The 121,896-nt window shown below is 51.2% G+C and overlaps 3 protein-coding genes and 1 pseudogene across 6 annotated transcripts; 3 read left to right on the top strand and 1 right to left on the bottom strand.

Annotated features, from left to right (window-relative positions):
• Positions 1–293: 293 nt before the first annotated feature.
• Positions 294–7,158, top strand: LOC309654901 (large ribosomal subunit protein uL11 pseudogene; annotated as a pseudogene). The gene has a single exon. The product of its transcript is annotated as a large ribosomal subunit protein uL11 pseudogene (transcript).
• Positions 7,159–25,326: 18,168 nt separating this feature from the next.
• Positions 25,327–31,322, bottom strand: LOC309654902 (ubiquitin-like protein 7). Its single transcript, XM_082449488.1, has 5 exons — positions 31,242–31,322; positions 30,931–30,980; positions 30,517–30,684; positions 29,799–29,921; positions 25,327–26,456 (listed from the first exon to the last, which is right to left on the bottom strand). Exons 1-5 carry the CDS (start codon positions 31,270–31,272, stop codon positions 26,175–26,177), a joined length of 654 nt encoding a protein of 217 aa, XP_082305614.1. The 5' UTR covers positions 31,273–31,322; the 3' UTR covers positions 25,327–26,174.
• Positions 31,323–39,274: 7,952 nt separating this feature from the next.
• Positions 39,275–52,689, top strand: UBL7 (ubiquitin like 7). 3 transcript variants are annotated; one of them, XM_082449477.1, is made up of 11 exons: positions 39,275–39,373; positions 40,985–41,197; positions 42,638–42,757; positions 46,188–46,270; positions 47,036–47,120; positions 47,672–47,729; positions 48,460–48,593; positions 48,855–48,904; positions 49,151–49,318; positions 49,914–50,036; positions 52,440–52,689. In XM_082449477.1, the coding sequence occupies exons 2-11, from the start codon at positions 41,014–41,016 to the stop codon at positions 52,575–52,577; spliced, it is 1,143 nt and encodes a 380-aa protein (XP_082305603.1). In that variant the 5' UTR covers positions 39,275–39,373; positions 40,985–41,013; the 3' UTR covers positions 52,578–52,689. The 3 variants fall into 3 exon arrangements, with proteins under 3 accessions (XP_082305603.1, XP_082305605.1, XP_082305604.1); XM_082449478.1 differs by lacking the exon at positions 39,275–39,373 and adding an exon at positions 39,380–39,463; XM_082449479.1 differs by lacking the exon at positions 40,985–41,197 and having other exon boundaries at positions 39,308–39,373.
• Positions 52,690–54,779: 2,090 nt separating this feature from the next.
• SEMA7A (semaphorin 7A (JohnMiltonHagen blood group)) lies at positions 54,780–87,632 on the top strand. The gene is made up of 15 exons (XM_082449473.1): positions 54,780–54,795; positions 63,268–63,473; positions 77,621–77,772; positions 78,290–78,331; positions 78,676–78,768; positions 78,983–79,067; positions 79,218–79,328; positions 79,975–80,114; positions 80,746–80,930; positions 81,843–81,951; positions 82,036–82,234; positions 84,860–84,987; positions 85,191–85,345; positions 85,545–85,606; positions 85,929–87,632. The coding sequence occupies exons 2-15, from the start codon at positions 63,305–63,307 to the stop codon at positions 86,288–86,290; spliced, it is 1,992 nt and encodes a 663-aa protein (XP_082305599.1). The 5' UTR covers positions 54,780–54,795; positions 63,268–63,304; the 3' UTR covers positions 86,291–87,632.
• Positions 87,633–121,896: the final 34,264 nt, after the last annotated feature.

Below are 121,896 nucleotides of genomic sequence, written 5' to 3'. Positions count from 1 at the left end.
AATAGACATTTCTCCAAAGAAGACATACAGATGGCTAAAAAGCACAAGAAAAGATGCTCAGCATCACTAATTACTAGAGAAATGCAAATCAAAACTGCAATGAGGGGCTTCCCTGGTGGCGCAGTGGTTAAGAATCCACCTGCCAATGCAGGGGACACGGGTTCAAGCCCTGGTGCGGGAAGATCCCACATGCTGCGGAGCAAATAAGCCCACGTGCCACAACTACTGAAGCCCATGTGCCTAGAGCCTGTGCTCCGCAACTAGAGAAGCCACCGCAATGAGAAGCCCGCACATCACAACAAAGAGCAGTCCCTGCGAACCGCAACTAGAGAAAGCCCGCGCACAGCAAGAAAGACCCAACGCAGCCAAAAATAAAATAAATAAAATAAATAAATTTATTTAAAAAAACAACTGCAATGAGGTATCACCTCACACTGGTCAGAATGGCCATCATCAGTCTACAAACAATAAATGCTGGAGTGGGTGTGGAGAATAGGGAACCCTCCTACACTTGATGGGAATGTAAATTGGTACAGCACTGTGGAGAACAGTATGGAGGTTCCTTAAAAAGCTAAAAATAGAGCTACCATATGATCCAGCAATCCCACTTCTGGGCATATAACCGGACAAAACCATAATTCAAAAAGATACATGCACCCCAATGTTCAATGCAGCACTATTTACAATAGCGAGGACATGGAAGCAACCTAAATGTCCATCAACAGAGGAATGGATAAAGAAGATGTGGTACATCTATACAATGGAATATTACTCAGCCATAAAAAAAGAACGAAATAATGCCATTTGCAGCAACATGGGTAGACCTAGAGATTGTCACACTGAGTGAAGTAAGTCAGACAGAGAAAGACAGATATCATATGATATCACTTATATGTAGAATCTAAAAAAAGGGTACAAATGAACTTACCTACAAAACAGAAATAGAGTTACATATGTCGAAAAGAAACTTATGGTTACCCAGGGTAAGGGTGGGGGGAGAGATAAATTGGGAGATTGGGATTGACATATACACACTGCTATATATAAAATAGATAACTAACAAGGACCTACTATATAGCACAAGGGAACCCTACTCAATACTCTGTAATGGCCTATATGGGAAAAGAATCTAAAAAAGAGTGGATACATGTATATGTATAACTGAATCACTTTGCTGTACACCTGAAACTAACACAACATTGTAAATCAACTATACTCCAAGAAAAATTAAAAAAAAAAAGACTTCCAGCTTTTGGCTCAGAGGAGGCCAAGGTGCAACTTTCTTCAGTCGTCCTGAATCCGGGTTCATCCGACACCAGCCGCCTCCACCATGTTGCCTAAGTTCGACCCCAACAAGATCAAAGTCGTGTACCTGAGGTGCACCAGTGGGGAAGTTGGTGCCACGTCTGCCCTGGCCCTCAAGATTGGCCCCCTGGGTCTGTCTCCAAAAAAGGTTGGTGATGACATCGCCAAGGCAACTGGTGATTGGAAGGGTCTGAGGATTACTGTGAAACTGACCATTCAGAACAGACAAGCCCAGGTTGAGGACTGATCATCAAGGCCCCAAGGAACCGCCAAGAGACAGAAGGAAGCAGAAAAACATTAAGCACAGTGGAAACATCACTTTTGATGAGATTGTCAACATTGCCTGACAGATGCAGAATCGATCTTTAGCTAGAGAACTCTCTGGAACCATTAAAGAGATCCTGGGGGCCACCCAGTCTGTGGGCTGCAATGTTGATGGCCGCCACCCTCACGACATCATAGATGACATCAACAGTGGTGCAGTGGAATGCCCAACTAGTTAAGAACTGCAAAGAAAAATAAAGGGTTATTTGACAACCAAAAAAAAGAAAATTCTACTCTTGCCTGAAGAACCTTACTCATGTCCTCAGGTATTTAAACGGGAAAAGGAAAGACCAGTCAATATCAGTCTTGAGCGGAATCACCCACAGACAACCAAACCCTGCTACAATAGGTCTGCTCTTGAAATCAACCTAATCAACGACTAACCCCACTTCATTTTGAGCCAGTCATAGCCAATCATTTACATTTAACCTAAACCCCACATTTCCCCCAAGCCCTATATAAACCCTATCTTTTACTTTGTTCACAGAGATTATCTGTCACCTTGCAGTTCTCCCTTCCCTGGAAATAAATAATTTCTTAAATAAATAATTTTGTGTGTTTGTTTTTCTTTCTAGATTTGAAAGAATTGTGATTCCTTTAATACAAGCAAACCTAAAATGCAATGAATTAACAAAATAGAAGTTTAGATTCTGCTCACCTAGCAGTCTTGAACAGGCGTTCAGCTTGGTGGGGCAGCTCTCATCCTCCCTGTCATTCATAGACCAAGATTCCTTCTATCTGTCATCTTTCATGGCTCTGTCACCACTTGCATCCAGCTGGGAGGAGAGGAAAGAAAGAGTTTCATTGTGTGTGGGTATGGGGGGAGGTGTTTACTAGGCCAGTCCTGGAAGTGGCACCCATCGATTACCCCTTAATCCATCTTACATCCCATTAGAGAGAATTTAGTCTAGAGGTTATATCAAATTGTAAAGGACAGAATGTATATAAGTAGGGAGCTAGAGGTCTCCATTACAGGGTGTAAATCAGAAAACATCTTAATTTTCGTCTTCCACTGGCCCTTTAGTTTATTCTCTATGGCTGGTTTTCCCTTGCCCCTTTCACCTTGGTCAAATCCATCAACTTTGCTAATTACTCTTATGTATTAAAAGTCCTCCTGAAATGCTAGTCTCCCAAACAACATCAGTTAAGTAACAGAAATGCCCAGCCCCATCTAATAGTCATCACTCTAAAATTGATTTAAGATTGAGGCTTCTTCCTCTCTTCCAGCGTGGGCCTCTAGGATGTGAGTCACCTCCTATGGAAAAGGAGTGTGTGATCAGTTTCATTCTTTCTTCATTCAGTGCTTCCACTTTCCTCATCTTGTTGCTACTGTCTCTAATCCTTCCAAGCTGGGTGGCTGCTAGTTCGTCTGGTGTCTTTGGATAGATTAGAAAAAGGTTCCCCCTTCTGGGTGAATGCAACCCCATGGTGAGAGAACTGCACCTCTGTGTGAAGTAGAAAAGGCAACTCTTGCTCCAAGTAGACACAACCCCGTGCCAGGGCATATGGTTTGGAGAGTGGAAAGCAGGCTGGATTTCAGCCCCCATTAGCACCTACAGTCAGGTGCCATTTTCGGCAAATAACTTACACAACCATGAAGCCTGTTAAGGTTGGAACATATGGAGGAAGTCACAAGGGAGACTGTAATGTTTGTACTTGACTAGTACTGTCATGAGTGGCATCTGCATTCTCTGGGGTTTGCAGAGGTTTAAGGCTTACTCTTTTTTTTGCAGGTTGTATCTCTGAGTTCTTTAAAGCTCCATCATTCCATCTTTGGGGATCTCATCTCTGTACTTTCTTTTGCATAGATGAGTACATTGCTTTTGTGGTTGTTTGTTTACAATTCTTTCTTGAGTCTCCAGGCATCTGGTGATACGCCTCCACCTTCCTTCTGCTGAAGTCCACTCACTTCTTTTGGCAGCTTTCTTGAACAGGATCCAAGACAATGCTTCTCCAGAGCTCTTGCATGTATATACCACATTTGGACTAGAGAAAACATGCTCATTTGACCTATTGTTGGGAGTTCTGTTATATTCCAAACCACAGCCTCATCTCTACCCCACAGGATGCCTGAGCCAGTCCTTTACCTTTTATATATCCCAGATGTAACTCAGACATCAGCCACCGTGTCTCTCAGATTGGAAGCAATATTACATATTGCTGCGTGTTCCCAGCAAAATTCCTTACATCAGTGTGAGGCAAAGGGCATACACACCTCAGGATGAGGTTGAGGATGGTGGCAATGACTCAGTACAAAGTACAACAGCTTCGTCTAAAAACCTGGACTCGTCTATCTTTTTTTGAATCTCTCCAATGCCTTTTGTAAGCTGGAGGTAGGTGGTGAACTAAGAGTAAAAAACTGATTTTCTACACTCTCCCTCTGCAAATCCTGTGTTGGTGAATTTGCATCTAACTTTGAATATGACCTTATTGTTTTGGGGTCTCAGCCAAATCTGAGACTAAGTGAGGTTCATTTAAACATCTTATCTATACATATCTCTGGAAGTATACAGATGGAACAGAATATATTGGTTACCTTTGGAGGGAAATTTGTTGGCACCGGGAAGCTGTGGGAAGGAGAATTTTTCACATATACTCTTTTGAACTGTTTTAATTTTAAACTATATATATACGTAGTACCTATTTAAGAAATTAATCTTCTAAATGTATATTGAAGTACATTCCTACAATAGAGCACTTTCCAACTCTTAAGAAGAATGAGCTAAAAATTCTGACGCAGAAATATCTCAAAGATGTTGTTAAGGAAGATACAGAACATTTCATAATGTACCTATTTACATACAATAAAATTACACATAATTACATGTTTTTTAATACATGAGGAACATTTCCAGAGCAATTTTATTGGGATAGACTAAATTACGTTGTAGCAACATATTAAACTTGAAATCTCAGTTGTTTACCACAGAAAAGGCTTATATTTCTGGTGCATACACATGTCCATTGAGAGACAGGCAACTCTTTTAGGGCAGCTGTTCTCCATGTGGTAACTCAGGGATCCAGGCTGTTTCCATCTTGTGGCTCCCTCACCTAAAGGCATGGCCTCCACAATTGCTGTAGCATGGGGAGAGAGAGCTAGAGAGTCACACGCTGGCACTAAATGCTTTGGCTCAGGAGGGCACATATCACTTCTGTTTATAGTTCTTGAAGTAGAACTAGTCTCATGAGCCCTGCCTCACTACAAGGCAGGGTAGGAAATATTGTCATTCTTCATGCCCAGGAAGAAGAAAACAAAATGGGTTTCAGTATCATGTTGACATTATCTCTGCCACAGGACACATACACAAAATGGTAACAGGAGGAGGGAATCTGGATCTGAAATCAAAAGACTTACTTTTCACAGTACTATTTACTATATTCACTGTATATTAAGTATGTATGTTATTTGGATTTTTTTTAACCATTGGGTCATGTATACTTTTTCAATGAAAGGAATTATTAACTTTAGCATCAAGGGATACTAAAACTAGTTTTATGAGGAATAAAGTATAGTATAAAAATATCTCCCCACATGATACTTATTAATTACAAATGGACAAAGAATAACTTTACAATGGAAAACTTGACAGACACCACCTTAACTTAGGGATCAAAGTTAAATAACATCACCAGTAATGGGACAAATAGACATCTTGTGCCTCCTGATTTAATGAACTGAGAAAAACACAGCATCATTTTTATGATATTCCTGCCAAAAATGCATAACCTGAACTTAATCATGAGGAAAAAACAGATAAAACCTAAATTGAAGGACTTTATACAAAATATCTTGCCTGTATTCGTCAAGTGACAAGGTAATGAAAGGCAAAGAAAGACTGAGGAATTAATCTAGACTGAAGGAACTAAAGAGACTAGTCAACTAAATGCAATATGTAATCCTGGATTGGATTCTGAACCAGAAAAATACTATTTCCCTCATTGCTACAAAGGACATTATTGAGACAATTAATGAAATCTGAATAAAGTCTGTAGGTTAGATGGTATTATTGTAACAATGATATTTTTCTGATTTTATAATTGTGCTATTGTTATATAAGAGAATGTCCTTGTTTTAGGAAACATACACTCAAGTGTTTAGGGGTGAAAGGGCATCACATCTGCAATTTACTCTCAAATGGTCAAATGGTTCAGGAAGTAGTTATATATCATAATATATATATATATATATATATATATACATACACACACACACATATAAACATACATACCTATATATGTGTGAGAGAGAGAGAAAGAAAGAACAATAAAGCAAATGTGGTAAAATGTTAACATTTTGAGAATCTGAATAAAAGGTATATGGGGGGTCTTTGTAATTTTCATGCATCCATTCTGTAAGTCTGAAATTCTTTAAAAATAAAAAGTTTGTAAAAGTGACCAGTAACTAACTACACTTATTAAGTTTGTGACTTCTAAATATAATGCTGATCATCAAATTTTATTTGTAATAGAATAAAGGTACAGAGTAATTATTTCAAAATTATATCTCACAGACTTATGGTGAGGATCAAATGTTGTAATATGTATAAATACAGTCTGTTGTCATTATTTCATTGTTTATGTGTGAATACATTGTTTTCATTATTATTATTATTTTCATTTTGGCTGAAGTGGGTGATTCCTACCGGAGAGTAATAGAGGTTGAGGTTGAAAGAGTGACACGAGAAAAAGACAAAATCTTTTGATTTTGAAAAAGATACCGATGAGTCTTCCCTGGCGGTCCAGTGATTAGGACTCCGAGCTTCCACTGCAGGGGACCTGGGTTCGATCCCTGGTCGGGGAACTAGGATCCCACAAGCCACATGGCACAGCCAAAAAAAAAAATACAAATAAATAAATAAAACAATACGTAAAACTAAATTTTAAAAAAAGAAAAAGATACGGAATGCCAGGCAAGGGGGCTTGGATTTTGCCTTGTAAAAGTCACTTTTGGGATACTGAAAAGTCGTTGCTTACCAAAATGGGATGGGGGAAGCTGAATTCTTAGCAGTGCTGGTAGTCTCCTTAGGGATCAGCTGATGAATGGTCCAACCTCCTCATTTTAGTTAAGCTGGTGGGTTATGCAGATGAGGCATCCAGACTAGAGTCTTGTAGATGAAGCTGTGAAGGTTCAAAGATTGAGAGGGCAAATAAAGAAAAACAAAGATGGGGGCTTCCCTGGTGGCGCAGTGGTTGAGAATCCGCCTGCCAATGCAGGGGACACGGGTTCGAGCCCTGGTCTGGGAGGATCCCACATGCCGCGGAGCAACTAGACCCTTGAGCCACAACTGAGCCTGCACGACTGGAGCCTGTGCTCCGCAACAAGAGAGGCCGCGATAGTGAGAGGCCCGCGCACCGCGATGAAGAATGGCCCCCGCTTGCCGCAACTGGAGAGAGCCCTCACGCGGAGACGAAGACCCAACACAGCCATAAATAAATAAATTAAATAAATAAATAAAAATTAAAAAAAAAAAAGGTACTGCTTCATCAGGCACATTTAAAAAAAAACAAAAGAAAAAAAAGAAAAACAAAGAGATGAGAAATGTCACATTACCAGGACCAGCTACATAATTTGGGGGGCCCATTGTGAAAAGAAAACTCAGGGCCCCTTGTTCATAAGTTATTGAGAATTTCAAAACAGTAACAGCAGAACATTAAACCAAGCAGGGGATCCTACTGAGCATGGGGCTTCATGTGACAGCACAAGCCACTAACCCATGAAGCTGGCCCTGCACACACAATACAGCAAGGATGTCCACATTCTGTCATTCACCCAAGGTCGCTAGGTACTTTCAGTTGAAAGGGACTGGAACCCTGATTCAAAATGGCTTCAGTCATGAGGAAATGTAGATGGCAGAAGGTTGTTCTTCAGGCATAGTATGAGCAATGGCACTTGAAGTCATCAAAGGCCCAGGTTCTTTGAGGCAAATCTCTATGCTCAGTGTATGGGATTTGCCCTCAGGCTCCATAACATCCAAGGTATGAAATGGGCCAACTTCTCCTGTTCTCTCTGAAGGGAGCAAAAATTACTTTCCCAGGAGCCTCTCACATTTCCTTAGCCAGAATTGGGTCCCATGTCCATGGCAGAAGGTATGCGGAGCCATGATTTGATTAAGCAGTCATGATGCCCCTCCTGGATCTTGGAGTGGGGCCATCTTCCCTTGAAGCACAGGGCTACATGGAGGGAGGCGGCACCTGGACAAAATCAGGGCTCTGGTGGGAAAGAGGAGAAGGAGTTTTTGCATTGGTCCCTGACACACTGCTGATTCCAGAACTGCTGATACAAAGGCAGCGTGGTGGGTTAGCAACATCATGCTGTGTGAGAGGGAATGATGTTATACGATTTAACCTTAGGTGGGTCACAAAAGTATATTTTTATTTCAATAAAGACATGTTTATTCTTATGTATTTATTTAAAAAATAAATTGTAAGAGGAACACAAAGAGCATAAGGAAAAAATTGATAATTCAAACTTATTAAAATGAAGAATTATTGTTCATCAAAGACTCCATTAAGTGAGAGAAAAGGCAAGCCATATATTGCATATATGTATATGCAATACATATATCTGACAACAGACACCAAGAGCACGTGCATACACACACACACACACACACACACACACACACACACACACATATCAATACCTATACATGCATGGGGTGGGGGTGGGGGGAAGATGGGAGAAGATGCTGTAATTGTGTAATTTGTGGCAAGCCAAGAAGGGTCCTTGGGGTTCTGGAGCAAACCCATGCCATCTGCAGTGGAGAATTAAACACCCTTTGAAAAATATACACACATGCTACAATACAAAAAATCAATAAGAAAAAAACTAGACAACTCGATTAAGAAAAGGGCAAAGTACATGAATACTTCACAAATGAGGATATGCAATTGACTGACAAACATGAAAAGTTTCTAGCCTCATTAGTCATCAGGGAAATACAAATTAAAACCACAATGAGATACCACTTTATGCCAATGAGAATGGCTAAAATTAAAATGACTGATGATATCAAGTGCTGCTGAGGATGTGAAACAAGTGGAACACTCATTCAGTGCTTCTAAAAGGGTAAACTGGTACAGCCAGTTGGAAAATTATTTGGCAGTACCTAGTAAAACTAAATATGTCTATGACTCGGCAATTTAACTCTTAGGTATGTGTCCTCAGACAGGCATACATGTGTACAGTAGAAGACATGAATAAGAACATGACTAGCAGTGCTTTTCATAATAGCTAAGACCTGGAAACAACCTAAGTGTCCATCAATGGTAGAATGGATAAGAAAATTGAGTTGTGATCACACAACAAAATACTATATATCAATGAGAGAGAAGAAATTATTACTATACACAACAAAATAGATGAACTTCACAAACATAATGTCAAGAGAAAGAAACCAACCACAAAGAATACACATGTTGTAACTCATTCCATTTACATAAGGCTCAAACACAGGTAAACGAGTACACTCATACTCATAGCAGTGTTATTCACAATAGCCAAAAGGTGGAAGCAACCCAAGTGTCTAGCGACAGATGAATGGATAAACAAAATGTGGTGTACACATACAATGAAATCACTCAGGCTTAAAAAGGAAGGAAATTCTGACACATGCTACAACATGGATGAACTTTGAGGATACTATGCTAAGTGAAAAAAGCCAATCACAAAAAGACAAATACTATATGATTCCACTTACATGAGGTCTAAAGTAGTTAAACTCATTGAAGCAGTAAGTAGAATGGTGGTTGCCAGGGGCTGGGGCGGGGGAGGAATGGGGAGTTGTTTAATGGGTTATTTTAGTTTGGGAAGATGAAGAGTTCTGGAGATTGGTTGCACAAGAGTGTGAATGTACTGAACCCTACTGAACTATACACTTAAAAATGGTTAAGATGGTAAATTTTACGTTACGTGTATTTGACCACAGTTAAAAAAAAAAAGGCAGATAAATGAGTCTATGGTGATAGAAGGATAGTGGCTACCTTGGGGGAGAGACATTGACTGAAAGGAGGGATGAATGAGGCTTCTGTGGTGCTGGTAATTTCTGTTTCTTGAGCTGGGTGATGGTCACCTGGGTGAGTTCACTTGGGATTTATGCACTTTTATGTATGTATATTCTTGTGGCATGCATGGTGATATGTTGTCCAGATCGCCCTGCAAGGAAGGACCTGCTGCTCAGCTGCAGCGAGAGTGGTCAGCAGACAGTCTCCAGCTGTTAATTCTCTCAGAGCCTACAGAGGGCCGCCTTGCCTGAGGTCACCCCCTTCCTGGGCAGCCGGAATCTGGTGACTGAGCAAAGTAGGGGTATAAAGGTCCAACCATTTAGACTTGATGCTAGACAAATCTGATGGGATTTCTCACTCCAGAGTGAGCTGCTGATTGGCTGAGACTCTGCTGAGTCTGCAGCACAGGTTGACTTTCCCTCTGCCAATCCTGCTCTCGTTCCCTTCCTTTCACGGGTGCAGATCTCTAATAAGCATTTTACACCCCAAACTCTATCTCAGCATCTCCTTCTTGGGAACCTGACCTTTGACAGTTGGTACCAGAAGTGGATGAGAAAGCTGATGATAAGATGGGGTTTTGGAAACAGATGACCACCCATCTGACAAGGAGGACCCCATTACTGGAGGTAGGTGGAGCACAACCAGGGGTGAGTTGGGAGGGTGAAACGATAGAATGGAATGCTCTATCCAGTGGACTAGAGGGCACAATGTACCAGATGCTTGAGATGTGTGGAGGGAATAGTGCTACATGGATGATGGATTGGATGGCTATTGCTAATCCAACTGGATGTGCACATCTCATGCTAAAGTCAGGGTCCTGGTTGGAAAAACCTGAAATTCTGACACATGGCATGGAGATATCAAGGTGGATGTCCCTAAAGATTTTAAGTCCACGAATTCCTTTGAATCTTCTGAGCCTGCAGAAGTGACCCACTTCTCCCTAGTAAGAGCCAACATTCCCTTTCTGCTGGGAGACAGTGCAGATGCCCCTCCTTCACAAAGCAACAAGTACCCCTGTCATGATCTGCCCCTACTCCCTTCTTAGCCACTTGGCCTATACTAGGTTAGCTGCAGCATAACCGAGCTATGGAAGTGCTGAGCCTGATAAGGGAAGAAAGGAATTGTGACCCATAGGAGCAGCAAGGTCTAGCCAGCATGTACCCAGGAGCCAGAGAGGATAGATATGGAACTGGATTCTGAGGGTACTTGATGAAGGGGGAAGAAACATAAAATTGGAAATGGAAGAGTTTATTGACTTGGGATCCCTCTCTTGAGTTACAAGATTCAATGTCTTGGCAAAGACCAGGAGATGGTGCAAACTCACCACTAGGATGGATCCTAGAAGCATGGAAAAAGCAATGACCCATGCTAAAGGAAGCTTAAAGTTAGGAGTGCTGTGGATGTTGATGGAGGTGGGATTAAAAGGCTCAGATAAGTGAGAATGCTGAATAGACTATGGATAACTAGACCTGCCAGATAATTATGCTCTATGAAAAGGACCCGAAGACACACTATTTACCAAGGCCATAAAAAATTTGCTGGTGAGAGGCTACCAGAATCTCTTAAAAAGTTAAGTGGTAGCTCTCCTCTGTATACCAGGGCTGATGAAAGAAGAAATTGTTTTGGTTTGTTTTTTAATTAATTTATTTTTGGCTGCACTGGGTCTTCATTGCTGTGCGCGGGCTTTCTCTAGTTGCCACGAGCGGGGGCTACTCTTCGTTGCGGTGCGTGGGCTTCTCATTGCGGTGGCTTCTCTTGTTGTGGAGCATGGGCTCTAGGCGCACAGGCTCAGTAGTTGTGGCGCACGGACTTAGTTGCTCTGCAGCATATGGGATCTTCCCAGACCAGGGCTCGAACCTGTGTCCCCTGCAATGGCAGGCAGATTCTTAACCACTGCGCCACCAGGGAAGTCCCGAAGGTATTGTTACAGAACTTGGTTCACCGATAGCAATGGGGATCATTGGACCCTGAAACAATAAAGGCCAAGCAGCAGTGCTTAACTTCCAGAAACTAGGGGATAGCAATTATCATAATGACTGGTAAGAATAGAGTGGCAGTCAGGAGAACCTGGCCCAGAGAGTTATGGAGATGGTTAATAGAGCAAAGCATCCCTAGAGGCAGAATAGATGGGCAATTGTCAAGGGTATTACCAGCTGCACCAGCTAATACCAGCTGAAGAAATTAAGGAGAGATGACTGGAAGACTGAAGGCAATAGCCACAAGAAAAAGTCGCAATCCCTTGCCCTGTGTCCAGACCTGAGCCAATTTTCAGACCATGACTGAAGAGGTAGCGAGTCCCTAGGAGGAAGGACCCTCAACACTATAGCAAGAATACATGATTCCACCAGTCTTTTCCCAAAGAGACCTATGGCCATTTACTTGTGTAACTGCACTGGGAAAGGGGGAATACAGCATATCAAGGTCTGTTGGACACAGGGTCTGTGTTCACATTGATAATGGAGAACTCAAGTATTATCTTCCCCCTCCCCATTAGGGTTGGGGAGGCACATAGAGGCCAGGTAATAAGTGACATCCTGTCTTAGGTTTGACTTACAGTGGGTCTACTGGGTTCTTGGACCCACTCAAGGGTCATTTCCCTGTGTGTATAATTGAGACTGGCGTTCTCCTGAGGGTCAACACAGAAAAGTGATGAGAGTGGGGATTAGTTCCATTCTTAAGCATACAAAGGATGCAGGGATGCTGGTTTTCCATCATATCTGTTTAATTCACCATTCTTACTCCTGCAGAGCCTAGATGAATCCTAGAGGGTGACTATAGACTACCATGAACTCAACCAGGTACTACAGCCCTGATTGCAGCTGCTGTACCAGAGGTGGTAAATTTACTAGAGCATAGTACATTGGCCTCAGGTGTGTGCTATGCAACCGTTGATTTGGCCAATCAGAAAAAAAAAAAAAAAGACAAAACAATTGCATTTACATGGAATGGACAAGTATATACACTTAGAGTTTTCCCCCAGGGTTATGTCTCTTACCCTATGTTATAATATAGCCTGAAGAGATTCGAATATCAGGAGATACTGCAGAGCATCACACAGATGCATCACATTATGGCGTTATGATAGGCCAGATGAACAAGCGTGGATAGTACCCTGGAGGCCTTGGAAAGACACATGCACTCCAGAGGGAGCTGTGAAGATTCACGGTCTTCTACGTGTATAAAATTTTTAGGGCATGATCAAGGGCATGATGACTCTCCTCCAAAATAAAAGACAAATTACTGCCATCTTACATGTACCACAGAAGGAAGCACAACGCCTGGTGGGCCTCTTCAGGTTTTAGTGTCAGCACATTATACACCTAGGGATACAGCTCCGGTCTATGGTAGAAAAAAGGCAGACAGCTTTGAGTGAGGCGTAAAGCAGGCCCAGAGCACATTGCATCCCTTCCATCCCAGAAGGGCCAGTGGCTCATTCTCACAGGAACAGACATGTATTCCAGGTATGGGTTTGCCTTTACTTCCCACAGGGTCTCAGCCAGCACCACTAACCAGGGCTTATTGAGGATTTGATCCACTGTCCTAGGATCCCACATAACTGGATCAGATCAGGGCCCACTTGACAGCAAAGGAGTTGTGAGGGTTGGCCCATGACCATGGTATTAATGGTCATATCCTACGCTGTGCCTGATGCAAGAAGATGCTTGGGGCAGTCTGCTGAAGGCACAGCTGAAGCAGAGGCAATACTCTGCAAAGATGGGGTGCTGTTCTCCAGGATGCAGAACATGCATTGGGTCAATATAACAGTGGTGTGCCACATATGTTTGGGATTATGCTAGAATGGATAATCTAGATTACTGGTATCGGTGATCACAGATTGACTCTCCATGCCCAACACTCCTTTCTTTCTAGAAATACATCAAATCATTCTTTCTAAGTTTACAATTATTTTGTATTGAAGTATGTATACAGGTACACAAAAATGTAAATTCAAATTGTACCTTGGGGACTTCTCTGGTGGCGCAGTGGTTAGGACCCTGTGCTCCCAAGGCAGGGGGCCCAGGTTCGATCCCTCGTCAGGGAACTAGATCCCACATGCATGTTGCAACTGAGAGTTTGCATGTCACAACTAAGGAGCCCGCCTGCCGCAACCAAGACCGGGTGCAACCAAATAAATAAATAATAAATATTAAAAAAAAATTGTACCTGTGCAGATTTGTTTTACGTTTCTTTTTACCCCTCATTGGATCAGGGGTTAAAACAAGATATTTTTCCTTTCTTTTAATTTTGAACTAATTTTAAACTTACAGAAAAATTACAGGACTAGGACACAGAACTTTTTTTGTCCTGAGCTATTTAAGAGTATGTTGCCAGCAATATGCCCTGTCACCTATACAAATACTTTATGGTGTGTATTTCCTACAAACCACAATATTCTCTTGCAAGAAGTACAACACAACCATCAGAACCGGGACATTGACAATGATACTTCACTACAATCTAACCTACAGAGCCCATTCAAGTTTTGACAATTGTCCCAGCAATGTCCTTGCAAAAGAATCCAACCCAGGATCATACCTTGCTTTTGATTTTTCATCCCTCTTTAGTTACCTTTAGTCTGGAACATTTCCTCAGTCTTTCCTTGATCTTCACGACCACTTTTGATGGTAACAGGTCAGTTATTTTGTAGAATGTCCCTTGATCGGGGTTTGTCTGATGTCTAGATTCAAGTGATGCATTTTGGCAAGAATATCACACAAGTGATGCTGTGTTCTTCCTACTGCATCCTATCTGGGGGTGCACAATTTCAATTTGTTGCATTCCTTGTGATGTTGACTTTGTTTACTTGATTCATTTTATGGTGATGGTCTCTGCCAGACTTCTTAGCACTCAGAATCGAAGATCTGGTTGCTAAGTGGGCTCCTTGCTTTGGGATGCTGCTGCCCCCAGTCCCTCTCAGTGGATAAACCTAGGGAAAATGTTTTATATACACATACATACACATACACATACATTGTTACCTATTTATATGAAATGAAAACCATTCCAATTCCAATCCAACACCACAGGGTTTTTCTAGTTTCTCCATTAAAATATTTGTCCTTTCATTAAAAAAAATTTTATTGAAGTATATTTGATTTACAATGTTGTGTTAATTTCTGCTGTACAGCAAAGTGACTCAGTTATACATATATACATTCTTTTTCATATTCTTCTCTATTATGGTTTATCACAGGATATTGAATATAGTTCCCTGTGCTCTACAGTAGGACTATATTGTTTGTCCTTTCATTTTTGATAGTGGCTCCCATTATCCTAAAGACATTTACTTATTTGATCAATCCCTTTGTATCTTCTGTGTCACCACCGTCCAGCCCCTTCATGAACTCTCTCCTCACCTGGCTTGGACTCTGACATTCCCAGCTGGGCTGCTGCCACATGCCCATTGCCCTGTAGAAACCTTCCTCACGCTTGGACTGTAGTACCTCACTCTTGACTACCTCTGATCTTCCTCTCCCCACCATGGACTCTCCCCTCACTCTGCTTGAGCTCTGACACTCTACTTGACACTTATTTTTGTAAATGGTATAAAATGGGGGTCTAGATTTTTTTGCTGGTAAATAACATCAGCACTGTTTATTATTTAGTCATCCTTTTGTCACTGAATTAAAAATTCATCTTTCATATGTTATATTCTTATAATCAGATATCTATTCCTGGATTTTCTAGTCTGTTACACTGGTTCATTTGTCTATCCCTATCATACGGATTTTTTTATGGTAACTTTATAGTGTCCTCTGATATCTGGTGAGCCAAGTGCACCTTTAGTGTACTTCTTCCTACATTTAATGGCTATTCACAGGTACTTTATTCTTTCCAAATGAATTTTAGGATAATTTAATCCAATTAAAAAGAAATATGTGGGGAGTATATAGGAATTTTATTAATTTTACATAAATTTGTAAAGTTGACCTTTCTGAGACATACCCAAGAATGAAACAATGAAGGCATTCAATGCCTGTTCATTGTTCAGATCTTGTTTCATTTATTTATCCAACATTTATTTTTGTTGACCACCTACCACATGCTAAGCACTGTTCTAGATGCTGGGGATACAATTGTGAACAAAACAGACAAGGTCCTTGCCTTTTGCAGTTTGCATTCTAGTAGGGGGAGACAGGTAACAAACAAATATATAATACATAACACAAGTAAATATGTAATATATCAGATGGTGTTAAATGCTATCGCCAAAAAAAAAAAAAAAAAAAAAAGAGTCCAGTTGAGAGGGATATAGAATGCTGGGAGGAGGGTTGTTTTTCTATTTAGAGTGATAAGGTGATGTGGTGACATTTGAGCATCGCTGTGAGGAGGGATCCATGCATTCCAGGCAGAGGAGATAGCAAACGTAAGGGCAGGAGCATGCTTGGTGTGTTATATGATCAGAGGAAGAGCAAGAAGCCCAGTGAGTGAGTAAGGGGTAGTTGTGTTGGGGCATAGTGAGGACTTTGGTTTTAACTGTGAGTGAGAAGAAAAGAGATTCCTGAGTTTTGAGCAAAGGAGTAACATGATCTAATGAAGGTAATAAAAGATCATTCTGGTGGACAGGAGTGGAAGGAAGGAGACCAATTAGGAATCTCTTAGGATAATTCTCACTCGAGATAATGGCGGCTTGGACGAGGGTGACAGAGGTGGCAAGAAATGGGGGATTCTGGGGAATTCCCTGACGGTCCAGTGGTTAAGACTCTGAGCTTTCAGTCCCGAAGGCGCAGGTTTGATCCCTGGTCGGGGAACGAAGAGCCCACAAGCTGCGTAGCACCAACCAAAAAAGAAAAAAAAAAAAGTGGGGGATTCTGACCCGCCTGACTCAAGTGCCGCCATAGTCCACCAGAGGGCACTACATACGTGTCCTGGTGAGGCGGAGCTGTGACAGCCGGTCCTTCCTTCACCCTCCCATAATGATAGGTTGTGGTATCTACCTACATAACAGCTACCCCTCCCCTTTTGATTTTATTCGAGACTGTGGAGTCTCCAGCCTCAAAGGATGAGTCATGATGGTATAAGCACCATTTCCATCTCCATGATGCTGTTATCTAATGTCATAACCTTCTTTTCTTTCCAAGACCCTCCACTCTATCAACCTCTCCTATACACGTACATGCATCAACTAGTTTATTAAGGCATCTGGGAGAACAGATTTACTGGTTGTGACTAGGAACTCCCTTCTTTGCCCTTATTTCTTTGGGGAACATTGCCTCTTTAAACCTATAGTGTTGAAAAGAAAACGAAATAATGTTTTTAAAAATTTAATTTATGTGCATGTAAAGAAAAATTGAGACAAAAGAGTTTACAGCAGCACCATCCAATAAAACTCTAATGGGCACCACATATGTAATTAAATTTTAACTTACACATGTAACCAAATTTTTAAAAGTAAAAAAATAGTTTGAAATTAAGTTTAATAATGTATTTTACTTAATCCAATATATCAAAAATATTATCATTTCAAAATGTAAACAATATAAAGTATACTTAATGAGATATTTTACATACCTTTTTTTCATACTAGGTCTTCAAAATCTAGTGGGTATTTTACATTTACAGCAGGTCTCAATTTGGACTGGCCACATTCCAAGTGCTCAATACCCACATGAGGCTAGTATCCACTGTATTGGATAGTGTAGGTTTTCAGTGTGTGGAAAGACATCTTATCATCCCCCCAGTACTCATTTTTCTCTTTCTTTCACTGTAAACCCTCCCCCTCCCTCCCCCTCAAGTTTAACAATGCACATGGCTGTCCTGCCAGAGACACCATTTCCCAGCCTTCTTGAGAGTTGTGTGTGTATTCATTTTCTATTGCAGTGTAACGAGCTACCACACACTTAGCAGCGTAAAACACCCACTCATTATCTCAGAGCTCTGTAGGTCAGAAGCCTGGGCTTGGCTGGGTTTTCTGCTCAGGGTTCCACAAGGCTGAAATTAAGGTATCCACTGGGCTGGGCTCTTACCTGGAGGCTCTTGGGAAGAACCTGCTTCTAAACTCATTCAGGTTGTTGGCATAATCCAGTTTCTTGTGGCTATGACTCCGAGGTCCTGTTTCCTGGCTGGCTGGGAGCTGGGAGCTGCTCTCTTCCTACAGGCTGCCTGGACTCCTTTTCGTGTGCCCCCAAACTCCTCACGCTTTGAATCTCTCTGACGCCCCCTTCAGCCCACCAGTTGGAAAAACCCGTGCCTTTAAAGGGCTTGTGATTAGAATAGGTCCACCTGGATAGTCTTCCTTTTGAACATAATCACAGGAGTGAGCTCATTCAAATGGGATTATACCAGGGCAAGGGGCGTTTGGGACGTTCTAAGAATTAGGCTTCCAGTTGCTCAGGCCAACATTTTGGGTGTCATCCTTGTTCTCTTGCTTTTCCTCAAACCTCACTGGTCAGTGATCAAATTCCGTCAGCTCAACTTCCAAAACACACTCAGAATTCAACCACTTCCCATCACCACCTCTGCCGTATCTTGGGCCGGCCATCGTCATCTCTCATGTGATTAGTGCCGTAACCTCCTACTGGCCTGCCTTCAGCAATCTGTTCTCAATACAGCAACCAGAGTGATCCTGGTACAACGTATGCCGGACCATGTCATTCCTCTGTCACCCCTTAATGGCTGCCCATCTTAGAATAAAAGCCGAAATCCTTAATATGTACTGTAGGCCCCATTGTAGTCCTTGTAAGGTTCTACTTTGGTTTCCTTATTAGCTCTGCATGTGACCTTCAAATCCTACCACTTGTCCCCTCTTTCACTTCACTGTAGCCTCACACTCCTTCTTGCTATTCCTTAAACATGTCACGAAGTCCTTTAGGGTTTTTGTACTTGCTATTCACTTTGCCTAGAATGTTCTTTCCCCAAGATATCTGCATGACTAGCTATACACACACACACACACACACGGGAGACTTCGTATTCCCCTACCTTGCTTTATTTTTTGCTTCTACTGTAGTACTTTTTGCTATACTACATACTATATTTTTAATTTGTATCTTGTTTGTCTCCCCGCTAAAATATAAACCCATTAGAAAAGGGACCCCTGTGCCCCGCACCTGCCAGACACATACCTTTTGTTCATTATTATATCAACCTGACACACGGTAGGAACTCAAAATTGTTTGGTGAATGAATAATAACATGAGAGGGCGCTGATAGGAGTTAAAGCATTCTAAGGTCCTTATATTGTTTGGAAGGAAGATACCAATATTGATTAATTTTAGACTTTGCTAAGCTAAATGTGCACGCTACATTTTTCAGGATTACCACTAAGAGAACAGAAATAGAACTGTGACTTCAATGTCAATGAGAAGGGAAGGGCAAAAGAGAAAATTTCAGCCAGTGGAAGGCAGGAATGAAGAGAAAGCAGCAGAGATATGATACAAAGAAATCACGGAGCTTCCTGATTCCTGTAGAATAATGGCAGATGCCTAAATCCCTTCACAATCTTCCAAAACCCACACAGATCAACAAGGAAAGCAAATTACACCACCCCAGCCCTCACCTACAGCATCCTAGGAGAGGGAGAGTACCTTGAGCCTCAATTTACATGTAAATGGAGAGATAAATATCTGAAACCAGCAGAGCCACAACATCAGCTAGAATTATCCCAGAGGGAGAGAATCCTATTGTGAGAGGGGAAACACTGAGGTCAGGTCTGAGACCTGGTGGATCAGAGCACTGGCTACTGGGTAATCGAAAGGAACATTCGTGAAAATTGATGATATATTAGGTTGCAAAAGAAAATCTCAGTAAATTTATTTATTTATTTATTTTTATTTATATTTTACTTTTGGCTGCATTGGGTCTTCGTTGCTGTGCGCCGGCTTTCTCTAGTTGCGGCGAGCAGGGGCTACTCTTTGCTGCAGTGCGCGGGCTTCTTACTGCAGTGGCTTCTCTTGTTGCGGAGCATGGGCTCTAGGCGCGTGGCTTTCCGTAGTTGCAGCACGCGGGCTCTGTAGTTGTGACTCGCAGGCTCATTAGCTGTGGCACAGGGGCTTAACTGCTCCTCGGCAAGTGGGATTTTCCCGGATCCAGGATAGAACTTGTGTCCCCTGCATTGGCAGATGGATTTTCAACCACTGCGCCACCAGGGAAGTCCTCAATAACTTCAAAAAGAGCAGTAATATAAACAGCATTCTCCAATCACAATGCAATAAAAGTATAAATTAATAACACAATTAAAAGCAAAAAGAAACTTTCACCTAGAAAATTTTAAAACTCTGTATTAAGCAACTCTTTGGTTAATAAGATAATACAAACCAAAATTGCAGAATTTTATAAAATAGCAATAATGGAAACACAGCTTATCTGAATCTATGTGATGCTGCAAAAATAGTTGTTAGAAGGGAATGTATTACACTAAATATCTAGGTAGAATTAAACATCAATTTAAAAGCTACAAAAATAAAAGCAAAGCAAACCAAAGAAAGCAGAATGAAGGAACTATTAAAGATATAAGCAGAAATTAATGAAAATAACAGAAATTAACAGAAAAATAAAATAAAAAGAATAAATAAATCCAAATGCTGGTTCTCAGAAAAAAAAGAAAAATCAGTCAAATGGACAAACTACTAGCTAACCTAATCAGGAAAAAAAGGGAAAGAGCATAAGTATGCAAGATAAGAAATGACAAGGAGGAAATAACCATTGAAAGAGAAGAAAAATTAGGGCTTTCCTGGTGGCTCAGTGGTTGGGAGTCCGCCTGCCAATGCAGGATACACGGGTTCGAGCCCTGGTCCGGGAGGATCCCACATGCCACGGAGTGGCTAAGCCTGTGTGCCTCAACTACTGAAGCCCGTGTGCCTGGAGCCTGTGCTCCGCAGCAGGAGAGGCCACCTCAGTGAGAAGCCCGTGCACCGCAACGATGACCCAACACAGCCAAAAATAAATAAATAAATAAAATTAAAAAAAAAAAAGAATTTAAAGAGAAGAAAAATTAAAAATCTTAAGATACTACTTTTCACGAGTCTAGACAAACACATCTGAAAATGTAGATTAAATAGATAACTTCCTAGGAAAATGTTATTTACCAAAATTGACCCTAATAAATATAAAAAATTTAAATAAATTAAATAATTATTCCTCAAAAATTCACAAGGCCCAGAAGAATTCATAGGAGAATCTACCAAACCTTCAAAGCTACTTAAAAAGTTCCAGAGCATAGAAAAAAGAAACTCCCACATTATTTTTAAATAACCACATGCAATTTAAAGAAATCAAGAGGAAAGAGTAGTCTTTGACGTTTATCCACATATTTACCATTTCCGATGCTCTTCATTCTTTCCTGAAGATTAAAGTTTCCATCTGGTTCCAGGAAAGAAAAGGAGAAATAAGAGAAAAGGAGAGAAGTAGTGATACTTATAACCAGAAAGCAAAGCTTTTCGAGATATCTTTGGCAGAGTTTTGCTTATGTCTCAATGGCCAGAAAACTTTGATGTGATTTTTAGATGGGCATGTTGCCTTCCTAAACAAATTCAGGGTTCTGATGTTAAAGAAGACATGGAGAATGCTTATTGGGTAGGAAGAAAGCAGTGACTGCCACAGTCTACCCTTTTGGGTATCCATCCTTCCATATATAGAATATGCTCCCTCCCTGATGGGGACAGTTCCAAAGTCTCATTCAGACACTGCATCCATATCAGAAGCCAGAGTCTCTATCCCATATGCAGTTTTCTCCACTTAGCCCTGATGTGAATCCTTATACAAAGTCCAGTAACCTACAAACTAAAAGCCAAGTTATTTTCCCCCAACATATCCCATATATAATATTGGAGAAGGAACAAAATTAAACTTCCACATGGGAAAGGGAAGAATGGGAAACACATCAAAGCTACTGCAAATATTAGAGCTATGGGCAAATATCAGATTCTGCTAGACAGGAGCAGCCAGGACTCCCTGCTGGATAGTAATTTCCTTACTCAGCCAACCTACTCTCTGGGAGAAACTTTTTTGACTGTGCTCTGTGGTCCAAGTTCCATCTGCTTTTGAGATGACTTCTTGTGCATTATCCTCTTTAACCATATCTGAAGTGTAACTTTGGGGTGGATGCCCTTTCTGCTGTGTGTGTTTGGGGGCCTGGGGTTGAAAAATGATAAGGTTTTGCTGGTCAGGTCCTTAAATTTTCATTTTTGGTGCTATGATTCCCTCAAAAATGTTGTAGGCTTCCAGTCTATTTGCCTCTTCTTCAATCCTATGTGTGAGTAACCACAGCTGAAGCTCCTATGTAGCCATAGTCTGTAAACCTGAAAACCCTCCTCTATTACGTGTTGGCCTCTGTGCTCTGCTTATCCTTCTAGCCTTCAACTTAATGCTCACTGACTTGAGACAACTGGAAACAAAAGGCTCTAGGAGGAGGAGAACACTTTGCAGACCCCACTTCCTCTGTGGAGTGGTGATTCTTAAAGGAAGGTGCTTAGGAAAGGCCCAGGACACCAGTCTCATCTTCTAAGCTATTGCTTGGTGGCCACCACTCCTATTTGGAGAACAGAAGCAATGATCTTTTTCAGCCCTGCAAGTCTCCAAATTATGAGATGTTCACTCAAAGGAAATTTGCAGGCCCTAGCCAGAGAGCCTTCCTTAGTGAAGCGGTACTTCCTTACCTTTTTTATTCAGCCTGTATAACTCTAGCTCATTGGTCTCTCTCAGGACTTTGTTGACAATAGAACGAAGTCACCAGCACATGCCAACATTCTGAATCATTCCAGCTATTTTCCCTAACAAAACAGACTTGATTGGCATGTTCTATGGTATCTCCCATAGAAGAACAAATTGACCAAATGTTCCACCACTGCCTAACAAGGTCATTGGCATTCCAGTTTGTAACACATGTACACTCAGAACCCAAAAGCCCATCTCTACCACTCAACAAATCCACATTTCAGATTATATTACTTGCAGCATCCCAGTTCAGTATACTGAATTCTCTAAGTGATAGAACTGCATTTGGCTGCATTTAACAGAAACCCAACAAAGTGGCTAAACCTATAAGGGGTTTACTATTCTCATGTTACAAGGAGTCTGGTATAGGCAGTCTGGGAACTGGTACAGCTGCTCAAGGAATCAGGCTCCTTCTATCTTCTTCTGCCATCCTTAGTGTGTGTCTTTCGGCTTCAAGATCATAATTTGGCTGTTACTCTTCCCGCTTTGAAGGCAGGAAAAAGGGGTTTGGGAAAGGCACAATGCATGTGCCAGTTGAATCTGCCCTCTTTCTTTTTTAATCAGGAAATAAATCACTTTTCCAGAAGTATTACCAGGGACTTTCAGTAGTATCTTCTTGGCCACATTGCCACCCTTATCTCCAGGGGAGTAGGGGAGACAAATATTTTTAAACTACGAATAAAAAGGGGGTTCTGTAAGTAAAGAAGAAGAGACTAGGGACTTCCCTGGTGGCGCAGTGGTTAAGAATCCGCCTGCCAATGCAGGGGACACAGGTTCGAGCCCTGGTCCGGGAAGATCCCACATGTCGCGGAGCAACTAAGCCCGTGCGCCACAACTAGTGAAGCCCACACGCCTAGAGCCTGTGCTCCGCAACAAGAGAAGCCACCGCAATGAGAACCCTGCACATCGCATGGAAGAGTAGCCCCTGCTCACCGCAACTAGAGAAAGCCCGCGTGCAGCAACAAAGACCCAACGCAGCCAAAAATAAATAAATAAATAAATAGATTTATTTAAAAAAAAAAAAGAGAGAGAGAGAGAGACTAGATATTGGATAATCAGTTAGTTCTGCCAGACCAATGCAAACTGTTTTACACAAGAAAAGGAATATCTCGGCTCAAGTAACTAAAAAGTCCGGAAGCTGTGCTTGCTTGATCCAATGGCTTAAGAAAATCACTAAGACTCCGGTTTCTCTTCATCTCTCCACTCTGCCTTCCTCCATGTCAGAATAAACTGAGGCTCATTCCCCCTGTGGTCCTCAGATGGCTCCCAAGGCCACAAGCTTTCTCATTCATGCCCAGTGGGAAATATAGAGTATCAGCATCCCAGCATCTGTAGCTGACATGCTCAGCCCATCATTGGGCTCAGAGGATGGAATGCACGGAGTGGCTTGGCCTAGATAGTGAGCTCCAAATCTACATCTAGGATGGAACCACTGCAGGAACTACAAGGATCGGATTCCCCAACGGAAAGTATGGTCTGTTGAAAAGGGGCCAGGGACCTCGGGGAAGGAGGTGGGGAAATGGATAATAAGAAGACAACCAACATATGTCCTTAGGGTAGCTAAAGAAGAAGGAGTCAGTCAGAAGGGGGATTAGTTAACAGTGGAAACACTGAAAAAAAGGAGGGTCTCTGAAGCGACATTGTCAGTGTTCATCTGAGCATTGGCTGGGGAGAGGGAGGTCTCATCCAAGGTCATATCCTGTCCAGTTCCAGTGGCAGATCCATTTTTACTGCGAGGGTCTTGGAAGCACACTCCTGCTATTCTCAGCCCCCCACTCCCATTCTGGTGCTCTGGTTCCAGCTCACCATGCAGCCTTCTGATTATATTTGACTTCCCAAGTTGTTTTCTTACAGGGAGTGAGTATCTTAATCAGAGACTGGAATGCTTGGCAATTCTGGTTCATGGTGTGAATTAATACATCAGCATTCTGATTTTTAAATTTGCTTTTTTTTTTTTTTTTGGCTGCACTGTGCGGCTTGTGGGATCTTAGTTCCCCAACCAGGGATTGAACCTGGGCCCTCGGCAGTGTAAGCATGGAGTCCTAACCACTGGACCGCCAGGGAATTGCTCAGCATTCTGATTTTTACATTAATTGCTGACTCACTGTGTCAGCAAAAGCTCTTTTCCGAGCCTGTGTGGCTGAGGACCAGACCCCGAAGTCCTGGTGTTTCCAGAACATCTGACAACTTGTGAGTCTATTAGCAACAAGCCAATGGGTTTTCCTTGAAGATCCCCACATTGCATGTGTCCAACCCATTGTCTATTTCTTGCGTACTGATTTGAGGTTTCCTAGAGTTCAGGGTCTTATGCTGGAATCCCACTGTATCATTTCTGTTGCTGGAATGATGCAAAGGCTGGGTTAGAGCTGATGCAAAGTTCTTTTTCATCTTCAGGATCTCTTGCTGTGAGCCTCATGACCTGCCTAGCTGCCCTTTTGATCCTACAGTAGAAGAGTCTATGCAGTACAAACTTGAATCTTACATGAACAGACACTTCACACAAGAGGATATTCAAATGTTTATATGAAAATATACTCATGCTCATTAGTCATAAGGGATATGTAAATTAAAATCAAAATGAGATATTACTACATACCCATCAGAATGGCTAAGATTAAAAAGACTTGGGAGGGGCTTCCCTGGTGGCGCAGTGGTTGAGAATCTGCCTGCCAATGCAGGGGACACGGGTTCGAGCCCTGGTCTGGGAAGATCCCACATGCCGCGGAGCAACTGGGCCCGTGAGCCACAACTACTGAGCTTGCGCGTCTGGAGCCTGTGCTCTGCAACAAGAGAGGCCGCGATAGTGAGAGGCCCGCGCACCGCGACGAAGAGTGGCCCCCACTTGCCACAACTAGAGAAAGCCCTCGCACAGAAACGAAGACCCAACACAGCCATAAATAAATAAAATAAAAAAAAAAAAAAAAGACTTGGGAATTCCCTGGCAGTCTCTGCACTCTCACTGCTGAGGGTCTGGGTTCAATCCCTGGTCGGGGAACTAAGATCCCACGAGCCACACGGTGTGGCCAAAAAAAAAAAAAAAATTTAAATTAAATTAAATTAATTATTTATTTATGCATTTATTTATTTTTGGCTGTGTTGGGTCTTTGTTGCTGCGCGTGGGCTTTCTCTAGTTGCAGCAAGCGGGGGCTACTATTCGTTGTGGTGCGTGGGCTTCTCATTGCAGTGTCTTCTCTTGTTGCAGAGCACAGGCTATAGGCATGCGGACTTCAGTAGTTGTGGTTCGTGGCCTCTAGAGCGCAGGCTCAGTAGTTGTGGCACAAGGGCTTAGTTGCTCCGTGGCATGTGGGATCTTCCCGGACCAGGGCTCGAACCTGTGTCCCCTGCATTGGCAGGTGGATTCTTAACCACTGCGCCACCAGGGAAGTCCCAAAAAATGTTTTTAAAGACTTGACAATACCCAGTGTTGGCAAGGATGTGGAGAAAGTGGGACTCAACATTTCTGCTGGGAGTGTAAAGTGGTACAGCTACCTGGGAAGTCTGTTTGGCAATATGTATTAAGCTGAACATACATTTATCCTATATCCTGGCAATTCTACTCTTAACTATGTATGGAACAGAAATGCATACATATGCTCACCAAAAGACATATGTAAGAATAGTCATTGCAGCATTATTCCTAATAGTTCTAACTGGAAAATAATCCAAAAGTACATCAACAGTAGAATTAATAAATACATTGTGTTATATCCAAACCATGTTATACTATAAAGCATTGAAAATGAAGGAACTACTACTGCTATTCACAGCAAACTGGAAGAATCTCATTAATATGATGTTAAATGGAAGAAGCCAGACACGAAAGACTATATATGGTATAATTCCATTTAATGTTTTTTTTGTTCGTTTGTTGTTTTTTTTTTAATTAATTACTTAATTAATTTAGTTTTGGCTGTGTTGGGTCTTCGTTTCCGTGTGAGGGCTTTCTCTAGTTGCGGCGAGTGGGGGTCACTCTTCATTGCAGTGCACGGGCCTTTCACTGTCGTGGCCTCTCTTGTTGCGGAGCACAGGCTCCAGACGCGCAGGTTCAGTAGTTGAGGCTCACGGGCCCAGTTGCTCCGTGGCATGTGGGATCTTCCCAGACCAGGGCTCGAACCCGTGTGCCCTGCATTGGCAGGCAGATTCTCAACCACTGCGCCACCAGGGAAGCCCTATGGTATAATTCCATTTAGAAGAAGTTCAAGAGCAGGCAAAAGCTAATCTATGGTTAGATGTCAAGGTAATGGTTACCTCTGGAGGAGGAGGTGGGTAATGACTGGGAAGGAGCCTGCGAGCTGCTTCTGAGTGCTGCTAAATTCTCATTTTTGTTTTGGGTAGTGACTATATAGATGTGTACACTCTGTAAAAAATTCATCTGGTTATACAAATGATAATTTGTACACTTTTCTCGGCTGGGCTGAGTGACATGTCTATAGGTCGTCTGATAGACAGCTCACCTAGGCTGGCCTCTTCTAGAGCAGTTTAGGAGACTCAGCTCTGCAGCATGTCCTCTAGCAGGCTAGCCCAGTCCTGTTCTCCTGGTGATGGCAGTGGTGCAAAAGGGCAGCTCCCAATGTTCAAGTCCATTTCAAGCCTCTGCTTTCATCATACCTGCTAACATTCCATTGGCCAAAGCAAGTCATGTGGTGAAAGCTAGAATCAAGGGGAAGGCAGGTTACTCCACTCACGGGCACTGCAAAGTTATGTGGTAAAGGGCATGGATCTAGGGAGGATGATGAATTGGGCCATCAACACAATCTACAACTTGTGGGAGAAAGAAAAATGAAGTTAATGACAATATAGTGAAACATATATGATAATTGAGAGAAGTACAGGGTGCTTTAAGGGCGCAGAAAAGGGCACATTTTATATGTTATCTGATATTAAAATTATTCACGGAAAAATTTACGCATGGACATTTCCCCTTCGAGACTATGAACTTCTCGTATATGCTTCATTTTCACATCTTCCACAGCTCCTGGCATAAAGTAGGCACTTGAACATTTGTGAAATAAATGTTCAGCCATAAAGGTAGTAATTTCTTCTTCACCCATTTTTATTTCAGGCTCTAGCAGAAGAAAGAGACCCACATATGCAGCAAGACATATTTTTATATTTTACAATCATTTTAGTGAACTCATAATCTCCATTACAGAATAGGCTCCAGTCAAGTGAAGGGTTGGAGGAGTTCCAACAGAGAGATGGGTGGAATCATGCAAATTTTGATGTGTTCCCTTTTTCTGGTGGTGGTTGGGTGTCTTCTATGTATTTTTTAATATTGCAGTTAAATATACATAACATGAAATTTATCATTTTAACCATTTAAGTGTACAGTTCAGTGGCATTAAGTACACTCACATTATTGTGCAACCATCACCGCCATCCATCTCAAGAACTTTTTTATCTTCCCAAACTGAAATTCTGTACCCATTAAACAACAACTCCCCATTCTCCCTGCTCCCCAGCCCCTGGCAACCACCATTTTACTTTCTGGCTCTATGAATTGGACTACTCTAGGTGCCTCATAGAAGTGGAATCATACAGTTTTTTTGTGACTGGCTAATTTCACTTAGCATAATGTCCTCAATGTTCATCCATGTTGTAGCATGTGGCAGAATTTCCTTCCTTTTAAGGTTGAATGATACTCCATTGTATGTATATACCACATTTTGTTTATCCATTCATCTATTGATGGACACTAGGGCTGCTTCTACCTTTTGGCTATTGTGAAGTAATGTGCAAAGCAAATTCCACCGAAGTATGGAATTCTGGGGTGGAAAGTGCCTCAACACTCAATTTGAAAGAGAGATGAGGGACTTCCCTGGTGGCGCAGTGGTTAAGAATCCTCCTGCCAATGCAGGGGACTCAGGTTCAATCCCTGGTCCAGGAAGATCCCACATGCTGCAGAGCAACTAAGCCCGTGTGCCACAACTACTGAGCCTGCGCTCTAGAGCCCGCAAGCCACAACTACTGAGCCCATGCACCGCAACTACTGAAGCCCTTGCGCCCTAGAGCCTGCGCTGCAACTACCGAGACCGAGAGCTGCAACTACTGAAGCCCACATGCCTTGAGCCTGTGCTCCGCAACAAGAGAAGCCACCGCAATGAGAAGCCCACACACTGCAACACAGAGTAGTCCCCACCTGGTCGCAGCAACAAAGACCCAACGCAGCCAAAAAAAAAAAAAAAGAAAGAAAAAAAAGAAAGTGAGATGAATCATAGCTACATTAGGACCATATAGCTAAGACTCATGACCTGATTAACTTTCACCAGAGGTTTCTGATAATGATACCAGGAAGAAAATAAGTATTACTTTTCTGAGGGGATTTCCCTGCTGGTCCAGTGGTTAAGAATCTGCCTTCCAATGCAGGGGATGCAGGTTCCATTCCTGGTCAGGGAACTAAGATCTCACATGCCGTGGGCAACTAAGCTTGTGTGCCAGCACAGCCAAAATTAAAAAAAAAAAATTACTTTTCTGAGGGTGATAAATCTGGCTGAGAATTTAGGTATAGGATGAGACATTAAGCCAAGCTTCATTATTATTTTAATTTTTATTTATTTATTTATTTATATATTTTTTGGCTGTGTTGGGTCTTCATTTCTGTGCAAGGGCTTTCTCTAGTTGCGGCGAGCAGGGGCCACTCTTCATTGCGGTGCGCAGACCTCTCACTGCCGTGGCCTCTCTTGTTGTGGAGCACAGGCTCCAGACGCGCAGGCTCAGTAGTTGTGGCTCACGGGCCCAGTTGTTCCGCGGCATGTGGGATCTTCCCAGACCAGGGCTCGAACCCGTGTCCCCTGCATTGGCAGGCAGATTCTCAGCCACTGCGCCACCAGGGAAGCCCCAAGCTTCATTATTAACCCCAGCAACAATATCCAGGGTGTGGCAGACACCATGATTTCAAACTAGTCTCAGGGGTGGAATGTCATAGGTGGACTGACATAGGCCATTTCTAAGGTTGGCTGCCTCTGCCTGGACACCATGTCCCCTCAACCAAACAGCCCTTCCCTGCCTGGCTAACCTCTAACTAATTCTTTGACAGTCAGTCCAAACACCCCTTCCTCAGAAAAGCTTTCCCTGACCTAGGCTCTCACCTCAAGCCTGGGCTGGGCTTCTTGCCCTGTTGCTCCCTCACTGCAGTAACTGCCCGGCGCCCCTCCATGGCAGGGATGAGCACTGGCTCGTCTCTACCCCAGAAGCTGGACCCAGGCCTGGTATATACATGCTCAAGGCTCAGTCACCGCTCACAGAATGGGTGAGTGTCTCTTCAATTAAAACTGCCACAAGTATTCAAGCCAGGTGGTCAGCGGAGCCAGGCCGTGGTCACTGGGTGCAGGAGTGGAAGCCACAGGGACAACTGCCCGTGCTGGGAGCATCCTCTCCTGTCACACTGCCACGCGCCAGCTGCTCCTGGAGCAAAGCAGGCCAAGTGGGAAGGGCCTCCAGAGAGCAGAAGAAAGCTCAGTGTCCAAAGTAACTAAGAAGCCACGTGAACATCAGGAGTGGGGAAGACTGACCTGAAGGCTGGGCTGTCCGGAGGCCTGCAGCGCATGCTGTAGAGCTTGGCTGAAGAGATCATTGGTGATGGGTGTCCCTGACTGGACGCCGGACGACATTGGGGAGGTCCCTGAGGAATGGCCCTAGAGACAAACCAGGGTCAAAACCAGGGTCAGTGCCACGCTCAGAGCCACCTCAGTCTCCCAGCACGTACCCACTGCTGTCACATAACGCCAGGGTGCCCCTGGGTGCCCAACGACTGCCTCCCAGCAGGGGCCTGCATGAGACAACCACACAGAGGTACCCAAAAGCTCTCGATGTGGGCAGGGAAGGTTCTGTTCTCTTTTGCTCCAGGGAGATGGAATGGAGGCCCCGACCTAGCCTAGGACCCAGCACTGGGAGAGATGGCCTTGGAAGCTGGAGTGACTGTCACCAGGAAGGCTTAAGCCTGTGATGTTTGGCCACTTTCAGGGACAAGGAAGGGTATATTATGTGACGGGAGGTTCTTCCAAAGTGCTGGCAGGAGTTAATCAGGCCCGTGATGAACCCCAGACTTCTAAGCCCTAAAGGCTGGTGAGGGGAGGTCGCCTGAGCTGCAGCGGGAAACCCACCAGGGCTCCAGGTAGAGTTCGGCTCAAAGCAGATCTAGCACCAGGATCAGCAAAGGTAAATCCATTCTACCACTGGGACCTTCTCCCTTAGGGGCCTGGCCTTGATCTTCCCGCCCTCTCTCCATACCTGGGTGCCAGGAGTTGGCGTGTGAGAGCTGCTCTCCGGAGTGCTGGCCAGGGCCAGGGCGGTGGCCAGCTCGCTCTGGGTGATAGGCCGGGGCCCGGCAGCTCCACTGTACCCCAGGGAAGCTGGGCGGGAGCTGGGTGTGCTGCTCGAGGGTGTGGACCTGGCGCTCTGAACAGGAGAGGCACCAAGAATCAGGGAAGCAGCCCTGTGACATTCTCAGATGAACCCCACCCCCGCTCCAGGAACAGCTCTTGGGGAACCTCCCCAAGCTGCCAGGTTCAGACAGCAATAGTATGACATAGCTGGGTCACCAAAGGGCCTCCGATCACCTCCCAGCTGGGGCGTGCCAGGTCCCAGGGAGGGGTGCATCCCCAGCACCAACTCCCCCAAATGGCAGGCAGCCAGGCCACTTACTGGGTGAAAGTCATCCTCATCATCAGAGAGCCCTTCAAACAGGAAGCCACCTGGAGGAGGGAGAACAGATTTCAGGAGGAGGAACAGAAAGGCACAGGCGCAGCTCCAGAATCTCAGCTCTAGTTACTCTCCAAATTCATATTTTCATCTCTCCCCTTGGAAAATTACAGGACAGATGCACTCCCTGACTCAAACGGAGAGTTCCCGAGGAACGCCCTCTGCCAGCACTATACATAGCTGCTGAGTAAAGCAAACCGCTGGACCACTGCCCGCTCCCGAGGGGGCCTGCGTTCCACTGTCCTGGGGCTCACCTGGCATATCCCGGTACGAGCTGGAGGGCATGCCCCGGAAGAGGAGTCGCCCCTGTGCTGTGGCTACTGGCTGCCGGCAGACTTTGAGCCTTACAGCTCTCTCTGGCATGGCAGCTTGCACACTCACACACTCACCCAGACTCACACGCTCCCCTCCCCGTAGGCACAGCCCGGGACCCTCAGAGCCATTTGCACGCACTTCCTGTGGCGCCGCACACTCCTCACTCACCCAGGCTGCATCTAATCCTGCGCCCCGCCACTTGCGCCGCGCTTCTTACCTTTCCAGATAGCAGAGTATAAAATATATTTATAATTTGGTATACAAAATATCAATTTGCAGAGACGTGGATGGACCTAGAGTCTGTCATACAGAGTGAAGTAAGCCAGAAAGAGAAAAACAAATATCGTATATTAACACATATATGTGCAATCTAGAAATATGGTACAGATGAAACTTTTTGTAGGGCAGTAATAGAGACGTAGACGTAGAGAATGGACATGTCGACACAGTGGTGGAAGGGGAGGGTGGGACGAATTGGGAGATTAGGTTTGACATAAGTACACTACCATGTGTAAAATAGATAGCTAGTGGGAATTCCCTATTTTCTTGAGAACTAGGATTCTCAGTGTGGAAAAGGAAAGAAACATGTAATATACAAAAGGTTACATAAACCCCTGTAGTCTTGAATTTGAAGTAGCAGTATAAATTATTTCTATTTCTATCTTTATAAACATAGATCTATAGATAGATATAGATCTAGGTCTCTCCCTAACTCTCTCCACTGAAGCAGCTTAGAAATAAGGACCAATCCCGTAGAAATAAGCATCCCTAGTGCCCAGATTGTGGTCTTGAAATTCAATTTCCCACTAAAACCCATCTGAGCTTTTCATTTAAAAAAAATTTCCCCCCCCTCCCCCCGTCCCCTTTAGAGCTATCAGGCTCTAATCCAAGTGTAGAGATGTATGCTCAGGCTATGAAGCTCAATACTTTGAGAACTGCCCTGAACGTTCAATTTGGCCCTGGGTTAACCTCAGCCTGTTGGATCCCTAGAATCTCTGGTTCATTGAGGAGTGAAGGTTTGTTTACATGTGAACCTGGAAATGCAATTCAGTTTGGACCTCTTAGTGTACTGTACCCTTTTAAAAAAAATTTTTTTTTAAATTGGGGTATAGTTGCTTCATTTATTTTTTATAAATTTATTTATTTTATTTATTTATTTTTGGCTGTGTTGGGTCTTCGTTGCTGCGCGGGCTTTCTCGAGTTGCAGTGAGCAGGGGCTACTTTTCCTTGCAGTGCATGGCCTTCTTACTGCGGTGGCTTCTCTTGTTGTGGAGCACGGGCTCTAGGCGTGCGGGCTTCAGTAGTTGTGGCACGTGGGCTCAGTAGTTGTGGCTCATGGGCTCTAGAGCACAGGCTCAGTAGTTGTGGTACATGGGCTTAGTTGCTCTGCAGCATGTGGGATCTTCCCGGACCAGGGCTCGAACCCGTGTCCCCCGCGTTGGCAGGCGGATTCTTAACCACACGCCACCAGGGAAGCCCTATAGTTGCTTTATTTATTTATTTTTTTAATAAAGATTTAATTTTATTTATTTTTGGCTGTGTTGGGTTTTCGTTGCTGTGTGAAGTCTTTCTCTAGTTGTGGCGAGTGGAGGCTACTCTTCCTTGCGTTGCACGGGCTTCTCCTTGCGTTGCACGGGCTTCTCCTTGTGGTGGCTTCTCTTGTTGTGGAGGATGGGCTCTAGTTGCGCGGGCTTCAGTAGTTGTGGCACGCAGGCTCAGTAGTTGTGGCTCGCGGGCTCAGTAGTTGTGGTTCGCAGGCTTTGTTGCTCCACGGCATGTGGGATCTTCCCGGACCAGGGATCGAACCTGTGTCCCCTGCATTGACAGGTGGATTCTTATCCATTTCGCCACTGGGGAAGTCCCCATCTGAGCTTTTTGAAGAAATGGCTCATTGTTGTGTTTGGGGCAGGAAATGTAAAGATGAGCCTGGAACTCTTGTCATGCCAGACAGTAAGGCAATAATCAGAAAATTTTAGGTTAAGTGTTAAACTGCCTCAGCCACAAGTTGAAGAGGCTCCACTGTGATGGTTACCATGGATTTCAATATAAGCAAATGCAGGTAAATATATTGTGGAAAATGGGAGCCATTTTGGAGAAGAAAGGTAAAATTATAGAGGAGGGGAAGACTAGAAAAGAATATGTAGGGTTGAATTGGAATTTGAAGTATTGGTATTAGAACATATGTAATAAAATATACTCCAACAAAAATTAATGAAAAAAAGAACATTATACATGTTATTTCATATATGTAACATATATATGAAACAGAAATATAGATGAATGGGTTTTTGTGTGTAAGTATGTATTTCATAGGTCTATCCACTGAGAGGAACTGGAAATAATGACATCTCAGTGACAATAAACACACCCAGACTTGGATTCTAAATATTATTCACCACTAAAAGGAACCAAAACTGTTTGGATTAATGACTGATATGACAAACTTTGTGAAAATCTCCCAAATAATTTATGAAAACAGCAGTGAGGTGATCAGTCTCCACCTACCTGTGACAGTTGATGAAATTTAAATTACATCTGTGGATTAGATGGTAGAACTGTATTAATTTCTTGATTCTAATGGGTTGTACTGTGGTAGATAGGAGAGTGTGTCCTTGTTTTCAGGAAATAGCCACTGAAATATTTAAGGGTAATGGGGCATCATATCTACAACTTGCTTTCAAACAGCTTGGGGATGGGGGTGGGAGAATAATATATATAGAGAGAGGGTGAGAAAAAATGATAAGGTAAATGTTATAAAATGTTAACAGTTGGGGACTTTGGGTGGTTAAGAGGGAATTATTTCATACTATTTTTGCAACTTTATTGTAAACTTGAAACTACTTTAAAATAAAAATATCACATTCTCAAAGACAATCTGAGCACATGGGGAAATATTCAAGTTAAGTGAATTATGCATTAACATATGCAGTATAATCTAAATTTTGTTGAATACAAAATTTATTTAATTCAATACAATTACATTTTTAGAAACATTAAAAACGTTAACAATTGTCATCTATTAGGGATAGGGCCATGTTAAAGCAAAATAAATTTGGAGGACTTATGCTACCAGATGCCAAGACCTACTCTAAAGCTACAGAAATCAAGTTGTACGGTTAGTGGCACAAGGATATGAAAATACATCAGTCGGACAGAATAGAGTCAGAAATGGACCAATAGATAACAGTCACCTTATTTATGACAAAGCTGCCAGTAAAATTCAGTGGGGATGGGATTAAAAAAAAAAGTACTTCTCATCAATTGATACCCTATGGAAAATAAGAATCTTGATTCCTATCTCACTTTATACATAAAAATTAATATGAAATTAATCATACACCTAAATGTGAAAGATAAAATTTACAGAAGAAAGCATAGGAAAATATCTTCATAATTAGGGCAGAGATTTTTTAAATAGGACACAAAAAGCTCTACCCATCAAAATAAAATTTCGTAAATTAGACTTTCAAGAAATTCTTTAAACATCCCATTAAGAGAATAAAAATACAACCCACGAACTGAGAGAAGATATTCACAATATACGTTTTTGACAAGGACCTACATCTGTTAAGTTCTTAATTTTAGTGACAGTACTTCTTATTTCTAAAAGTTCTTTTTGGTTCTTCTCAAATCTGTCTGTTCTTTTTTTATCATGTGTTATTCTTTCTTAAAGTCCTGATAGCTTCTTCAGTGACTTTAATAAATTTTTTCATGCTTATTTTACATCTCTTTTTTAATTGACTTCCTAATATCTAACATTTTTGGTGTTGTGACTTGTTTGTTCTGCTCTTTCTTGTTTGTTCTGCTTTCTCTTCCATGAATATTTGTTAATTCTTCTTGTGAAATCTTCAGTTTAGCTTTCTCCTTTCCTGTTGGATGGCATGAGTTTTGGTAGTGTTGCTCCAAAAAGGATTTATATTTGCTTTACCAAGAACCCCAGGACCAATTTCTTTTAAGCGTACTTTTTTAAAAAAAAATAAATTTATTTATTTTATTTATTTATTTATTTTGGCTGCGTTGGGTCTTCGTTGCTGCACACAGGCTTTCTGTAGTTGCAGCGAGCAGGGGCTGCTCTTCATTGCGGTGTGCAGGCTTCTCACTGCGGTGGCTTCTCTTTGTTGTGGAGCATGGGCTCTAGGCATGTGGGCTTCAGTAGTTGTGGTCGCGGGCTCAGTGGTTGTGGCTCACGGGCTGTAGAGCACAGGCTCAGTAGTTGTGGCACATGGGCTTAGTTGCTCCACATCATGTGGGATCTTCCCGGACCAGGGCTTGAACCTAAGTCCCCTGCTTTGGCAGGCGGATTCTTAACCACTGCGCCACCAGGGAAGTCCCAAGCATACATTTTATTGTATGTAAATTATTTCTAAATAAAGTTGACTTAACAAAACTTGAGAAAATACCTAAGATAACATTTTGAGGGACATCCCTGGCGGTCTAGTGCTTAAGACTCCATGCTTCCACTGTAGGGGGCACGGGTTTGATCCCTGTTTGGGGAACTAAAATTCTATATGCCACACACCATGGCCAAAACAAAACAAAGATAACACTTTGAGCATGCTAACTTAATTATTTTATTTTCATGTCTTTAGTTTTTATATTTTTTATTCATACAGATCTGGTTTTTGTTGCTTTCTGTAAAAGAATGAACTGGATTAAAAATTTTAAATTGTAGACCTCAAGTGACATGTTATTTGCCTTTTTCCCCCTTAATAAAAAAGCAGACCAGCTAGTCAACCTCACTCACCCAAAAGTCACTCACTACACACTTCCTCCTGCCACTGAATCTTTAATCTCTTAATAGAATGCCCTAGTTTAACTGTATGTTAAAATGCAGGCCCAGGGACCAATTTTGGACGTTTCTGGGAAAGTTTGGCCACAAACTTACACAAAATACAGGTCTAGGGTTTCAAATTCTCAGGGAAGACTGTTCTTTCACACGTCAACTCCCCTTTCACTGACCTGCCTTCATAGCCAAGCAGAGTTTTCTTATCTTCTCTTAGTGTTGATGCATGGGTTTGGGTTTTTGGTTTTTTGTACTCTGCCCTTTTACTTAGGAGGCAAATATTTTAGTTTTTAAAAAATATTTATTTATTTGGCTGCATTGGGTCTTAGTTGCAGCACGCAGGATCTTCGTTGCAGCATGTGGAATCTTTAGTTGCGGCACGTGGGATCTAGTTCCCTGACCAGGGATTGAACCTGGGCCCCCTGCATTGGGAGTGCAGTCTTACCCACTGGACCACCATGCAAATCTTTTAAAGGTTTCAACTTTATGTAGTGGTATCAGTTTCAGTTGCTCAAGGGCCCAGCCCAGTGTTTTGGTGTTAAAAGAAAAATCTCCAAGCAAGGCTTCCAGGACCACTATTCTCTCTGGAAAGGTGCTCATCAGCTTCCAAAGCTCACTGCTTTTTTCCAGTTACCCCTTCATTTCTAGCATCTGAGGATTTCCCATTTCTCCTGTGACCACAGTTACGTGATTTTTAATAGATGTATTATTTTATACATTTTTGTTTGTAGCAGGAGTACTTACAGATGATTTTCATTTGCTGTCTTGCCAGACCCAGAAACCCCCTTATTAATTTTATAGTTATTTTAAAAATGCAAATGTGCACTTTTAAAAATAAATTTATTTATTTATTTGTTTATTTTTATATTTGGCTGCGTTGGGTCTTCCTTGCTGTGAGCGGGCTTTCTCTAGTTGTGAGCGGGGGCTACTCTTCATTGCGGTGCGTGGGCTCCTCATTGTCGTGGTTTCTCTTGTTGCGGAGCACAGGCTCTAGGCACGCAGGCTTCGGTAGCTGTGGTGCGTGGGCTCAGTAGTTGTGGCTTGCGGGCTCTAGAGCGCAGGCTCAGTAGTTGTGGCACACGGGCTTAGTTGCTCCGCGGCATGTGGGATCTTCCCGGGCCAGGGCTTGAACCCATGTCCCCTGCATTGGCAGGCAGATTCTTAACCACTGCGTCACCAGGGAAGCCCAAATGTGCAGTCTTATAATTTGTTTTCCAATAGCAGATGATTGGGCAAATAGTCTCTTGAAGGTTTAATGAAAAATTGTCCACCACTTTCTCAGAGAAAGCTAATGAGGGTATATGTCTCCAAATATGGATTGACGGAAGGACTGGGCCTGGACACTTTCTTTTTTACCATGTCTGGTCATTTGTCTTGTGTCCAGACTTCTAATTTTATCTAGAATCTGACCACCGCACCTATTTGGTAAATTGGTTCCCAAAGAAACTGTTTGGTCCTCGGTTATTCCTTCATTCATTTATTCATTTAATAATTTATCATTACAATGTACAATTCAGAGCTCAGAGATGCGTACCTCCTTTCCTGGGGGCAACAAGCTACAGCAAGACAGCCACATTTGGTAGATGAATTCTTTATTCAACACATATTTATTGCTCACCTACTATGTGCCAGGTCCTGGTCAACTGCTGAAGATAAAGTGGAGGGTAAGATAGTCATTGCTTATTCTCCTATGGAGCTTCTAATGAAATGAATCAAAACAAGAAACTCATAAGCACCTAGTATATTCAGTTCTGCTATGAGGAACACCAGATGAAGACAGCGTCCCTGTCTTCTCCGGCAGGCAGTCAAGGCACAGTATTGAACAAAGTTTAATAAAACACTAAAGTATGTGGTTCAGGTGCAAGTACCTTAGTAGATAAGAGAAGAAGGAGCTTAAAGAGGGCTGGATAGTTAGGAAGGATTTCTGAAAGAGAGGTTATATCTAAAAATGGGTAGGATGGGGGAGAGGCTACTTTGGGGACAACTATGAGGAACCTAGGGTTCAGCAAGAAGACAGTGACAGACTTTCGTGAAAATCTCCCGTATTAGAAGAGCAGAGGAATGACTAGCCTCCAGCGTCAGGCCCTCCGAGACCCTGCAGTTTATCTGCTCTCCTCAGTTGAGCTATCCTGCTCACAGTTGTTGCCTTAGTCCCAGGCTGTACACTGGGACGTTGCAGAGTCATGCTTTTACGTTTGTGCACACCGGATCAGCCTTTAGTTGCTAGGACCAACCCCATTATTTTTTTATTCACCTGTGTTTTTTTTGTTTTTTGCTTTCCTTAGTCCTTGAATTAATTCCTCGAGTAGAGTCCAATCAGAATAGTTGGCTAATCCTAACCTCTGTGCAAACACCATCTATTCTAATCGCGCATCTAACAGTCAGCCCTCGGTACCGGCGGGCTCCGCATCCGAGGATACGGAGGGCCGACTGTACTATGCCATTTTATATAAGGGATTTAAGTATCCGCGGATTTTGGTATCCACGGGGTGGGGGGGGGGTCCTGGGAGAAAGCCCCCGCGGATACCGAGGGACGACTGTATGCAGTTTCTCTAAGAGTTCAGCGGAAATTGCCCTCCCCGAACTGATTCCCACCATTGCACGCTGGGGCGTAAGAGGAACCCGGCTTGGTAACTTCTCTCAACGAACCAACTTTTGGAGGAAGTCATCGTTGGGTTCCTGGTATGCCCTCAAAGGTAGGGTCGCCACGAGAAGCCAGAGGCGAGAAGCACAAAAGAGGCTGACTTCACCCGAAGGCAGGCCGTTTTCTGGTGAGGGCTGCAAGGTTGAGGCGTGTCTGAAGAGGCCGCTCGGGAAAGGGCCCTCTGGGAGCGAAGGGTCGAGGCGGGAGGGGATCCGGGGTCCGCGATGTGCCCAAGAGCCCGGCAGTGGGAGTTCCCACCTGCGGCGCTGTAAGGACCCGGAGTATCCGAAGGACTCTGCATGCGTCCCAGGACAGTGGGGGAATCGCGGGGCTGTAAACCTCACGCCAAGCCCCGCTCTCGTGACCTGCGCCCTGAAACACTGACAGCTCTAGACTTCTCTTCGACGAAAGCACGAAGACGCTCTCGCGCCGGAACTTTCAAACCGCAGAGAAGTTACGCCCTCTCCGGAACCGGAAGCTTTACAACCAGCGCCACTTGCAGGCTGGCCAATTATAAAGGGGCGGGGGCCGCAGTAGGAACTGCAACTCCCAGAATGCAGCGCGGAGCTTCCTGTTTCCGGCGAGAGGACGTGAGTGAGTGTTTACACCGGCGGCGCTGCGGCCGGGTTCCTTCCGCGGGACGGGTGAGGGCGCTGGGTCCTGGGTCGCGCGGGCTCGACGTGTGTTGCCTAGTTAGCTGGTCCCGTGGGAGCGGTGGGGTCGTTACCCAAGAGGTAGTGTCCCTGTCCCAATATAAACTATCAGTGACCTTGGGCCACTGACTTCACCTGAGTCTCGGTTCCTTTGTCTGTAGTATGTAAATGAGAATTCCTGTCTCAGGGAACAGTTGTGAGGATTAAATGAGATATGGTAGATTAAAAGCCCCATTTCCTTCCCTGCCATAAACCTGGAGATGGACGGTTTGAGGATGCCTTAGGGTCTGCTGGGCAGCCTCTGAAGCCTTTTCTTTCCTCTTACAAAGAAGCCACTTTGGAAATAATAATGATTATAGCAAGGGCTTATCTTGCCTTACAAGGTTCTTCTCCCTTCAGGTTTTTGATTCATTTTCTGGGCACCCATAAGTACTCGGCTTTGGGACAGTAACGACCAAAAATTCTGGTCTTTGCTTTCCAGAGCCTCTAATAATGGGATGCGGGGGAGATTGAGAAGTAAATAGATAATTGTAACCCTTTGCCATGAGGGAATACGACAACAATAGAGGGAAGAGAGAGGGGACAGGAGAGGTTGTATTTGGGTTGGTCTTGATAGGAGTTTGCTTAGAGATGGAAGAGGGAAGATGAGTTACATGCAGAGTTAGCAGATGAGCGGAGGTATAAAGTGGGGGAGAGCTTTGTTTTGAATCCAGGCTTGGGGAGGGCGGGGCAGCCCATAGCTCCTGGGGAGGAAGGCTGGCAGAGAGAACAGTTGTGAATGTTTTTGAAAGCCAGGCTGTGCCGTTTAGACTTATTCATAGAGGTGGTCTGGAGTCATTGGAGGGATTCTAAGCAGAGGAGTGACTTGATCAGATCTGTGTTTTAAAATGATGGCTTGGGTGGCAGCATGGATATTTGGTAGGGAGAGGCCAGAGGCAGGGAGCTTGTTGTAAAGCTGTGTGGTAGTTAAAGCAAGAGTTGATGAAGAAACACAGAGTGTACGTAAGGGAGAGTGTTGGATGATCTCATTTGAACCTCACAACATTCCAATTAGCTGGCATAACATTTTTTAATTAATTAATTAATTAATTTATGGCTGTGTTGGGTCTTCGTTTCTGTGCGAGGGCTTTCTCTAGTTGTGGCAAGTGGGGGCCACTCTTCATCGCGGTGCGCCGGCCTCTCATTATCACGGCCTCTCTTGTTGCGGAGCACAGGCTCCAGATGCGCAGGCTCAGTAGTTGTGGCTCACGGGCCTAGTTGCTCCGCGGCATGTGGGATCTTCCCAGACCAGGGCTCGAACCCGTGTCCCCTGCATTGGCAGGCAGATTCTCAACCACTGCGCCACCAGGGAAGCCCCTGGCATGACATTTTTATGTCCACTTTAAAGCTGAAGAAACAGACTTGGAGAGCTGAAGTCCCTTGCTGTCTGTCATAGGATGAGTGAAGAGAGGGCCCCAGGTTCTAGTTCTGGCCTCCTGATGCTGCATCTTGCACTTTTCCAAGTGTCACCCTGAATTACCTCTCATTCAGCCCCCTGGTGGGGTGGGGGCGGTGTAGGGTGGTGGTCTGTCCTATAACCACTAAGGCTTTGTTCCTTTACAGGGAGAAAGAGAGAGCGCGAAAGAGAGAGGATGTCTCTCTCAGATTGGCACCTGGCGGTGAAGCTGGCTGACCAGCCACTTGCCCCCAAATCTATTCTTCGGTTGCCAGAGACAGAGCTTGGAGAATACTCACTGGGAGGCTATAGTATTTCATTTCTGAAGCAGCTCATTGCTGGCAAACTCCAGGAGTCTGTTCCAGACCCCGAACTGATCGGTGAGTCTCTGTGGACTAGGGATGGGCTGCTGCTCTGATCTCTTTTGGGGGAGAATAATTCTGGAATTAAAGGGTAAATTAAGAGTTTGGGATTTGTCTCCTAATGTTAACACTCCAGGGAAGTGATTGTTGTTGGGTGAATAGAAACACAAATCATAATGAAACTATTGTTGCCATTTTAGTCGTTCGTTATACTGAGCTACTTTATCACGCCATTCCTTAACTGTGACATTGTTGAATTCTTTCTCTGATAGAGCAAGAGTTTGGGGTAGGGAGACTTCCCTGGTGGTCCAATGGGTAAGACTCCGTGCTGCCAATGCAGGGGGCCTGGGTTCAATCCCTGGTCGGGGAACTAGATCCTGCGTGCATGCCGCAACTGAGAATTCGCATGCCCCAACTAAGAAGCCTGCGTGCTGCAACTAAGACCCGGCACAGCCAAAAAAAAAAAAAAAAAAGAATTTAGGTTAGGAAGGAGGAGCTGGCTAGGGAAAGCCCCTCAGCATATGGCATTTGAGCTAGGTATTAAGGGGTGGTTAGAAGGATTTTTGGTTGGTTTGTTAGAGGGAAGGCAGTGAAAAAGGAAAGATGGCAAGGGCATTCTAGGTGGAGGAAGAAGGAATTTAAATATAATTTCTTCCTTCCTTCCTTCCTTCCTCCCTCCCTCCCTCCCTTCCTTCCCTTCACTGCGTGGCTTGCAGGATCTTAGTTCCCCCACCAGGGATTGAACCCAGGCCCCGGCAGTGAAAGTGAATATAATTAAGTTATATTATAAACACAATGTCATATAAACTGACAAAATGGTATAAGCTGGCAAAAAGTGTGTTTTCAGTCATAAAAATATGGGGTTCATCCTTTTATATTGTTGCATTTTTCCGTTATTTAAATTGAGCAGTCTCCATGGTGTTAAGCTCTAGAGTTTTCCCGCGTAGATTCTGTGTTTTATCAATTTGTGCTTGCTAACAATTGTTATTAAAATGTATTTATTGGGCGTCCCTGGTGGCGCAGTGGTTAAGAATCCGCCTGCCAATGCAGGGGACACGGGTTCGAGCCCTGGTCTGGGAAGATCCCACACGCCACGGAGCAGCTAAGCCTGTGCGCCACAACTACTGAGTCCACATGCCACAACTACTGAAGCCCGCGCGCCTAGAGCCTGTGCTCCGCAACAAGAGAAGCTACCGCAATGAGAAGCCTGCGCACCGCAACGAAAAGTAGCCCCCACTTGCCACAATTAGAGAAAGCCCGCATGCAGCAATGAAGACCCAATGCAGCCAAATAAAAAAAATAAAAAATAAAATGTATTTATTAAGTAAGAGTACTTTTAAAAACATATATCATTCTCTAGCTATCTGTCCAATCAAGATAAGGTTCTTAGGGGACAAAAATCATTTAAATTGTTTTGAGGAATAAAATATAAATGAACAATTCTTTTTTTTTTTTTAGATCTGATCTACTGTGGCCGGAAGCTAAAAGATGATCAGACCCTTGACTTCTATGGCATTCAGCCTGGGTCCACAGTCCATGTTCTGCGCAAGTCCTGGCCTGAGCCTGATCAGAAACCGGGTGAGAGAGTGCTGTCTGTTAGACAGGCAGGGCTTCTGTAATACCTACAAGGGAAGGAGGGTCTGTGTGTGTTCTTGAGGCAAGGGCCTGGGTGGAACAAAGGGGTGATTTCCTGAGATGATAATAGAGAATATCTGTATTACTTATTGGATTAGACCACATTGATTAACAGAGTACAATTTTGATCTTCTTGCTGCCAACACCACTAACAGAAAGGGATTTGTTTCTCTACTTTTAAGTTCATTACCCACTGTTTTAATGGGGTGGGGAGGATGCGTCTATTTAAACTCCTTTAGGGGGTGAACCTTGTATCTTTTTGTTATTGTTGTTGTTGTTCTCATTAGAAAAAAGCTGGAAACTCCCTGCTTTCCTCTAAATGCTGTAGTGCGCTCTCATGTTAGCAAATCTTCCCACAAGCTGTTGCAGGCAGTGATTTGTTCAGTCACCTCACTCCTGCTATACTGATAATTTATTTTCCTGAAGCTTGAAAATATTCGAGTGGTATGAAAGTAGCTCTTGGAGAAAACATACAAAGCCTCTAATGCTTTTTTGACTTATTAATAAAAGGTGCTGCTTGGAATTCATAATTTAAATTTTGCGTCTGTGTTTTAAAAGCCTCCCCAAAGATAAAGCTGAGCTGTATAAGAGATTAGCTTTGTTAAAAACGGGCAGTTTGATATTTTAATAATGTTCACGATTGCTTTGACTGGTTATCAGCTTGAAATTTTCCCTCTTTTCAATTCTAAACATAAAGGACAAAAAGATCTTCTTTTGTACCCTGATGGGAAGTGAGAAAGAGAAAGGCAGTCTCTGACATCTGGGGGCTGGCCTGGCCTTCAGCTAGGCCTTGAAACATGAACAATTTCACAGGTCACCAACATCTACAAGGACACTCACTCTGGGTCTGTAATGGATCAAGACAAAAACAAGATTCTTCTCATTTCTGAACAGAGACAAAAACATGAACATTGTCCAAACCACAAAAATGACGAAATATCCCTCTATCCTGGCTATTATGAGTGACTGCTGCTTCTTTACCAATTACAGCTTTCACCTTACACTAGTTTTCCTTCCTTCTAGATAAGAATTATTAAGATATGTGATCATAAAATCACCCCCACTTCCTGACAGCCTCCAATCCAGACCAAAACCCTGCTTCCTTAAACTTCTCCCTCCAAGTCACCCAACCAAAGCCCAAATCCTGTAAGTTCTTTCTGACTCCCTCTTATTGAGATGCCCCATGGTTCTGGTGGTGGCATTCTCTCTGTAAGAGCAGTAAATGCAACTTGCTCAACTGTAGATGTGCCCCTCTGATCTTTGGCTGGAGGGGATTGACAGAAAGAAAGTAGCATTTGTTGCTGCTTCCAGCCAGATTGTTTCTCTTTGATATCTCATTTAATCATTACAGTGGCTCAGCAGGGTTGGGTAACAGCATTAGCATTTTATAGATGAAGAAAAAGAGGGTTAGAAAGGTATTTATTCAAGGTCACCTGCTTAGAAAATGAATGTAAGAGCTGGCATGTGAATCCAGGTTTTCCTGGCTCAAGAGCCCATGTTCTTCCCACTGGGCTGGCTGCCTCTCACTTCCAAAGGGTGAAACTAGCTCACAGATGTTAAAGAGACAAGCATAACTCTTAGCTGATTGTGGGCTTAAGATTTTGAGTCCTTTTCATCCCTCCTTCTGCCTGGAGATTTATTTTTGAAACAAACGGACTTTTTATTGGGAGGTGAAAATAAACTTTTAGATTTGAAAAGAAACTTTTGTGACAGCATTTTAGGTATTTTATCCTTGAGTGTTCTTCCAAAAGGAAGCACATTTCTTTTATCTCCCACCAGATGAGATCCTGTAGGAGGAGAAGGTGTCAGTTTCTTCCTTCCCACCTGGATCCTTTTGGTGGTTCTACGCAGAGGGTTACAAATCCCTCTAGGATCTCACTTAGGCCTGCTGTTTGAGCAGGGGTGTGTACCCCGGGCTCCAGCCACCAAGAACGACTTACTGTTCCTTCGAAGCACCTCTTACATTCTTCCATGCCTTTGCACTCGTTCTCACTTAGGCCTGGAATATCTTCTCTTCTCAGTAAACATCTGCTTTACCTTAAATACCCCTCTCGAACGTTCTCTTCTGGGAGGCAGCTCTGTGTGGTCCTCCCTCTCGGTAATAGCTGTCTGCCTCCGTGTTCCTAATGCCCTCGCTGTGGTCCATGCCTCTGTTGAAGTCCTCAGCAGGGTATTTTGTAATCGTGTGTGTGTGTTTAATCCAGTCTCATTTCTCCTACTGTTAATTTCCTTGATGGCAGGGACTCTCACTTTTTGTATTCCTGTGCCTTGCACAAAACAAGATTTACTCCAAAACCATGGAGTAAAAGCTTAGCACAGGTTTGTTGAATGAATAAATTAGGTAATTTACTTGAGGTGAGTATTTTTCAGAAGAGACATCCCTCATGATTAGAGCTGTAGGTAAGGATGGGGTTGCCGCACCGAACCCTAGGGGTGCTGTTCACCTTGCTCTGGGAACGGTGCGTCTGCAATTGGGCAGTACGCAGTCCATGCAATCACAAGTAGCCGTTTTGGGTGAGGGTCACCACACTTTTAAAAGTGTGACCCAGGGAGAACTTCCTGCTTACTCCCCCTTCTTTTACCCTAATTTCTTTACCTGTGAGATGGGCTGATGTCCTAAATAGTAAAGTGACCAAGTAAAACTAAGACAACTGCTAAACTTTCCCATATATGTGAGTCACTGTGTCCAAAGATCAAAAAGGAGCTTTGAGTCCCAGTGACATGCTTGTTTTTGGACACGTGATGAGTTGGTTAAGAACCCTAGAAGTACAGTGTTTTCTTGGTCGTTCTTGTATTTGTTTTTTTTTAATCAAAATAATATTACAGAGGCCTGAAAGAAAATATCCAAAAGCAAAGAGTGACCCCTGATCCTGTCACCCTAGCTTGTCCCCTTCCAGCCTTGGCCCACGTGCACACTGACACACATCACAAAGTTTTACTAGAGAATGCACATACAACTATGTTCTATTTCTTTCTCTTAACATATTGTGTCAACATAGCTCCATATTGTTCAGATGGCTTGCAGCACTTATTTTAAATCACTGCACAAAAGTCTGCTGAGTTCCTTATACCCTCCTCCTTTTCAAATGTGAAAAGCCTAGAACTCCTGCAGTGGGATATTGATCAGAACAGTCTCTTTCATGTGGTAAGGTTCCCCTCTGCTGGAACTTGAATTTGTTTATCTACTGAAGATGCTTAAAAGAGAGTGCAGTTTTCACATCTGTGGCGTAAATGTTTTTTTCTGATCAGGTGCCCATTCTTAGTGGGGTGATGAGGGAAGGGGACCTGCATCTGGGCACTTGCTGAAGTGATGTTGTGTGTCTGCAGCAGGGGCAGGGCCGGGTTGTAGGGTAACTGAGTGTCTTGTCCCCAGAACCTGTGGACAAAGTGGCTGCCCTGCGGGAGTTCCGGGTGCTGCACGCTGCCCTGCACAGCAGCTCCTCCTACAGGGAGGCGGTGAGTATGTGCCCAGCCCCTGTGAGATGCTTGCCAGGCCTGCTGGAGAAGGGTTGAACTCGAGTGGTGTAGAGAGGGAGCTGGAAGCCGGTTGCCATGGCTCCCAAGAGTTCCTTGGGGAGTTTTTGCCATGTCTGTGGGTCTCAGTAGAGCCCTATCTTCCCCCAAAGAGGCTCTCAGCTAGGCATTGTTGATTCCCTCTAATGATAATGATACAACCTCTCCTGACATTGACCTCATGGAATGAATATGGTTACAGCAAAGGATGCATATACTGTTTCTGCTGGGCCTCATTCTTTGACTTTGGCTGAACTGCCTGCCCCCCACTCCTTACCAGGATTTCCTCACTGGGAAAATGCACTGATGTCTTTCTATAGGAGAGTCGATAAGCAAGATTAATACAGCTGCAAACTTCCCAATATATGTAATTGTGTGGAGATTGAAAAGGACTTTTGGGATCTAGAGAAACCTTTGTTATTGGGCTTATAATGAGAGCTTTTATTTTGGAAGCACTGGAACTGTAAATGGGGGAAAAGACCAGAGATTGAAGGTTTATTGTGATCTTGCTTTTATATTGTTTGTTTCTCCTCCAGTAAGCCATGATCTCAGAGAAAAAAGAGGTTCATCTGTTTCCTGGGGCTACTGTCCCATTGCGGTGGTGTATGTGCAAGCACTTAGAGGGAGGAAGTACTTCAGCAGAGCGTGGGTATTTGCTGAGTGCATTGAGCTACTTGGAGTGCTCAGCCCTCCCCACTTCTCTTGCAGGTCTTTAAGATGCTCAGCAATAAGGAATCTCTGGATCAGATCATCGTGGCCACCCCAGGCCTCAGCAGTGACCCCATTGCTCTTGGTAAGTGCAAGGCTGAGCTTAAGGAAATAGGAGCTGTTGGAGAAGGAGAAACCAGGAGGAGGCAATGACCTTAAGGAACCTTTGACCATCTTGTGAAGAATCACTGGTCTTGTGGCTGGAGGGGGAGTAATCCAGATGTATTCCATACACCCAGCCCTCCAAGAGTTGTCAGTCCCGCAGCGAAAATATGGCCTAACTAACATCAGAAATGAGACTATGAGGAAGCCATATGAGGGCAGCTGTTAGCCCAAACCACAGCCATCAGGGAACACTTCATGCACACCTTGATGGATAAGGGAAGAACCCAGAGATAAGGGGAAAAGAGGCTGGTGTAGTGGTACACAGCATGTAACCTAAGTGCGGGGGGCAAGTAGGGAGCAAGAGGGAGAGCACGTGGTTGTGCTGCTGGGGCTTTGTGTCCCCCGCTTCTCGTGAGGGCTGCTTTGTAGTCTTGTCCCTGTTAAGCCGGTCGCTCTGAGGCCTGAAGTCTCTTCTCCCCACTGGATCTGGCTAAATTTCCAGTCTCTGAGGTGAGCCCTGTTCTCCTTCAGGGGTTCTCCAGGACAAGGACCTCTTCTCTGTCTTTGCTGATCCCAACATGCTTGATACGTAAGTATACCCATCTTATTAAGGGGACCCTATCTCTCCTCATGGTCGGGCCAGAAACCTAATCGTCGCCCTGTATTCTGCTCTTGGAGCCCATCCCCCAAATCTGTCTTCTAAATGTCAGGAGGTGAGAAGGAGCAAGGGCTGTGGGGGGAATGACAAAGCCCAAGGGCAGGGGCATGCAGAGATGTTGGGATGAAGCAGGGTTCTGAGAGAGGTGGCTTTGCAGGCCAAGCTCAGTTTAGATCTCGTTCAGTAGATATTAGGGAGCCTTTGAAGGATTTTAACCTGGGAAAGAAACAGGTATACGTACATACACCCCAAAATTTTAGAGCTGGAAGGGATAGTAGAGGTTGTGTCCCCTTATTTGCAAATGAAGAAAACAACCAAAGCCTGGAAAGAGAAGGGACCTGTCAAAGATTGCCCAGTGAAGTAGTGGTGGAGTCAAGACCAGAAACTGACCCCTGAGCCTCCTGGGCTGTGCATGTCCCATCATGCATTGCCGGAGGGGAAGGTGAAGCATCTGCAGGGGGGCCCGGGGGCGAAGGCCTTGCTGTTGCTGGGGACAGAGCAGCGGGAGCACAAGCCGACTGGAGGGAGGTGCTGAAGACTGGGAAATTGAAGGGCAGGCGTGGGTAACTTGATTGTTGTGAGGGGCACCCAGAATTCTGTCATGGCCAAGGGTGCTCTTTCCTTCTTAGTCACCCCTGGGTTTCTTCCTGCCCCATCTCAGGTTAGTGCCTGCTCACCCGGCTCTGGTCAATGCCATTGTCTTGGTTCTGCACTCGGTGGCAGGCAGCACCCCGCTGCCGGGGGCCGACTCCTCTTCCCGGGGCATGCCCTCCAGCTCGTACCGGGATATGCCAGGTGAGCCCCAGGACAGTGGAACGCAGGCCCCCTGGGGAGCGGGCAGTGGTCCAGGGGTTTGCTTTACTCAGCAGCTATGTATAGTGCTGGCAGAGGGCGTTCCTCGGGAACTCTCCGTTTGAGTCAGGGAGTGCATCTGTCCTGTAATTTTCCAAGGGGAGAGATGAAAATATGAATTTGGAGAGTAACTAGAGCTGAGATTCTGGAGCTGCGCCTGTGCCTTTCTGTTCTTCCTCCTGAAATCTGTTCTCCCTCCTCCAGGTGGCTTCCTGTTTGAAGGGCTCTCTGATGATGAGGATGACTTTCACCCAGTAAGTGGCCTGGCTGCCTGCCATTTGGGGGAGTTGGTGCTGGGGATGCACCCCTCCCTGGGACCTGGCACGCCCCAGCTGGGAGGTGATCGGAGGCCCTTTGGTGACCCAGCTATGTCATACTATTGCTGTCTGAACCTGGCAGCTTGGGGAGGTTCCCCAAGAGCTGTTCCTGGAGCGGGGGTGGGGTTCATCTGAGAATGTCACAGGGCTGCTTCCCTGATTCTTGGTGCCTCTCCTGTTCAGAGCGCCAGGTCCACGCCCTCGAGCAGCACACCCAGCTCCCGCCCAGCTTCCCTGGGGTACAGTGGAGCTGCCGGGCCCCGGCCTATCACCCAGAGCGAGCTGGCCACCGCCCTGGCCCTGGCCAGCACTCCGGAGAGCAGCTCTCACACACCAACTCCTGGCACCCAGGTATGGAGAGAGGGCGGGAAGATCAAGGCCAGGCCCCTAAGGGAGAAGGTCCCAGTGGTAGAATGGATTTACCTTTGCTGATCCTGGTGTTAGATCTGCTTTGAGCCGAACTCTACCTGGAGCCCTGGTGGGTTTCCCGCTGCAGCTCAGGCGACCTCCCCTCACCAGTCGTTAGGGCTTAGAAGTCTGGGGTTCATCACGGGCCTGATTAACTCCTGCCAGCACTTTGGAAGAACCTCCCGTCACATAATATACCCTTCCTTGTCCCTGAAAGTGGCCAAACATCACAGGCTTAAGCATTCCTGGTGACGGTCACTCCAGCTTCCAAGGCCATCTCTCCCAGTGCTGGGTCCTAGGCTAGGTCGGGGCCTCCATTCCATCTCCCTGGAGCAAAAGAGAACAGAACCTTCCCTGCCCACATCGAGAGCTTTTGGGTACCTCTGTGTGGTTGTCTCATGCAGGCCCCTGCTGGGAGGCAGTCGTTGGGCACCCAGGGGCACCCTGGCGTGATGTGACAGCAGTGGGTATGTGCTGGGAGACTGAGGTGGCTCTGAGCGTGGCACTGACCCTGGTTTTGACCCTGGTTTGTCTCTAGGGCCATTCCTCAGGGACCTCCCCAATGTCGTCCGGCGTCCAGTCAGGGACACCCATCACCAATGATCTCTTCAGCCAAGCTCTACAGCATGCGCTGCAGGCCTCCGGACAGCCCAGCCTTCAGGTCAGTCTTCCCCACTCCTGATGTTCACATGGCTTCTTAGTTACTTTGGACACTGAGCTTTCTTCTGCTCTCTGGAGGCCCTTCCCACTTGGCCTGCTTTGCTCCAGGAGCAGCTGGCGCGTGGCAGTGTGACAGGAGAGGATGCTCCCAGCACGGGCAGTTGTCCCTGTGGCTTCCACTCCTGCACCCAGTGACCACGGCCTGGCTCCGCTGACCACCTGGCTTGAATACTTGTGGCAGTTTTAATTGAAGAGACACTCACCCATTCTGTGAGCGGTGACTGAGCCTTGAGCATGTATATACCAGGCCTGGATCCAGCTTCTGGGGTAGAGACGAGCCAGTGCTCATCCCTGCCATGGAGGGGCGCCGGGCAGTTACTGCAGTGAGGGAGCAACAGGGCGAGAAGCCCAGCCCAGGCTTGAGGTGAGGGCGTAGGTCAGGGAAAGCTTTTCTGAGGAAGGGGTGTTTGGACTGACTGTCAAAGAATTAGAGGTTAGCCAGGCAGGGAAAGGGTGTTTGGTTGAGGGGACATGGTGTCCAGGCAGACACAGCCACTTGTTTGAGTGAATGTGGAGGTACAGGTGACAAACTCAAATAGGCAAGACCAGAAGGCAGTGTCCTTGTGCGGAAGATCCTGAGATGGAGCCAGAGTAAAGGAGAGCAGGAGCCTGAGTGTGAGGGCCTCACTGAGCGCCTGCGTAAGGAGATTAGTCTTGTCCTGTGGTCACCAGGGAGCCGTGGAAGATTTTAAGCAGTGGGTGACGCTATCTCCCCTGCCTCACGGAATGTGGAAGCTTAGCTAGCAGCTAAGTGCATGACCCAAGGGGTTCACGTTTTACTGCATGCCTCTGTGCACAGGCTGTTTGCTTCACTCTCTTTCCTTTGCTCCTAAGCCTGGGGCATGAAAGTCATTTCTGGAGCTTGTCCACGGTCATCAAGCCATTAAGTGATAGAGGCAGGGTCAGGCCCGTGTGGTTTTCGCCAGCCCGCGTGGCCCTGGTGGACAGCGAGGGGAGCGGGAGCAGGACCCGTGGGCAGCTGGTCCTTTCCGTTCCTGCATCTGCCCCATTCTGCTGCCTGTTCACTCTGCTCTCCAGCTCAGAAGCTTTCATGTCTCTCCCTGGCCTGTAACATGAGTTTGAGTTGGTTTATTTGGTTTTATAAAAGCCCAGCACATCCTCACCCTTGCCTGCCTGCTTCTCTGAATTTGCATTTCATGCCCACTGCCTTCTTCTTCCCATAGTGTGAACACAGCCTTTTCCCTCAGGTGTGCACTTCCTTCTGCATGGGATAGAGATATTGATGAAGCTTTGAAAATACAAAATTTCTTTAAATCCTCATGGTAGAGAAGGCCTTTTGTAGCTGAAAGTCAAAATCGAGGAACCATTGTATAAAGAGTAAAAGATATTTTGAGTTAATAAATGTGAACGTTGCTGCATAGCAAATCAAACCCAACCAACCAACCAACCAACCAACCAACAAAAAAAACAAGCGAAGTCTGAAAGCTAATAACAAACTGGGAAAGAAATCTGCACGTATCAGACAAAGGGCAAAACCTCCCTGAACTATAGAAGTTCTTGTGGTTTAGGACCAAGAACGCCATAGAAAAATGGGCAAAAGACATGAACAGACTATTCATGAAGAAGGAAGTACAGATGGCCCTTAAAGCTGTGTAATTCCTTGCAGTCCCATTTCTCGAAATTTATCCTGAAGATGTATGTGCATGTAGAGGATGACATTTGTACACAATCAGTCACTGCAGTGTTGTTTGTAATGGCAAAGACTGGGAACAGCCCAATTGTGGTACATTTCAGGACATCCACAAGTTGGAATGTTATACAGTTATTAAAAAGTTCTTTATGTATTGGCATAGGGAGCTCTCTAGGATACATTAATATGTTGGAAGAAAAAAAAGGGGTATAAGCAAAGGGTAAATATAGGAATATATATTCATATTTCTTCAAAGAAAATAAAATAGGTTATCGGGGTGGGGAGGGGAGTAGATGAGAGTGAGACTTTTCACTGTGTATCATAGTAAAAAGCGAAGTTAATTTAAAAGTGTACCCCCCACCCGTTTGTGTTTGTGTGTGTGTCTATACATACAGCAGGAGAAAGAAAGTAACCTAATCTTTTGCAATTTAGACATTGAGTACTTCGTGATTTCTCTTTTGATCCTTATGTTACATTTTCCCCTGTTTTATTGGAAAAACTTTTACTGTAATTTGTTCTGTAAACCCTCAGGCCTCTCTTGTAGTTCTCCTAGAAGCACTGTGTCGTATGGAACTTCACATCAGCAACTTTGCTGGGGGAACCCACCTTTCTCTCTCCCCCTGAAAGGACAGACATAAGCAAGTCCCCGTAGGAGCCTAACTAACAGCTTCTGCCTGTCCTGTCTTTCTGCAGAGCCAGTGGCAGCCCCAGCTGCAGCAGCTGCGTGACATGGGCATCCAGGATGATGAGCTGAGCCTGCGGGCCCTGCAAGCCACCGGGGGGGACATCCAAGCGGCCCTGGAGCTCATCTTTGCCGGAGGAGCCCCATGAACTCCCTGCTCCTCCTGAGCCCCCAGCAAACTGCCAAGGCCGCTGCCCATGGGAAGCACTCTTGAAGGTGCCCCATCCCTCCTCTCCCCAATACATCTGATGGTCGACCTTCTGCTTTGCCCAGTGCTTGGCCTTTCTGGATGATCTGAGCTGGTAGAGGCAGTGGGGCAAACATGGTGTGCATGTTTTTGTGCCATGGCATCAGGGAGCACAGCTGGCCCCTGCTTCTGGGCCCTGGGTAGAGAATTTTAGATCCATGTCCTGAGATGCTGCGTGATGCCCACACTGGTTTTTTGGCAGAAGTTTCCAGTGATAGCCCCCAGAGCCTTTGGTGCTTTGGGTGTGGCATCCTCAGGATGTGCCCAAGGACTGCTGCCCAGTCTCCATGTGGCTGCTGTGTTACAGCTGTGGCCAGAAGAGGCTGTGCTTCTGAGGTGACCTGTCTCAGGAGGGGCCAGGTGGACTTCCGGGGCAGCAGGTCGGGGAAGCTCACCCTCCACGTCGCTCCCTCTTCCAAAGGCTTTCAAAAGATTCCTTGTCCCTCCCCTGGCCTAGTCTCACCAGGCACTCTTTGATGCCTGTTCTGTAATGATGCCAGAATCCAGGCCTCAGAGCTGTGCCAGGAGGCAGGGCCCTCTTCTCTCTCCTGAAGGTGTAAATACAAGAGCAGTTAAATAACAATACTAAACAACAACACCAACACAAACAGGACCCAGCTTTCATACTGAAGAGAGGGCACGAACCCCCAAGCTGCTGCTCCATCTGCCCGAGCTCTCGTTCCCCTGGCACAGTGTTCCCTGGCGCATCGCAGACATGTCCAAGTTGAGCGAGTGGGATTCATGTGCTTTGAATACTTTGTCAGGAAGAAAACCCTTCAGCTGGTGTTTCGGTGGGAAGTTGCTCAGAAGTCTGCTCCTGCTGTGTCCCTTTGCCAGAGGTTTCATCCACAGCCTCCACAATCACGGTCATTAGTCTTCTGCTTGTCACCTCCTGGGACAAAAGTTTTACCACTGATAAGGACTGCCTGCTCTGTCCTTTGTTCCCCAGAGCGTTTACCCCTTGGCCCCCTCTCTGTCTTGAGGGACCACACAGAACAGGCCTGCTCCCTCTGCTTTGTGAGCTGGGCTCCGTGAGTTCAGGAGAGTGGTAGGAATTCACTTGCCCTTTGACCTGTCCTCCTGGTTTTGGTCCCCAGCACATCCTGTTCCTCTCTCTGGATGACCACCAATCTATCAGTGATACTCTTATTAAAGAGAGGTACTTGGGAGGCCCCACTATTCCAGATATGGCCTGGACGGCAGGCCATATCTGGAATAGTGGCCTGCCAGAAAATGTGAAGTCTCCACATTTCCCTCTCTATCCTAGAGTTAATGTTGAGGGGTGTTTGCATTGGCTGAAAAGACTCAGAGCTCACCAGGCTTCTTGGTGCCAGGCCTCTTTGTGCCTCAGTGGTCTGCCTGGAGCCCAGCTGCCTCTTCGTGGTTGGGAGCAAAGACCAGGAAGCTCTGTCTTTGAACCTGATGTCTCTGGTTTGTGATGGAAACAAAGGCCAGTTCCATCCTCACAGGCCTGCTGTGGTCAAATGGGGCTGACACAGCCCTTCCCGTCCCCATGATACAGCCTGCCTAGAGCTGATTTCCATTCTGTGGCAACTTGCACCCTGCCCCCAGGGACTGTGCTGGGGCTCCTTAACTCCCCCGGCCCATTATGCTGGGGAACTCTTGGGTAACCTTGCCCTGTCCCTGGAACTGACTCCCAAATACCAGTTATACTGTTTCCCAGAATTGAACTGCCCCCACGATTTCCCTTTCCCTTCTTTGTCAGCTCTTTCCTCCAGGGTCTTGGCATGTTGGCTTTGCTTCCTGTAGCCATGTTTTAAATAATATATGTTGAGTCTGGTAAGTTCCTCCACTGAGCCTGGGGCTTTCCATGGGCCAAGGACTCCTTCCTTGCCATTGTCTGCTTTACCCTTACAACAAACAAACATTCAGTCTCTGCCCTGTGCCAGGTAAACATGACAAGGTCCTTGCTTTCACAGAGCCATGCCATTGGGAAGACAGACCAACAGATGTTTACACTAAAGCCTGATGAGAGTGGGCCAGGCAGGCCCTGTGGGCTTGGAGCTCATAGGAAGGGGCGCTCACTTGGGTTAGGGTGGGGCTGTGTGTGAGGGAGAGCTGCTTGGAGAAGGTGGCATCTGACTTGAGACCTGCAGCAGGTGAGGAGGAATTGGGCAGGGAGGTGTACGTACAGAGTGGGCTGGGAGCGGAGAGGACACAGCTCCTGGAGCCGTGTGTGTGAGGGTGGACTTCAAGGTAGGCAGAGGCTAGATCACGTTCAGCTATGCAAGGCGTTTGGACTTATCCTAAGGACAGTGGGAAGTCACAGGAGAATTTGAATCAGGGGAGAGAGTCAGGTTTACATCTTAGAAAGGCCGCTGGCTGCTCTGTGAATAGATGGGGAGTGAGGCGAGCTTGAGGAGGGGAGACCGGCGAGGAAGCTGTGATCCTCTTAGAACTGACAGGCAGTGTGGCAGCTGGGGAGGAGAGGAGTGGGGGGTAGGGGAGACTTCAGGAGTTAGTGTTGATAGCACATCTTGGGAAAGGTGAGTGTATTATGATTAGCTCCATTTATCCGATGGAGACACCGAGGATGAGAGGTGAGATCACCTGTGCACAGTCTCATGGTGGGGCAGTGGGCAAATCGGCCTTGGAAACTCAGGTCTGTCTTCCTCCAGAGCTGGCACCCTTCCCACTGCTGCCCGTGGCTTCTGAGTGTAGAGAAGTGGGAGGAGGTGTGTGGGTCTCATCAGGCTGAGGAGCTTGGGCTTCATCCTGAAGGCAAAGAGCACTCCTTGGATGGCTCTAGGCCGGGCAGTGGAGGGCCAGACTCGTGTGTGAGAATCTGACAGCTGCGTGGAGGCTGGATTTGTGGGAAGTGAGACTGGGAGTGGGAGACCAGCTAGGAGGCCCATTGCCTCCAGATGGGATGCAGTGGGGGTCTCGACTAGAGCTGCAGTGGGGGAGCTGGGAGGAGGAGAGGGAGGTGAAATGTGAAGGACTAGATCTGGGGGGCAGGCAGGATGTGAATGGGTAGATGGTGGTGCAGCAGAATGAGGGAGTGGGGTTGGGATCTGGAGTGCAAGACCAGTTTTGGATACACTGAGCTTGAGGTGCCATGGGACGGCCAGGTGGGGATGTCTTGTAGACAGGTGGAGGTCTCTAGGCTGGAGATAATGATCAGGAAGTTTCAAGTTGAAGGCTGGGCCTGTGTCAAGTGCAAAGGGAATCCAACTTTCCGGGGAAAGGTAGAGGAAAAGGGATGCCCACTAAGGAGTTAGACTTTCCAGGAGATAGTGCCTGATGGACATGGGCATGGAAGGGGGAGATGTGCTGCCTCTGGGAAGGTGAGAGCAGAGGTCATCAGAGCTGACGGAGTGCAGAGAAATGGACAGCAGGGCATGGTCAGTGGTGTGGAATGCCACAGAGAAACGTCGTAACCCAGGGGCTGACCTTTGACTTGACTCCTTTAGCCATGGTGACCTTGGGGATGTATCACAGAGCTCAGTTGCAGGGGTTGAGGCCTTGAATAGGTGGGGGCAGTGGAGGCAGGGAGGGCAGAGAACTCTGGAGTACCTTTCCAGTGAGAGGGTAGTTGGAGGGGAGATGGGATTGAGAGTGAGCTTTTGCAGTTCAGCAGAGGTGAAGTTGGAATTGATCACGAGAACTTTTCTAGGAAGCTAAGGGGGAAAAAAAAGGAAGAGACCCCAAAATAGAATATGCAAATATGCAGAGATGGGTGAGTTTTCTGAACAGATCCCTTCTCCTGATATAACTCAAATTTGGCTGGGCTGGCATGGGCTGGGCTGGCACAGCTTGCTGGGCACATGGGCCCTGGTTCTGCTCCTTGCCTCAGCCCCATATGGCCTGGGCCCCCAACCAAGCTCTGAGTCCTACCCTGAGGTGGCCTCTTGTTGCCTCTGCCACAAACTTTGGCAGTGAATGTTTGGTGGGGGTGGGGGGGTGGTATTTAGGCTTCCCTCTACCTGCTTACCCAGCCTCTGCAAACCCCCTCTGGCCCTGGGCTGGGGTCGGGTCAGCTTGGCTGTGCCCCTGGTTTCCCTGGGCTCAGCCACGTTTGGCTCCTGTAGCCTCTGCAGTTGCTGGTAACAGAATTCGGCCTCCTCTATGCTTGAAATGCTTTTTGCAGAGACCCAGGCACTGCCCTATTCTACCTCGGCAGAGGCGGCTCACAGCAATGCAGTGCAATGGTGCTTACTTATCAAGCACCCTCTCTGTGCCAGTCATTGAGCTAGGCATCAATATGCCATCTCAGTTGATCCTCATAACAACCCTGAAAAGTAGACATTATTATCCCCATTTACAGACGAGTGCTTTCTGTTAACCGGACGTGACTGTGCTGGGAAACTGGTCTTTCTAGGACTTGGGTGGGATTGTATCAGCACGATTCCATCAGTGCACCCCCCTGGGACCTTGTGCCTGGCTGGCAGGCCGGAAGCTACTCAGAGGGACTGAGGGTCTGTTCACCACTCATCCTTCCTGGAAGTGGCAGCTTGAGTCCTGGAGGGAAATCAGGCTTCTACGTCAGACTGACTGAGCTGTAGGTCTCTTTTCCACAGAGAACCTAACCTCTTGGAGCCTCAGTTGTGTCCTGTGTGATATTTTCCCTCAATTTATATAAGTGGATGTTGACAACGTGTATATCTGAGATGCCAAGGCACTCAGAGCTGGACTGGTGAATGTTCTAGATGACCGAAAGAGTCAGGATCCTGACAATTAGGCATCCCTAGCAAGAGGGACAGGAACAGGGACACTGAGGTCCTGCGGTGGGGACTAGAAAACCATTTGCTCTTCTGCAGGATGGGGTCTCATTTCTTCCCCTCTTGAACCCAGATTCAGACTCAATCTTTCTCAGCCAGTATCTCAGAAAGCCACTGCTGATAGATGGGAATGGCTCAAGGATGACCCTAGGCTAAGATCAACAGGATTTAACAGCCTGGTGTCTCAGCCCAAGGAGGCAGTGCCTTTGGAGGGGCTGTAATAGGAGCGAAGAAGTCTTTCCAGCCCTTTACTCCTCCACCTCTCTTCTAAGTGCTGTGTTCTGATCTGACACCGACCTTTGAAGGAGATGGTCACAAACCAGACTGCCTAGCACCTAGGACAGTCTCAGTAGAAGTTTGTTAAATGACTGGCTGATGATGTCCTAGGAACCAACCAGGATTAGAGGGACCAAGCAAAGCCCCACGAGGGACCTAGTTGGAACTGGGGTTATTTACCCTGAAAAAGAAGTAGATTTAGAAGGACATGACCTCTCTGTTGAAATCCCTGAAGGGCTCTATTCCAGGAAGAGGGATTAGACGTGGTCTGTGTAGCCTTGGAGGATAGATTTAGGACCGCTGGGTAGAAGTCTTCCACTGGGGAAGAAGACTTTGTGTCAGAGCTAAACAAGAGGGGCAAGGCTGCCTTGGGGGAAAGCTCATTACCACTGGAGGTATGTAAGCAGAGGCTACATGGCATCCAAAAGGGCTGTTTGAGGGGCTCCCAGGTTGGACTGAATGACCTCTGAGTTACTTCTGACCCCACGAATTGGGATTGTTGGATCACGGTATCCATGAAAGAAAGTGAACTGTTTGTGGGAAACCACATGTCTGCATGCATTTCTTTTCCTCACTCAGGTGGCCCCAGCAGGCCCAAGGATCACATCAGAATTGGGTGGGTCCTGCGATGCCTTCCATCCTCCAGAGATTTAAAAGCATGTTTATTTCAGCCTACAAACAAGAAGGAAATGCAGAAGATAGAATGAGAAAGCTTTGTCTACTCTGGTCCAGATAGGAGATAGAAGAACTGCTGGTTTAGCTCCTTTTTCTCATTTTGTAAACAAAGAAATGGAGGCCTGGCCTGGGGTAGGGTCTTGCTTAACTTGGGTCAGTGGTCAAGCTGGGGCTTGATCTTTGGCCTCCCAGCCATGTCTGGTCAGGAGACTTTGTTGGTCTTGATGGGTTCCGCATGACTCCCACAAGATCCTGCTCTGCCTCAGGCCTTGGGCACTGAGAATGGAGGCTCAGAGATGGATTTTGAGGGGGGAGGGCAGGAGAGGGAGTAGGGTGGAGTGGAGGGAGGAGTTTGTCTCCAGAAAGGCTTGGGAGTATATATAGTTGACCCTTGAACAAGCGGGGTTAGTGGTGCTGACCCTCTGTGCAGTCGAAAATCCACATATAACTTACAGTCTGCCCTCGGAAACTGCTGTTCTGCATACGAGGACTCAACTGACCGGGCGTAGGACTGTGTAGCACTGTAGTTTCTATTAAAAAAAAAATCCACGTGTAAATGGACACACGCAGTTCAAACCCATGTTGTTCAAGGGTCAACTGTGTTACCTACACACTTGGTCTCTGCTAAGACTCTGTTCTTAAGTGGCCACCAGGTGGCACTCCCGCCACAAGCCCAGTGCCATATGGGCAGAGTTTTGGGGCTAAGGATGCCGGGCTGCCCTTGGAAGCCATGGGAGGACTTACCATGTTTTGGAGTGAGCTGAGTGCCCTGACAGAAGGAGAAAAGGTCTCTCCTCTGCCAGTCTCCTGTTCATCACTGAATATCCCCCTGTGGATTTTTACTTTTTGACTCTCAACTTGGCTGGCCAGACTCCGATCTTAGCAGTTTAGGATAGGGCCAGTCAAATAAAAATGCATCTAGAATGACTAGGACAGAGAACAGAGATCCAGGAATGGGATGCTGCTGGGAAGTATTGACCCTCAGAGCTAAGAAAGGTGGTGGCAATTCTGAGAAGTTCTTCATTTAGGGTGGCTCTGAGCTGACCTAGAAGGAAGAGGCAGCCTTGGGTAGGAAGGGAGGGGCAGGCACTTGAGGGGACATCCTGTCAGAGGTTTAGGGGTGGGCAGACCACTGAGGGAAGGGTGAGATGTGGTATTAGCGTCTGTATGAGCCAAGGAGGTTTCCTCTGCGTGCCTCGCTTGGTCCAGCCGTGAGCCCTGACATGGTCTTCCAAGAGTTGGGCCAAGTCCAGTGGTAGCTGAGGCTATTATGACCATGCCTGTGCCTGTGAGATAGTCAGGGGCCTACACACCATGAGCACACAGTTAGTTGGAATTCCCAGATGTGGCCTACATGACCATCAATATCTTAATTTTGAATTATTTGCAAATATTTTAAAATTGGGAGTTTCAACAAAAACTCATTTTTAGCTTCTTTTGAAAAATCAGCTGTCTGTCATACTGAGTGTACTTTCCCATGGCCCCCAGGGCTGGAGCTGTCTACAGCTGCCCTGTAGACAGATCACCCTGGTCTCTCTGCCCCTGCAATGGGTGGTGGTGGTGATGGGGGGACAGGAAGAGTTGGCTATTATTAGTAGCTGCAGGTCCTGGGTGGGCACCAAGCTCTGAGGCTTCATGAAGGGGCTGTCGTGGGCTTGGGCTCCTTAGACCTCCCACAGGCCTCTTGTTAGGGGTGGGTCACTCCTTTGAAGACCAGGTGTAGCCATGGGATCAGGGCTGAGGACGGGTCGGAGGGAGCCTGGAGTGTGAGGAATGCTCTGAGTATGGCCCTAAAAGGCCTTACTTGGAAGGCTGGGGAAGGCTTCCAGGGCCTCTTGTGGCTTTGGGACCTCAGGTCTATGTGTGTCCATTTCTCTGACTCCCCAAGGGGCTTCTTGCATTTGGCTGTGCCTCCACTGCCCACAGGGAAGACCTCTACGAGGTAGGTTTCTCCTAGATAGAAGCCCCCGCATCATTTCTTTCTCACAGCCTCCTCCCCCTGCTCCCCCCACGCGGAGTGGCAGGGAAGGGGAGGGCAGGAGTGTGCCTCCCCCTCAGACCTGTCAGCATCCACATCTGTTGCTTCCTCTGCTGATCCATTTCCCATCATTGACTGTGAGTGTGGATTGTGCCCCTGTCCTTGGTTCAGGCCCCAAAGCCAGCCTTGGGCCCCAGTGAAGAAGGCGGGCTCCTGTCACCACCTACACCATTCCGATTTGATTTCCCTGTGCTGCCTGAGGCAGGCAAGTCCACGCCAAACACTGGCCCTGTGCTCTCCCCACGCTGGGTACCCGTCCTCCTTCACGCCCTTCCTCCAGCGGCACTCTTCCGCTACAGAGTTACTGTCCCAAATCACTTCCGCGGGCTCGCTTCTCACCTCCCCTGGCTGCCTGTAGCCAACCAGGAGTGGGCTGCCATCTGGCGCTGGCCCTTTGCCCTTAGATTGGCTGGCTCGGGGTGTCCATTGGGGTGAAGCAGGTGCTGAGATGAGCATGGAGGAGCCCAGCCAGAGGCCCTCCCTGTAACATGAGGTGGGACAGTCTTCAGCACTACCCCCTCACCCCCACCCCAGCCTGGAAAAAAGTTCCCTGGCACGTGCCCCAGTTTCCATCTGCTGCCCTGTTTGTTGGGAGGCTGAGCCCAGCCCCTGACCTGCCCTCCTGTTCAGCACCTGGTAACCTGGGCCCCTGTCTGGGTCTTTCTGAGGATCGTTTGGATCCAGCCACGCACAGGAGGCAGTAGCGGAAGGGTGCGATGCATTGAGAGCATTACGATATAGAAGATAAGGGTGTGGGCCCCAGAGAGACTGCCTGGGCTTCAATCCCAGCCCTTCACTAATGAGCTGTGTGACCTTGGGCACATCTCATCCCCTCTCTGTACCTTGGTTTCCATGCTTGCAAAAGGAGCCAAATAATAGCACCTACCTCTTAAGCTTTCGAAGATGAAATGAATTAAAATGAGGCTATGAAACGTGCACGGCACATAGTAACCTCAGCATTAGCTATTGCTATTGGAGTCAGAAAACCCAGGTTCCCATCTTGGCTCCATCAGCTGAGCTTGGGGAGGTCTCTCTCCCTCCCTGTGCCTCAGTTTCCTTCTCTAATATAAGGATGTGCTCTCTCGCTCACTAAGGGAGAGAATGTAGGACTGGCAGGGAGAATGTAGGTGGAAGTGGGTTGTGTGTTGTGAGTTGCTGTGCACGTGGGCAGTGTTATCATCAATTCTGAATTCTCAGTTCTTAAAGGCAGGGCAGGCAATTTCTTAATTTGCTTACCTTTGCAGAGAGGGTGGACACTGGGGGTCATAAAGTTCAGCAGATGAGGCCCTGGGCTGGAAACAGGGTGTCAGTCTTGGAGGCCAGCCTGGGCCAGGACGTGCTGCTGGCTTCAGGGCCACAGGCTTGGGTATAGGACTGGGGAGGGGCCGTTTGACTGTCCACAGCCTCCCTCTCTTTGTGGCAGTGTACCTCTGGGCATCATGAAGCTGTTGGCCCTACCCAGCAGGCCAGGAACCTAGTCCTACACTATCTCTGGAGGCATCCTGATTTCACCTTTTGGCCTGTTGGGGTATCTTAGGAGCACTTAGGGAAGAAAGAGGGGATAGCTGGAAACAAAATATGGAATGGTAAGGCAGAACTTCCTGGTGATAACCTTTTCTTGGCTCTGGAGCTGGGCAGAGGGCTGGAGCTGGGGCTGGGGCCAGGGCAGCCTGCTCCCTGTCTTTGGTGGTGTCTGCAGTATGTGAATCGAGTCCAGCTAGGTGTGTGTGTCTTGGAGGCCCCAATACACCTCTGCTGCTTCCTCCTCAACCTGTCTTCCCTCCGTGCAGTCCACCTGGGGATAGACATCCAGTAAGCACTGGATAAGTGGATTTCCCATCCATGGTTACCTTGGGCCGAAAGAGAGGTGGAGGGTCTGGACCCTCTCTGGTTTGAGGGAGAGGAGACTCCTTTACAAAGGGCAGACACGTGGCTCTGAAAAGATGAGCTGACGGCAGAGCTTCCTGGGGCTGTTCAGATGACTGCAGAGGGACTGGGCCGGACCCTGCCGGGGGTCACCACCAGGTCATCAAGTTGCCTGCACAGCTGAGCCCTATGCATCTTGTGGGCAGAGATCCCTTAAAGCTGGTCTGATTCTGCCTCCCCAACAGTGAGTCCTGGGCATGCAGGATGCTCCCCTCTCTTTCTACTTGGGGAAGGGGCCTTCTTAATTATATCCCCCTCCACTCACATGGAAATGAGTTTGGATTTTCTGAGCATACACCAGCTGGCTGGGGGGGAGGCAGCCCAGAAGGCTGCTGCTGGCTGGGGAAGGGAGGAGAAAGGAGGGGAGGGAGCCAGGCCAAGATGAAAATTCCGTGTTCTCACAGCAGAGCAAGGATAGGGCTCTGAGTGCTCCCCACAGGTTATTGACCCTCTGCCTGAAACCCACGCCCCCTCCTTAGGGAAAAGCATCTTGCTCCTGCTTATAGGCTCAGAGGAGCTGTTATCCACTCAGGCCAGTCCATCCTCTGAGCATTACAGCCTTCAGGGTCCAAACACTTAACTGACCATTAGCGAGGTTGTGCCCTCAGGAGAGGTCCTCCCTGACTTCTAGGCCAATCCCTTTATGGGGTGGGGGGAGTGAATCTAAGGCCCTGAGAGGGGACAGGACCTGGAGCCGATCACAGAAGACCACAAGTCTGTCTTGCTTCCCGCCCACCCGGGTTCTCCCCGTGGAGTTGCCCAGGAAGAGGTGGTGAAGGTTCCCCGGGCGGCGGTCACTGCGCCCCCGTTGGCCAGCCGGGAGGCGAGAAAGGCTGCGAGGGGTGGGGGAGGGGCGGGGGAGGGGCGGAGTGGGGTCAGGCGTTTGACTCCGCCTCCTCGCGCTTGATTCTGCCTGCTGTCGGGCGCTGGCTCAGTCTCTGCTGCTCTCCGCTGTCGCTCCCGGGCCTCGGGATGACACCGCCTCCGCCAGGATGCGCCTCCCTCGGCGCCCCGCGCGCCCGCGTTCCCAGTCCGCTGGCTCGGTCCGGGCTCCCGCTGCGGCTGCTGCTGCTGCTCTGGACGGCCGCCGCCTCCCAAGGCCACCCGAAGAACGGACCCCGCATCTCCGCTGTCTGGAAAGGTAGTGGCGCCGCGCGAGCGGCGGGGCGCGGGATCCGATGCCGCGCGGCGCGGGTGCGGAGTGTGCGGCACCGGAGGGAGTGCGTGCGCGCGGCTCTGTGGGTCCTGGGCTGTCCCCGCGGGTAGCGTGTGGGTCTGGGTGAGTGTGTGAATGTGCGCGCTGCTGCACTGGAGCGGGCTGTAACGCTGCGGCGAGAGAGCCGCGGGGGCTGGAGACCCGGCTAAGTCACTCCAAGTCCGCCCGCAGCCGGGAGCCGCAGCGCCCGGGCGCAGGGGGGAGGGAGAGGGCCCCTCTCTCCGCCCCGAGGCGCTCCTGGTCCTCCAGCGGCGGGGCCTCTGTGCGGGATCCTTTCTCCCGCCGGGACCCCCACCCAGCTCCTCTCCTCCTGAGCTGCGGGCTCCGCTGTCGCGCGGGGCGCAGGCTGGGCCGGCAAGGGGGGCGCGGACCCTTTGCCGCCGCCGCCGCCGCGCTCCGGCTGCGGGAACAAAGACCCCGCTGCCTGCCCCCCGCCCCCGCCCCGGCCCCGAGCGCAGACCGGGTAAAGGGGGTGGGCACCCAGTGGTGAGCCGGGACGTGGTGCGGTGCGGAGGCTTCAGGCACCGGGGCGCTGCCTCTGCAGTGCCGGGACAGGCCGCTCCCTCCTTGTCCGCACGTGGCAGTTGTCACCAGGAATCGGCGCCAGCGTGGGGGGCAGTGCCCGTTGGGTGGGGCGCGGCCATTGGGACCCCCAGGCAGAGGATCTGGGGAAGGGATGCAGCTTTTAGGCCCTGGTGGTTATGTGAACTTGGGGGACCGGAGTCTCCCCCAGGGGAGCCTCAGTTTAGACCACTGTACGATGGGTCAGAAAGCCTGCTGGGTGGGTTTTGAGGTTTTTCTGCCGCGAGGGGCTGAGCTCCCCTCCCCTGCAATGCATACATATGCTTCCCCACCTCCAGGCTGACTGGGCTCTGTCCCCAAATTTGGCGGCGCTGGGCCCCCCTGTGGTGGTGGTGGCCTTGCAGTGGGGGGTGGGGGGGTCTGGCCCCTCCGGGAGCCCTTTGATGCCTGAGGCGGTTTGCAGGGATTGCCAGAGCCTGAGCATTATCTGGGGCAGGTATTCTTAGCAGAGAGAGGAAAAAAAAAAAAAACCGCTCAAAAAGCGAGTGGCCCGAACTGCGGCTGCAGTGGAGGGAATGTGACTTGCCCAAGGTCACTCTGCATTGTGTGAGCTCACAGTGCAGTCAGGGGGCTCTGATCTGGCACAGGACCAATGCTTGTTCTGGGTTAGGAAGTGGAGAAAGATTTAGGCAATTTTTTGGCCATGAACAGGGTACTCTGGGGGCCAGCTCTGCTACCCAGCCAGAGGTATTCCTGGTGGAAGTGGAGCAGGGCATCTGGACCTCTGGCCATCTATCTACTCATGGTGGACACCTACACACCCCTCAGTCATATCGGCTCCAGTCTGAGCTTCCTCTGCCTTCCCAGCATCTTTGCCTTGCCTCAGTTCCCTTAGCCGTCTTGGGCAGCACGGCATTTGTGCACTCTGAAGCGGATGAATGGCCACATCTGAGTGTTCTGGAATCTCCCTCTGCGCCAAACCTTTGCATTGGGCTCTGCTTGTCCACATCCCCTGTCTTCCCAAGATACCCTTCCACACACATACTTAATGCACACCCACCTCTTAGCACCTAATGCTGCCTCCCCATCTCGGGCACTTAGTCCCCACCCTGAGGCTATTTAAAACTGCTTTCTGTCCTCTTACCCACTTTCCAAAGTGCTCTCTCCCCTGCACACAGTTCACTATTGTAGTCACACTGGCCATGCCTTCTGTTTGGTAATGCACTATTGACCCCCACTGGGGTCTGCCAGCCCCTCACCTATCTTGTCCAAGGGCAGTCTGTGGTCTTCTTCACCAGTGCCAGGCACCCTACTGGCCAGACAGACCCTGCCATCCACCTGTCCCCCAGGACCACCAGCTGGTAACGGTATGCCTAGCTGACAGCTGCCTCCTAGTTCCTGTGGAGTGACACATGGCAGTCGGACAGGAATGGGCTTGGGCGGGGCAAACGAAGGAGTAGGGTGAGAAGAGGACCCTTGCTGTAGGCCTAGGTCCCTGTATACCAGTGGGTTGAGGGAATGGGGATGGTGGCCTCCAGGAACGACTAGATCAAGGATAATGGTGGTTCTGGAGCTGCTTCTCCATGAGGCCTAGACAGGGCTTTTAGTTATAAGACAGGACAGGTGTGGGGACTGGAATGGGTATGGAGGGATCTTCTCCATCATTTATTTTCTGCTGCTTGGACCTATAAGATCTAGGGAAAGATTAGATAAGAGAGTTCTGGGAAGGTCCCAGCCTGCCCTTCTCAGGGAGGTTGATGCCTCTCTAGCCTGATGAAGGCCTGGCCCAGAGCAGCTCTGGACAGAGAGAGGGATGTGCTAGTACTGACCTGCCAGGTACCCTTGAGCTCTGTACCTGTTTCTGACCCTCAGAGCCTGCCAGGGCTCTGGAGGTTGTCCCCCCAGGGCTGTCACTGACACATGGGTCAGTCAAGGATGTGACTTTGTGGGCCTGACCTCCCTGCAGCAGGGACTGGAGGGGAGTGGTTTGCAGGTAAGGGCAGGAGGTTGGCATTCTTGTTTAAGCTGTATACCCCTCTCCCATTCCATCCCTGGTTGGAGGAGATGGAGAAGCCCAGGAAGGCCCTGACCTCCAAGGTCAGAGGTGAGCCAGCTTGTCCACAGCAAGAAACAGAGCCCAGTCTCCACTTATCCAGCTGGTTCTGGCCTCACCCTTGTCCAGTTAAACAACAGGATGTTATTGTTGACTTGGTGGCTGCTGGGAGAGCCATTATGGGGCCGCTCCCCAGGGCAGGGGGTTGTTGTCACCTCCTCTAGGGGATGAGGTCACAGCTGGGGCTCTCCAAGCATCACCATTTCCAGTGGAAATCCTTGCCCCCTTGGGAGCTTAGATGTATTCATCACCTTCAAGGTGAACTCCCCCTGCAGCACAGGGTGGCGGAGTAGGGGAGCAATTCCCAGGAGGAGGGGGGGTTTCAAAGCTGGGAGAGATGGGAGAGATGCTTGGTGATGTCACCAGGGGTTTCCTGCCAAGCTCTGTGGCCCCTCTGTCCTGAATAGTGAAGATTCTAAGAGCAGGCTGGGGTGAGGTAGATGCTGGCACAGGCCCAAGATGACCACGGTGTGGAGGAAAGAGATGGGAAGTTGGAAGCCTGGTTCTGGACCCAGCTCTGCTGATTTTCTGTGTGACTCTGGGCAAGTGCTTGCCTTTTCCTGAGCCTCAGTTTCCTCAAATTTCCAAAGCAGGTACAGGGAGGAGCTTATACTTATCAGAGCACTAATCCCTTGCCTCTCTGGAGTAGGTAGAGGCTGCAGTGGTCTGTTCAAACCCTAGCAGTGAGGAGAAATTGAAAGCTGGGAAGTCGGGGAAATCCTTTAGTTTCGTGTTCTTTCCTTTCTTTTTCTCTTATAAGCGAAGGCTGATTGATCAGTTGGAGGAAATGGCTCATTTGGATTGTGACCTCAAGGGTGGGCATAGTAATTCAGCATTTTTGACATTTATCATTTGCTGGGGCCAACCTTGTGCTGGTCCTGGGCTTGGGGAACCGGGGATGAGAAACTAGATGTGTCCATAGGCTTCTCTGTGTAGATGGGGAGACAGACAGGCAGGTCAACCTGCAGTTACAGTGAAATGTGTCAGGGCCTGTAACAGAGGCAGCTGTGGGGGTCTAGGAGGTACCAAACCCAGTCTGCACAGTCAGAGAAGGCTTCCTGGAAGAGGTGATAAGTCAGGATGGCAAGAGGAATAGGAGCCAGCTTGGGGAGGAGAGGGACAGGAGGAAGTACCCTGGTGTGACAGGATTTCAGACCCCAGAACTTGCAACTAGGACCAAGGAGAGGAAAGGAGGTGTGTGGGGGTCCCCAAGAGGGAGACATTGAGTCAGCCTGGGCCTGGGGGCTCCAGGAGGGTTTCATGCAGGAAGGGATATCTGAGCTATGCCACCTGACCTTCCACAGCCAGCCCAGCAGTAGGAAGGAAGGACCATGGCAGGCAGGGAAGACCTCCCCAGTGTCACAGCTCCCTGATGGAAATCTGGGGCTGGGTCCAGGGACACCAGGGCTTTCCGCCTGACTCCTGACCGCAGGAGTTCTCCAGGTGAGGAGGCCCAGTCCTTAGCAGAGACTCTCCATGGGGTGAGAAGCTCCCCCAGCAGCAGCCGGGCCCTGCCGGTGTGGGAGGGGCAGATGGCCTTCCTCTGCCTAGCTTCCCCTTCCAGGAACCTTCACCTCAGCAGGGGTGGTTCACTACCCAGGCTGGGCACTTGGGAGAAGCAGGGAGAGCTGGACACTCTTCTTGGAGGAGGGCCAGGCCAGGGCCCCTAATGTGCAGGTGGGAAGCTGAGGCTCAGCCTAGGGGGTGGGGGGCAGCAGCCTACAGGGGGCAGTGGTAGGAGTGGGTGGCTTTGGAGTTGACAGCTCAGCCCTCACCTGATGTCCTACCCTCCACCCCCAGTCCCATTTCAGCCACTGCAGGGCTGTCTAGCTATGTCACAAGAGACTGACCACGCTTCCCCTGCTCTGGTTGACAGCTCTGGGGCCAGAAAGCTTCCCCTTTTCTTGGTTTCCTTTTTTGGCAAGGCCTGGCTGCCCTTCCTCTCTTGCGGGGGCGGGGCGGGGGGGAGGTAGGGGGGAGGAAGGGGTCCTCCTAGAGCAGGGACTGTGGCCCCTTGTTTGGCACCCCCATCAGAGAACATGGACTTCTCCCTTCCCTAGCCAGCCCAGGCAGTGAGGGACCGTTTGATCCATCACTTCCTTGCCCCCTATGGTCTAATCAGCCTCCAAGCCTCTTATTCCACCCCCACCCCCACCTTGGCCTGGGCCCTGCTGTGCCTTCAGGACTGTGCCCTGGCCTCCTCGAGGCCCTTGCATCCCTCTGGGTCACTGTGCTGAGCATTCCAGCTGGAGCACACAGCCCACCTGATCTCCTACAGTTCTTCCCTCACCATTCCCCAGCTCCCCATGCTTTCCTGCCTCAAGACCATTGCCCTGCAGGTCGTTGCCCTGCCGGTCATCCCTCCATGTACCCAACTCACCCTCCTCCTCCTTTCTGCCAGTTCTATCTCACTTAATCCAAGGAACCTTGTTGGATGACTCTAACTCACCCAGCCTGATGTCAGAAAACAAATGTCAGAGATCAGCTGGGCCAACATTCCACAGATGGGGAAACTGAGCTCTGAGATGACAGGAACTGGCCCAACATCACCCAGTGAGACAGGCAGAACTGGGACCAGGCTATGTCTTCTGCCCGAGCCTGCCCTGGCCTTAGCTTCTGGCCTCCCTCCACTTGTCTGTCTGTCTTCATGCTCTGTCCCCAGGCTTATGGCTCCCCGAGCGCATTTCCTCCTCAGCCAGTTCAGCTGAGCCCTGACTCTCCCTGCCCCGGTGCTGTCTGCTCCCGGGAGCCCCAGCAGCCATGACCGTCCTCCCTTCAGGACCTTAGATTTGGGCTAGCTCCATGCCCTCTTCTGGTCTTTTCCTCAGGGCGGCTGGGCCTCAGGTCTCGGGGGCAGGTTGATCTGTGTCATGGCCTGGGCTAATCTGGGTTTAACCGTCACAGCAGCCTGGGATTAGGCTGATGCTGTCGTGCCTCCTGCACCCCCTTCTTCCAATCAGGGGCTGGGGCTCTGAGCCAACACAACCCTGGGGGCAGCCCTCACGATGGAGGGCAGCCAGTCCCTGCCCCGTGCCTAGGTCTGTGTTCAGCTCCTCTGGGGGAGGGAAGAGGAGAAGCCCTGGGTTTGCCCTTGGGGCGCATGCTGGTGCCTAGAGAGGTGGGCCTGCCGCCTGTGACGAGAGAGGGCACGTGGGGAGGTCAGGAGCTTCATGCAGCCAAGGATTGTGACAGGAAGTGAGAGCAGAAGGGTCAGTGTGGGGCGGTGCCACCGGGGAGGACTTCCTGGGGAGGGGGCAGAGCCAGGCTAGAGGGAGAGGCAGGGACGTGGGGTGGGGCAGAACGCGGCACAGGTTGCTGCTCGTGTTCTTTGTCTTCTGGGCCCAGGGCTCTGCGCCAGCCTAGTGAGGGAGGAAGGTCACTGTGGTAAGCTCGGCACCCTAACAGTGGCCCAGGAACCTGTTCTAAGGTGTCTCCGCGTCTGACGTGGGGGTTTGGCCTACCCCAGGCCTGCTCCTCCTTACGCTCTGAGCTGCCCCCACTTGCCCAGTCCTGGCCGTGGCTTGGTCCAGGGACCATGGAGTAGGAGGAGGGCTGGCCTTCTCCTTCAGGATCCCACAATCCAGGTGAAATTCCACCAAAACTGTGTGATCTGAGAGAAGATAGTGTGTGCCAGATGGTGTATAGCACAAGGTCAGAGGGAGGACGGAGCTGTGAGGGCTGGAGCAGTCTGGAACACTCCGTGAAGCCAGGGGGATTGAGGCTAGATCTTCAAGGACAGGTAAGGCCACGTGCCTAGAGAGAAGGGGAAAGGGCAGTCAGGGGAAGGGAAAGCACAAGCAAAAGGGTAGAAGCGGGACTCAGCCATGGCAGAGATGAGCAGAGACGGGTGGGCCTTGACTGCCAGGTAGAGGAGTCGGGCCCTGCTGGGACAGGCATTTGGGACCTATGGTGGGTTCTTGATCTGAGGAGCCAGGGGGGTAGAAGTGAGTGTTTTTTGCCAGTGCAGGTTGGGTGGGAACCTGGCTGGTCGGATAGTAAAGAAGGGACTCAGCATATCCTCCCTTCTCTATAGCCTGCCCCAGATTGCACAGCACTTCTATTCTGGGCAGACACCATGGGATACTTGTACGCTGGTCAGCACTCAGTGCCGCACTACACCCCCAGATCCCTAGTCCCCTCCCCGCCTCAGGCCTGCACACCCACGCTTACTTACACACACTGTCTTTAGGGCATCGTGGATAAAGGTCAGGCATTCATTGGCCAAGCAGCCTCTGACCAGGCTCCACCCTCTCTGGGCCTCAGTCTCCTCATTTGTATGGGAGAGGCTGGCCTAGAAGCTTCCAAGGGCTCATCTATGGAGCACAGTGTTATAAACACAGATTCCAGAGTCAGTCTGCCTGAGTGTCAACCTCCACACCACCACTTAGCTGTGTGATCTTGGGCAAGTTACTCAACTTCTCTGTGTCTGGCTGCCCTCATCTGTAAAATGGGCATAATAAGAGAAGCCACCTTATAAGAGTTCAGTGATGATTGAATGAGTTAATACACCTGACACTCAGAGAAGTGCCCGGCACATAGTAAATGCTATGGAATGGTTAGGTCGGGGTGGGGATGGGGATATCATCGTTGTCAGTATCATCCTCCTCCTTTGGCATCTCTGATTTCTGCTGAAATGCAGCCCTGGCAGCCCGGCCTCTGCTAGCTCTCCCTAACTGCCTATGTTGGCTGACTGCCCTTGCTCTCTGACCCCTCCCTCCTTCCCCACTGGCCCAGGCTAAGGCTGAGCTAAGGAACCTTCTGTCTTCCTGTCCTGCCTGCGTCCTTCTACTTGGGGTGGTTTAGCCCTCCTCTGCCCTCTCCCTGACCCCTGCCCTGGCTCTGGGCCCAAGGGCAAGCCCTGCACCTCTGCCCATCCTTTCCTTTGAAGGATCCACCAGCTGACTTCTGCCTCACTCTAGGGCTTTTGGAACCTGCTGAGCTGAAGAATGGGCAGAATCCGGACGTGGCTTCCTGCCTTCCCTGGGCTTGGAGCCTCCTCCCCTCTCTGGCAGGGCCTCTGTGCCAGCCTTCCCTCCCTGAGCCCCCGAATCTGTTTCAGCTCGGCCCCGCCCCCAGGACACACTCAGCTTTCTCTCCACACTGCTTCTTACCCACAAGCCTTTGCCCCAGCTGGTCTCCCCACCAGCCAAGCCTTCTGGTCCTTTGAGCACAGTGGCGCAGTGCAGAGAGCACACAGCCCTTGCTGGCGTGGAAGGCCCTTAGTTTTCCTGTCTATAAAGTGGGCATGCAGATGCTGTCCTGCCTTCTTTATGGGGTGGTTGGGGGATTTGGTGAGCTAGTTGGTGGAAGCCGATGAGGATATGGTTTCTTCTGCTGCCTCCATCTTTAGGAAACCGTCTCTGACTTATCCAGTACTCACAACCCCACGCTTTCCCCAAACGCCCCCGAACTTAACCCTGATTGTTTTGTTCCAAGAGTCATGGTGGGTCATAAAACCTAGACCTTAGCCCCTCCAGTCCACAGAGGAGGAAGCTAAACTCAGGAAAGCCCAGCTCTTGGTCACAGTCACAGCCAACCAGCCACTTGGCTGAGAGAGGGAGCACAAAGCTTTTTAGAACCAGGGCTGAGCCCACACCTGAGATATGCTCCCCTCCCACCCACGGCTGACCTTGGTGGGCGGGAAGATGCTCCCCCTCCGCCCAGCGCACAGCTCACTGTTCCCATGGCTGATAAAGAGAGACACACCTCCCACATCCCCATGAGCTAAGTACCGCCTCAAGGACCCACCACCTGCCCCAGCACACCGGCTCTGCCCGTCAGGCAGCTGTGTCTGGAGCCTTGCCCTGCTGAGTGTCGCCAGCACCCCAACAGCAAGCACAGCCCTTCCTTAGCACAGGCCCGTGCCACCCCGGAAACTGGGCTTCTGGATATGAGGAGCGGCTGCTCGTGCCCTCATGCCTGGCCGTACTGCGAGAGGCAACATCGATGAAACATTTGTTCCTTTGCGCCACCCCCCCGCCTCCAGTGAAAGGTTTCCGTCCACCGATCTGACACACGCAGAGTTCCACAGTTAGTCATTCCTTTGAGTTTAAGGCTTTGATTGCTAAAGGCTCCTGGAGATCAGAGTCCTACCTGGAAGATTGGTGGGTGGTTGATTCCCTTCAGTTATCAGGTCAGTGACTTATCCCCTGGCCTGCAAGAAAGCATAGGGTGGAGAGCAGGAGATGACACAGGGAAGTAGAGAGAAGGTGATGTACAGCTTTTTGAAGATCAGGAGGCTCTCAAGGAAGTCCCGGCTGTGGTCCTGGTCTGGAGCCGGGTGATGGGCACCAGAAACCCTGAGCTGCTGCCTCGCTCAGCTTCTGTCTCCCTTGTTCTTTTTTTTTTTGGCTGCACCGTGTGGCTTGCAGGATCTCAGTTCCCCGACCAGGGATTGAACCCGGGCCACGGCAGTGAAAGCCTGGAATCCTAACCACCAGGCTACCAGGGAACTCCCCTGTCTCCCTTGTTCTGTGCCTTGGGCCAGTGGCACGGTCTCTCTGGCCTCTGTGCCTCCCTCAGCTTAGTGACTATTCCCTTCCCTTCCACCTTGACCTGTGGGGTTCCAAAGGGTGGCGAGGCTGCAGGCTAATTCCTGGGGCCCCGCACGGGCCTTCCCTCTTCTTCCTCTGGCGAGGCTGTGAGGGGGCACTGGTGATTCAGGTGGGGCACGACTGTGGGAGGAGACTCCTGCCTGATGTGGTTGGGCCTCCAGTCTGAGGCTGGCCTGGCTCCTGCCCCATGCCGGGGCCTCCCTGGCTGCCTGACTCAGGCACTCCCTGCTGGGCGCCGCATTCCTGCCCTTCTCAGAGCCGGCCTCACAAGAGAAAAACAAATACAGTATGCTAACACATGTATATGGAATCTAAGGAAAAAAAAAAAGGTCATGAAGAACCTAGTGGCAAGACAGGAATAAAGACACAGACCTACTAGAGAATGGACTTGAGGATATGGGGAGGGGGAGGGGTAAGATGTGACAGGGTAAGAGAGTGTCATGGACATATATACACTACCAAATGTAAAATAGATAGCTAGTGGGAAGCAGCCGCATAGCACAGGGAGATCAGCTCGGTGCTTTGTGCCCACCTAGAGGGGTGGGATAGGGAGGGTGGGAAGGAGGGAGACGCAAGAGGGAAGAGATATGGGAACATATGTATATGTATAACTGATTCACCTTGTTATAAAGCAGAAACTAACACACCATTGTAAAGCAATTATACGCCAATAAAGATGTAAAAAAAAAAAAAGGGCTCCTTGAGGTTAGCGTTCAAGGCCCGTCAGGTCACTGGGTCAGCTTGGAAGGCTGTCCCTGCCCAGAGCAGACTATGGGGCCCGTCCCTTGTTGCTCCCTTCACAGATGACGACACTGCCCCCCATCCTAGCCACCACTCCACCCTCCCCATGAGCAGCCCTCTTTCACAAGTAATGAGGATATGGGGTTGGCGGGGACCAGATGGGGACAGCGCCCAGAGTGGATGAGGAGGAATGATGCCCCACCAGGCAGGCCTACTTTAGGAAAACCCACTCCACAGAAGTTCACACTTGTCCCAGCCAGTCGGTTGCTGGGATTGTGCTGGGAGGGTGGGGGGCACGAGAGGAAGGTCTGATTCGTTCCAACAGGATCAGAGCCCCATGGATGGCCTGGCTGGGGGCCTGTGATAGGGGAGGACAGCCCCTCATACCCAGCCATCTTCTTGACCCTCATTTCTGGCGGGCCTGGGGCTGGGCCTTGTTGGTCCTGCCACTGTGAGGAAGGTGGGGGGCTTCGGGGGCCATGGAGTCTAGCTGGGTATGGGGCAGCCTGATTGTGCCCTTTCTTGGTCCAGAAGGAGCCAGGATTGGCTCAGAATCACATGGGGGTGGGGTGGAAGCTTGTGCCTGGTCCGCCCCTGGGGCCATGCCCACCCCATGTGTCCCTAGCCCCCTCCCCTGCCTGAACCCCTGGTTATTCTGGGAGCTTTTAGCTCCCACTTAGTCAGCCACTAATGCGTCAGGCCGGGGAGTGAGGGGGGAGACACGGTGCCAGACGGTGCTCCTTTTAGACATCCAGGATGGGAAGCAGAGGGGGCTGGTCAGGCAGGGGGACCTGGGGGGTGATGCTGGAGGAGAGGAGGCTTTCTGGATCCTGGCCCTGCTCATAGATAGGAGAGGGCAGCTCCGCAGACTGACAGGCAGTGGGTTGGTGTATCCTTGGGCCGCTGCAGCTCCCTTCCCCCATCACACTCGGGGCTTCAGCCTGCCTTCCTGATTCTTCTCTCATTAGGTCTCTGTACCCACTGTACGGTCAGCTTCCCCAGCTTCCCCACCATTGCTCAGGCTGTTTCCACTGCACAGAATTCTCTTCCTGCCTGTTTCTGACCCATCTTGCTTTGGTCCGCCTTCCCCATCCTTTTGGATTCCTAAGGAAGCAAAAAGACGCATTTAGGGATGCGGCACTTGCTCCCTTGGCTGGGCCTCTTTAGGAGCAGCCCCCAGCCTTGCTCAGCCTCTGCGTGGGTGGAGCCTTGAATGCCACCACCTCCCCTCTTGGTGCCAAGGGGCCACAGATCCTGGCCGCAAAGGCTTGGTTCTGCCTTCACTTCCAGGCAGCCCTCCTGCCCCTGAGCCCCCAGCCCCGGGCTCCTGTGACCTGAACAAAGCTTCCTTTCATGTATTCATTGAGCTGCTGCCGCTCTGACACTTCCCCTGCACAATCAGGCCCTTTGAGGGCCTGAGGCAGTACGGGAGCCGGGCTGGGGCTGGGGTAGAGAACGGGCCAAGGCCTTGTCCTGGGGCCGAGCTGGTGCCATCTCCCCCACGCACATCACCAGGCACAGAGCCGGGAGGGGCAGGTTCTTCGGGGTCGAGGGAGGCAATGCTCCTGGGCTCCTGTTTGTTCTTCTGCAAAATGAGGTGAGCAGTCCCTTCCTCCCTCCAAATCCTGACCCTGGCAGCCACAGCCAGGATTTGAGGGGAACAGGGCTCAAACTTGCAGATCTGTGCAGGACTGTCCTGGTCGGGCAGCCCCCCATGCTGCACCCGGCAGCAGGCAGCCCTCACCCTCCCTTTGTGTTCTCAGCGATACTTTGTGAGCAGCTCTGGAGTCTGTACCAACACAGTTTTGCTTGAGTGGTACGGAGGCTTGCTTTGGTATGGCTGTTTCACCCCTCCAACTGGATTCCACGGTAGGGCCGGGCCTCCCCCTCAGGCCTTGCTCTCCGGGGCCAGGCTGAGTCTCTCCCATCAGACTAGACTTCCCAGGGCAGGACTGCATCTCCTCCTCACTTTGACGGCCCGGTGACCCCAGACAAGGGCTCCCTCAGGGCCCCTTCGTGTACCCCTTTCTCCACCACTAGAGCTGTGCATTGGCTGTGCAGGCCCCTCTTCTGAGGCCTGGGGTTGTGGCCTTGATGTGAGCCGAGGTGACTGTTTGGAGGTGGCCAGCATGACCTGAGCCGTGGGGCTCCTCCCCTGTGGCCTCTGGAGGGCTTCAGATCTCAGGCCCCAGCCCAACATCTTCAGACACAGACATATAGCTTTTCCCAGCCGCCTGGCTGTCTGGGGGAGTAGGTGAGGAGCTGGGGCTACAGACTGTCTAGATTCCGGGCTAGGCTGTGGGGACAGTGGCCGCTGCTCAGGCTGCGGGTGAAAGGGGAGCTGGAGCCATGGAGCTGAGTCAGGAAGGCCTTGTGTCTGTCCCCAGCACTCTAATTTTATCCCAGCTGGTGGGGAGGGGGAGCCTGGGGCCTGAGACCTGCCAGCCCTGCCCGAGCCTTGGCCAGCACCACACCCCTACCACCCAGCAGGAAGTGGGCTCTCAGCTCCCACCTTGCGCAGCCTTGGGGTCCTGGGAGGCCTGACATCCTAAGCTGTCAGGCTATTTGCGGAGCACCGGAGGAGACCCAGGTGAACCCGAGGGCAGTGAGCTCAGCACTTCTCTGTGGCCTGCGGTGCTGGCATCTCCCTGAACGTACCTGAGAACCATTACTCAGTCTGGATGAGCCAGTCTCTCCTGCCTCCTAGTGTGACCTTGGGCTAGAGTATCCCTGAAGGCCCTCAGTTTCTGCCTCTGTACAGTGAGCTGGGCCACAGCTGAGGTGGAGAGTAAGAATAGCCCACTTGCAGGGATGACCTGGCCATGCGGGGATGTATCTTAAGGAAAGGGAATGAAGGTGGGGGTCGCATGGTAGGTAGTGCTCTTCGTCCCTGCTGAATGCAGCATCAGTAGGAATGGCTTAAGTGGCACCAAGGGGAATTGGGGGCAAACTCAAGGACATGGCAGTTCTGTTCTCTCTGGGCTTGGAGGGTGTCCTGCTGGGATGTCACTGCTAAGTTGGCTGCCCCTGAGTTTGCTGCAGCTGAGTAAACAGTGGTCAGGCTGAGGACCCAGGCTGGTCCGAGGTAGGAAGATGGCTGATTGCTGGGGGCACAGCCACAGGCTGTCCCATTCCTGTAATTTAGCCCTGCAATCAGGACAACCTCAGCAATGTCACCGGAGATGAGACGTCTTCTCCCCGGAGGCAGTGGCTGCAGACAGTTTCTTTTTTGGGCAAAATTGTCCCGGTCAGCCCTTCTACTTAAAGGCCCAGGCTGTGCTCTGTGAAGGGCCCCCTGTCCCAGAGTTGCTGGGGAGGGAGGGCTGATCTTTCCCCCCGGGGTGAGCTGGGGTCTCTGTGAAACCAGGCCAGGGCAGGCCAGGATGCAGAGTCCAGCTTGGGGGCAGGAGCTCTGGTTCCTGGCCTGCTACTGACCATGTGAGCTTGGGCTGCCCCTCTCTGGACCTTTGTTTTTCCATCTGTAAAATGGGAGAGAGTGGACATTAAGATTCCTTTCCAGCTCTGATCTATACTGACCTGCTCACTAAGGGGATGGAGTGGTCTGGGAAGGGTCAGAGAGGGCTTCCTGAAGGAGGGGATAGGGTTCTGAGCAAAGTGATTCCTGGGAACCTGAACTGTACGTGGGGTTCTTAGAGGCCTTGCTACCTGCAGGGGGTGGAGGTGGCTGCTTGCTCTGTCCTAGATAGCAGAGAGCCTCAGAGCAGAATTGTGGGCCCTGGTCCCTCCTGCCCAAGCCCAGTCCCTTAGGAACAGCAGTGTGTGTGTGTGTGTGTGTGTGTGTGTGTGTGTGTGTGTGTGTGTGTGTGTGTGTGTGTGTGTGTGTGTGGTGGTGGTGGTGGGGTCTGTTCTCCCCAGGGGTCCCTAAATTCTGCCCCCACTCTGAGGTCATACATATTGTAGGGTAGGGGTCATGGCTTTGGGGTGAGGACATCTGGTTGCTGGACCCCGCCAGAGGACCCCTGTCTTCTCCCGCTCACGGCTCTGAGTCCAGGCGTCGCCCTAGCCAGATCCAAGCACTAGTTGCTCGGGGGATGCCGGTATGCATGGGGGGGGGGTGGCGGGCCAGGATCTTCCAGCCCAGGGTCCAGCCTCAACGTTTCTGCCAATTGTCTCTTCCTTAGGCCATGCAGGGCAGGACCATGTGGACTTTGGCCCGGCCGAGCTGCACACGGTGCTTTTCCACGAGCCGGGCAGCTCCTCCGTGTGGGTGGGTGGACGCAGCAAGGTCTATGTCTTCGACTTCTCCAAGGACAGGAATGCCTCCATGCGCACAGTGAGCCTGGACCCCTCTCCCGGCCCCCTTTTCTCTTCCCCCTTCCCCATTTTCTTATCTCCCCTCTGGCCTTGGAGAGGAGCCTCAGGGAATCCGGGGGAACTGGCATTTCTTCCAGAACTGGTCAACCCCCTATTATATCCCATAAATGGTCCCTGGGGGAGGCTCCCTGAGGGTGGTCCCAACTGGCGTGGGTGTTGGGGCAGTGTGGAGAGAAGCGCGGAGCTAACACGCCTGGCTGGGCAGGTAGCACTGACTGCGGAGGCCTAGCAGGAAGCTGGGCTCCAGAACCCCATGGCCCCTGTCTTCTGAGATCTCTGGGCTGGCTCATCAGCTCTGGGCTTTGGCTCCGGGTATCAGGCTGAGCAGCCTGTGTGATGTTGGGCAAATCACTCCTCCTCTCAGAGCCCTAGTTGCTCATCTGTCAAATGAGCCTATCCTGAGGATGCATGGAAAGCACTTACGGGGGCATCTGGCCCCTGGCAGAGTGGACTGATGCTCCCCCTGTTCCCCCCAGGTGAACATTGGCTCCACGAAGGGGTCCTGCCGGGACAAGCAGGTGAGTGGGAGAGAGGGAGTGCAGAGGGGAAGCTGGGCCCCTTCGAAAGGTTCCTGAGAGTCTGAGGAAGAAGGCCTGGCCCTGTCTTGGGAGCCCCAGTCTGGGAGGAGAGAAGTAGCCCTGCCCCAGGGTTCCCAGTCTGAGGGGGAGACACTCCTTCCCTGAGGCCCTTGCTCTGTTCTTGGAGGGGTTGGAGTCAGCTGCACCCGCTCTGGGCCCTCCTTAGAGGCTGCCTTCTGTGCTCAGACTTCTGATGCCTTCTTCCCCAAGACCGAGGGTCCCAGTGCTAGGCCTGCCAGGGCCTCCCACCAACCAACCTCTCTCCTTCCCCTTCTCCCGAGCAGGGCTGTGAGAACTACATCACGCTCCTGGAGAAGCAGGGTGAGGGGCTGCTGGTCTGCGGCACCAATGCCCGGCGCCCCAGCTGCTGGACCCTGGTGAGAAGGCCCCTCCCCGTGCGCCTGGTCAGCTCACCCTTGTCTGGGTGGGCTTCTGCTCCCCATGGTGGGAAGGAGGTGGGGGGACTCTGAGGCTGGCCTCACCTTGTACAGAGTTCCTGGGAGGATGGGGACCCTGGCTGGGCAGCTGGCACCCATGGGAGGCAGTGACCGTGGGGTCACATGGCAGTCTGACCCCCTTGGTCTCCCCCAGGTGAATGACACTGCAGAGTTGCTTGGTGAGAGGAGAGGCTATGCCCCCTTCAGCCCGGATGAGAACTCCCTGGTTCTGTTTGACGGTAGGGCTGTGGCTGGCGCAGGAGGCTTCCCAGAGGGCTGCTGCCCTGGGCTGGGGGAGGGTGGTCAGCTCTGTGCCTGGTGACCCAGGCCCGGGGGAGGGACTTCCAGGGCCTGTGTGCCCTTACCCGTGCCCCTCCCACTGTGCCCAGGCTCTGAGGTGTACTCCACCATCCGGAAGCAGGAATACAATGGGAAGATCCCTCGGTTCCGCCGTATCAAGGGTGAGATTGAGCTGTACACCAGTGATACTGTCATGCAAAGTGAGTCAGGCTCCAGCTGGGCTGGGCTGGGCTGGGCTGGATGAGGCGGTGTGAATGCGCAGGGCGGCAGGTGGGATCCTCATGTTTATGGGGAGGCTCCCTAGGGCCGCTAGGGCCACAGGCCAGTCAGGAAAGCGGGAGCTTGGTACAGCCCTGTGAAGGCAGAGCTGAGGAGGTTGGCCTGGCAGGGAGCAGGGGAACAGCAGAGAGAAAGATGTGGAGGCAGGATGGGCCCAACACCCTCTGGGAACAAATCAGAGGAAACCCCAGACCCAGTGTGGAGTCCCCGGGTGCCATAGCGTATCCCTCTGCTGAGCTCACGCGGGGGCAACACCCACTCCCTCCTCGTTAGGGCTCTGCCAATTAGGCAGAGTGACATAGGGGCCCCTGGGGCTCTCCCCCCAGTCCCTAGGCCTGAAGTCATTGCTCCTGGGCCAATGACATCTTTGTAAGAGAGGGCAAAACAGGTGTGGGGTGGGAGTGCAGAGTCTCAGGCCCCTTGGGGTGTTGGACCTGTTTTTCTGAAGTTTATTCCAGGTGTGATTTGAGTCGGGTTTGTTTGTGCAGACTCAGGGGGTGGGCAGGGTGTGGGTGGGTCCTCTGAGAGGCTCCCCACCTCACACCCTTTCACTTCTGTCCCCGGTAGACCCGCAGTTCATCAAGGCCACCATTGTGCACCAAGACCAGGCCTACGATGACAAGATCTACTACTTCTTCCGAGAGGACAACCCTGACAAGAATCCCGAGGCCCCTCTCAACGTGTCCCGAGTGGCCCAGCTGTGCAGGGTGAGCAAGTGCTGAGTGGGCAAGAGTGTGTGTCTGTGCCTAAACAGGAGCGAGTGAGTGTGTGACTGCCTGTGTGCAAATGTGCAAGCGAGTCTGTATGGGATTGTGGGAGGAAGTGTGCGTGCACAGGAGGGTCCCTGCATCTGTGAGTGGGTAAAGATGGTTGGGCTCACGTGCACGTGTGATAGTGTGCAAATGTGTGTATTCGTGGAGAGTGTGCGTGAGCGTGTGCGTGAGAATGAGAGTGCATTGACGTGTGTGTGTTTCCCCTGTGTGGAGGTGCTGGGTTGTGCAGGTCTGTGTCGTGTGTGTGAGCGTGGACGTGTGAGAGTGGGCAGACGTGCGTCTGAGCCGGTGTGCTCTGTGGGGGCCTGGTACCCGCACCCTGCAGGTCCCCACTGTGAGCCCTGTGTCCTGGGTCAGCCAGGCCTGCCTCCTGAAGCCTGGCCCAAGAACCTGGCCTGAGTGGTGGGGTACCTCAGCCTCGTCCCCTCGCAGGTCCCGACCCCTTTCAGGGCCTCCCTTCCTCCTCAGAAGCCTGGGTGCTGGCATTCCCGGCAGCAGGTGCCCCGGGTGTGTGGGGCAGCCCAGGCAGGCGCTGAGGGGCCTCCTCTCCCCTCCACCCTTCCAGGGGGACCAGGGTGGCGAGAGTTCACTGTCGGTCTCCAAGTGGAACACCTTCCTGAAAGCCATGCTGGTGTGCAGTGACGCCACCAGCAACAAGAACTTCAACAGGCTGCAGGACGTCTTCCTGCTCCCCGACCCTAATGGCCAGTGGAGGGACACTAGGGTCTATGGCGTTTTCTCCAACCCCTGGTGAGTGGCCCTTGTCCTGGTGCTGGGGCTGGCATTAGTTAAGTGTCCAGTGGGGATCAGAGGGTTTGGGCCCTGCCCAAGGGATGGCTGGTGTGGCAAGAGCAGGGACCCCGGCTCAAGGGACAAGACTGTTGCTGGTCCTGGGGTGGGCGGACACACAGTGCTCAGGGAGATGTGTGTGCTGGTGTGTTTGTGAGTCTGTACACATGGGTGTGCGCGCATGCGCCGTATGCATGCTCATGGCTGCACCTGTGCCTGTGTGCCTGCCAGCTGTGTACTCAGAGCGGGTGCTGGGCCCTGGGAAAAGGCTGCTGCGGCCTCCGGGGTGCTGGGTGCCGGGTGCCGGGTGCTATCACACCCGCTCAGGCACTGCCTGCGCCTGATAATTCACACCTCTTAATCACTCTCATTGATTGAAAACAAGGCAGGCAAAAGTGTCAGGTGTGTGTGGGGAGAGGTAGGCGGCAGGGTAGGAAAGCCAAGACCCTGCTCTGGGGCTCATGTGTGCATGGACCCAGCAGTCTGGGAAGGGAATGGAGGTCTGACCTCCTTGGACATCAGCATTCCAAGGATGCACGTGTTGGGATTTCTCCTGCCCTGGGGTTGGCCTCTGAACTCAGTGATTCTGTGACAGAATACAGGTTGTGGTTTTACATTGCAACATAAAGAAATTAGGTTGCACTTCCCTCCCTCCCTCTTCCCGTCCTCCCTCCCTCCTTCCTTCAATGGTATTTGGTAATACTCAGGCACTGGCCTTGGCCCCCAGGATAGTCCCTGCCCTCATGGAGCTCAAAGGCCAGGGAGCTTGGTCGGAAGGCTGCAGTTGTACCCCATCTGGTGCTGGGCTCGCCTGGGTGAGTGGAGGTGGGTGGGTCCTGGGCATCCCACTGAGGTGGCCTGTGTGTCCCCCAGGAACTACTCTGCCGTCTGCGTGTACTCCCTCGGTGACATTGACAAGGTCTTCCGCACTTCCTCACTCAAGGGCTACCACTCAGACCTTCCCAACCCACGGCCTGGCAAGGTGAGCGGTGACACCCACCATGGCCCAGGCCCCGACCCCATCGCCCAGCCACCCCACTGATCTGGACCTGTTCTCCTTGCCCAGTGCCTCCCAGACCGGCAGCCGATACCCACAGAGACCTTCCAGGTGGCCGACAGTCACCCTGAAGTGGTGCAGAGGGTGGAGCCCGTGGGGCCTCTGAAGACGCCACTGTTCCACTCTAAGTACCACTACCAGAAAGTGGTTGTCCACCGCATGCACGCCAGCAACGGGGAGACCTTCCATGTGCTTTACCTAACCACAGGTGAGGGGCTACCCGGGACCAACCCCTCCAGCACCCCCCGCCTCGCCCCTGGTCTGCTTTGTAAAAATGGGTATAAAGAATAATGTAGTTAACATCTGGTTGGGAGAACTGAGTGACTAAGAGCTGTCAGGAGTTAATATGTGTGGCTGTGGAAGAGTCAGGCAGTGAGAGCTTCCCGGAGGAGGTGGGGCAGAGGGGAGAGGGAAAGGCATCGTAGGCTAGAAGGTGCCAGGATTCAGAGGCAGAAATGTTGTAAGTCTGAGCAAAGCTGGGTATAGCTTTGGTCCAGCTGTCTGACTCCTGAAGATGGTAGGAAAAGATGTGGAAGTCAGGAAGAAGGACCTGGTCCAGGGTGTCCTGTGGGCCTCTGCCAGGCAGAGCGAGGAAACTGGACCCTCTCCCTGTCTTTGGGATTATGCAGATGAGAGGAAACTTTTGATGTGGGATGCAAAGAATTTAGTGAGATGTGAGGAAGGACTTCCACATGGCAGGGCCTTTGCAGGTCTTGCAGAGGACTGCCGGAGCACCTCCTCTTCCCTAGAGGGGCTCCCCTTGGGGAGCAGGGTCTAGCTGACCCCGGCAGCTGAGTGGAATGTTCTGAAAGAGGCGCCTGCATCCCAGAAAGTCACTGGCCGTGGAGGAGCCAGCCCTGCGCTGGCTTTATAGCAACTTCCTGGTCCCAGGCTGTGGGCAGAGATAGCTCTGGGAGCGGGCGTGGAGATCAGCGTTGGGGGACGGGAGTGCTTAAGGCCTTCCTTAAGACTGGGTGGTGGTGCCATCAGGAAGACTGTCTCCCACAGGTGCCTGCACCTCTGGGCTCACATAGGCCAGGCCTCAGGTTTTGCCCTTAATTGCTCACACTGACCCGTGTAACTTCCTGCTGTTGCTTCACCTCGGGGTGTTCTCAGGGTCATGGTGACCTTATAGGTTTTTTGGCTTCTGGGAGTCTTGGGGAGAGTAATTTCCCATTAACAGGCCTGGTTTGTGAGGCCTGAGATCCGCCTCTTCATTCCTTCATTCATCCTGGCTCCACTCACTGGCCCCTGTCCTTGCTCTGGTCCAGCAGCGGCTGGCCTAGCTGTTGTGGCCAGCCACGGGGACAACAGAGCACTGGGGTGCAGGAGGGGGTCACATGATGTGGGACTGGGAGCAGGAACCAGGACAAGGCAGCCTGGGCCTGGGCTGAGGGAGCTGTCGGCTCCCTTTCTGCAGACCTGAGAGCCAAGTGCACTTGAGTGATGAGGGCATTGGTCTCTGTTCTCCCTGAGGGCCATCAGAGAGATACTATTCTGGAGTCTGAAGCAGGAAGGATTGGGGCTAGATATGAAATAGAACTTTCTGAGCCCTCTGCAGAGAATGGGAGGCTCTCACGGCTGGGAGAAGCGACGGGAGGCTGTCACCACGCTGTGTGGAGGAGGTGAAGGGCAGTGTGTTTATGAAGGTAGTGACTGGGCTGGGAGCTTGTCAGGCCAGAGGAGCAAGGGGCCACATCCCAGAGCCTGCAGAGGGGGGTCACAGACACATAGAGGAAGGGTCCTAGGCAGGCAATCATCTGATCATCTGACTACTTTTTTGGGCCAAGTGATACCCTGGGAAATTGGGAAGGGAGCGAAAGGGAGGTAGGCTATTCTAGAAACTGGAACAGCCCGTGAGGTGGGATTGGGAGGACCCAGGGGTCAGGATGCCCGTTAGTCCCCGACAAGTGTGAATGGAGTGCTTTGGTAACAAGCACTGGCCTCTGAGGCAGGCAGCCTAGTGTGTGACCTTGGGTTCCCCTATGCTGAACCTAAGGTCCTTTTCAGATCTAAGATTTTATAAAAATTGAAAAATCCCCTAAGACTACTTGCAGTGTGGGGTCCTGGATTGGATCCTGGAACAGATGAAGGACATTAGTGGAAAAACCCGTGAAATCCCAGTAAAGTCTGTAGTCGAGTTAATAATTATGTACCAGTGACAACTGCTCAGCTGTGACAAAGATCACAGTTATCTAAGAGGAAACATTAGGGGAAACTGGGCGAACGGTATACGGGAACTCTTTGTACTATCTTTGTAACTTTTCTGTAAATCTGAAATTATTTCAGAATAAAAAGTTTATTTTAAAGACAACAAATCCCAAAGAGTCCAAGAAGTTGAGGGGTAGAGTTCTGACCCCTCTGGGTTCCAGTCACCAGCTGTGTGACCTTGAGCAAGTTGCTTAGCCTTTCTGAGCCTCATTTCCTTATCTTCGAAGTGGGGATGATAATACCCCCCTCCCAGCAGTGTGGAGGATTAAACGAAGTAATGCTAATGCATGTAGCTGGAGGCTTAGCAGCGCTTGGGCACGTGGGACTGCTGGTTCTGTTATCCATGCTCCAGCTTCCCCTGCGGCCTTGGGGAGCCCAGGGCCTCCTGGGATGGCCTCCCTGGCCCAGCCTTGGAAACTTCCTGCGATGCCTTTGGGCTCTTAAGACCCTCCCCAGTTATGCTGTCCTCTCCCCATCCCACCCCAGTCCTATGACCCTTGCCTGAGCCATGACTTTCCAGCCCTCCCCACCGGCATCTTTTCTGGTCAGCTCAGCCCAGAGGGAGACTGCCTGGCTCTGTGGTGGGACTCCCGCCTGCTGACCCTCTGCCTTTCACCTACAGACAAGGGCACCATCCACAAGGTGGTGGAGTCGGGGAAACGGGAACACAGCCTTGTCTTCAGCATCTTGGAGATCCAACCCTTTCGCCGTCCGGCCACAATCCAGGCCATGTCACTGGACGCTGACCGGGTGAGCCTCCCCCCGCAACCCCTGCCCTATGGGGCTGCCCAGGGATGGCCAGGTGAGGACAGAGCTCCTCTGCGTGTGATTTGCATGTCCTTTGCAGGGTCTCTGGGCCCCAGGGTCTGCCAGGCAGCTGGACCACAGCTTAGGGGCTGAGAACTCAGTTGGGCTGGGGGCCCTGACCTGACTCAGTCCTTTTCTCTTTCCAGCGGAAACTGTATGTGAACTCCCAGTGGGAGGTGAGCCAGGTGCCCCTGGACCTGTGTGAGGTCTACAGTGGGGGCTGCCATGGCTGCCTCATGGCCCGAGACCCCTACTGCGGCTGGAACCAGGACCGCTGCGTCTCCATCTACAGCTCCCCAGAGTATGTTGGCCGGGATCCCTTGTCGCTAGGAGAGAGCGAACACAGCAGTGGGGGTTGATGGGCTACAGGAGGTGGCCCTTCTGGCCAGACCCTCCTCTGGGTGGGCACCACTGCTGATGCTGGGTGGGGAGGAGGACAGGGAAGGGGCCAGGCCCGTGGCCTCCTGTCTGCTTAGCCTCTCTCTTCCTTCCAACTCCAGGCCAGTGCTGCAGTCCATCAATCCAGCCGAGCCACACAAGGGGTGCCCCAACCCAAAGCCAGGTACCTGACCTCGCCCTCCCCCCGTCCCATTAGGGTGGTACTGCCGTGCCCCGATTGCCCTGTCTGAGGGAGGCCTGGTCTGGTCCTGGGGGCTCCAGACAGATGGGGCAGGACAGTCCTGTGGAGGGAGCCCCCTCGGTGTGGGGTCGTTGTGAGAGGAGTGGGGTGAGGGCAGCAGGGGAGAGTCAAGAGGAGACTGGGCGCTGGTTTCCCCGCGTTCATTTAGAAGCCTTGGCCTTGGAGACCTATCAGTGGGGGAGGACACAGCCTGCCCTGGGAGCCCTCGGCCCCTCCTCATGGCTGTCTCCCCATCCCTCCCCAGAACAAGCCCCACTGCAGAAGGTTTCCCTGGCCCAGAACTCTCGCTACTACCTGAGCTGCCCCATGGAGTCCCGCCACGCCACCTACTCGTGGCGCCATGAGAACAGTGTGGAGCAGAGCTGTGAGCCCGGCCACCAGAGCCCCAACTGCATCCTGTTCATCGAGAACCTCACGGACCTCCAGTACGGCCACTACTACTGCGAGGCCCAGGAGGGTTCCTACCTCCGTGAGGCTCAGCACTGGGAGCTACTGCGCGAGGATGGCGCCGTGACCTCGCACCTGCTGGGCCGCGCCCGCGCCCTGGCCGCCTCCCTCTGGCTGGGTGTCCTGCCCACGCTTACTCTCGGCCTGCTGGTCCATTAGGGCCTCCTGGGGCTGGGCATGCTGTGGGCTTCTGCAGCCCCAAGGCACTAGAAAAGTCTCACTCCCAGAACCGGCTGGGCCCGGGAGCTCCTTGCCCACCACTTCTTCCAGGGGGACTGCATAACCCGACGGGGGACGCCAGGCCTGGAGATGGCCAGCCGCAGGCGGCTGCTGGGCCCCGGTGGGGCAGCGGGGGGGTGTGGGCCAGAGAGTGAAGGCTCCGACTATGAAGCTGGGGCTTTGCTGACCCAAGACTTTATCTTTTGGAGACTATTTTTCAAAAACTCCTCCTCAAACTGACTAAATGCAGTGATGCTCTTGGCCTAAGAGCCTGTGGCCCAGAGACTGGGGTTTAAAAAGGGGAGTTGGGACCCCATCTCTGGACCTTTGGGCTGAGGCCTGAGTCCTTCTGGACTCTCTATACCCAAATTGCCCCCTCATCCTCCCTCCTGCCATGGCTGGGGGTGGCTAGTGTTCCCGCAGGCCCAGGGCTGCCCTCTGTGGCCCCCTCACCAGCCCTGGGTCTCACTAGGCAGCTGCCTTGCATGTTTATTGAAGGATGTTTGCTTTCCGGACGGAAGGACGGAAAAAGCTCTATTTTTATGTTAGGCTTATTTCATGTATAGCTACTTCTGACTGCATCCGTATGAAATACCAAAACTGCGTGCTGGGTTGGGGTGGGGAGGGAGGGGCTGGGGAAGGGATGGGTCACGGGCGGGGGGCTCCCAGTCTGCGGCTCCTGGGAATGGGATAAGAGTCCAGGGATGGGCGTGGGTTTGGCGAGAGTGGCATGAGCTGGCTCTGCCCTGGGAGCCCAGTCTGAAGGGGACGTCGTCCAAGCCCCTGATGTGGGGTGGTTATGGGAGGGGGTGGGATGAGGGAGACAGGGTAGAATGAAGGAGAAAACAGAGCGCTAGGTTCACCGTGTTCATTTTGAAGGAGGAGCCAGGTCCTCAGGGGGAGGTTCCGGGACTCTGCCCTTGGCATTGGGGGTTGGGGGGCGGGGGGGTGGGGGCCACCCTCCCCTCCCCTCCCCTCAGCCCCCTTCCCCAGGGGCTGTGCTTCCATGCTCCTAGCCTCCCACCTTCAGCTCAGGACATGTTATAACTTAGGCTAAACTGTGAATTCCTGTAGGGACAGCCTGGGCCAAGCTCTCCAGGTGGGCGGCTCTGCCCCCAGTCCTGTCCATGAATTTCAGCAGAGAGCTGGGCCCTTCTCTGGCTGTGTTCAGCCAGCCTGGGGCAGGGCCTGGGGCTAGTGGCCTTCCAGCTTCGGCCCCTGCATCTCTTCTCAATGCACTTTAATAATGTAACATATTACTAATAAACAAGCTATTTATTTACCTGTGTCTGCTGCTTGCCTTTAAAGCCATCCTGGTCAGGGGGTGAGGGTGAAGGGGTTCCTGTTCAAGACTCGGCACCTGCTGCCCCTGTGAGCATCACACACTCTCACTGGCCCTCTGCTTAGAGCCTTAGAGCTAAGGAAACACACAGCAGGGCTCCCAGTTAGTGAGAGGCAGGAGTGGGATCTAAACCCACAGCTCCTGAGCAGTGCTCTGCCTGCCAAGCAATGACCCTGGAGCCCAGACAGCTCCTGCACCCCGCCTTTCCTCACACCTCAGGAGCGGGCCTTTCCCCCTTCCCAGCCTCCACCCCCTGACCATTTCCCCTGGTAGGCCTGGCCATGCTAGAAACAGCCTTGGGCCTCCCTGCCTTCAAGGGGTCCATTCTGGGAGGGAAAGCTGATCAAATAAGACCCTGTGGGATAAACCTGTGGCGATGGAAGTGTGTGGGCAGGAGGCTAGAGGGCAGGGGAGGTGGTGGTGCCTGAGTGGAGATGAGGTCCTTATTCCAAGTAGGGCCAGCAGGCAGGGCAGGGGTCAGTGTGCGTGCAGAGGGAACAGCTGGAGAGCAAGGAGGGACCAGTGGGCAGGCTTTGTGTGCTTGTCCCAGAGCTTGGCTTTTCAACCCGCAGGGCAGTGACAGGGCTGAGGTGGGATTTGTGCCTTAGAAACTCTTGAGCTCCCTCCAAGGTAAAGCAAATCAAATAGATTTAGAATCCCAAAAGGTGTGTGAAAAGGAGCCCTGACGTAGGTGTGGGAGGTGGGGAGGGGAGCTTGAGGCTCTTCGGGGGATGGTGGACAGAACTAGGACAGGACCAGGGATGGAGGGTGGGGCATCCTGTGGGGAGATGCAGAGGGAAACCCAGACCTTCTTCTCTCCCTTCCCCTTTGTTCCCCTCTCTCCTGCCCCTTGTGCAGGGATCCAGGCCTTTTGAGATTTGCTGGGAGGTTTTCCCAAGCAGTAACTACTGGGGAGAGGGATGTGGCAGACTTGGGACAGTTCCCCTCTTGGAATCTGAGCCGAGCTTCTGGCTGGCTTGCACACCCCACAGGGCTGGAATCGCCCCCAGCTGTGGAATCGCTCCCTCCTATTCAGGCTGCCCTGTGCTCTCCTGGGCCAACCCCACGCTGAAGGTTCTCCTTGGTTCTTTCCTCTCCCACACCCTGCCTTCCCAGGGTGACCAAGGTGGCAGCAGGTGCTCAGGCCAGGAGTCTGAGAGTTTGGGGGACCCCAGTGATCTCTGGGCTGGGGGCAGAGACCTGGGGCCACCATGACCCTTCGTGATCCTGGGCAGACCTGGCCCTTCCTGAGCCTCATTCTCCTCATGTGGAAGAGGAAGAGGCTTGGCCGGGCTTCTGAGAGGCCCCTTCTTGCACACTGTACTGAGTTCGAAGACTAATTTGGTCTTTGGAAGGAGCTCAGAGTCAATGACTTGGTCAATCAGTTTTTCCAGATCACAGCTGGGCAGCAGTGGCAGCAGCGGCCCCCTCCACAAGCCCCTCGATGGTGGGGGAAAGGGCAGAAGGCGTGGGTTCTGGGAGCCGCTAGTGGAGAAAGTGGGGCTCAAGTCCTGGCCCTGCCTGGATTGCTGGGCAGCCTCCAGTGAGGTCCCGGCCCTCTCTCTGGACCCCAGGAAGTCCCCTCTTTCCTAAGGGGACTCTCTCGGTGCCCCTCTGGGCCTACGGCAGGGGACATGCGGGACAGAACATACTCCTTTGTCTGCATGGAGGCACCGGGAGATGCCTGGCGGGCAGGCGGGCGGGAAGCCGTGTGCATCGAGGCATGAAATGAGCCCGTGTAAATCCCATGTAAATGAGCCGGCGGGGAGGGGGCAGGCCGGGCACAAGGCTGCTGCCTTGTTTTCCCCTGACAGGTAAGCAGCACAGTGGGCCTTGGGGGTGGTGGGTGGGAGGACCATTAAGTTGGGCCCTGGGGGGCATGGAGATTCACAGAGTATCACTGCACCAACACCAGCCTCTTGGGGGCCACGCCGGGGACAGGAGCCAAGCGTGTCCTTCTGTCTTCTGTCTTGTGCATCTCTCCCCAGGGGGCACAAAAGAGAGAACAAGACTGTGAAAAACCGAAGCTCAGCTCTCCTGGAGAAGCCGGCAGGGGATGGGGCATTCCGTTAGGCCTCCCTCTACTTCATAATCCTAAGGGCCACTGAGGTTTACCCTCATCTGTCAGTGTCCTGCCATCCTGTCTTGCTTGGGGGAAGGCCACTGCCATCTCATCTCTCTGCTGCTTGAAACCCTTTAACAGCTCCCAGCATGCGCAGTCCTGAGTGCCCTGGTCTTCTCTATCCCTGTCTCCCCTTAGTCCTCCACCTTCCTTTGCTGGAAACAGTCTGTGCCTTTGCTCCTCCAAGTCTCTGCCCTGGAATGCCAGGAGTAAGATGGTCCCAGGCAGAGGTTTCAGAATGACGTTGAATTCTTCAGAGGAGTCCTAGACCCCACCCGGCCTCCATGCCTCTCCTGCTTAGTCCCGAGCTGTGGGGAAGATGGAGCTTTAGGGGGAGTGCACCCGGAATTGGGTCCTGGGGTCCTGGTGAGAGAAGGCACAGGCCCTGCCCGCAAGCCCTTGCATCCTGGTAGGGGAGGCAGATGTGGGGCTGGATGGTGACCATACTTGTGAGGGTCCTAGGTGGGAGGGGAACCAACCCATTTTGGGGGAGGTGTCAGGGAAAGCATGGAGTGGGTCTTGGACAATGAGTAGATGCCCCCCCCAGGTAGAGAAGTCACCGAAGAATGGAAGAGGGAACAGCATTTGCAAAGGCCTAGGGGTGTGCGAAGACTTGGGGTGTTATAGGATTAGTTGCAGTGATGTGAGCTCCAGGAAGGCAGAGAGACACTTGTCAGTTTTGGTCACAGCTGCATCTCTAGCACCTAGAACAGTACCTATGATACATTCTTGTTGGATGAATGAATAAGATGAAAGGGGGGAGAGGTTCTTGAAGTAAGATTAAATTACCCCATCAGTGCCAGGTCCTGGGGTCAAGGCCCTAGATCTTTACCCCGTAGGTTCTAGGGAGTCATTGAAGGATTTTGAACAGGGGTGGGGTGGATGATGATGGTAATGATGGTAAGGATGATGTGGACCTGAGATCCAGTTTTTCTCATACCTTATCCTTGCCTCCCTCACTCCAAGCTCACCACTGCCCCCTCCCCCCCTCCCTCCCTCCCCCCTCCCCCAATCCCCAGGCATTTCAAGCTGTCTCCATGGCCCAATTTTAGCTTCTCATTGTCTGGAAAAGCAAGTGGAGAGTCTGGGATGGGCTTTCCCAGCTAGGGCTCTGGTCAGGAGGTCTGTGGGTGTGGGCTGGTGGAGTGGCCCTGAAATGGCTAATCAGGCTCAGGAAACACTTTTATGTTGATATTATTTAGCTTTGGGAGGAAGAGGCCTTGGGGAAAAAACAAAAGCAAAACCCGCATTCCCAGTGTCACCAGTGGCCACAAGCCAGCCCACACAAGAGGAAAGAGCACAGGACCACACCCAGGAGGCCCTCGTCCTGTTGATGTGCTGGTGCCATTTGGTAGGATGGTGCCCATGCCAGAACTACTGGACCTACACCTGATTAAAGTCCCAGAAGTCAGATGGCAGTTTTCTCAGGTTGGGCAAAGTGAATGGGCTCAAAAGGGCTAGGTAGAGATGAACACGTGCTTGGGGTTGGGCCTATAACACAGAGGCCAACACATGGCCTGCAATTTTATCCAGCTCAGGGGACCGGCCCAGGTCCATAGCAGACATCACTAATCAATCATGGCATTCCTTTCTCCTGCGCTCAGATGAGGAATTTCCTCTAGAACGGCATTCTCCAAGGGCTACTGAGAATTTGACATGTAACTCAAGTGAATTGAGATGTGCCGGAAGTATAAAAGACATACTGGATTTTGAAGATGTAATATAAAAAATAATTTATCTTATTAATAAATTATCATATTGATTACACATAGAAATGAAAACGTTTTGGATAGATTGGGTTATATAAAATATATTGTAGAGACTTCCCTGGTGGCACAGTGGTTAAGAATCTGCCTGCCAATGCAGGGGACACGGGTTCAAGCCCTGGGCCGGGAAGATCCCACATGCCGCGGAGCAACTAAGCCCGTGCACCACAACTACTGAGCCTGCGCTCTAGAGCCCACGAGCCACAACTACTGAGACCGCATGCCACAACTACTGAAGCCCATGTGCCTACAGCCCATGCTCCACAACAAGAGAAGCCACTGCAAATAAGAAGCCCCTGCACCACAACGACACTTGCCGCAACTAGAGAAAAGCCCGCGCGGAGCAACAAAGACCCAATGCAGCCAAATTAAAAAAAAAAAAAAAAAAAAATATATATATATATATATATATATTGTAAAAGTTCATCTCCCCTGTTCCTTTTAACTCCTATTTAACGTGGCTGTTAGAAAAGTTAAAATTACCTGTGGGCCACACTGCTGTAGAATTCCTGCTTCGTGAGGGCATTTTGTCATTTTTGCTCACAGATAAATCTCCATCACCTAGAATAGTGTCTGGCACACAGTAGATACTCAAATGATTATCTGTGGATTGAATGAATGAATCCTTGTCAACATTGTTCTTCAGGGAGCTACCACTGAGTGATCAGATGGAACATATTTGCTACCCTGCTAAAATCCCCTGTTTGTGCTTTCTGATTTTAGAGCTTCATCACCCTCTCCTGACTTTCCTGATACCCAGGAGGGGCAGCTGGAAGTGGACTCGGGTGAGTGTGCTTCTCCACCAACGGTCCTCTGAAAGGGACCTTTCTGTTCCTTCTGATGAGGAAGCAGGGCAGTGTGCAAATGATACGGAAATCCCTCATGGGTGTTTGCATGTCTGGGGGTACTGGATATGCTTCTGGTTCACTTCCTGACCCCAGCTCCTGGTCTCTAAGGACAAAAGAGAAAGCTCTGGAGACCTTGAGCTCCAAGTGGAACCGGGCCCACTTTAGTCTCTCCCCAGTGAGCAAGGGCTGTAGCCTGGAGCATCCTTGTCTCTCCAATCCAACAGGAGCCTAAAAATAGTCTGCAGTTCCAGCCTCCCTCACAGCCAACCGCGCGAAGCTGGGCCCTGTGCCCACCAGCTCCTCCGCAACCCAGACTGTCTGCAAGGTCTGTCCCAGCTACCAACCCCTGTCTCCTTGGCCTTGGTCTGTCTTGGCCCCTGGGGACCCTGAGCTCAGTGTGCCCACTGTCAGGCCTAGTGAGGGTTTGCCGACTGCTCTGCCCGCCCTAGCGGACAGGACCCTGGACCCCTGGACCTCCAGACTCTGTGCTCTGTTCACTCTCCTGTTCTTGAGGGGATGCTGGCCAGACACAGAGGCAGGTGAGGGTGTTCCAGGCAGTGGAGCCAGCACATGTGAAACCAAGTGGTATGAGAGACCATGGGAAAGGGTGAACTGTTTGGAAGGGCTGGTTGAACAAGATGGAGCGGTGGGGCTGGAAGGTAGTAGGGCAGGTCTGCTGCCTCCCTCCCTCCCAGGCATGGGTCCCTCAGGTGTCTCTGTCCTGCCCCATGGGGAGGGGGCTGTCCCTCTCACATCTGGCAGCCCATGGTAGGGCTGTTGCCATTCTGTCCCTACCGTGTGTAGAGCCCAGGGGGAGCGCTCAGTGCCAGGGCCCTGTTCCCCCATATGGGCCTTCCATATCTATGATCTGTGGGAAGCCCTGGTGCCTTCCAGATCTGAGCTTCTGGGGTCCCTGCCTACTCATCAGGGCTGCAGGTGGGCAGCGGGGGCTCCCCACTGAGGCGAAGAGGGAGGAGGTACTCAAGGCAATCTGGAGCATCTGGCAGAGTTGGAACCAGAATCTCTGAACCCTGATGCCCAGCTGGGACCTATCCCCTCACTCTGAGGCTGGGTAATCACTGTTGGGGGCACACCCTGGTCTGAGTCTAAAGAATGGGGTTTGGGGCCCCCCTCTGTGGGGGGCCTTCCTGGTGGCAATAGTGAGAATGCAGGTGACACTGTTCGCCCATGACGGTTTCCCCGCTTGAGCTGAGCAGGGTCCCAGCTGCAGGAAGTGGGGCCAGCGGATGTCACAGTCACTTTCCTCTTCTGGTGGGGGGCGAATGTGGGGGAAATGCTGAGGTCATGGAGCAGTTCTTTCCCCAGCTGGTGCCGGGGGTCCTATTACCAAAGCCCCTTCTTGCCTTGACATCTTCCAGTAGCCTGGCCACAGCCCTGAGAGGCAGACAGCCTGTGTGGGCAATAGGTTCCCCCAGCAGCGAGATGGGCCGGTGAGGCCAGGGGGAGGGAGCCAGAGCTACCTGGCCTATCAGAGCCTGGCCTAAAACCCTGGATTCTTACCTCTTCCTGCTCCCACACAGCACCCTCCCCCAAGGAAGCAGGGGTGGGTGTCATCTAGATGCTTCTTGGCCAAGGTGAAGGTGTTGAAGGAGCTATTTATATGTTTGAGGTTTTCTCACCCCCTACTGCTCCCCTCATTTCCCAGAAGGTGAAAGCCCTTCTCTGTGCCCATAGGCCACCTTGAAGTGTCAGACAGTTTCAGGACATTCGTTCCTGGTTCTGGGGCCTGTCAGAGGTGCTCCCCTCCCCCAGCCACCTCAGGAACCCAGAGCCACCTGGAGCTCTTCTGTGCCCTGGATAGCATCCTTGGGACCTTAGACCCATTTCTCAGCTTGAGGAAACTACAGCCCTTGGAGAAGGCCAAGACTGGCCCCGTGAGTGAGGAGGTGTGGGATTGTTGACATTCTAGCCCTGATACACCTTTTCCTGAACTCCACCTGCTGCTTACTCACCTCCCCTGGAGACACCCCCACCCCTACCCCAGGTCATGAGTAGAAACACAGGCAGAGTGTCAGTGTAATGAGAGAAGAGTCATGTCCCTGAGAGCCCTCACCAGGGACGATGGAATTGCGGGATTCTTTACCTCTATGCCTTTCATGTATACACATAACAGGCACATGGGACCACACACATTACCTGCTCACATGTACACACACGCAGACATGCACATATGTGCACATGTGCACCCACCCACAGAACCCTCTCCTAGGGTCCTGCCTACATACTCAGAGAGCGGGGGTGTTGTGAAGCTCTCTTTTTGTGTGTCCGTACGCTCAGGGCAGACCCACGTCTAATTCCCCAGCTGTCCCTGCCTCCCTGGAACTGGCGACTGGGAGCTTGAAGACGTAGGCTAGGACCCCCACTGATATCTGGGGAATTTAGTGGGGACTCCCTGGGCCAACAGGACCTGTAGAGAGAGAAAGATAGGGAGAGAGAGGGCTCCAAGGAGGTGAGCAGGGGAGGTGGAACAGGAGGGTGCCATGTGGAGTTGATGCCCTGGCCCAGAGGGTGTTTTAGACGCTCCCTGTGGTCCTGCCGAGATGTTCTATGACCCATCTGGGAGCTGGAGACAGAGGACAATTGGACCACAGGAAGCCCCAGGGTGAGGTGGCTGCAGGGAGGAAGGCTGACTCTGCGTGTATCCTGCCCACAGAGAGCTGGGGCTGGATGTCCCTGGCGGTCGGGAAGGGGGTCCTGGTGACAGAGGCCTCTGCTCCCACCCTTTCAGGACAATGGGCCAGATGAGGCCACGCCAGGTACTTGGGTTTCCTGGGTGGGTCAGGATTTCCCTGGAATAACCAAACTTCCTGGTCTCCCAGGGTTGAAGTGATCTCACTGGAAGAGGGGGGTTGTGCAGGCAGGAAGCCCCTGGAGACACCGAGGGCCTGCCCTGCCCTGGCATCCGGGCTCAGGTGGTCCCTGGAGCCCCCTTGTCCACCACCCTCAGCCCATGACCGGCCCTCTGTTCAGAGCAGCCCACTTACTGAGCACCTGAGTGCAGGCTCTGCGTGCAGGAGGCTTGTGAGGGGCAGAAGGAGCCGGGGCCGGGCACCTGGGAGGGGGCACATATCACCACTGGGGCAAGAGCTAACGGTCCTCCAGGGACTGGGGCTGACCCAGCAGGAGCCCAGAGATCTCCTGAAAGGTGTCACTGATCTCCACTCTCTTTGCCAGAAAAAGGCGTCGGTCAGCCAGCCACCCGGCTGGTCTTCAAAGGGCAAGACTATGAGGGCAATATTACAAATAGTGATAATAGTGACTGTACACCATAGATCATCACACATATGCCTGGGACTGTTCTGGAAGTTTTATATGAATCATCTTAGTCAATTTTCTCACCAGCCCTATGAGGTTGATACTATCATTGTCTCCATTTTATTAAAGGAACTCAAGCACAGAGAGGGTAAGCAGTTTACCAAAACTTCACAGCAAAAAAAAAAAATGCAATTAATCCTTGTCCTCAAAAAACTGGGCTTTTGGACTGTTTTATCTGATCTCATTCACTCATTGTGTAGTTATTTATTAAGCTCCTCTTCTTTGCTGGGCTTGTGGTTGACGTACGGGATATATGAGGCAGAGGTGAGCATACAGGTAGGTGGACGGGTCACTCTGGCAAAATGAAAGAGATCAGGCCTGGGGCAGACTCAGCCCCAGGGGACCAGGGCTCGTCTCACACCATCCGTTCAGACCTGATGCTTGGACATCAGAGGAAGATAATGGGACCACTCATTCTAAAAGGCTCAGTGAGGGGAGGGCCACCTGCCATTCTATCCTCTGAGGGACTAGAGGCAGGTTTCGTGGGGTCCCAACCCCTCTGTTCTGGCTAGAGGGCTGCCGCAGGAGGGTGGGGAGGGCATCTGCCTTCTCTTGGCTGGAACCATTTCAGGGAACAGCTGCTTTGGGGGCTGGAGGGAGCCCACATCCTGCTTCATCAACATGAAGTGAGCATTTGAGCACAGGGACCTCCATGGGCACCCAAAGCTGAGTACGGCTGAATCAGGCTGACTCAGCGGAAACCTCTGCCCACTAGTGTCTCCAAGCCGGTTACAGCAGTCAGACCAAAGGAAGCACTTCCCAACTGCTGGTCCATACACTGCTGGAATGCAAGCCGAGGGAGAGGGCTTTGGAATGTTGCCCCAGTCTCAGGCTCTGTCATACCTCATCCTACCCTGTGAGGCAGATTGCTGATGGGGAAACTGAAGGAGGAGACAGGACCGGTGCCAGAGCCCAGAGTGCAGCCAGCCCCCTAGTCCCCTTGTCATGGGGGCACCTGCCCTGAAGCTGGGACACAAGGTGAGGGCTTCGTCCTCCTACAAGGCCCACTGGGTCTCTTCCCCTCCCACCTACTCCTTGCAGGCTGAGTCTTGGGAGCAGGGGTGGGGTGTGAGGGTGTGGCCTTCCCCAGGACAAAGAATGGCTCCTGTGGGATGGTGTTTTCAGAGAGACATGAATAGGTGAGCAAACCAGCTAGCCGGACAGGTTTGGCCTTCCAACTAGTCCCCAGGGAGGTTGTTTGCTTTTATTTGTTTATGTATTTAATCGAGATTTAAGTTTAAAGTGTACAGTCCAGTGGTTTTCAGTATATTCACAACATTGTGTGACCACCACCACTATCTAATTACAAAACATGCCATCACCCCAAAAGAAATTCCATACCTGTTAGCGGTCACTTCCCCTTCCCTCTGCCCCCACTAATTGCCTTTCTGTCTTCATGGATTTGCCCATTCTGAGCATTTCATGTAAATGGAACCATATGTATGGACTGTGTGTCTGGTTTTCTTTCACTTAGCATAACGTTTTCAAGATTCATCCATGCTGTAGTATGTATCAGTTCTTCACATCTCTTTATTGCCGAATACGAGTCCATTGTGTGGATACGCCATATTTTGTTTATCCATTCATTAATTCATGGACACTTGGGTTGTTTCCACTTTTTGGCTATTATGAATAATGCTGTATGAACACTGGTGTACAAGTTTTTGTATGAACATATGTTTTCAATTCTTTTGGGTATCTATCTACCTGGGAGTGGAATTGTGGAATCATATGGTGATTCTATGTTTAACTTCTGGGGAACTGCCAAACTGTTTTCCACAGAAGTTATACCATTTTACATGCCGACCAGCAACGTGTGGTTCCAATTTCTCCACCTCCTCACCAACACTTGTTATTTTCCGTGCCTTTATTCTTTCAACACATGTTTTGTTGAGCACCTGCTTGGTGTGGGGCCTGTGCTTGGGCTAAAGGATGCGGGCGGTACTGAGCCTCAGGCTGCTCTGACAGAGCGAAGGGGGCACAGACATAAAACAGTGGCAGCTGGTGGTGAGTGAAGGAAGAGTAACAGGGGGCCCAACCTGCGAGGGACAAGCAGGGCAGTCTTCAGAGCAGGTGACATTTATGCCGTGGTCTCCAGTCCCTGCCCGGCCCCCTTCCCAGCACCCATGCCCCTGGGAAGCGTGGTGGTCAGGTGCCAAGTGCCTCAGTGTTGCTTATCTGGGAAGTCCCCTCCTTGCCTGAACTTCACCCACTAGAGCCTGTCCCTTTGTGCTGAGTCCTCATCGTCACGTCACAGGTCAGCAGCCCAAGCCAGAAGACGAAACTGAGGCTCAGGGGGGAAAAGACTTGCCAAGGGTCACCCTAGAAGCCAGTGGCAGAGGGAAGACCAGAGCCCTGATCTCCAGACTCCCAGCCTGGGGTCCTTTTCGCCCTGCTGGGGTGAGGCCTGGGGTAGCATGAAGCTGAGGGGAGGGAAGGGGAGTTGGCAGAAGGCTGAAAGGGGGGGGCCCAGGTAGCAGGAAGCCAAGTTTCGAAGATTTGCCCAGGCCAGGGGGAGGGGGCTCTGGTGTGAGTGAGGGGTGAGCAGCAGAGGTCCCCGGGGACTGCTCAGACTGGTTTCTCCCCTCCCCAGTTTCAGTTCTGCCTCACTTGCCCCCTGAGACCCTGGGATTGGCGGTGGGTTGGGTGGTGTTGGGGTGACTGTTAGTCAAGCTCATCTTGTTCCTTGGGGGTGGGGTTGGGTGATGGGCCCAACACCTGTCAGTGGGCCACCTCCTTCAGCCTGCCTTCCTGTCCCCACCAGATCCCACAGTCTGAGAGAGGAGACTGGAGGCCCGGCTGGGCCCATCCTCAGTGGGTGGGGGTGAGCTAGGGCAGGGCCTGGCTGACAGACAATGTGACATGTTGATGGCCTCTCCTGCTTTCACATTTTGAAGCTTGGAACCTCCAGGGACTAGTGACTGGCCCCAAAACAGCGCTTGGGGAATGTTTGCTCAATGAACTCCTACTTTATAGGGCTAAGTCGAAAAGCGCTCACCCCCTTATTCCATACTCAGTGACTCACAGGGCCCGAAGGTAAGTCCCTGGCCGTAACAGGTGTTGTGGGCAAGTGGGGACAGGGTGGGACACAGTTCCCATCCTCCCAGACAGCAGGACAGGCCCTGGTTCCCCAGCCAGTGTGCTCAGGGCACTGGAAAAGGCAGTGGTGGTGGTGCTGATGGGGGTGCAGACAGGTGGGACCAGCCTGACTGAGGTGCTCAGGCGGGTGGGCTGGCAGTCCCGGGCCCTGCCTCGGCCTGGAAGAACACTTTCCATCTCCGCATGGCGACGTGAGCTCAGAGACCACGCCCCAGATTTATCAAAGATGGCCCCCATTTGGGGCCTTGGACCACCTTGGCTTTGCCAGGGACCTTTGCGGCCCTGTGGGAGAGATGTCTGGGGCTGCTTCCATGTCTTTGGTTCTCTGGGATTTTTCCAGGGTTGGGGGTGCATCCTTTAGGGGCTCTGGTCAGTGGCAGAGGGGCCTCAGGCCTGCCCTGACTTTCCCTCATACGTCTCGACCTGCCGGCCCTGGGGGCCTGAAACTCTGGGAGCTGGGAGGGACCACGTGTCTCTCAAGCCCACCATCTGCCCTCTCGCTCCCCTCACCCCACACCTCACTTCCTCCCCTTGGGGGGGAGCTCAGCTCACTCAGGCTGATGTTATCTTTTGATCTTGTTCCCCGGAAGTCCCCAGGCCTGTCCCAGTGGCTGCTGTGAAGAAACTTGAATCGTGGGGGGAAGTCCAGACGATGCTGTCGTTGAAGTGCGTACGGTCACCCTGGGCTCCCGAAGGCCTCACTTCCCTGTCTCGGAGCTCCCGTAGGGCTTCGGGGACAATTTTTGGATCTTTAGCAAAGGGCCTCTGAGGGCCTGGCTTTTCTTGGGGCTGCCCTGCGGCTGCGACACTGCGGGGTGGGGGATTTTGGCAACACCAGAGGCTCGGCATGGCTGAAACTCCCCTGGGCCGGCTTAGCTGTCCGAGCATAAGCCCCTGGGCTGCCGCAGCCAGGCCTGTGCCCCTGTGAGGACAGACATCAGGATGGCATTGTGCCTTTGGGATGAGCCCGCCAATGCCGGCCAGAGCGCTGACAGCAGTGAACCCAGGTGGGGAGCATTGAAAACCAACGAGGTACTGTGTTAGCACAGCAGGTACTACCTTAGGCTGGCCAGAGCAGTTCTTGAATTCTGCCTTTGCGGACAAGTAGGAGTTAGCTAGGCACAGAAGGAGCAGAGGGAAACTTCGTGGTCAGAGGCGCAGAGGAAGGGAGCAGAATGACACATCTGGGGGAACTGCAAGCGTTTCCATATGACTGACTGGAGCGGAGTGGATGTGTGGGGACAGAAGGGCAGAGGGGGGCAGAGCAGCTCCGAAAGGACCCCAGGGACTCAGGCAAGGAGCAGGAACTCTCCCTGAAGCCAGCAGTGGGGTGGAAAGCTGGGACCCTCCTGGACCACTTGCACGTCTGTGCAGGGAGGCCTCCTGCACGAAGCTGGCCTGGCAGATGGCAACTGACTCAGCTCTGCCTCTGTGAGGGCCAGCAGGAGGTTGCCTGCCTACATGAACCACCTGAGCTGTGGTGTGGCCCGGGGCTGGCTCCTCTGGGCTGCCCTCAGTCCCTTCCTGAACTCGGGTCCTACTTCTGAGGGTAGGCAGGTTGGTACAGAGGGGAGAGCATCAATTTGGAGTCACCCAGTCCTGGGTCCAGATCCAGGCTCTGCTTGTGAACACCAGGTTGGTGAGGCAGTGAGAAAGTAGCACATCACACCTTGCTAGTTACCTTTGACCCAGCAATACCACTTCTGGGAATTTGTCCTACAGAGACACCTGCACACATATGACGATGCACAAGATCATTCATAGCAGTACAGTGTGACAGCAAAAGTTTGGAAACACCCTCTATATCCATCAATGTGAGACTTGCTTAGATTAGGGTACGGAATACTATGCAGATGTAAAAAAGAATGTGGAAGTTTTCTATGTATGAATGTGCAAAAAAGCTCTGGGATTTTTGTCAAGTCAAAAAGCAAGTACAAGTCATTGAAGCACAGAGAAAACAGCTCATGCCCAGGACCGGGGCAAGAAGCAGCGCAACGTGCTCAGGAGACAACGGAGAGTTCAGTGTGCCTGGAATGAAGGGGCAGTTACGGGCAAGTGAGGTGGAGACTAGCTTGGGAGGGTCCCTGGGCTCAGAGAAGAAACTGAAAACCTCCAGGAGCCAAGGGACAGTTTTCAACAGGTGCTGACCTGCTTTTTCTGGTAACAAGATCTGGCAACTGCAAAGCAGTAACTCCCATTTATAATGTGCTTTATGCACATTGTCTCATTATTTTTTTAATAGTCTTTTTAAAAAAAAAATTATTTTTGGCTGTGTTGGGTCTTAGTTGCGGCACGCGGAATCTTTGTTGAGGCATGCGGGATCCTTTCGTTGCGGCACGTGGGCTTCTCTTTAGTTGTGGCGCGTGGGTTCTAGAGAGCGTGGGCTCTGTAGTTTGCGGGACACGAGCTCTCTAGTTGAGGCACACGGGCTTATTTGCCCCGCGGCACGTGGGATCTTAATTCCCTGACCGGGGATCGAACCCGCGTCTCCTGTATTGTAAGGCGGATTCTTTACCATTGGACCACCAGGGAAGTCCCACATTGTCTCATTTAAACCTCTCAACAACTGCAAACCCCATGAGGGAGGTGCTATCGTCATCCTTATTTTACAAAAGAGGGAATGGAACACAGAGAGGTTAGGGGACGAGCCCCAAATCGCACAGCAGAGCCAGAGAAAGAACCCAGACAGCCTGGTTCCTGAGCCCACACCTGAATCGCTTTGCTATCCTGCCTCTCAGAATGGTGGCCTGGAGGGGCGTATCCTGGAGAGGGCTAGCTAGCTGGAGGGCAGGGAGAGTCAGGAGGCTGTGTAACAACCCGGACTAGAAACAATGAGGGCCTGGGGGGAAAGCAGTAGCTTTGGGGATGGGGATTCAGGTGTAGATTTGAAAGCTTTTAAGGAGGTGGAAACAAGACCCCGTGGTGAGTGGGGTGCAGCTGCTGTGGAGGGGGAGGAGCTCAGATCCATTCATTCATTCACTCATGTTAGCAAAATCGTCAGTGCCCCGTGGGTGCCAGGCACTGTTCCAAGAATTGGGCTTGCCTCGGTCACCAAGGCAGACAAAGATCTCTGCTCTTAAAGAGCTTTCTTTTTTAGCTGGTGGAGACAGACAATAAATAATACACACAATAGGTATGTTAATTACATAGTCTGTTAGAACTGTGAAAAAAATAAAATAAAGGTAAGGGTGAATGGCGGTCCTGGTCAAGGAGGCTTCTGAAGTTTTAAATGGGGTGGTCAGGGTGGGGTGAGCCTTATCAAGAAGGTGACATTCGAATGAAGACATAAAGAGGGTGAGGGAGTGAGCCTTGCAGATATGTGGGGGAGGGGCATTGCAGGCCAAGGAGCAGGAGCTGGAACATCTGAAACGTTTGTTAGATTCAAGTGGAGCACAGAGTGGGCAACTGAGGAGAGATCTGGACAGGGATATTGGCGGGCGGCACATTTGGGTGTTTGGGTGTCAACAGCACAGATGGCATTTAATGCCTTGAGACGGAAGTAGATCAGGAGGGAGAAAGTGAAAGGTGGTGCTTGGTTTCAGCATCTGGGCCATCCGTGATGGAGAGAGAAGCGAGGGAAAGTTTGGGGAAGATGACAAGCTGTGAGTGCCTGAGGGGCATCCGGGAAGCAGTGTCCAGCGGGCATGTGCGTTACCTGGTCTGGAGCTCCGGAGAGGAGCTGGAGGGCCAGCGTCTCGAGGATGCAGGAGGGGAAGCTGGGGGTGGAAGAGGTCTGTCTCCTTGGCGTGGTGTGGGCAGAGAGAGGAAAAGGCCCAGGACAGAGCTCTGGGTGGGGACTCACTTGACGGTGGCACCGGGAGGAGCGGGGAGAACCAAGAAGGGGCCAGTAGGAGCAGCGGTCAGAGAGGTGCGAGGAGGTCTGGCTGTGCGTCTCAGGAGTCAAGAGGGCCCATGTTTCAAGAGAGAGAGTAAGTGGCCAGAAGCATGGAATAATGCTGAGAAGCAGAGTGAGATGTGGGCAGAGACGTGACACGGAATAACCATAAAGACTCTGCCCGTGACCTTGGTGGAGTGTTGGGTGGGAGTCAGATCTCAGAGGTTAAGAGGTGGGAAGTGGGTGGTGATGGAAGTGGTAAGTGGAGACTTGCTTTCAAGAGGCAGATCCTGGAGGTCAGGGTGAGGGGAGCTGTTGAGAGAGGGTTCTGGTAAGATGGGAGAGACTCAAGCAGTGGGTTTGATGCCAAGAGGTAGCAGCAGGAAGTGGGGGGAGGTTGGGATGCAGGCGAGACAAGGCCGATGCCGACAAGTTTCCTGGAGCCTCTCTGGGGCACGTCTGAGGAGCCGCACTCCTGCTTCGCTCTGGTTCCTGAGTCTTGAGGAGGGAGGAGAGGGATGCCAAGGAGGTTACGGGAGGGGGAACATGGTCAGGGCCAAGCGAGGGTCAAAGGCAGGAGCAGAGGGAAGTGTCAACATCTTTTACAGAAAACATGATGGTTGTTTCACTGTGATAAGAAGACCATAAAGGAAACTCCGTGAAAGCAGGGGTGCCTTTTGAAAAAATTTCCAGAACATGTGGGTGCAGGCCCCTCTCCCAGCCTGGCTCTGCCCCCACGTCTAAAGCGGGCAACTCTCGGAGCGCCCCCAAACAGAAGGGCTTCCACGTGGGGCAACCCTACAGACACAGAGATGGAAGGAGGGTGGGCAGGGTGGGAGGGCAGCTTTAACAAAGACATGGAGGCAGGGAAGCCTTGTGACATCTGGGAAGCAGGACCAAAGGGACAGCCGGGGAGAGAGGCTGAGGCCCGACCGCAGAGACCAGCCTACCAGGCGGGAGCATCTGGGTCCTGCTCAGCAGGCCCCCGGTGCCGAGGAGTCTTTGCCGAGTGTGACCTGACCAGAGATGCCCACTGGCCCTGTGTCTATCTCGTGCCCCCAGCCTGCCTGTGCCTCAAGGCACTCACCACACTCTCCAGGGCCTGCGCCAGAGGTCCCAGCAGGGAATGGCCATCTGGAGGTGGGGCTAATGCGGATTCAGGGAAGGAGTGCTGCTTTGTCACCTCTTCCCTTTCTGGGCACACCTGGACCTCACCTACTGAATCTTCAGAGCTACACACTTGCCTGGGCGTGGATCTTCCCCCTCCTGTCTAAGGTTTCTTAGGAATCCACCTACTTCCTCTTTTCTGAAAATTGGAACAACCTTTTTTAAAAAAAATTTACTTAATTAATTAATTTATTTTAGTTTTGGCTGCATTGGGTCTTCGTTGCTGCGCGCCGGCTTTCTCTAGTTGAGGTGAGGGGAGGCTACTCTTGGTTGCGGTGCGTAGGCTTCTCATTGAGGTGGCTTCTCTTTTTGCGGAGTACAGGCTCTAGGCGTGCGGGCTTCAGTAGTTGTGGCACACGGGCGTAGTTGTGGCTCGCGGGCTCTAGAGCGCAGGCTCAGTAGTTGTGGCGCACGGGCTCAGTTGCTCTGCGGCATGTGGGATCTTCCCGGACCAGGGATTGAACCCGTGTCCCCTGCATTGGCAGGCAGATTTGGCAGGCCGATTCTTAACCACTGTGCCACCAGGAAAGTCCCCGGAACAACCTTTTAACTTTAGGGAAAAGGAACTAACCCCGTTGATAGCCCTCCCCCTACACACACACACACACACACACACACACACACACACACACACACTCCCTGCCCACGGTGTGAACAGGTGGCAGACCCAGAGCTGGTTCTTACCCACGTATGTGATCCTCATGAAGACCTCACAGAGAGGATGCTGTCCACCCCCCACCCCAATTCAACAGGTGGGGAAGCTGAGGCCGGGGGAGACAGAGTGACTCAAGCAAGGCCGTGTCATGTATTGAGTGGTGAGGTCACTGACATGACATGGAGAGGCCTGGCCATGGGGTTATCGGCATATGGCTGGCCACAAGCTCGCTGTGACAGGGTAATTTCTTAATCTTCCACTCCTATCGTCCACTCTTATCTTCCAATCCTATCTTGGGTGCTGGTTTCCCAGATGCCTTGGTTTCCTGTGGCTCTCACACATGTGAGAGAGTTCCTCCATCCCTGGTGAAAGGCGCTCAGGCCCTCAGGGCCTGAGAAAGTTTCCGAGGGGGGACTTGGCACATGGCTGGCTTCATGGACACCCTTCAGTTTCTACGGGGACTCAGGATTGGCCACTGGTGGCCAGAGCTTGGGGTCCACGCACGGAGGCTGGACCTGGCTTCCCAATTGTGACACCCCGGCCAGCAGCCTGCTCTCTGCTTGGCCCCAGCGCCCCACAAACACCCCAGCCAGAAATGCCCCACATTTCTCTGTGCCTGCTTGAGTACAAAGAGTGCAGGCTGTGGACTCAGAGATGAAGCTTTGAGGCCACCTGTTTCACCCTGGGCAAGGCCTGTGAGCCCTCTGAGCCTCTATTTCCTCACCTGCAAAGCTTGGGTGCTCAGTGACACCGTCCCCAGAGGGTTGCTGAGGATGAGGGGAGATCGTTCTAGAGCCTGGCTCATAGGAGGTGCTCAGTAAATCCTGCTTCCTTTCCCCCAGGGCCCCAGCTTCCTGGGACGACCCCCCACCCCACCCCCTGCCACTGTCAGCCGCTAGGTGCCAGGAATCAGGGAGCGGAGTTTTAGGACTTGGCCCTGCTCCCGGGAGGTTCACCCTGGGGCTTTAGAGGCCATGTCTCCTTTCAGGGCCTCCCTTAGGGAGGAGGCCACCAGCTTCAGAGCAAGAATGAGGAAGCGCTGCATGAAGTACCTCTGACAGGCCCACCCCTGACATTTGTGAGGCTCAGGGCAGAGTACAAATGGAAGCCTACATAACATATATCTAGATATTTGTTATAATCAAGCTAATAAACTGCTAAACAGAATATGTTTTAGCCTCCTACATTGACAAATGTACCTTCATAATCACCTGGGAGGCCAGGCTGCATTTAGAATTCTTGGACTCCTGGAGTCCAGTGCTGGAACGTGGCAGAGTGGGAAGAGCCAATCCCCAGCCCTGCCCCTGCCCCCAACCTGGGCCTCACGTGTGACCTCCCCAGGCCATTGGTTCGTGGTCCGTCCACACACCTGGCAACAGCTGCTCTGGGGAAAGGCCCATGCAGACCGTGGGGCAGGGAATTCTGGGGTCCTGCATTTGGAGGAGGGACATGGGCCTTGGCTGGGCATGTCCCCTTGGCTCACGGACTTTTTGCTCTCCTGTTGGGGGTGGTGAGGGCAGAGGAGGACCAGAGTGCGGTCTTCTGGAATGTGGGGTCCAAGGCAAGGGCCCTTCTTGCCTAGGTCTAAGTTTGATGCTGCTCTCAGGACACGCCCAGGACCTGGGTCCGGAGTGAATGTCCTCACCCTGCTTGCGTCCCAGTACTTGAGGCATCCCAGAGCCCCACTGGAGCAGGGTGACATGGGCCACTGTGACTTGCTGAGCTTACAATCTAGGGAGCTGGCCCTCCCTCCCCCCAGACACCAGGGGGCTCCTCTCCAGCACCAGCCCCTCCCTTGCTACCCAGCACACCTCACTTTCCCCTTGCGGGGGTTGGGGAGTCAGGGGGGAGGGGGGAGGAGTGTCTGCTGCCGCCTGCTCCCACCTCTCCAGGACTCTGACCCTACCCTGCCTACTCTGGTTCTGTGGACCGCTCGGATCTGGGCCCTGTGGGCAGTGGGCAGCCCTCCCTAGCTTGTGCCAGGAAAGTGGGACACCGACTCTACTTTAGACAATGTTTCTCGCTCACTCAGCTGAAAAGCCACTGCTCCCCTGGGGCTCCTAACCCTCACTGGGCCTGGCAGCTGCTTCCCTGATGCTGTGTGACAGTCCCGATGTCAGGGCTCCCACACCTGTCCTGCCGCCTGGCCGGCTCCTGGGTGCCTCTCTCACGAGGGCACAACATCTGCCACAGGCGATCATCCTCCCCCATCGGTGCCACCTGCCTTTGGGCTCAGCAGGACCTCTTCTAGGCTCCCATTACTGTACTGTACATTCCCCCTCTTGCCCTAGAGGGTGTGGTGAACAGACCCCGCTGTCAGGGTTGGGAAGCAATTCAGAGATCATGTCCATTGGGAGAGGAGGGCCCTGGGCCCTGGGCGGAGGGCAGTGAAAGGGATTTCCCGGCAAGGCTGACCTGTGCCCAGAGCTGTGGCCAGGAGGGGCCGGTACCAGCCCTGCTCCCAAGTATGTGGTCGGGAACACTCTGGACTGGAACGCTCATCCTCCCTCAGCCACGTAGCCCGTGGTGCCGGCTGCCACCTTAGGAACGACTCCTGCAGACCCAGCCCCCTTCCCTGTCTTTGTTCGCTGACGGCCTCGTTCTTGCTGTGTCAGCATCATTGCTGTCCCCTGCCAGGTGTGGCCGCTGTCCTGCAGCCAGCACAGCTCCCTTGGAATGGGGACTCCTTGTCACTGGGGACTGGGTCTGGGACTGGGTGAGGGGGTGCCCACCTCATCCCGCCAGGTAATGGATGGAGGGAGAGGCACCCGTCACCCCTGGGCTGTGGGCCACCCTGGAGGCCTCTCCTCCTTCGTCATCCGGATGGCCGCTGTCTCCCTCCTGGCAAGCCGCCCCTCCCTGCTGGCCCAACAGGGACCAGTGGCCTGATCTGTCAGTCAGTGAAGAGGCTCCATGATGGGGGGCAGTGCCTGGGGCCGTTACCGCATGTGGGGGACCCCAGATTCTCCCCCTGCAGGCCAGCCTCCCTGGCTCAGGTGGGACCCAGGACAGCGGCGTTAATCTGAGAGGGGAATCACTGAGACCGTCCTCTTTCCCACAACTTTGCACCAGCTGTGCCCATCTCAATGCCGTCCCCCTCCTTGTGGGCCTCGAGCCCTGCCAGCGCCCCCTTTCTGAGAAGTCTCCTGACTGCAGAGTGCCCCAGCCAGTCTGACCAGTCAGACCCATGACCCGGTTCCTGGGAACCAGCCGTGTACCTTCTTGATCTTATTCTGCCACCCCCCTCTGCGTGCGCTGAGCCCTTAGGACCTTACAAGAGGTGATGGGCTCGTGATGCTCCCAGCGCTCACCTATGCTTCAGTTGCGCATCTGAGAGACAGACACACCCTGCCCCCCACCCCATATCCCAGACAGAATGACCCAGCTACATCCTGGTGGGAAGCACCTCCCTCCTCTGGGAAGGGCTCCGGAAGCAATCGCGGATCTGACCTCATGTTTGTGTTCATCCGGCCCTGTCTGATGCCACCAGATGTCCCGGGAGCTTCTGCAGGAGAGGGGGGAGTGGGCAGGAGGTGGGGCTGCAGGACGAGGAGCTGGACCTGACCTTAGCCCCTTTGGGGGCAAAGCTGTCCTTCTCTCTAACTGGGGTCCCAAGCTGAGGGGTAGCCCAGGCTGCACAGCTAGGTTGCCCATGCCTCCTTGCCCAGAACTATCCCTGACACGTGCCAGAGATTTGCAGGGGAAAGAAGACCAGTGAATACCAGGCCTCGAGCCCACATGAGGGCTGTAAAAAGGAAGGTTTGTGGCTGCAGCTGACATGGAGGGGAGGCTGCTAGGGGCAGGCGACGGGAGACTCCGGGACACTGTGCCCTTCTGGGAGCATCACTGAGCTGGGCTTGTGGGATGGGCTGGAGGACCAGTCACTTCCTCTTTCTGGACCATATCTTTCTAATCTCCTGCTTCACTGCCCAGCCCACCTGGCTGTTGCAGGAGCAAATGAGGTGATGCAGAGACTGAAAGCATAAAGGTGGTATTATTATTAGCAGGAGTCGTATTTGACTTTCTAATTAGCTTCCTAAAAATAGCCACGTTTATAATAGCACAGGGAGAACCCTAAGCTGGAGCTGGCGCCCTGGATTCTTGGTGCGGCTCTGTGGCAGCCTTGTTGTGTGACCTTGGGCTGGGCCCTGAACCTCTCTGAGTATCTGGTTCTAGACGGAGGCTAGACAGTCTCTGAGGGCCATAGGCCCTGAGTGTGAAACAGTAGTCAGATGCAAACTCAGGGAGGAGGGCTCCTTTGAGGGAATAGATCAGGGCAGCTGGTGTCTCTGAAGCTATCTCTGGCACCTGTTGGGGAATTTACAGGGGTCTTTAGTCTGGCCTTGATCCTGGGGCCTGGGGGCAGGCTGCCTGCCCCATCCCCACCACAGAGCCCAGCCATTAGAAGGCTCTGGGGATTACAGGTGAGAAGGGTCAGAGAGAGAGGACCTGGGGCCTTGTGGGGCGGGGTTGAGGGTAGGTGGGAGGCGAGGGGCTGCAGACTCACCATGGGATGTCCCGATGGCTGGGAATCCATTCATTCAGTACATGTTTATTGCGTGCCTACTATGTGCCTGGCGCTGTGTCACATGCTGTGGAGGTGATGGAGGCCAACCTAGACCCAGTTCCGATCTAGTGGAGGAGGCAGGCACTCACCACTAACCACACAACTAAACCTCACAAAATACATGCAACTCTGACAAGGGCTAGAGAGAGGGATGCATGGTGCCAGGGGCACATGTAATGGAGAATTTGACTTAGTTGGGAGGTCAGGGAAGGCTTCTTGGAGGAAGTGACATGGGTTGAAACTGGAAGATAATAATAACTGGGCAAAGCCATTATTATTAATAATTGGTAATAACAGGGCAAAGCACGGGGTGGGAGGGGAATTCTAGGCAGAGGGAATAGAGGAGCAAAGACCGGTGAGCAGAAGAGTAGAAGGGGCCGAGGAAGAGCTGGCGTGGCTGGAGTGGAGAGGGGGGCCCCAGGAGGCCTGCCTTGACCGACAATGTCAATGTGATGAAAGCCCCAGAAGGGGCAGGAGACTTTCGATTAGAAGCTCTTATTGTGGTCCAGGACAAAGGTAATGGCAGTTGAACCAGGGTGATGGTGACAGTGAGGCAGGGCAGGGTATTCAAACCATAAAATCCAGAGCCAGACTCACGTCAGCGTGAAGCAGTGGGAGGGGTCACGGTGACTCAGAATGCAGACCCGGACACATACCTACAGGATAAAGCCTACAGGATGGGGTGTTTCTCCCTCCAGCGCGGCCCTGTCTGGTTTCGGCTCCGGGAGGAAACACCTCCTGTCTGTCCCTGTGAATCACTGGCCCCTCCAGGGAGTGCAAGCCTAGGACCTGCCAGGACGCTGCCCCCCGTGGGTCCCCATCTCGATTTTCCTTGCCCCTCTGTCCCCAGGGTTCTGCTGCTGTGACTCTCCAGCCCCCTGCCCCACCTGTCTGCTCTCTGGGCAGAGGGACCAGTCAGCTTGCGAGAACAAAGGGGGAACTGGGACAACTGGCCCTTACAGGGGGCTTTCCTGAAGACAGTGCCCAGACTTGGGTGTATGGGGACACTGATGGGCTCCCGAGGAGGGTGATACTGAAAGGGGCTCCTGGGAGACCATCCCCTACACGGCATAGCCAGGCTGGGTGCTGAGGACCTGGGAGGGTATGACTTACCCCAGCAAACTACAGCCACCTGGCCGGGACACTCCAGCCTCCTGGGCATTTTAAAACTTGGCGGAGGCAGGGTTGTGGGGTCCTTCTGGCCTGCAGACCCCCGATATCCTCAATGTCCCGGACCTTGCGCTGCCTCCTGCCCTGGGACTTTTGCCCCTAGAAGGTGGACCTCTGGGACTTTGAAGGGAGGCCTCGGGAGATAGTGAGCTTTCAGTCAGAGCACGGATTCCGGCTGCCACCAGATTCTAGGAGACTGCTTATAGGAAACCTCTCCAGTGAGTAGTCTTAGGGCTACTGAGGGGTGACATAGAGCCCTCTACCCCAGGGAGGCCATTGTCCTATACTGAGGTCTCTTCTAGGGCTTGGAGGGATCACGCCTCAGACGCCCCTCCCTTGGCCTCCTGGGGAAAATTCTCTCCCTTCACCCAAGGGAGGCCTGAGATGGCAGCAGAGACTTCCAGCTCCTCTCTCCCCACAGCAGTCTGGCCATCCTCCTTGCCCCCCAGAGTAGGATTTTGGTAAAGGGACAATCCCAGGATCCATCAGGGACACTCAGTGTGGAGACCTTGGCAAGTTCCTTCTTAGGTCTAGCCTCATTGCAAGACAACTTTCTGTGCAGGGCTGCAGCCTAGGATGCATTCTCTTTTCTAGAGAGCAGAGGTTGGATGGAGCCGGGTGCACATTCCAAAATGTTCTCTACGCTGGTGGGCATGTAAGGAGGGTGAAAGGGCTTCTTTTCTCCAGTGCTCAGGTGGGGAAACTGGACACTGAAGGAAGAGGCGACTGGCATGAGGACAGCGCCCAGGAGTCCTGATGTTCAGCCCTGTGCGCTCTTCCCACCCCTGGAAACCCTGTTCTGCCCCTCCCCCCCATTCCATGTCCCCCACCCCCACCTGCCCTTGGACCTCGGGACGGACCCTTGGGGAGGTGGCTGGGAGCCTGGAAGCTTTCAATTCTGGGGCAGCACCCCCCTCTGCTGGCCACTCAGAGAGGCTCGAGGGGATGGAAGTTTCATCTGGTCCCTGCTGGTAAACCCAGTAAGCCCAGTGAGCTGCTGGGGCCCCAGAGGGGCTGATCTTTATTCCTCCCCAAGGCCAGGCTACATGCCCCCTGGGACCACCCTCCGCCTGGCCTGCCTCCCCACCAGGCCCCAGGCCGGTTCAGGACACTGAGAGTGGAGGTTGAGCCCCAGCCTAGGGGACAGGTCCCAGCCTGGCCTCTGGCAGGCTGAGTGGCCTGAGGCAAGTTTCTGCTCTTACCTTGGCCTCAATTTCCCCATCTGTTCAATGAGCAGGTTGACACAAGGAGGTTTCCCCCAGACCTCAGCTTTAGGGCTCTCTCTCAGCCTACCTCTTGTCCCCATTCCTGTTTTCCTGGCCCCTCCGTGCCTCTCTCCTTGGTGTCTGGCAGGCCCTAGCTCAGGGAGCCCTCTCTATGGGCACACCCGCACCTCCCCACCGCAGCCCCTCCCTGCTTGGCCCTTGATCTGCCTTGGGCCTGGTTGGCCCTGCTGGCTTAGGCATTTCCTCCCTCTCACCCAGGTACCGTGCATTCTGAGCAGGCCCCTGATGGGTACGTAATAGGACCATAACATTATTCAGCGTGCCCGCAGTAAAATGGGATAACACCCAACTCCCAGAGCTGTTAGAAGGATTAAACAAGCTAATAACATGTTTGCAAAAGAGCTTTGTAGGTGGTGTGTCAGAGGCCAAGCTTCCTCACACCCTTGCCTGCAGGGCCACGCCAGCACTAGTGGCATTTGCTAGCCACAAGCCCACCTTCTGAGGGTTGGAATTCAGGTCGGACCTCTGCAGGGTTGTCCAGTCCTAGTCCCTCGAGGTGAGAGAGGCCTGAAGTCTGGTGAGAGGGAGGGCTGAGCCAGGTATAGCTTTACTACTTACCAGTACTAGAGTAGTCCAGGGGGCTGGTGGGGTCTGGAGTCAGAGCCCCCCTCTTCCCCCCCAACCCCGCCCAGCACCCCTGGGCAGGGCAGGTCTCAGCTTCTGCAGGAGAGAAGGCAGGACATCCCCTGGCACCATCTAAGATACCAAACTGATCGGAGACTTTATCCTGAAAGCTCCCCTCTCATCTCAGTAGCAAGTCCACAGGCCTTAGTTGAACATGGAAGGTCTCAGGGACTGGGCCTTTGTGCCCTTTCTGCCTCATCTCATCCCTCTTCCTCCCATCCCCTACTGGCCACTCTGAATTCCTTGGGAACCATACTGTTCACAGGCGACCCTAGGAGAGGGGTGCTAATAGTAAGTAAAGGATGCAGAGACATTAAGTGGCTTGCTCGAGGCCTGTGAGCCCAGCTAGCAGTGGAGGAGATGGGAATGGATTCCACCTGGAGACGTGCACCTGCTAGCTCTGCTGCCCCTGAGGACTCAGGTGGGGAGACCAGCTAGGGGCCTTTGCAGTGTTCTAGGTGACAGAGGATGGAGGCCTGAGTGGGGCAGGGCCAGGGGTTTTGGAAGAGAGAGATGGGTTTGGATACACTTAGGAGAAGGAGAAGGAGGTGCTGGAGTTTGAGTCTTTGAAGACTGGGCAAGGGGGGCAGGGCCAAGGGAGCTGGCGGCGTTCGGTTTGGGGGTGGCGAGGGTATGGGTCGTGGGAGGGGCCAGGGTCTGGGGCTCAGGAGCAGAGCTACTTGGGAGTTATTTGCCCAGAGCTGTGGGACTGGACGTTGGCATCTAGGAGTGCGTGTACAGGGAGAAGCCCCAGGAGCCGCAAATCAGGGTCCTCCCAGAAACTGGGGGTGCTGAGGGCCCAGACAAGGTTTGGGGGCCAGACACGTGCCCGGGAGAGGACCAGTGGGCAGCAGGGTCCATCGGTGCCGCCAGGACAGAGGGAACAGTAGCCCTGGGGTGGCGGGGGCGGGGGTGTGTGTGTGTGTGAGAGAGAGGACTTGTGGGCAGGAATTGTACAGACGGAGGTTTCTCTCTTTTTTTTAAAATTAATTAATTAATTTATTTTTGGCTGTGTTGGGTCTTCGTTGCTGCGTTCAGGCTTTCTCTAGTTGTGGTGAGTGGGGGCTACTCTTCATTGCGGTGCGCGGGCTTCTCATTGCGGTGGCTTCTCTTGTTGCGGAGCACGGGCTCTAGGCACGCAGGCTCAGTAGTTGTGGCACACGGGCTTAGTTGCTCTGCGGCATGTGGGATCTTCCCGGACCAGGGCTCAAACCCGTGTCCCCTGCATTGGCAGGCGGATTCTTAACCACTGTGCCACCAGGGAAGCCCAGACAGAGGTTTCTCTTGATTTGAGGAAGAGCTTTCTCATCAGTGGAACCCCCAAAGATAACAGAGGCTTCTTCTTGGGGTCCTGAGCTCCCTGTCACAGGACGTGTGTGAGGCAGAGGGCTGGATGGCCTCTCTGCAGGGTGCGGGCTGTTTCTGAGGGGATTTTTGCCGTAGGTGGTGAGAGATATGAGGCCAGAGAATCTACAGCTAGTTGGGGGGCATTGCTTCCTAAACATTAAACAGACCCCTTCCTTGGCTGCAAGCTCTGACTTGTGTGTGATGGGCCCCAGGCCTCCTGCATCACCACAAAGAGCTCCTGGCCCGCCCCAGGTCTCAAGCCCCTCTTCTTGGGGCGCTTCCCCTGCTTCCTTTCACCCCACACCCACTCCAGAGCAGGCCTCTGAGCCAGGGTTTCCTGCCTGGCGTCACAGGAAGAAAGCTAGCAAGGAGATCCAGCAGTAGCTGCCAGCCCCCCACTCCATTCCCGTTGACAGGCTGACCCTGGGGAGGGGGCTCCCGAGATGTTTCCTTAGACGTTTAATTGAAATTGCACTGCTTGGTAATTAGGAGAAGCAGCACACTGTGCTATAAATGACTGTAATTATAGTTCCTTTCTGCAGCCAAACCTGGAGTTTCACAGATCACCTGGGGGAACTGGGTGAAGGGGGCAGGGGAAGAGAGGTGAAGACTTGGTAGTGGAGGGCCTGCCGTGGACCAGACCCTCACCACGAGTTTACTGTACTCACAAGGCCCCTCCACAGACCCCTGGGGCCTGGAGACCACGTGGTTCAAGGCCCCAGTGTGACAGAAGGGAGAAGCCTGGAGAAGGAGGGAACTTGCCTGGACTGACAGAGGCGCCAATGGCAGAACCAAGCCTTTCCCTCAGCCAGACTGAGCCTCTCATTTGGGGTCTTGGTCCATGCCAAGCGCTTTCTCCGCTCTTGGTGTTTCCCCACTACTCCCTTCCGCCTGGCACACTCCCCTCCCCCATCTCTGGGATACCTTACACTTCCCTCTGGTTGCTGTGTGACAGCACCTCCTCCAGGAAGCCTTCCCTGAACCTCTGCGTAGGGTCAGTGCCTCCTTGGGTTCTCCATGGCTCCAGTGTGTCCCTCTATCCGCCAACAATGATCCTACCCTGGGTGGACCTGTCTTCCTTAGAGATTATGGTCTTGAGGTCATGGACCCCATTCAATTCTCAGTAAGGAACTGGAGCTGGCTTGTACTGGCTTTTGAGAACTGGTGGTTAAATTTTGAGGAATTTTGTGAACTGGTTGTTAAATGCAGCCATTGTTAGTAATTAAATTACATAAATTTACAATTAAATACATTTCGTTAAAAAGGGAAATACACACTAAAACCTCATCACTTCCTAACGATTTTACTGTTACCCATGCTCATAAGGTTATTTATGTCCATCGTACCTGGTGGTGGAGACACAGTACACAATGGTGTGAACCAGCCCAGCATTCAACAACATCACATTGGTGGATGATACCTGCTGCAGTAGGAATGTTAACACCACAGAAATGGACAAATTCAGACTTCCCTGGTGGCGCAGTGGTTAAGAATCCACCTGCCAATGCAGGGGACACGGGTTCGAGCCCCGGTCCGGGAAGATCTCACATGCCGTGGAGCAACTAAGCCCGTGCGCCACAACTACTGAGCCTGCGCTCTAGAGCCCGTGAGCCACAACTACTGAAGCCCGCGAGCCACAACTACTGAGCCTGCGTGCCACAACTACTGAAGCCCGTGCACCTAGAGCCCATGCTCAGCAACAAGAGAAGCCACCGCAATGAGAAGCCCGTGCAACGCAACAAAGAGTAGCCCCTGCTCGCTGCAACTAGAGAAAGCCCGCGCGCAGCAACGAAGACCCAACACAGCCAAAAATAAAAATAAATAAATTTATTAAAAAAAAAAAAAGAAAGAAATGGGGAAATGCCGCACATCGGGGCCCCTCACCGCATCCCAGAGAGCTGGCTGTGAAACATTTCTCAGCTCACCACTGAATTCATCTCTGACCTTCCGCCTTGGCACACAGCAGTGCTCAGTGAAGTGCTGCCCAACAAGAGGAGAGAAAGAATGTGGGCTTTACCTCAAGATGCAGGGTTATCTGCTTCCAACATCTGCCACCATTGCTGACTCTGGCTGCTGCCGATTTTCCTCTCGGGGCTCTTGTGGAGGCACAGGCAAGACCTACGGCCGGGGCCTGCATCTGTGGGCACTGGGGTGGAGGGGAGACATATTTCCCAAGACAGGGCTGAGGGACCCCAGAGAGTCGGCAGGTGTGGGTGGCCTTGGCAGGGCTCACGGAGAGCTGGGCCCGGAGGAGGTCCTGCCACTTCCTCTCCCAAACGGTCCATGGCAGCATGCCACCTTCCCGCACCCCTTCCAGCTTGGCCACGGCAACAGGTGTGGGCAGAAAGTCTGGGCTGGTTTCAGAGAGGGTGTCGGAAGTCCCCCCTTCCGCAGAACTTTGGGTAAGAGTTGGCCCTTTCAGCTTCTTTCTTAAAAGTGGCACTCCTCTCTTTGGGGAGCAGACCCTTGAGAATTCCAGGTCAGGAATGAGGAAGGAAGGGGAGGCTGAGCACTTTCTACCTGTTGCCACACACAAGGCAACCCGGCTCTACCCTCACTCTCCAGAGGGCGATACTGATGAACTTGCAGTTCACTTAGCCCTGGGCTTTCCTGCAGCTTTTTATAGTGGTTCTCAACCAGGGGCAATTTTGTGCCCCCCACCCCTGGCACCCAGGGCACATTTGGCAATATCTGGAGACATTTTTTTATCATCACAACTGGGAAAGGGGTGCCACTGGCATCTAGTGGGTAAAGGCCATGGATGTTGTTAAATATCCTACAGTGCACAGGACAGGCCCTCACAAGAAAGAATGATCCAGGCCAAAACATCAATAGCGCTGAGGTTGAGAAACCCTGACCTAGAAAGATGTACTCGGACCCACACACATATAATGTCAGAGGACACTTCAGTCCCGAGTTAGGAACCCCTGGTCTCCAACCTCGTAATTTATGAGAGAGGAACTAACCGAGGGCAGGGGGGATGGTAAATAGCTTGTTCAATGTCACCCAGCAAGTTCTCCTGGTAACCTGTGCAGTCAGCACAGTACCTGCACACAGCAGCAACTCAGTGAATGGTTGTTAAATTGGGAAGAAACCCAAGAAAGGATTGGACTCTGGGCTGGAACCCCTCTCAAGGTGGCCCCAGACAGGACCCCCAGCAACGTGCCCTTGATCCTCCTTGGACCCCAACCTGTCAGCAGCCATCGCCACTTCTGACCGGCCCCTTCTTCACCGCGCTGAGGAGGCCTGAGCCAGGCTGATGGTGGGGCAGGCAGGGCTGTCTGAGGGACGAGGGGGAGGGTGGGTTGAAGCCAACATCACACATCTCAGCCAGAGAGGCCACAACAGTTTAAGGGTACACCATGGATGTGGGCACCCAGGGGTAAAGGAGGGCTGGATCCTGTTGCAGGTGGTGATGAGGGCTGGTGTTACCTCCCCATGGCCCTGTGGAGGGCCCAGACTTTCTGATCTTACCTGACAGATGACCCAAGGTCCTTGATTAGCTAGAAGCCCTTGTCTGGTGCCTGCTTCCAGAACTGGCCTTGGAGAGACCACGGGGGTTATGTCTGTAGGGACCTCAGCTGCCTCCTTCGTTGTCCATCTTCTTCACAGGAAGCAGAATTGCAGTGTGAGGCATGCAGGCTCTACAGCTCTATCCAGGGTTTATATCTGGGATTTACTCCTTCCTGGCTGTGTGACCTCAGGCGAGTTACTCAACCTCTCCTTCTTCAACTGTAGAATGGGATTAACACAACTGTATCTACCTCATAGGGTTGGTGGGAGGATCAAATGAGGTAATTTTTTATAAAGCAATTAGAAGGATGCCTGGCCTAGAGTAAGCACTCAATGAATGTGAACTATTACTGGTATTGTTTTTATTAGGCTGCTCATGCCCTCTGGGGCAGGTAGGAACTAACCCATGGCTCTTCTCTCTGGCATCTCCATCTCTCTGCTGCCCTCTAGTGTCCACTGACTGCACTGTTCTGAGGGAAGGCAAGGTGGTTAACTTGGTGTGTCTAGAAAGGTAATTTCTTCCTTTAGATTTCAAAGGAAGTCTGCCATTTAAGGAAACCTTATGGGTGATTTTTGGATAGAGTCGAACAACTAATTTCTTCCCCTTTCTCCCAAATAGAACTCACCTGTGGACTGGCATTTGCGTATTAGTTTGCATGAAGCAGTACCCTGGTACAACAAGGGGGCAGTGTATCTTCTTGATATTGATGATAACTGACCATTTCTGTTTTTACAAGTGTGATGAGCTTTGACACCCTCAACACGTTTCTGCAAACCTCCTTACTCCACCGGTTAAGGCAAACACTGCTCACCCACATTCCCAGCGGCGGGGATAACCAGTCCGCGTCCTCAAATTCTCTCTCTCTCTCTCTCTTCGTCCTACAGTTGGGTGTGAAAGCTGTGCAACAGCAGAGTCCGTGTCGGTTTTGCTCACAGCTCTATCTCTGGTGCCCATCACAGGGTGTAGCACGTAGTAGGTGGTCAGTACATGTGTGTGGAATGAGTAATGCACTCGTAGCAACCAGTGGCCATGTGGCCTCCCCTCCCCCCGCTCCATCCTCCCCCTCTACAGACACTGTGAGAAGTGAAAGGACAACCACAGAAGAGTAGGGCGTTCTGTGCTGAGCGCTTTTGCTGTGCAAAGCTAAGTGCGATGTATCCGTGGGCCCTGGGGAGAGATTTTTTTTTTTTTTTAAGGGAAAGATGAAGGTAAAGGCTGCTGTGAGAGGGGGCGGGCGGGTTGGAGAAGATCTGGATACCTATCTGGTTCTGCTGATGGGAGGTCAGTGAGACAAAGGGGAAGAGCAGGGAAGAGTCCCGGGGCCCCCGAGTTCTGGAAGTCACAAGGCTACTCTGGTAGCCTTGAGCTTGGTCTCCCGCAGCACACCTGTGCTTGGGGACAACATGGCCGATGCTCACCCCGGGTGCCGGTCAGCTCTATAGCTCCTGCCTTGGCCTCAGTGTAACGCTCAACACCTGAGCCAGGTCCGTTCTCCGGGTTTTTACATTTCTCAGCCACGCCCTTGATCCCGCCCTCTCACCTCCAGCCAATCCGAGAACCTCAGCAACCCCCATCGCCTCCACCTGCAGCAGCTGCGCGTGGCGCGTTCCGATGCTGGGTTACCTGCGCTCGTTTGCAGAAGCCCGGACCTCTGCTTGCCCCACCCCGTCCCACCCCTGAGGGTGGTGGAGGGTTCGGCAGCCAAGTGCCTGTGCCAGTCGTAGGCCCCCGGGCTAAGCGGGCGCTGCCCGGGATTGCCCTTTCTGGAGGCGGTACCTTCTTCACATGCGCCCTCTCCACCGGCAGGGCAAGGATTCCAGGAACGGGGCAAGGGAGGGAGCTGTGGCGCGGGCTCTGGCCTCAGCCCAGTCCTGGCTCCCCTTGACGGGCCTCAGACTCGTCTGATAAATGGGGTTTTGTGACTGCCGGGGTCCGCTCTGGGACGACTTAACGTTTACTGCTAGGGCAGGCCTTCTAAGACAAATAAGTCCACCTTGGGCTGGGGCCGGCTGTCCCGTCCCCTCTCTGGCCCCGCTGTAGACTCATCTTCTCTTCCCCTGTCCTCTGCCTCCCAAGCCCACCATCCTCTTAGACCCTGGCGGCTGAGCGTCCCAGCCCCACGCTGTTGCCGTGGGCTTTGGCTCCACCTAGTGGCACAGTGTTTAACTTCAGAGGCGCTGACAAGCTCTGGGGCGAGGGAGGTGGCTGGTACACTGTGGATATCTGGATACCTCAAAGAGATCCAGGGGAGGACAAAGTGGCATTTCTCTGCCTCAGGCCTTGCTGCAGACCTGGCTGAAGGCTGCCTCAGCCCAGACCCTCCCTCCTGTTCCGAGGGAGGCTGGGGTACTGGGAGAGTGCCAAGCGCAGGTGTCCCTCCAGACCCCTCTGTCTCTGCAGAAGGCTTTGGTAATACCACAAGGGCTCTCAGAGGAACTAGTGGCCCTGCCATTCCTGGCCACATCATTACGCCAACCCCCCGGGCTGGCCCTGACACCCAGCTGCTGCTGCTGTCCTAGGGCCACCCCAATCCTGGGAGATCCTGCTTGCCTTCCCCTGAGTACTGGCACACAAACCAGCTCTATTCCTGCTTTTCTCCCTGCCCTCATTCTAGGTCCTTCTCAGCCATTTGCGCTCCCCAGCTTCTTCCTACTCTCCTCTCTGCACCCTTCTGTCTGTCTGACTGTATGTCTGACTGTATGTCTGCCAACCTTTCCACATCCTCTTTGTAGGGCACTGCCCTTGTGCCACAGAGAAACCTCTCACAGCCCACTAGTCCTGATGTCACCTGCCCTGAACACAGGCTGTAGTCCCCATATAGGTTTGGGCAACTGGTCTGTGGCTGGCTGTGAAAACAAGGGCAAGTGGTCCCTCCCCCTGCCGCCCCATCTACTCACCCTCTTTGGTAGGGAAGAAGCACCTGTGCCAACCTCCAAGCCTGGCCTGTTTCAGCCTCCACGCCCTTAGCAGCTCCAGCCACTGGTTGCAGTAAGGAAGCCCTTTCTTATGTGACGTATGACATGAGATGACATGACCTTGCTTCCATCCCTGATCTTAACTGGTGTCTTCCTCATTGGGAGCTAGACTCTGTCTCCACAGTCTAGCCAAGGTCACGTTTGTCCTTAGCGTGTGTGTGTGTGTGTGTGTGTGTGTGTGTGTGTGTGTGTGTGTATAAAGGGGTGTATGCTTGGGGTGGAGGGTAGGGAAGATGTATTGGCCCAGGTTACTTCTATGTTGCCCGCAAGAGGAGCCCATGGCCTGGGGCCTCCACAGGGGCCCCGTTTGAATATTTGACAGCTGGAAAAAAATTACCGGCTCTAAAATAAGAACACCACAAAATTGAAATCAATAAATTCTTAATCAAATGTCCAACTGTAATGTTATATCAAACTCATTAATTGTTAAATTTAGTATTCATAAAAATTTCATTACATTTCAAAGAATGTGTGGGTTAGGTTTTTCTCATTTTACAAGAATTCCCCAATTGTAATTTAAATCAGTTACTCCTAGCCAAATGGTTTCAAGAGCAAAATTATAAATATCCTTTCAAAAATTTTACAGAGGTTTTAAATATTTTAATATGTTTGCACTGATGTGGGGTGCAGCTGTCAAAAATAAAAATGCCTGGGCTTATAGAGGTCCTAAAACTGTGCTTCGTCTCAGGATGAGGCAGGAGTCAGGGAGGCAGTGAGGCTGCTGGGGTGGGCACGGGGCACAGGAAGGCCTGGGGACAGGGAGGGGAGAGTGGTGGTGATGGGGAGAGGGAGGCGTGGTGTCTCCTCCCCGAAACCTGGCAGGGAATACTCTGGGCTACTTATTCACCTCTCAAGTTGGGGTACAGGGGCTCCTCTGGATTTACAGGGGTCTTATGGGTGCAGGGAGGGGCCCACCAGGTAGATGAGGGAAGAATAAGGCTCAGGCTTGCGCTCACCCCATGGGAAGTCCATGTGGCTGCTCGGCCCTTGTGGAGTAAGTTCTCATAGGAGGGCTGTGCTGGGTGGCACCAGGGGCCAGCCCTCAGAGGTGTCCTTTGCAGGGATCCCCAAACTGGGAACACTTCTCTGTTGAGGGCTCTGGTCCCCTGGCTTCCAGGTCCTAACTTCTCCCCTCCTCCACCCTGTTTTACTCTCACCGCAGAAGTTCTGTCAACTCTGTCCCATATTTTCCTTCATTTCACTCTCTCTGGCCAAAAGGAATAGCCCAGGATCCACTAAAATAAACAGTTCCCCAAGCGGGGTCCCCTCTCCTCCAGGGCATGAGCACTCAGTCTTTATCAACCTTGGCTACATAATCGCCAGCCTGGGTAGGGAGGACAGATGTCATTCCATCCTGGGAAGGTCTCCTGACCCTCAGAAGACAATATGACCCCTCCTAAGGTGAAAGAAAGAAGGGAAGGAAGGAAGGAAGGAAGGAAGGAAGGAAGGAAGGAAGGAAGGAAGGAAGGAAGGGGGAGGGAGAAAGAGCAAAAGGAATTTAGTGCTAATTTAATAATAATAAAAAAATGTCTGGGAGTTCCCTGGTGGCGTAGTGATTAAGAATCGCCTGCCAATGCAGGAGACACAGGTTCGAGCCCTGGTCCGGGAAGATCCCACATGCCGCGGAGCAACTAAGCCCGTGCGCCACAACTACTGAGCCTGCGCTCTAGAGCCCACGAGCCACAACTACTGAAGCCCACATGCCTAGAGCCCATGCTCCGCAAGAAGAGAAGTCACCGCAATGAGAAGGCTGCGCACCTCAACGAAGAGTAGCTCACCGCAGCTAGAGAAAGCCCGCGCGCAGCAACGAAGACCCAACAGAGACAAAAATAAATAAATAAAATAAATAAATTAAAAAAAAAAACAGAGACAGGGAGAGAGTTGCAGAGAGGG

This window comes from Balaenoptera physalus (assembly GCF_965194825.1).
Source record: "Balaenoptera physalus genome assembly, chromosome: 2".
Lineage (NCBI taxonomy): Eukaryota > Metazoa > Chordata > Mammalia > Artiodactyla > Balaenopteridae > Balaenoptera > Balaenoptera physalus.
Note: the sequence above shows the minus strand (reverse complement) of the source record. Positions and strands in the feature narration are given on the sequence as shown.

Bases quoted from the DNA above. Each gene is read 5' to 3' on its own strand.
- SEMA7A (XM_082449473.1), top strand. From the start codon at position 63,305: ATGACACCGCCTCCGCCAGGATGCGCCTCCCTCGGCGCCCCGCGCGCC. The intron at 80,115-80,745 runs GTGAGCAAGTGC...CCACCCTTCCAG, and splicing joins GAGTGGCCCAGCTGTGCAGG to GGGGACCAGGGTGGCGAGAG. The intron at 81,952-82,035 runs GTGAGCGGTGAC...CTCCTTGCCCAG, and splicing joins CCAACCCACGGCCTGGCAAG to TGCCTCCCAGACCGGCAGCC.
- LOC309654902 (XM_082449488.1), bottom strand. From the start codon at position 31,272: ATGCCCTCCAGCTCGTACCGGGATATGCCAG. The intron at 30,981-31,241 runs GTGAGCCCCAGG...TCCCTCCTCCAG, and splicing joins CTCGTACCGGGATATGCCAG to GTGGCTTCCTGTTTGAAGGG. The intron at 30,685-30,930 runs GTAAGTGGCCTG...TCTCCTGTTCAG, and splicing joins ATGAGGATGACTTTCACCCA to AGCGCCAGGTCCACACCCTC.
- UBL7 (XM_082449477.1), top strand. From the start codon at position 41,014: ATGTCTCTCTCAGATTGGCACCTGGCGGTGAAGCTGGCTGACCAGCCA. The intron at 46,271-47,035 runs GTGAGTATGTGC...CTTCTCTTGCAG, and splicing joins GCTCCTCCTACAGGGAGGCG to GTCTTTAAGATGCTCAGCAA. The intron at 48,594-48,854 runs GTGAGCCCCAGG...TCCCTCCTCCAG, and splicing joins CTCGTACCGGGATATGCCAG to GTGGCTTCCTGTTTGAAGGG.